This window comes from Amblyomma mixtum, chromosome 6 (genome assembly GCF_055824585.1).
Source record: "Amblyomma mixtum isolate Tamu chromosome 6, ASM5582458v1, whole genome shotgun sequence".
NCBI classification, from domain to species: domain Eukaryota; kingdom Metazoa; phylum Arthropoda; class Arachnida; order Ixodida; family Ixodidae; genus Amblyomma; species Amblyomma mixtum.
In genome coordinates this window covers 156,746,222-156,890,400 of record NC_143017.1, presented here as the reverse complement: position 1 = coordinate 156,890,400, position 144,179 = coordinate 156,746,222, and the positions used below count along the sequence as shown (strand labels likewise).

At 47.5% G+C, this 144,179-nt stretch overlaps 1 protein-coding gene across 1 annotated transcript; it reads right to left on the bottom strand.

The window, feature by feature from the left end:
- Nucleotides 1–34,870: 34,870 nt before the first annotated feature.
- LOC149340916 (helix-loop-helix protein 1-like) lies at nucleotides 34,871–130,059 on the bottom strand. Its single transcript, XM_089551359.1, has 2 exons — nucleotides 129,928–130,059; nucleotides 34,871–36,897 (listed from the first exon to the last, which is right to left on the bottom strand). Exon 2 carries the CDS (start codon nucleotides 36,856–36,858, stop codon nucleotides 36,544–36,546), a length of 315 nt encoding a protein of 104 aa, XP_089407485.1. The 5' UTR covers nucleotides 36,859–36,897; nucleotides 129,928–130,059; the 3' UTR covers nucleotides 34,871–36,543.
- Nucleotides 130,060–144,179: the final 14,120 nt, after the last annotated feature.

The window sequence follows — 144,179 nt, the reverse complement described above, 5'->3', positions numbered from 1 at the left end:
CTGCGCTCATTGGTTAAAGAAAGAAAGAAAGGGAAAAAGAAAGAGAAAGAAAGGAAGAAAGAAAGATGAAGGAAGAAAGAAAGAAAGAAGGAAGGAAGGAAGGAAGGAAGGAAAGAAAGAAAGAAAGAAAGAAAGAAGGAAAGAAAGAAAGAAAGAAAGAAAGAAAGAAAGAAAGAAAGAAAGAAAGAAAGAAAGAAAGAAATACAGTTGAAATGTACATACGATCAAGCGTGGAATGTGTAAAACCTCCCACCTTCACCTTTTCCACAACCCCACTCCTGCGCCCCCTTGTGGGAGGAAAGAAACAAAGAATAGCGCGGTATCTACCTCGCACGGCCGCACCCCTATCCGTTTGGAGTCGAAAACGTCTGGTATCACTCCCAAAGCACGTTTCAATGAACGGCCCTGAGACTGGCTCGCTCTCTGGCCTCTCCTGGACCCTTGCAAAGAGTTGGGAGGAAAAATGACGGGCGCCAAATTTGCGCCGCGCGTAGCAACAACCTCAGCGTTAGTGTGCACAAGTGCCTTACCGTGGCAGTCCTTGAACATCGGCGCATCACGAAGGTACACGAAGGTTTTGCCTCTATGTACGAAAGTACAACAGATTTAACCTTTTTTTGGGCGGGGAGGGGGGGGGGGAGCATTGCCATTGCGGGCGTCTGTCCGTAAGTGTTAACAGTGTCCTTGTGCGCGCGGAGCCCCCCCCTCTCTCTCTCTCTCTCTCTCTCTCTCTATATATATATATATATATATATATATATATATATATATATATATATATGGTTTTCATAGTCACGAGACTTCTGACTCACAGCTAGATCACGCGATCTCCAGGGCCGCCCACAACCTTCCTCCTCGCGAAAGAACGGAGTAGCCAGACTGCTGAAAAAAAAAAAAAGATTAAAAGTATAAATAAGCAGGAGGGAACCGGTGTCGAAGGCGACTGTCTGGTCTACAACGAAGAGTTGCACGGTACGGCTTGTTCGACGCGCGAAAAAGTAAGAAAGAAGATAAGAAAGTAACCCTGCCGCGTCCGAGCAGATATGTGCGCGCGACCTTGACGGATTGAAGTACTAATAGAATCGGAGATAAGCGACGCATGAAACGAGTAGGGCGTGGAATGGGAGGGGGACGACGGCGCTGTTTGAGTGTGCGGGGGAGACTTAATGAAAGGCGCACAGAAATGCTCAGTCGACTCTTTCGCGTGTGCTAGTGATGGTCGGTCACCGCGCCGCGTCTGGAGCGACGAGAGAGTCGTTATGTGGCGAGCAGTCGAACAAAAAGAAATCGCGCCCCCGGCCGTCTGTCTCGCCTTCGTGTGCGTGCGTGTGTGGTGACTTTCCAGTGTTCGCGGAAACATTTCCATTCGAGGAAAGAACTGAGAGAAGAAAACGATGAAAAAAAAAAAGGTATTTAAGCCAGGAGTAAGAACAAGTACATAACACGAGACATGTGCTAAAAGACAAAAGGTGGGCGGGGCCGGCGTAGCTTGACGGAAACTATAGCTTTACGTTCCCCTCACCCACTACGTGTTCTCGATGATATATTTTATCTCTGAGGGTTGAAGGAAGGAAAGGATGGAGATAAGATTCCTCTCCTCGCCTGAATATTGCTGTTCGGTTCTGACTTCTCTCGCCGAACAAAATTAAGTATGGTACAATTTAGATAAAGAAACCAGACGCCTGAGAGCGAGCGAGTTGCTTTGCATTTCCCTACCTCACTGCCCCTCCCCTTCCCGCGCTCCTATACAGGAACTTTGTTCTGACACCAACCCTTACTGCGTGCAATTAAATGTGATACAGTTTAGATAGCGGAAGCGGCGACAGCGCATAGAGAAACACCTGGTGCAGTGTGCCCCCGGCTTTGCGTGACAGTGGGCGTCCATATTACGAAAGCACTGCTATGCGAACGCCGGGTGTGTCGACTCAGAGTGTACATAACGATAGCTGCAATCAGCATTCGGCAGCTGTAACCTGAGGCGGCGAACCCGAAGCAGGGGGCAGTCGTTCTAGGTACGCGTACGAAACAATCAAGGTGATGGTGCTTGTTTCAGGCACAACTTAATCAAGGGTACATCATCGATATCACACCTGGATGGGAATCCATCGGCGTTCAAGCTTCAGTTGTGGACGAGCGGACCACCCTCTCTTCTCGTTATAAATAGCGAGAAGCTAATATCGTCGTTGGTCCATGCCAATTAGCCTTTGCCAGATTCACTAAGGAACGAACAAAAAAGGCTAAAAAAAGGCTCAGAGTATCCACCCTTAAAGGAAACGCAAAGCGAACTTAATAAGATGTGGGTTTGGAATAGTTGGTTTTCCGTTCTTCACAACAAAGCGCGCAGAAAACGACGAAGACCAGGAAAGACATAGACGCGCTAACTTTCAACTGAATTTTATTCGAAACGTTCGTCGAAATATGTAGGAACATGACACAGAGGAAAAAAGGAAAAGAAAAAAAAAAACAAAGAACAATGTTTCGAAAAAAATTCAGTCGGTGTTTGCGCTGTATTTTCTAGACTTCGTTTTCGTCGTTTTCTGCGCGTTTCCTCGTCACCAAAACGAACACAGACGGAAGTCAAAAACCATATGTTGTCATTCCTCCTTACTGTCGAGGCGCCATAAGCGCCCCAACACGGCATTGCGTGGTATAGAAAACTTTAACCATGGAATAAACCTCAATGAAACAAGCAATGTACGTATGCACACGTCTGTGTTTATACAGGATGAGAACAGCGAAAATAATTTAGAGACTATCTAGAATCGTCCAGAAGCTTCGTGCGGACTAGCTTACACTAGACAAAACACTACCTAAATCATATAGGTGCATGTAGATCATGTGCATTTCTCCGATTTTCTCTGGAAATTCGTGCCTTTGCCTAGTTTAGTGAAGATTTTAGCGACCCTTACAAAGCTCCAACAAAATGTAAAAGGCGTCGAGTCTACAGTGAAAGTAAGTGTATAATTGAGAACCGTGGCCATAGACTTTCTGCGAATCGAAGAGAAAATGTTCTCGCTAACACATGTTACTTCAGCATTCAAATTAGAACGATATCTTTTTACTAATTTTGCGCGGATGCATACGCTAATGTTCACTTTGTACTCATTAGTCGTTCGACACCGAGGGTGGTTCGGACTGACATTTTGTCAAATCGACCTCTTTCCTGTGCTTATAGGAGAATGCGGGAGATTTGAGAAAATGGACGAATTTCGTCTGCGCCGACATCAGCGAGGACACTACAGCGTCTGCGTCGCGGTGTGGTCCAACTGCATGCGCTCTGTTGTCCTTCTTACCCTCGCTCTCCTGAGCGGATGGGCAGCAGCACCAGGTGGCCGTGCTGCCTCGCTCCTGCACCGTTTATTCACGTGAGGTCTATCGAAAGCTGCATGCCCCTTCGTCGCGCCACTGTTCCAGGGAACGCTAATGGGCCACCGCTTTGTGCATTCCTTTCCCCCTTCCCCTTCCATTTGATGCGAGGACAGGAAGCGGAGAGGGCTAGAAGAGAGCGAAAGGAGGAGGGGGCGCACCTAAAATAAAAGGTGCGTGTGCGTGCGTGTGTGTACGTATGTGTGTGTCGCTTAATTCGAGGTGTTAAAACCGTGCAGCATTGGGCGGCGAGCCAGACAGCTAGCGCTAGCCTCGCATCCCCGAGAGTGTCTTGCGCAAGAACAGTCGGTGATTGGTCGGCATTATATAGTTTGGTGGCCAATGACAATGATGATCATGATAGAGCAAGCGTTTGACGACAGCCACGGCGCCAGACAATAGTGCAGACTTGGTGCTGCGCAATGGGCAATGGGTGAAGCCCTTGGTTAGTTTATGTGTACTACGGAGCACTCACAAAGCTGCACGGTATTCGGGGCTCTGTATACGAAGTAGAGCTGCTCACGCATCGGCGGCTCTGCATGGTCTGCCCGCCGCCCAGTAGAAAGCGCGTGAAGTCGAGTAAAAGTCTTGCGTGATAGGACACACAAAGAGGAGAGGGGAGGGGGAGGGAGCAGAAGGGGAAGAGGGTCTCATGCCTTTCTTTGGTCTGCACGCATCACCTCACATTACGAGCGCGCGAATGCCAGAACTCGACAGATAGCGAAGGAGGGAACAGGAGCGGAAACAAAGCCAGACTGCCGCCGAGGCGGTGAGGGTGACACGAGCGAAGTATAAACGAACGCCGTTCCCGGAATCTCGCGAGGTGTTTCGTGACAGCGTGGGTTGACAAGAAGAAAGGAGACGCGCGGCTGCGGAGCTGGGAGTCGTTTATGAGATTACTTTTATTCTTCTTTCTTTTTAATGGAACGAGGAGGGAGACCGCCATAGGTGGCTGCGGTGTTTTTCGCGTCCCTAATGATGCTAACCTTGCTGCCATCGCTCCGCTCCTTGCGGGGCTGCCAGCAATGCCTGCTGAGAGACTGATTGTTCGCACCTGTCCAGGTACGTCGGCATGACCTCGTGTGCCTACAGTGTTCTCCGACAATGACAGCGCCTGGGAACTCCTTTTGTCTGCGCCTCCCTACTGCGGGGAGGCAGTGCAGCACTCAAGACAACTGTTTAAAAAAAGAATTAGCCTGAACACACATGAATGAGGTGCGATGAGTTTGAGTAATGCTAGAAAGGGCGCCACTGTTCTCTCCGCGTAGTCAGCGCTTATTCATCCCCTATACTGCGTGGTGTGTGAAGGTGAAATTCTCCTCAGCGAAGCAGGAGCATGCTATTAGTACTCGCTTTGCGATGATCGCTTGCTTTTAGTTTGCTCCGGCAGCAATCTTGAAATATCCTCACGTGCCAATGGGAACAGCCGGCCTGTGTAGCAGTTCCACACTTTCCGTATGTTGTTAGCAATCTGCCGAGTGTCACAAAGGACGCGATGACGCCGACGGGATGAAACACGCGCGAAGAAGGAAGGTATAAACTTGATAAGAAAACACGTCTTCGTCTGGTTCGTACTTCACGCCACGGTTCCGGTGTCCGCCGCGAGTGAGACGGCTACTTCGCCTTTCATCTCCTCCGAATCCCCGTCCCACACTCACTACTTGCGCCGTTCGTCATGCGGTTCGGGCTGATGAAACAATGAGGATGCCTGCCCAGCGAACATTAGCTATCTTTCGAAATGACACGTGGAAGAAATTGCGCGAATCGTCTGATTGCCCAAGGCTTTGTATATTTCATACACGCATGCATGGATATTACGAAACAAGGTACGAGGCTGAGCCTAGCCACACGATCCTTCTCAAAGGAAACGGCACGTGGAGGTGATGCGAAGAAATAATAATGGAGTAATGGTACAACCCACGCACGGCCTCCAGGAGGGAAGCTGTGTGTAGGGACGAAGAGCGATATTTTACTGTGATCGGAGTGCTGAATACAGGCGTAGGAAGGTCGATCGGTAAATCAATCAATCAATCAATCAATCAATCAATCAATCAATCAATCAATCAATCAATCAATCAATCAATCAATCAATCAATCAATCAATCAATCAATCAATCAATCAATCAATCAATCAATCAATCACGCCAGAATAATGACTTCCCACGGAGACAGAACGATTAATCTTAGCTTTAGAGAGATAACCGTTCTTGCTGGCCGGCTACAGCACTTCGATCAGCGAAAAAAGAGTCAGCAAGAAGCTTATAGGTGCATGTCGAGATTCAAGGAAAGAAGTGTCATTGCAACGTTCTAAATCTGTTGTTAACCGCGAGAAAAATAAGAAGTACCGGTAGATTATCTAGGGATGTAAAATGAAGCATATGTTTTTGAAATCAAGGCGATCCTAAATATGATAGGAGGGTTATGTAGGTATGTGGGATATGTGCCGAGAATAAAGCCATTCTAAAGTCATCTTTATTGGAAGAGCGAATGATGTACGGATCAGGACACAGTCGTTCTATAAAATGGCACGATATATTATTGAATTTTTAGCCTCCAGGACTTTCCTGCCCTGTTCTGGATTTTCATCGGCTTAAAAAGGACACTCAAACAGACGTTCATGTGCGGAGATCTCATACTTATGAAAGAAATCGTTGTGCGCCGTCGAATGCTCTGCTAGTACGTGTTAATACCTGTACAGAGAACCCGGCAAAATCATGCGGACTGCAGTTGTAGAGAGTACTAGATTTTTCGCACCGTTGCACGTTTCTTGGTCAGCAGGACGGCGACGCTTCGGACGAAACATGAAATTAGCGTCGACCGTACGAACTCCACTCGACCGTGAGGCAATATACAGGATTGAGTGCGACATGTAGCGACAATTAACCGTCAACGTCGACTTAATTTGATGAAGGTTGTCTTTCTCAACTCATTGTTACTATGTCCTTCGTGTTTTGTTAAAGTTACGTCAGCACAAGAAGAGCATTGTTATTCCTTGACCACAAAATGGCCTCGGATTGACTGACTATTTCATCAGGCATTTGCTGCCCTCCGTTAATTTTTAGCGCATAGTAAGCAAGCTATAGTGGGAAACCATTTACATTACTGGATTAAAGGATGTGATTTGTATCTTTTTACGTTTAATGCACTGCGCGATCACTACCACTCAGTGCTGCAAAAAGCCGTCACTAGGACAGCTTTTTTTAGATGTGTGTGTGGCCGGCGATTGCGCCCATGTTCGCCAGCTAGCGAGAAACTTTTCTACCCATCCCTCACTTTTTTTTTTGACAGCAGCACTGGAAAAGGCAACGCTAATTTTAGACGATGATCAAAAAAGAAAAGACACGTCCATAATAGAAGCGGGACGAATTCTGCAGAACAGGAAACAGGCATGAATGAACTAGGGCATGTAAAACGAAGGGAACGTAACCGATTGATATTTAAGGAGCGGAATAAATTCCAACAGAAGGCAAACGTAGCAGGAGGCGGCAGAGGGTCAGGTGGGAGGATATGGGACTAAGGTGGCCGTAGCTGTCGCAGGACATAGTTAATTGGGAACCAATGTGAGTGACCCTTGCCACGCAGTGGACCTAGTTAGGCTGATGATGATAATGATGACGATAACGACGACAGCAGTGATGATGAGCACTGTAGTCGTTTTCTTCGCACTTCAAAAAATGATGCAATCCAACTTGCCCAACTTCAGATTACAGTAAAATAAAATTAATAAATAAGCGTCCACAACGAGAGCAAGCGCGAAGCGTGGAGCCCGGGGCTCCTCTAAACGTTCACTCTCGCTGGGCTCGGATATTCCAGGGGAGATTGCGCAGTCTTTCTGAGCGGAAATGAGAGCGGCGGAGGGAGTCAAGCGTCGAACAAACGATCTCGGCTTCCGAGAAACAGCTCGAGGTATGTCACGCTCCTTACGCGGCGAGCCCGACACCAGTCGCGGGTCTCGTGATGAGAGAAAGGCGGGTGAGCGCAAAAGCTGCTCAGCGGCGCGCGGTAACCACGAGGCGCGATTCGCGGGAAGTCTAGTCGTCGCCTGGCGAGCCGCTGAATCAACAGAATGGCGGCCGCGGACGGTGAAGGTAGCTGTTGTTCGGCTATAGCAGAGGCGTATGGGGGAAAAAAAAAAGTAAGCAAGTAGAGAAAGAGAGGAAAGAAGATAGATCAGGTGAGGTGACTTGAGAAACGCCTGGCGTGCGAGTGATTCGGTCGTTTTTCCTTCTCGCCTCAAGAATAGGGGTTCTGGTAGCTCTGGTCTCTGCAATGCCTAAAGGGTATAATCCTGGAACATGCTGCGCGTTATATCGGAGTAGGGATCGAAAGACAAACAAACAAACAAACAAACAAACAAACAAACAAACAAACAAACAAACAAACAAACAAACAAACAAACAAACAAACAAACAAACAAACAAACAAACAAACAAACAAATAAATAAACCAGTCGGTCGGTCGAACTAAGTGAGATGGGGTGCGCATTTGAGACGATCATAAAACGCACAGGGCGGTACTGGAGCACACTCACAAACTTAAGATAGGTCGAGGCAAGCATATGCATGCAGTGGCAGCATCGGCGTGGAAGGGTCTCAGAAAAAAAAGAAGAAACAGTGCATAAGAGAATAACTCATACCTGCGGGAATGACAATACTAAGAAATGCACCTTCCATCTCGCTCATTCGGATGGACACCAACTCGGCCAACAACGCATCCTACCGAGTCTATGAAATTAGTCAGTGAACCACTAATGTTTCTGACTGCGTTACAGTTCCTCAGGACTTACCTCACGTTCTCGCACCATCACCTACATTTCCATAAATACCTGTACGCATTGCGGTGGCTACTATGGCATCGTTCACTCTGTTCAGAACGAGACCCCGGGCCGACTGCAAATGTCACTAATGGTCCAAAGCCTTCAACGCTCTGTGGGAGCAGGGAAGGGCTATCGTTCCCCCCACACAGAGAAGAGGGCCAGCGAGTGATTTAAGGCCGCTCTTCGTCGAACACTTTTTGGATCACGATAGGTGGGGTGCTTAACCCCGAAGCCTCGGGAAGAGACTGATTTAATTCAATTTGATTTAAAAAAAAAAACTTTCCCAGGAAGCTTAAACTCACTCAGCTCTCTGTTTCGCTTACTCATTGATTGAGCCACTCTTTCGCTCGCTTGCTATATGATTGATCAGCTGATTAATTCACTCACTCACACTCAGACTCACGCTCACACTCACTCGCACTCACTCACACTCACTCACACTCACTCACTCACTCACTCACTCACTCACTCACTCACTCACTCACTCACTCACTCACTCACTCACTCACTCACTCACTCACTCACTCACTCACTCACTCACTCACTCACTCACTCACTCACTCACTCACTCACTCACTCACTCACTCACTCACTCACTCACTCACTCACTCACTCAGCCTCACTGCTCGTTCACAGAGCATGGAAACGAGTATCCTGCTTGGTTGAGCAAACCTGCTTCACCAAAACAATCCGCACCTCGTGTTTCTCAAAGACCGCAACAGCGCTTGCGGCCCCAACTTCTCAGCCCACGAGGCTCGAAAAAGAGTCTCATTCAGCAGTGGCGATAAAGGAGCGGAACAAAGGGGGGAAATGCGTACAAAAAAAAAAATAAGGGAGAAAGAGAAAACGGTGAGAAAGGATGGATAATGCGAGCCCTCGCGCGAAAAGAAAGTGTCACCCGACGCGCACGACCGCCGAGCGGAGCGGCGTGACGCATAGACGCGCTCACGCCTGTTTGCGGCTCATCAACGCGCACAAACGCGAAACCTGCATCCAGTGCATAAATCAATCGCTCCTTTTATCCTCCCCTGGAATTCTTTGAAGAAGGCCCGGTCAGGCAATATGCTTCATTTCATTTCCTAACCACCCAGTCAGTTCGTCGGTTCGATGAACAAAAATGCGACCTGATGAGCGCTGTCATTCCTAGGCGATATAAACGAGAAGCGAGTCGGGAGGATAAACTGCTATGAATATCGCTGTTGCTGCAGGCTGTGCTGTGCGGGAGCTATCACACTATCTTGCCCCATTAAATACTCGGATATAATCCAAGAACAAAGAGGAAAATGCCCCTCAGAGGAACCCTTTCAACCTACGTTATTGACCTATTGTCATTACGTCGCGGTCAGTCGCCCTGAACTTGGAAATGAAGCTTAACGGTAGCATATGCAAAAGTTTGGGCATGACGTCATGAGAATAGGCAGATGCAATTGGCTGGGAGGCTTGAGTCTAAATTGCTGTAAGATTTCTACAAACACACGCACCCGTAACATAAAAACAAAAAAAAACTAGCTAACGAACTAAAAGTTAAAAGCTAAGTATTAGGTCAGTGTTACCTGCAACATAAGATGCGTCACATAGCTTCCTTCACCAATTAGAGGGAGCCCGCAATAGTGGTGACTAGTGTTCATCTAGATACTGGAAAGGGCACGGGGATTTCTACAGTGTGCATTACGGCGCATTCAACTGCTACGAAGCGCAAACCGCACGACGGTGGCGACCGGTGTTTCGCTCACCATGCTTAGGGCGACTGCGTATGCCTCGCATATCTATGCCCACTATGCCAAACAGAAAGCCACCCCTCAATCAAGGTCATTGTTTCGTCACATAACTATAAGACAGTATAAACGAGTTCGTCATAATCATCATCATAACCATCGTCATCAGCGAAGTTGAGCCAACCGTAGTCGCAGCATCTTCCACTGACCTCCAATTATTCACCGTAAAAACCTCCTCTTATTCGACGAAAATTTTGGTAATATATTCATCTCTTCGTTAAGGTTCGACAAGGAGGACGCAAGCAAGCGCGGTGCAATCCGACTCGGGCTTCGAGAGCCCGAGAGAGAGGGACGGCGCAGGCTGGTTTGCGGGCCAGCTAAGCGCGTACGTGAAGGAGCAGGGTCCGCTCGTATGAAAAATTAAGTGGGGGAGGTCTCGTCGCTTGCATGCAGTCATTAGTCGGAGCTCGCAGCGGAGGCGGCACAGACGCGTCTCAGCGGCTACGTGATCGGGTAACGTAATCATTGTCCGCCCCCCCCCCCCCCCCCCCCCCCCCCACGGTCTCCTCCGCAGCCGGCAGCAGCTGTCAGCCGGCCGCGGCGCTCGTATACTGCCCAGCCAGGCGGCCATCTCCTTTCTTTGCTGGAACTGACAGCGTACCTGGGGCTGGCACTGGATTCGTGCAGTTAATTGCAGTGAAAGCAGCATCTTGAGGGCGGCTAAGTCAAGCGGGTGGGGGACTCGTTAGAACACCGTGTATCACTCGGCCAACACGTCTGTATTTTACGCACGAGCCATCTGCACCGAAACTCCCTATAGGATGTTCCAACTCCCAAGGACACTGAAGGCGGTGGTTAGAAACCAGCGCTTACAAATTTGCTCAGTTATCCACATTTCTGCGGCCGTTTTCTAAAGCATCGAATGTGACACGTGTGGCACTTTTTCTCTTGATTATACTATAACTATGTGTGCTTTTAAAACGACGGATCTCGTCATGGCATGCTAGGCAGCGCATTTGTCCAAATTTCGAGCATTCTTATTCTTAGCGTTCGGTGCATCGTGCGGTACTCTGAGTATGAATACCAACCGATTGAGTTAACCGCTCTTCAGCAGTGCTTTCAGCGTGCCACACGTGGACGAAAAAGGGCACAATTTTAAGCGAGTTTTGTGCGAAAGACGAACTTTTCTTCACCTGCGATCATTCTGAAGAAAACTATAGTTTTCTTTTGCAGACGTGTGGGGGCGCTTCAGGTGGATGCTGATAAATAATTACTCCCCAAAATATCTATTTTCCACCTTCGGAGATTCCCCTAAATGAATTGAGGCTGTCAGCTTATCGCCCTAATGTCTTCTCCAGAGCCAAGAAATGGGCGAGGACGTTGAAACGGTGGTGACTCAACGAAAAAAAAAAAAAAAAGACAGCAACAACAAAAAATTGTCACCAATGGCCAAGAAAACAGCCTTGAGAAATGCTGTTCTCTACATAGTGCGAGAGAAGTACCTGAATGCGGCAATAATTCGCGGATGTCATGAGAGGGGGAAAATAAAGTAATGGTCCATAGGTTGAAAAGGGCAGGTGAAGGAATAGTAGTTAGAAAGGGCAGTTGCTCAGGCAGCGAAGACAACAAGGAAAAGCCACAGTCCACCTGCTGCCATCTTGCTTAGCGGTTCCATTCCTGACGCTCGAAGCTACAAATAAGGCCTTCCATGGATTGGTGCATGAGTCTGTGACATTACTAAAGCATTAGGAATTTTTTTTTTTGTCTGCACCCGCTTATTGTACCCGAAGGTGATACGGTACAACATGAGTCAGGAATCTGGCACTTTATTAATCTTTCTTGCTCTTTTTAACAATAAACAGCCAGGCTGTGCCGTATAGATCTCCAGGGATGACGGAACCTAAAAAATAAAGCAGTCCAATGGTAGAGTGGAAGCTTGGGCGAGTTGGTGGTTTTTTTCCTCTTCTCTGTTAAGAGCTTATATTGCCTGTTTTTTTTTGCAATAAAACTTCAGTTATAAGTTAGCGCCCGTCCCGTGTGTCTCCCTGTGTCCGTGTCTGTTTAGCGCTATGTGGCAAGTGAGTCCAATGGTGCTTGGAGTCTGCAGATTCTGCAAGTATGAGGGACGTGACATGCCAATTTCCGTTATAATTTTTTTTTAAACGCGCGTAGTATTAGCTAATGCCGATTGACGTTGGCAACAGATTAACGCAGAAATGCACTACCCGAAGAATATATCGGCTCTCTAACTACAACGCATTGCGACATCGCTGAGTCGTGTCTGCCTTCTTCCAACTTGCTCCTGAAACCAGGAGAAGACGAAAACTCGTCTTGAATAAATTGTCGCTTTTGCGGAAACACTACCGCTCCTTTCGACAAGCGTACGACTTTCTTCCTTGTAGCGACAACTTAGCACCTGATACGAATGAAACCGATCTATCCACTTCTTTTCGTCGTCGTTCTTTCTCTTATATTTAACGGTAAGGTTTTTTTTTTATTCCCACTTTTTGCGCAACATGAACTTGTTATAAGCGCTTCAGATCACCATACACTCACTTCAGAGCTCGAGCATGCCATAGTATGACGCACTCTATACCTCACGGGCCACATCGTGGGCTCTGAGCTGTGTTCTGAATTCTAATGTTTGCATGGACGGACCGAACCGAACCAAATTGGAGATACAGATGAAGGAGTTGAAGCAACACCCCTGGTCTACCAACCAGTGGCTGCGCACTTGGGACAGCCACTTGCAGCACCAACGCACGAACGCGACGCTTCAGGCGTGCATGCGTTATCTTCAATGTCCTCCCTGTCTCTTATTACGACCACGTTAAAAAAAATAATCACAGGATCACCTAATTCCATTATGTGTTGCCAACGCGATAGCATCAGCAGCTGTTGATGCCTTTCCGGAATTGACGTCATTTCCAGTCCCGTGACGTCACAGCAATCCGGCCAATGGGTGAATTTTCTGAACGGATACGGATTTCGGCGCCATGGGGCTCCTAACGCGACTGCAATAAAAAAAAGTATTTATGGTTTTCCCAAAGTCATCCTCAAGGTCAAGCTTCGCATAAACCGGTGAGCCGGTTTGACTTCGTGAAGTAGTCTTTTCGCACTAAAACACCACGCAAAGTTTGTCTATAAACTCAACGTGTCATATACAAGGCGGGATTTCCTCATATTACATCCTGCAGCCCCATGGCGTCCAGCGATACAGAAAGAGTATAACGGCTTCCTACTGCGGACTATCAATTTTACACCCTTTCCGGCGGCGTTTTGCTAAATGGCCTCATTTATCACTGTTGTCATTATTTTCCCCACTTCTTGTGCAGGCCACATGTCTCTCACACCACCACCTTCCTCCGTGTAAGCAGAAGCAAGGCGTTACGCCACCTGCACCCAATAGACTGCTCTTAAATATCCTTTCCTCAAGGGCGACAGAGAAGGACGCGCGAAGGAGAAGCAAACAGAATAAAGCGAGCCTTTCCTGTAGGCTTCCAACGTGAAGTTTCTCGCTCCGCTCACGAACGGGCGCAGCGAGACGTGCGATGAAAACACAATCCTTCAAGTCCTGATATTAGAGTCGTGTAAGTGGCGCTAAATCTCTTACTAATAGGACTGCTTTCTGTGTACAGCGAGTGTGCGAGATGAGATAGGAGGAAACAGCAGGTTAGAGGCGAGCGGACAGCTTGTACATTACTCACACGGGACTGCTCATTGGCACGCCGTACAAAGGGAGGAGGTCGAATGACCTCCTCCCTCCCTCTTACCCCCTCTCGCAACACGCGAAGACACTGATGCGAAATAATTCGCGTACAAAACAAAGCATTCCTTTCTTTCTTTCTTTCTTTCTTTCTTTCTTTCTTTCTTTCTTTCTTTCTTTCTTTCTTTCTTTCTTTCTTTCTTTCTTTCTTTCTTTCTTTCTTTCTTTCTTTCTTTCTTTCTTTCTTTCTTTCTTTCTTTCTTTCTTTCTTTCTTTCTTTCTTTCTTTCTTTCTTTCTTTCTCTCTTTCTTTCTTTCTCTCTTTCTTTCTTTCTTTCTTTCACTGAGTCTGCACATCACTGAGATCCTTATCGATTCCTGTCGAGGTTCTTGATCTGGGCAGGTCTACAAGGCGACCCAACTTTGCCGATGACCCTAAAGAACAAAAACAAAACTATAGAGAAGAAGCCGAAAACGAGAGCCTGGTGCGGCGGCGAAAGCTAGCAGAAGAGTAAAACGGAAAAGTAGACACAAAGGGACACACAAGCAAATTGCGCAAAGAGAACGTGTCGAGCACCGCACAGCGCAGATACATTATCGCTATTCGCAGTCGCAAGCAAGCGTTGCGTGCAAGCCGCCTTCACACGCGGGCGCCATCAGCAAGGAAGAAGTTCGCACTGCTCAATTACTGCCGTAATCGTGGGCACGTCGGCAAGGCGCGGTTGCCTCACTCTCGGAGAAACTAGATTCAGCGGCTTTGTATAGCTTAGCGATCGGTGTAATGACATCGTGCATCCTCTGCATTAGCCTCTCGCTGTTATTAATGCGTATTGGCTCATGCGTGGCGTCCACTCAGTAGTAACTCGGATAAGTTCGGGGAAGTTCGGAGAAGCGCCGCGTAAGCTGCAGCCAATAGAAGGAAGCTCGGGTAACATCGGAGGAGTGTCGCGCCAGCTGCGCGAGAAGTTGCTCGGAAAGAGCCACATGGGTCGCGCAACCCCTAGGGGAGGCTGTGACAGGAACAGCCAGCTGCCAATGCAGTGGCGTATAGCTCAACCGCTGCGCCAGTGCTGCCAACCTCCAGAGCCACTTCTCCCCAAATTTGCGAACAAAAAATCCCTAGATTTCCCTAGATAAAAAAAAATAGTGTTCAATTGTGAAAAAATGTATATTTATGCGTAGTTCAGTAGCAAGTTTTATCATGCAGCTACCCTATTACCAGACGTTGGTAAGCAAATTAGCTGTAAATTTGAAATGAAGGATCTGAAATGAAGAACTTCTAAATGAAGCTGCAAAATAAACCGTAGCGCTATTTGGAAATTGCAAGTTAAACGCTCTATATCGTGTATGTTTTTTTTTTCACTGTACGCAAGATATTAGTAAACATGCATCGGCATGTGGAATTAACTGAATTTTTTCCCCCTCATGTTGGGTCGGTTTAGACTTCAGCCGAAGGATACCACGTACAAAATGCCTGGAGGTCGCTTGAGGAGTGTACAGAAACTGCGACATAAAAGCTGCTTGTTCATTTGCTGCGATTTCTCTCGAGGGTGGCTGACGTAACAGTTTGACTGGTTTTGTTTACTGGGGTTTGACGTCCCAAAGCGACTCAGGCTATGAGGCACGCCGTAGTGAAGGGATCTAGAAATTTTGACCACCTATGGTTCTTTGACGAGCTCTCATATCGCACAGTGCGCGGGCCTCTAGAATTTCTCCTTCATTGAAATTCGACCGCCGAGGCGGGGATCGAAGCCTAGTCTGTCGGGTCAGCAGGCGAGCGCCATAACCACCGAGCCACCGCTGCGGGTGAACTGCGAATTCTTCCCCTAGTTAGACTAGCTAAGATTTCCAACTCGGCGCTCCTTTATCAAAGAAATGGCAGCCTTGTTCTTTCCTAATTATCAAAATAAACGTGCAGATATGCTTACTAAATAGGAATTTCACGTCGTGCAAATACAGCTCGAAATACAGCGCGAGGAAGGGGCGCGCGTGTTGAGGGAAGGTAGTCGTATGCCAGATCACAGCAGCGGGTGCCATTGGCCACGTCAGGGACCATACAAGTCCGACTACGTCCGTGTAAAGGCTGGTTCACATGCACGCAAGCGACTGAAAATTGAGCAGCACAGTGCGGCGAAAATTTTTTAATTCGTTGGAACATCGCCAACTAAAAGCTTGTAGAGAAAAAATAACGAAAAGCTTGCACTGTCTTCACAATTTGAAGGAAAAAAAAAAGTTCTGCGAGCAAATTAAATTTCCCTAGATTATACAAAAATCCCTTTCGTCCAAATTCCCTATATCTAGGGAAAATCCCTAGGATTGGCAGCCCTGCGTTGCGCCACTGCGCTGGCAGTGGTATAAGGACCCGCCGCCATCTATGAATGTTTAGTTGAGAATGACCAATTCTACATATATGTGCATTAACCACGGAGCTGCGAATGATGCGCGGTTTGGTGACCAACGCGAACTAAGTTACACAAAAGCACGAACTACAAACGCACCAACGAAAACAGCAGTGGTACACAACGCTTTCGCATTCATATCACGTAAGCAGACTTGAGTGCCCCGGTAGTTTTCCTTTTGTTGTCTAAAAACAATACGTTCTCATCACGTTTTCCTTATTCCGATATGTTTGAGAGGAGACGCTCGCAAAAATGAGATATACGTTCACCATATCATCATCATCACCACCACCACCGCCACAGCTGAGCACGCTGCAGGTTGGAAGTCTTCTTACGCTACAGCAGACTGCAGCGACGTTCCGACAAAAGGATGCCTTGACTCCCACCTGGAGAAAAAAGGCTTGGGCTGCTTACGATAAGACAGAGAAACAAGGAAAGGAAGTTTAATGTGCGCTCTAGAATACAAACGGAAATAGATAAAGCAGACGCAAGAAGGCAATCTTTTGTACTCGAAGAAAGCGTTTCCTGTATACTTATAAAAAAGAAAGTGCTGAGGTAATCAAGGAAATCAAGTCTACAAAAAAAAAAGATAAAAGACATTTAGAGGAGTCAGCAGGAACAGGCCTATGGAATGCTGCTTCGCCAGCGGCGAACCACTTGGGCGATGTACACGTTACTTATTTGGGGCTCTTCCCAGTGCAATTGCCTAGGTCGTAAACTCGACTGGCGAGCTCTGCGGTGCATTTTCTCTGACGAATGGTGCTCCGAGATACTGGTTTCAACTTTCTCGTCGTAGTTACCGTTTAGTATTAGACAGCGCCGAGAGCGCCTCGTTAACAGGGCGCCAGTCCTTTCGCAATTGCTATCTCTAAAAAAAAAAAAGAAGAAAAAACACTCATGGAGCTTAGTGAACAGAACTAAGCTGATTTACAACCTCTGTAGGAGCGAAAGGCCGATCTCAGTTAACACAGCGAAGGGAGAGCAAAATGCAAGTAATTTCTGACGCGCTGTAACAAGGCATTTGCTTTCGATCGGCGCGACATTAACACGCTAGCTTTACCGAAAGGGAGGCAGCCTGGTGTAAATTGCTCCTAGAGGGAGGAAGACGAGGGAGAAGATAATAAAATACAACTGCGCAGCGTCGCTGCTTCATTTAATCTTTGTCCGTAGGCGTAGTTTACATCATGTTGTCGGATGTCCAGTATTCTGGCACAAACATTTTGAATATGGGAAAACTGTAAGGTACTGGTATTGAAATATTGAAGGTAATGGTGCATTCTTCCGATGCGCAGCAAAATCTTTCTTTTAAAGGTTTTTCCATCGCTAGCACCGGGCAGTTAAGCCTGCCATAGAAAAGCAACGGGGAACGTTTTTGTCCGCAGCAAAAACGTTAATAGCAAAACGATGTAAGACCGCTGGCGGGAGATCTGCGGACATATTGACTGTTATATAGTGAATTGTTTCAATGCATGAAGAAATTGTGTTCATAAACCTTATCCTGTTGAAAAATGATTTTGTCCAGAATTTCTGGGTATTTACAGCTAGCCGAAAAGCATGCACGTTTGCAAACAGGCAGAGTTCATCTCACGCTCAGTTGTATACGTGACGATGCTACTCGCTTCTTAGCGTTTGTTAACGACTGTCTAAGCACATTGTGAATGTGTGGTAGTCTGCTCTCGACGTTGCTCGGAACTTGGGCAAAAGAAACAGTCTTAGCAAAATAACGAGGTTCTGCCGTAACGGTACTTTGAAAGTAACGACCGCCACGCACTTCGACTGGTGCAACTACGTCGCTTGCCGCCTCACATACCATTCCTTCCACCGCTACTTCCTTTCTACCCCATCGCTCATCTCATCATCATGAGACTCATGTTTGGTCTCACAACGCGGACATTGACAAGTACAACGAGGAGTACGGGGAGGGAAGATAAAGGGCTATGCAACCACCGGTTCCAAAGTGGACGTGTTTAGGCTTAGATCCGCGCAAAAGAAAAAAAAATGGTTGTGGTTTAGCTCTGGTTAAACCTGGAGTGACTCGAGAGCGAGCGCTGCCCCCCCCCCCCTCCCACTCGACACGGCGCATGCGCACAGCTGTTGCAGCTCGGTTTCGCCGCGCCGCCGGCAGCAGCAGCTGCTCCGCACCACGTGACCAACCGGCTCAAGGCCACGGCGTCGTCACGGAGCTCAGGGGGTGCCACGCTAAAGGCTCGAAGAGCTGGCGTAGTGTAGCTCTCGCTACAAAATTGAGGCAGACGTTCTGATCTAGAACTTCATGAACTGAAGAAAGAATAGCAGCAAAAAGAACGTTCCCAGTCTTTCCGCACTTTCCTGAGACCAATCAGTGGCAAGGATAACCATCTAACACCCCCCCCCTCCCCCCACCATAAGAGTGCCCAGTCCCAGCCGCACCCTTGTCACGTGACTACACATCGTCGAGAGCACTAGAGTCACCGGGAAATTTTTCCAGGGACTCAAAAGGGCACCAGCTCCCCAGCATAAGCGTCGATTATGAATCAGGCTTGTCTGGACTGCTTTCTTATTGAGCAGCATGTAAAAGTGATTTTTCGCTTACGACATACTGCGCCGACACCGACGGAGACGTAGTCATTGTCACTCATGCAGCTGCCAATGTAAAACACGCAGCGAAAATTGCTGAGGAAATTGAACTGTAAACTTGTAAAAGAATAAGACTTCAAAATATTAATCGGTTATGACGAATGGAAAGGCAGGGTAATTGTCTCACTGACGGTGCACACCAGAACCGCACCGTGAGGGAAGGGAGGAAGCAGGCAGGTAGGGAAAAAAAAGCCACCGTAGGGAACCGGGCCCTTGATTAATTCCGACCACTTGCCCTTCTTTAACATGAGCTGAAATCGTGCAGGACACAGGCGTCTTTCGGATGTCGCCTAAACCGCGTCCAGGACTGGATTCCACGACCTCTGGCTTAGCAGCAAAACCTCACAGCCACTGAAACGTCATGGCGGGCAGCATCGGAATTAATTATTTTCAGGGTGATTACAATAAATGGGCACACGACCAAACAATATGATGCGACGTTCCCGCGTAAGCAGTGGTGATTTTGCCTTAATGACTTTACGACTGCACTTTTTGAAAATGATGCCTTTGCTTTTGCTACTTTTCTAATTTTGCTGTATACAAATGCCTGAGCTTGAGCTATTTCATTTCATATTTTCTTTTGCACTTACTCTAGTGATGCATTCGTCATTAATTGACAGGTGTTGGTGGCGGTTTTGATATACAGGCGGAATTAGCCAGTCGGCAATTACTGCACCTGTCACTTAATAGGCTCGCCTGGGCTTGTCGAATATTAAGCCACAATGAAAGGTTTTCGTCATACAGTCGTTCAAATGCAATTTGGTCAAGGCTTTTAAGGAAGCCAACATTCATTCCAAGGAAAGTATAGGAGATTTTTTTTGTATGTTGTGTTGATTGATGGGAAATAAGCAGTGTATTCACTTCATGGCAATACAGCAGTACTGCTTACGCAGTAAAAGTGACATGCAAAGGAGGTCTCTCAGCCGACGTGAGTTTGGGGGCCTCATAATCTGATTCTTTTTCTTACATCTTCGTATGCCCCTCAACAATGTAAGTTCACGAACAACGAAACGAAGCAAGCAACGAGGTCGATGGCCGACGGCATGGCCTCCTCGACAGGATCGATAAGGAGGGCGCCGGTGCGACTCAGAATACTAGGCAGCCGGTTTAATGGCGACTAATAAGAGAGCGCTTACCGAATCAGACATGATTCACTAAAGCGGGGAGCTACAGGCCCAGGTCGAACAACGTTATTGGCTCCAAGCAGCTGATAACATCCCTCTTCGTTATCGTTCACATCGCGTCCATGAAAAGCGATCAAAGGGTTCCTTGCCTTGCATCGACGTTGTAGCACTTAGCCGGTAGGAGAGAATTACAGATAAAGAAAAAAATATCTATTTAAATGCTTTGATTGCTTTATTGAGCTAGCGATCATTAATTAACGCACCCAAGCGACATCTCTTCACTTCAGTCGCGTTATTCAATGACGAACTTGTTTTTCTACTCTGTGATTAATGATTCGCGGGTCCCCTGGCAAAATAAACAGAGCGATTTTGTTGGCACCATTCACATTCAGGGCTGGAGCGTTCATTGCGGTAGGCGTAGGGTCACAACGGGCGACTGAATTCGAATAAAACATCTTTCTGTTTTAGCTCTCTTCTGCTTAGTCAAGTATGTTTTTTTTTTCAATTGGATAAAGTATTTTCCTCAAACGCTGCCGTCACTTATTCCATTACGTCGAGAAAAAAACAACAACAGGAATTACAGGCTTATGTCTAAGCTTGAACGTTTTCTTGATAGGACAAGAGTAGACAGGCAAAAAACAACAAAAAAGTGCGAAACACCCAAGTCGAAACACAGAGCGAAAGACAGACCTCGCAGTGCTAACAACTAGGTCATTAGTTCACTCTAGCAAGCGCAACATATACCACTGATGCGTTGACTCGCTGGTGTGACCACCATTCGACGTGGTGGTATAGCGTGCTGCATCTTTCCGTCTTTCTGCCCGGGTCCTCTAGCTCTACATGGAGAATAAGTTCAACCTGGAAACTCAGCACAACAGCGACTAACTAGCGCTATCGCCAGCAAGCCTGAAAAATGCATCATCAAAAATTGAAACTTGAACAAATAAACCTTGCACATCGCTTGAAATCACGGGTTGTTTCGGGTCATTGCCTGGCCGGCACAAATGGAAAGGCGATCGAAAAGTTGACGGCCTCTTGTAATCGACTGGCTGCAAGGTTTCGCCGCGAGCCTGGAGCTGCCTGACGACATATAAGCCTCGTCCGGAAGCAAAAAAAAAAAAGAGGAAAAAAGACTACCAGAAGCGTTAATGCTTACGCCACTACTCTCCTGGTCCATAAAATGATTTATGAGAGAATTAAATAGTTTTTGAAAGCACCGTCCCCGTACCATTAAGCCCAGATCCAGCCACCGGTTCAACTCTTCCAACGTTGCACACGAAACTTCCTTATAGGCTTTAGCAAATGCAACGACCTCAAAGTCCGCCCGTAGCTCTGATTAATTAGCCGATAAAGAAAAGGAACCGATTAAGCGAATAGTATACTGCAAACTGGCGCCGAGTCCTACCTTGTTTACCGTCGGGCTTAGCAACGCTCCTAAGAATGTTGAAGATAAGATTGTTCTGTTTTGTCCGCGGAAGCCAACTGGCACTGGTCTTGATTTTCTTTCCAACAGGAACGCGGCGAGTGCAGGCCGGCCCATGAAGTTCGGTGTCGTAAAGATAAATAAGACGGCCGCAGCGCGGCCCGAGTGATCGATTACGACCCGATCGTTTCCGAACAATCAAGACGGGAGGGGGAACGGTTATGGGCTGTCACACGTATTGGTGCAACTTTATTGTTTGCCCTCTGTTTCGTTTTTATTTTTTTGGCCCCTTTCTCGCTGCTACCTCGGTGTCCCAATATCTCTGATTAGATTCAAAATGCGCGCGCTCGACATTTGCCCGCCGCCTGCCAGTGTCGTTCGTTAATGCGCGGAGTGACCCACTTCGTCGGCGACCACTGCGGGCCGCGCGGTAATTCATGCGACCTCGCCTCGCGAGCAATCGCATACGTGCTCGCACGGGTTGCTGTTGCATGCGAACAATCGCGCCGCCGGACAATGTAATCTGCCACGCGTCAGTGTAATACGCGAACCTTTCCAGTGTTCACTATCGCGACGCGTGCGCAGTAGGCATTAAACAATTTGCACTAACGTCCATTACGCATGCCAAGTCCCTTATCCTATACGTGTCGACACCATATCTTGCCTCTCCTTTATATACGTATCATTATAGGAGGAATGAAGGGTTTAACGTTCCAAAACTACACAGATTAGTTCTGAAAGACGCAATAATGGAGTGCTCAGGACTAATTTCCATCTTGTGGTGTTCTTGAACGTGCCCTGGCATCACACGGGCGTTTTTGTATTCCGTTTCCATTGAAATAATATTATCATCATCGTCATCATCCTATAACTACGCCCTCTGTGGGACAAATGCCTCTCCAATATCTCTCCAATTAACCCTGTCCTGTGACAGCTGCGGTCAGCTTATCCCCATAAACTTCCTAATCTCATTCACCCACCTGATTATCTGCCACTCTGCACTACGCTAGCGTTATCTTGGAATTCAGTACACTGCCTTTAACGACCTGTTTTCAACATAGTATGTCCTTTTTTTTTATGGGGGTTTAACATCCCAAAGCGACTCAGGCTATGAGGGACGCAATATAGTACGGGGGTTTAACACTCCAAGTCGAACGTGAATTATTAGGCACGCCTTAGTGGGGGGCTCTGAGATAATTATGACCATCTGGGTTTCTCACACTGCACGGCAAACTGGCGTTTTTGTATTTCGTCTTCATCGAAATGCGGCCTCCGCCGCTGGGATTCGCTCCGGCATCATCGGGCTCAGCAGTCGACTGCCAAATACACTCAACCACCGCGTTGTGAATTCTTCTCTTCAAGAATATATCATACCAGCGATTCAATGCAATAATCTGGCAAGTGCCCTATAGATACCGGGAAGTCATGTTTTCCAGAATTTCTAACACAAGCAAACAGCTCGTCCGATGTCACCTTCCTCTTAGCTTTTAAGTTTACCTGCTTAAGCCTTCAAACTGACAGGATCTTCCAAATGTTGACACTTCGTGCCTTCTCAGTCCTTGGCTCACTCAGTCAACGCTCTCCACAAAATCTCAAACACATACAGCGCCCAGAAACATGCACCTGCGTATAGCTTGCAGCAAGACGTACAGCAGCGTACAACAGAAAACAACGATAAATGCAAACATCAAGCAAGTATATTCAATAGTGACTGTAAGTCGTTTTGCACACCCTAACAAAACAATGTGAACGCCTGCTCGGTAGACCAAATCCCGATTTACCAAAAGCTCCGTACCTGTAACTCAACAGTTATAAGTGACATGGTCCACGTATGAATGAAAGCTATTTGATTGGATCTCTCCAGCGCCGAATGCATCGCCATTAATGGCGCACGAAGGCGCAATACACCATTCACATCGTACAGCCCCGTAAGCCACTGATGAACGACACAGTCCGCGTACTTCTAACTAATCGTCTTATAGGTGCCCAAGCACACCCGTCACTGCGGGCAATCGGGCAGCGCCCGCCCCACCACCATCCTATCATAATGTATATATATGTCCCACTAATGTGTGCGGAGTGGAAGTAGGCTCTCTCTTCGGTTTAATGGCAAACAAACGGTTGTTCTATACGACACAGGGCTGTGGCTGCGCACGCACGCACGCAAGCACGCACGCACGCACGCACGCACGCACGCACGCACGCACGCACGCACGCACGCACGCACGCACGCATTCGAATGCTTGCGCGTTCACGCACACAGGCGGAAATCAAGCGCGATCAAGATGGGCGATACGTGCGTTGGCAGCCGGAGCGCACACGGAAGCCATCGCTCCAGGCGCCGCGCGCTTACACCGTGCATGCGGTGACCGCATCGGACAACGCGGCGATCGGGAACGTATTAAAGCGTGGCGCTGTACTACGTGGGGGAGCCGACGGTAGCGCCAGTCGCAGCTTGGCGGAGGTCTCAACTTTCGCCGTGCTGCCGCCGCGCCGCGCTAATTAGAAGCAACGCGCATAACGCCAATTATCGCGCTTCGAAAAGGCGGTCGCGTACAGCGGGGAGTGTGGAAGAGAAGGAAGGAAACGTATAGGAGAAACACTACTCAGCCTCCCGTGTTTCTTTCTACACTTGTTGTTTCTGGGTTTCCCGCCTGCCAGCGAAATATTGAATGTGTACTTGTCAATATCTCGCCCTGGCTTAAGTGCCACACAGTTGTGTGCAGCGCTGTATACGCCTCTGTTGTCGCAGCATGCGTAAGAGAGTCTATAATGGCTCTTTCTCTTTGTCTGACTGACACGCACACAAAACCTAATGAATTATACGAGATGTATGCAACGTTGTTGTGACTATTAGCCGATGCGAACGTGCATTATATTTGTTCTTTTCCCATACCGTTTATGTCTACCCTCTAGGTGTCTGTATATAACGAGCCACGGTTAACTAACTGAAACAAATTTAAGCGCTCTCATTTGCCGTAGTGACTGGCCAATTAATATATCGGCGGGGCAGGCGTTACTTTCCTGTCGAGTTGGTTTTTGTGCTGCAGTTAGGTCACGTCTCATCATTGGTATTGCTTGGAAGGAGATGGAAAAGTGACAAGATAAAAAGCAAAAGATGCGTCAGTAAACAAGCCAGTTGATCGTTAGCTGGCAGTCTTATGACCAATATAGCACTATGGGCACAGATACAGGAAAGGAAGAAAGGTATGAAGAGAAGACAACCAAGACAGGAATAGCTTGTCAGGGATAGCTTGAAATCAGTGGTGATGAATCGATAGACTCCGTATCGACTTTCTATCCGAAGAGCACTGCTGAAAACACAGCATCGCCAGAGCTTCGACTTTTCTTGTGAAAATGAGTGACTTGCAAAATATTATTTCTAAGCGCACAAAATAACTTCAGCATGTGTTTTGAGAACCAATATGTCCTGCTGTTTTTTTTCTCTCTTTTTTTTTTTTGCTAAAGGATGCTCAGTTGTATAGCAAACGTGCGCTTAGGTCGAAACCACCGCGGACTAAAAAACTAAAAAACCAACACAAACTGCCGTATTCGGCATTCAGGCTATGCTAGAACACTTATTTTCACGATATGTCGCCGGTAACCTACAAAGCGGCCAAACCCCATGATATTGGTATCGTATTTACTATATGAAGACGTAGGAATACAAACGATTGACGTTTGAGACCTGCTTACGCTTTCTGGGCTGTTCTCTCCCCATCTCGCGCCCGCACGAAAACCTCGCTTGAACGTATACATACAGCTGGAAGCGCACTTGGAGTTTGAAAACGTCAATAGAATAACGGCTAGAATAGAATAGAATAGAATAGAATAGAATAGAATAGAATAGAATAGAATAGAATAGAACATCAGCGACGCAGCCGGTATTGCTTCATGTTTATTGCGAACTTTCTACGGCAGCGCAAGGACAAAGCGCTAGGCCGCCTTAAAGAGGCGCTGTTTGGCCAGGCACTCGATCGTGACTTTTCGTCAGCCTCCTTAATAGAACAACTGCGAATTGTCTTCGTCGCACTCGGCCTCACTCACTGAACAATCCGAACATGAATTCAATATAGACTGCCAGTCCATCTTTGTGCAGAGAGACAGCTTTCAGCCTCACGCAAAAGTGTTAAACAATAAGCCGGAGTAAAAGCTTCCATCAGCGCTACCGAGTCGAAACCTCTGTGTCAACTTGGCCGGTATAAAACACGCTGACATCAGAGCATCCTTTGCAGCAACTATATCTATAGCATGCCGTTATGCCGTGCTATAGCGTTAGTGGCACACGCGTTCTAATGAAGGTTCATGTTAATTCGGTTAGCATGTACAGTACATGAGGAGGGGCAACCTATTGCCGCACCTTGTTGCAATAGGTCGGGCCGTACATGTAAAGCGTTCACCTGTCTATAAGCGTCAGAAGGCCCACCATTTAGCCAGCGCAGGTAGATTTAACCTAACGAGCGTGCAGTCATTGCATTAACAACGCTTTTGGTGCGCAACACGCATTGCGAGAGCAATGCCTAGAGTTCCAAGGCTCGGCGCATGTGTACGATTTAAAAGTGCCTCATTGCCGAGACTGCAGGGGCTGCACGCTATCACCGACACGAAGACAAGACCATAGGCACGCAGCGCAACGGGCACGGGCGTCCTACGGAAACGTGCGGATATGCTCTGCGTGACAAATTCTCCAAGGCCGACCGGCCGCGCCGCCGACGCGTTCACACAATGCCGCCGCTAAAAGACTCCCCCCCCCCCAACAACTTCCTCCTCACCGTCTCGTTCTCTCATTGGGAACCAGCTGCGCTCACGGACGCCAGAGTTAAAAGAAAGAAGAAAATAAAAGCAAATGACATTGCGTGCGGCGGACACTGCGGCAATTACGCTTCCGGCGGCCCCCTTTTCTGCAGCTCGCCTCTCTCTTTTCTTATGTGTTTTTCGCCAGAAGGCGGGGAGGTACATTTGTCTGTGTACCGAGCCTCGAAAGACTCGTTTGTAAATTGAAAAGAAGGGAACGAGCGAAGAGGATGAAAGAAAGATACAAAGGAAACACACTCGGACAAACCAAACCACTACACGGCTCAGGTCGTCTATGGCGTCGCCACCGCAGCTTTGGGAACAGGAGTGGGCGAGAGAGATATTGTTTCGCGCTGTTGAAAGAGAGCAAAGGAGCAGTGAGCGTTGCGACCCATTTCGATTCCATTGTAATTGTTTGTGTTCCTCTCTCTCTCGCTCTTTCTCGAATCGTTACCACGCACGGCTTGCACGCCGACAAAATACAAACACCAGCATGCATGGCACACGTAATGGAAGTACGGGACGGTTGAGGAGGGGCGGGGGGGGGGGGGGGGATGAACTAAAGGATTGGTTGTTTGATGTTTTGTGTGTATAGTGGTACCTGTATACACACTGTGAAGCGGGAGAAAAGAGGAGGGAAATTGGGGGGAGGGCAACCGGATAGCTCTGCTCCCCCTCCTCCGTGCAGCGACCAAATAGACAATTCCGTGCACAACAAACGTGCACGCTCACCCGCGCATGTCGCTTGTGCGTCTCGCGCATTATAAGCGAAGAGCACGCCTGAGTCAACACGGCTTCCGCGCGGTTCCTGATTGCCGTAACTCAATATGGGAGCGTTTATTTTATGCCGTCTCGCTGTCTTCGGCGACCGGCGATTGTTTTTTTGATATAATAGTCGCGAGGAGGGCCGGGACCGTTTATTTCCTCGTTTCGTCGCTCCGCGTTGTTTAGCGCGATTTCGATAAGGCCTGCCTTCGAGGCGGCTAGGACGAGCGCACGCATGGCGTGGTGCGTAGCTGCTAAGCTTTTCGTTAAGCGGCTTTGGCGAGCGCTGGGCTGGCTTCATGTTTTCGTTAAGACGCTGTGCAGCGGTTAGCCGGAGTAATATAGTTTTGAACAAAACTAGCAAGTCATTTTATGCGTGCATGCAAATCAAATGCCGAATTTTCGAGATATGATGATGGTAATAATAATAACGGTAATTAGGTAAGCAAGGGTGCAGTAACCGTCTCACTGGTGATGGAAACGTTGGCGGCAATGTGATCCTATAGTATTAAATGAAGGGTGTGTGGTGCATGTGACTGTTCACCGAGTTAAGTGGCATCACTGCAACTGAGCCATGGTGCATGGAATAGGGGAGACTGGGACCGCGCCGTGAAGGACGGGGTCTCTATAGGGAGTAAAAGGACGGAGAAAGAGGAAGTTGTCTTTTAGTCGCGCAGCTTTGCAGCCTTTCCAAACACTTCGCCGCTTATTCTAAATGCTTCTTTTCGTAATTCACATGCGATGTGCTGTGGTGCTCAAGATCGCCGTGCTTTTCCGTTGCGCACCGCCGTCGGTACCGCTTTCCCTCAAAGCGCGACGACGCCAAGTGATGATGGTGGGCACGTGTAAACTCATCATCATCGCCTCTCGACTCATTAAAAAAACAAAAAAAGAAATTAGCACGGACACCTAATTAAATTATGTTGGCAAAGAGACGGTATTAGAAGCAGCTGATGCCTTTACAAGAAGTGACGTCACATCCGGTCTGGTGACGTCACTTGCCTCCAGGCGACAGGCGAATTTTATGACCTATGACGCTTCTAAGCTGTCGCATTACAAACGTCAAGTGCACGTGGAGACCGAAAAAAACATGGCTGCAAACGAGAGCATAGAAACAGGATGCGACCAAGGGAGCAAAGAACAATTAGGGCTGGTAACCGTCATCAATATGCTGAGTGCAGCGAGCACTAATACCGCGACTGACAGTGTCCCTCTGTTTTTTTGTTTATTCTGAAATTTTCCTCGCCCATTTTTTTGCTTCAGAATGAGAGAAGGGGGGTAGACCGGACGGAACGCACTCGCCGTACTGCTTCACTGCGACGTATCTATGACAGTAATTACGCTCGGGTAAAGCGCTTCGCAGCGACGTACATTGTTTGTCCGCGGTGCACAATTAGCCGCTGTGATTGCTGGTTGCGAACCATACCCTATTGCCGCTGCTTGAATAAGGACTTGGGCTCGAGCAACGGCTATTACCATCTATATGGTTGTCTGGCCGAACGGTCATTTGACCTCCCGTAAGTCCTTTCTGGACGTAGCGATGCATATATACATATTCAGCCAGTTGAAGGAACCGCTAAGCACTCCGCAATCCATAAAACTAACTGCGGCTAGTTTCTTGGATCAAGCAGCCCTTCAGACAATGGTGTTGGGGAAGGAAATGTACAGTCAGGCCGGAATGAAACGCGGACGCGCATATGCCGTGTTTTCTGCTTTGAAGCGACATACTATTCCTTTATAGTCAGTTTATTAATATGTACTTCGGCATACCATTTACCCAGAAACTTGAATCAGGCTAGTTGTACACTGTAGATTAAAGTACACAGGTAAAATATTTTGTTTCGTGAACAGGCGCTGTTCGCGTTTCGTTCCGGCCGGACTGTACTGCGCATAAAAGTTTCCGGAACTCGGAAGAGATGAAAAATCTAAGTTGGTGGGCACTCTACGCATGCAGCAATTAACAGCACGCTGTGCTTTGTACTTTCTGTCTTGACCTGTTCAACGTGCCCCTCAATGCCAGGTCACGCCTGTAGGCAGCGAAGAAATTCAACTTGTTCACGTCTTCCGTGTTCATAAAACTTCTGTGGGAACCTGTACATATTATTTCGAGGTTTTAATCAATTTTCGTGTCGAGCTGACATATGTGGAAGCTCGGACTAGTTGTTAGCTTGTTGCAGGTGGTAGCGAAATTACAGCTGGGGTAATAAAGGCGAGAACGACGGAACAATGCCGCTTACTTCAAATGAATATGAGTCCCTCTCTCTCACTCATTAAAATAAGTTAGCTCAGTACCGGTATTCCTATCCACATTCTCATTTATTTATTTATTTATTTATTTATTTATTTATTTATTTATTTATTTATTTATTTATTTATTTATTTATTTATTTCCTTACTTACTTACTTCATTGAGCTCTAACCATTTTCATTATCGAAGCTGATTTTACAAGGCAGGTACTACGAACAGTGTTGAAAAACCCGTAAGTTCCATCGATATGAACTTTGCAATATTTTACGCGTTAGCCGCCGCGGTGGCTCAGTGGTTATGGTGCTCGGCTGCTGATCCAAAAGACGCGGGTTCGATCCCGGCTGCGGCGGCTGAATTTCTTTGGAGGAGAAATTCGAGGCCCGTGTACTGTGCGATGTCAGTGCACGTTAAAGAACCCCAGGTGGTCGAAATTTCCGGAGCCCTCCACTACGGCGTCTCTCATAGCCTTAGTCGCTTTGGGACGTTAAACCCCATAAACCAAACCAAACCATTTTACGCGTTAGCGTAAGTGAAATTCTCTGAGAAAATGACCGGCCAAATAAATATGCAATCCAGGCATTCGGAATAGAACACATTAACAAAGACCCTGTATGAGAAGCTGGAGAGACAAGGAAACATGCATATTTGTCGAGTCATTCTTACAAAAGTGCGTGATTAACTGACTTGCTTGGCGAGCGAACGTGAAGTGTGCGAGTATGCGTTTTGTTGGCATGACAGAGCCAACGTCGGATTATACGCCATTGTAGTTGAACGTGCAGCCGGTCCAAAAAGCGTTGAAAACGGTTCGGAATTAGGTCGTTTAGAGGAAAACGAAAAAAGAAAAGGTAACGCTAGGCGAGTCAGCACTTATGTCTCTCTGCAATTGCCTCCAGCACACGTTAATCCCTGTAATCCAGCAGAAGCCGGCTAGCAGCGTATAAGCTTTGCGCGTTAACACAAGGAATTAAAGCAACGCTTTAGAGGCCGTACTTTTTACCGCCGTTTCTCCTTTTGTCTTTGCACGCATATGCACTCTTATCGCTAAGCATCCAGGCCTTTTTTTTTTTTTCTATTACTCCAGTGTGAAACCAGAAACATTAAGGTAGAAGAAAAAGTAACACTCCAAACGAGTTCTGCATTTTTGTTTTTGTATTTCGATTTCCGTGTCAGCAGCGTGCTACACACCTACACGCTAAGCATCCAGGCATTTTTTTTATCCATTACTCCAGTGTGAAACCAGAAACACTAAGCTAGAAGAAAAAATAACATAAGTATAAAACACTTAAACGAGTTGTGCATTTTATGGCTTAGCGTTTTGTTTTTGTATTTCGATTTCCCTGACAGCAGTGCTCTACACACTCCTTCCTCGAATGCCACTGTGCCGTTAACTCTGCCTCGAAAGGTCGCCCGCCTGGAGGCCGCGATGATTACCAAGAATCACAACGACACGCGCGGACGGTCGGTCGACGGCCGGCTGCATACCCGGCTGGCAGAATAGTTTGCAAAACACGGCTAATTACACGGGACGAGGAAGGAAGGGGGAAGCCGATTTTGCTCGACCTAAGCCTGCTACACAAGCAGCCCTCATTGTATGCAAAGAAGCGACAACACCCGCCCCTTGGCAAGAGCGTTGGATGCCGTTGAGAGCACACACACACACCCGAGTCGGGGAGGGAGCACGCAAAACACGCGGAGCGATGGGGAGGGGGGGGTGCGGAAGGAGTAAGAGCCACGGGTGTCGGAACGAAAGCGAGCAGCGCGATCAAATTAGCAAGCAGGAACAGGCAGAGCATGCATCAGCAGGAAGCCGGGGGAAAGAGCCATCGGCCGCAGCCGCTCCAAGAACTCGCGCGCCCGCCCCTGGGTCCAGAATAAAGTCGCTGCCCAGCCCGGGCAACCGTCCAAGAGTCACTGAGGTGCAGACCAAGATGCTGTCGTCCCTGCCTCGAGAAACGGTTTGGGATGCCGCTGGGTGCAACGGGCCGCTTTTCGCCAGCTGACGGCGGCGGAACCGCGCTCTGCAGGGGTTCGGGCGCTTTCCATGTCCGGGCCGCGGCTGCATGTGTCTGAGGGATGATTGGCTCAGAACAAAGTCACGTGGGTTTGAAAGCCGTCCAAAGGTGTTGCGCGAAAGCTTGGTTAAGTTTTGGTCCGAAACTTCTATTTGGCAGTGCAACGTGTGTTTCTTTGTGGGTTTGGAATAAATAAATCATCAAGCCGATTTGGATGCTGATATATTCGCTTTATTTGAGGGAAGAGGGAGGGGGGGGGGGGGGGGGCTGCGGAAAGTAAGCATAATAAGCAATCCTTAAAAGAATGTTGGTTGTTGTTGGTTAACTAGAGTTTATACTGAACCTAAGCAGAGGAATCCTGAAAGTATTGTCAAGGTGCACATTCATCACTGGAGATGAACATACGCACCAAATATTAAAGAGAAATGGAGGAGCTGACCTCGATAATGACAACAACCACCATATCGGCTTCTGTACCAAAAAAGCGACGGAGCTTAATGACCTGGCTAGCGTAAATGATTATGTTCGAAAGGATATAGACTGACCCGACGGTTGAGATTTCACATAACTATGACAGACATGAAAAGCTGGCGCTAACTATAATCACTCTACGATTATCGCGTCTTTCTGCGCAGTCGCAGGGTTGAATTACCAGAAACACGTCGACCATTACTACGACTTCCGACCTTGCAATGATTCTCAGTGTGCATGTACATGTATAACGCCTTGTGCTGCGCATAGTGCGAGACGCTATGGGCAAGGCGTGTGGGAACACCTAGTGCGTACAGGAAATTACCAGGCCGAACGCGCTGAACGACATGAATGTTTTTCCCAACACCTGCCTACATCGCGGTAAAGCCATCGTTGGACCCACGTTACATGTGGCATTAGATATTCCATTAGCGTAAATAATCAATGCGGTGGTGCCTCATCAAAGGTTGAGCAGCGGTGTCTGAAATGAACGTCGCCGGTTATAAAAGGAAAATAAGAGGCTCTCATACTTCTCTTCTCTGAGGTGTGATAGTAGTACTGGAACTCTTCCTCCTTTCTCCATGCCGTTAACTTCAAAAAGAAAAAGAAAGAAATAAATCCGTCATCTCCTTAAAAAAGAATGTCTGGCAGAAAGCCAAGCTATCTACAACCACTCTCTTTGTTCTTAAGTCGTATAGAGCGCCTCCTAACGATGGTTTACTTTCATCGTTGTAGCGTGAAACGCTTAAAATTCGTCGAGCCGAATTTACACAACCTGCGCGAAAACTTGCCAAAGGAGGCAAGCTTCTCTGCACGGCTTTGGATCAAAAGTGGCGTCCCGTGCCGAGGTCTCTTCGCGCTCCCGTGTTCCGTTGCTTTGGCAGCGTGATTACCAACCCCGGCTCTCTCTATCTCTCTTCCTCTTCTCTCCTTCCCTCCTCCATCACCCTCGCCCGCGCGCCATACGCACAAGCGGTTGCCAGTTGAGACAGACAGGACGAAATGCCGCGCATTCTTAGGCAGATGCGGCGGGCGTTCCAAAATACGACACACGTCCCGTCGGGTGCGTGTTTCGACAGCGAGCGGCAACTGCTCCGCTCTTCGAGACTCCCACCCACCCGCGCATGTCTCTCGCGCGCTGGGAGCCTCCGCGGTCGCGTTCTCTTTTCTTAGCAGCCGAGCGAAGCGCGCTGAGCTGCGGGTGTCGAACAGAGGAAACAGGGGAGGGAGAAGTAATGGCTCGAACGAGTGAGTCGGCGACACCGCGCATTTCCGAGAAGCTGACACAAAGAGGAGCAAGACGGAGACAGAGGAAAGGAGCTGTCACGCAGCGGAGTAGTAAAAAGACAAAAGAGACAGGGAGCGTGAAACTTTGCTGCACTCGAAACACCGAAGGCCTAGTTAGTTTCAGAATTGGGATTTTGGTTTTTGTGCTTTGTTCGAAGGGGCATTTGAGGAATTCGCACGCCTCGTTTGGGACGCGGTCAGACGGAAGTCGTAAAGCAGTGCTTGCTGAAAGCGCACACACACAACAAAAAGAAAAAAAAATTCGCATGTCGTACAATGAGACAGTGAGTCATGAGCTACTCGATTTAACGCAACACGTCGTAGACAGGCGCTTTTTCAGCTATACGAGCAGGCAGCGTGATAATTTATATTCCAGTAGCTGGATAGCTTTGTGCCTGGTTGCACATATTTCACAGTCGCAGTGACCCATACCACTGCTCACAAACGGAGTTACTTTGTTTCTTCTTGTCGCGTTTAACGCCGAGCAAAGGCAACTGAAGCGTGCGGCTCAAGGAAGACGCGGGAAGAAAGGGGAATGATGCTGGTTTTCTTAGTTACACTTTTCCGTAGCCAACAGACATCAAATCGAAAAGAAGGAGCTAAATGTTCACTGCATCCCTGTAACGAATACGTTTCTCTGTTCATCATCATCATCATCATCATCATCCTAACTACGTTCACTACAGGACGAAGGGCTCTACCAACTAACCCTGTCCCACGCCAGCTGCCCTTATCACCGAAACTTCCTAACATCATCCGTCCCACTGACTCTCTGCCGCTCCCTGCTACGCTTCCCTGCTACATGCCCTGCCATGCCCTTTTCTTCTCCATGATTTCGACTAGGACATCATCAACTCGCGTTTGTTCGCTGACACACTCTGTCCTCTTCCTGTCTCATTTGAAACGGAACTGCGTGACAGCCGAAATATTTTTCTCGGTGTAATCAGTGTCGCACCCATGTCTCGAAAACTGTGGTACAACAGCGACTAAAAAAAATGGCAGTGGCTCAGCTCAGCTATGCCAGATTACGAGTATACGCAGCGAGAGGTACGGTATATCTCTCTTTGGCCGGAGGCGAGCGGCGTCTGCTCCGCGGTTGGCGCGCGGCGCACCAGCTGCGCAGCTCTGACGTCACTCGGCTCCTCGCGCATGCGCAGAAGTGGCGACCGACAGCCACAGCGAAACGGCGAGACTGCGGGTAATGTAGCTCTCGCTACAAAAATAAGAGCCGGCTTCCTACGTAGGTGCACTCCGAACTTCTCAATTTCTGGTGATCATCACTGATCATACCGATGCTCAGCATCGATATGATCCCCTGAGAGAATAAAATTACGCAGGGTGTTCCGAAGGGCCGATAACCTGGATGCTGGTTTGCGATGTAGCTTCTTCTTACTCTCCCTTTCCTCTTCGTCATTGTTTCTGCTACAGAAAGACGAAGTAGTGCGGGAAGAGATCGAAAAGCACAAGCAACCCCACCTCAGATGTTGCAACCTGAGCTAGCTTTATGTCCAATGCGATGGGATTGAATCACATTATTTCAAACAAGAAAACCACATTATATAAAAAAAAAAACAAGAAAGCCCGCCAGAAGACACACGTACGCGCTTACGCACACGCCCAAAAGTACAAACAGAGGGTGCCCATAAAATTACCGGCACACACAAAGAAGTTGCCTAATTTGACGCACATGGCTTTCACATCTATGTACATTCGCCCAAACTATACATGTCGCTATATTTCCTCCTTCTTCATTAATTTTGTAAAGTTTGAGGAAATCTTGAAGTTCTTGTGAAGTTTAAGCATGCAAACACGCCACTGGATTGATTCGTGTAAGAATCGGGGGGGGGGGGGGGGGGGGGCAAATACTGACAGCATCAACAAGAAGGGGGTGTTGCCGCTGGCTAAAAACCAAAGGTGGTAAAGAAAAAGCTCTGTAGGCTACGTTACCATCTTATGACAACACCTTGGGTCAAAAGTTTTCTGACCGTATGGTTTGTACTCAGCCGCGTGGTGGGGAGCTTATGGTACTGCTGTGAATATCTGCAGCGTGCTATCGTCATCGCTTTCAAGAACTTTCGGCCTTTAAGGTAGGGGCGCCTCTGCGTCTATCACAACCACAAATGAAAAAAAAAAGTAAGTGCATGACAGTAGCGAAAGCTGACAATCTGTATATCCTGCGTTGTTTTGGTTAGATATAGTCTGATTTGGAGGCAGACATGATTACGTAAGCTTCATTGTTCTTTGCGAAAGCGTGACTTGAGAAGAATACCTCCACATCCCTTTCCATGTCAGATGGAACACCACTCAGCGGAGGCCCGCGAGCAAGCAGTTCGTCAACAATAGGCAAAGAAAACAAAAATTTGAATGGACGCAAATATATTGACTCACGATACAATGCTCCTGTGTTTCCGATGTCTTGATGGTGTCTTCGGGCCGGCATGACCGAAAGGGCCTTCCTTCTGCCTGCGGCCAACTTTCATCCGTTGACAAGTAGATCTATAGAACCAACAGGGAAATGTAATGCTCATGCGGCCTGAATTCCATGTGTGCAATTGGAAGGATTCTAGATTCAGTCAAGGTGGGATGAGCGTTGTGCGCAAATTTCCTTTCTCACGCTTAACACCGGACAGCCAAGAAATCTGTGTTTGAGTTTGGTTAAAAGTCTACAAAGAATATCGGAACAGTATGGACATCTCCGACCACATAATCCGAAACGACGACGAAAAAACTGTTCTTACTTTCAGGGATGCGAGGAGTTTATTATTGCCAATGGAATAGCATGCAGAAAAAAGCCTGAGTTGAGGCAGCAGTAATACTGGTATGGTGGACAGGTCTTGCGTACGAACCACTCCGGTCAGTAACTAGTCACTCAAGTTGGCGGTCAGCAAACGCCCAGAAATATACGTGACACGTACACGGCTTTTCACTCTCGTCTTTCACAGCTGACATGCAAGACATCTAGCGCAGTGGGGCCGTGCCTGGCCCGGACTTGTAGCCCACAGCAGTGGACAATAAAAGTTTCTTCTCTCTTTACAACCAGGAGTGGACTTGTTGCTAACAACTGCATGCTGCTGTAGGCCTGCCTTGGAGGAGTTATTACTATATTTCACATACTGCATATGATTCTAGCGGCAAAACAACTAAAGTTCAAGACATAAATCTCTTCGTGCAGATTCAAACAGACCATAGATTCCTCCTTACACAGCTATAAGCGATTCTGGCTAACGGGATATTGTACCGTTATTCCATGACTGCATCGCAAAGTTCAGTGTTGTATAAGCGGGAGGTGTTGATCGTTTGATCGATATACGATCGATATGATCGATTGGAAGTTTGATCGTTAGCGAGATCAAAGAGAGGTCAGCTGACAGTTTAAACGCCTAGATGGCACTACGCCGACATCTATGGATTTGAACCGCCTGCACGCATCGAGTTTCCCGACGCCGCTTTGTTGTTAGGTACAACCAAGAACGACAGGTGACATGACTGCATGATAAGCAGCCCTGCTTTCCACTTCATAAGCTAAAAGGAGACTCGCACTAGGAAGTCAAAGCATATACCACAATGAAACTGGACAGCTGGACTCTTCAACATCATATCAGTGACTTAGCTACTAGCCTCTTAGAGTGTATAAACACGTCTGAAACTGGGCGCCATGGCATCGAAACCCTCCTGAAGCCAATACATGTCTCTATAGTTCTAAGGGGCTTCGTCGACGAGGCCCCATTCTGTAGGAAACGAATCCTTTGGACACTTGGCACGTATAGTTTGCCGACCGCAGCCAAAAGTGGGACCGACGGCCTCAGACGTCGAGCACGTGGTTGAGGTACGAGATGTAGCAGATGGCCAGGCGCAGGATCTCGATCTTGGACAGCTTCTTGTCCGGCGGCAGCGTGGGCAGCAGCCTCCGCAGCTGGGCGAATGCCACGTTGAAGGCTTCGACGCGGATGCGCTCGCGGGTGGCGTGCGCCAGCCGGTACTTCTGCGTGGCCCTGCGTCTGCGGCGCCGGTCCTCGCGGCTCAGCGACGCCAGTGGCTGGTGGCCCTCGGGGCAGCCCGGGCTGGCCGAGCCGCAGCACCGCCGGTTGGGACACGGCTGCTGGGCGCACACGAACATGGCCACCCGGCGAAGCAGCCGCGGCTCCGGCCCGCCTCGCTGCGGAAGGACACACGAATGGACAGAGTCAAGAGGCGGCTTTCACGTGACGTCACAGGCGCCATGATGGTGAACCACGGATTCACTGTGTAGGCCAGAGCAGCAAGAAGCACGCAGCTTCTTGCTGTGAGCCCGTTTCAACAACATGGATTGTAACGTAAGGTGGCCTGGCTTGTAACGGATCCTGTAACGTCTGTGCAGGCCATCTGAAGAATATGCATCCGCGTCTGTGGTGTTACTTACAAGGACATTGTTAAAATAACATGCTCGTATTTTTGCCGGGATAGTTGATGCACTTCTTGCATACACGACAAGGCGGGGTATACAGGTTCATGCAAGTGAATTGCTTACACAAGTGAACTGTCTTAAACACAAGCTCGAAACCGCCCTGTTTAGAGGTAAAACATGCTCACTTCACCGGAGCAGCTTGTCTGTACGCAGACATGATGTTCTGGTTAAGGTCTCTGGATGTGTACCGCGGCAATTCAAAACGCCGGACATGGTGTTCCATTAAAAACGGTTCATTGGTATTTCTCTTTCCTGACAGAAGTTGCAAGTTTCGTACATTTATCCACTGTGCGCGCGTCTTATTTGCTCGGCAACTTTGTATTCACGCATAGTGTCAGCTTGAGTTCGCTGGTCCTTTAAAGCGAAGGCAGCACGAGTATCAGTACACACCTGACAGGCGGAAAAGGTACGTGCTATCGGTGTGTGATAGCCCTTTAATCAGCCCCACAGTGCGCATTGTGACTTGCTCTCCATATCTTGTATGTGCTTAGTTATCACATTATATGCGTGTTACTACCATTGTTATTTAACCGCGAACACTCAATAAATGTGCGAATAGTTTGATTTCTTGTGTTGTAAGCATGTCGGTCCCAACATGCTGGTTTAATGGGCGATTTAAAAAAAGTGAGAGTGAAGGATTGATTTTGAACTAGTGTATGTGCAATATGATAGGGCCCTTTGTTTTTCCACTCGTAACGAATTCTTAACAATCGGACCAAACCCGATTTATACTCGAAAATGCGTGCTCTCAGGGAACGTGGCTTTCAAGTGCACAAAGCTAACGATAACGATTAACGGTTGAGCTTATTCCAAAGGTGGGTTTTCAATTAACTGTTTATTCCAAACCTGTGTAACGCTTCTTACTGATGACGTCGCTTACTTTAGGGATAAGTTCGACAACCAATTTGGGAAGCGACGGGTCAAAACACTGGTACTGACAATTGGAATCAATGAATTAAGCGTTTACCTACGCTGACAAAGTCTTGCTCCAATTACCTCGTGTGTTTAAAATGGTCAAATGGTCGCTGTGTAGTTGAATTAATCTTTTCGAAGTGTGCAAAGAAAGGTAGGTCTAGCAAGGACACGGCAGCACGTAGGACGAAAAAAATCAATGTCACGTGACAGTAACGCGAGGTGTACTCAGTATACTATAAGCTTCCGAATTAGTCGATCGTGGTCCCTCTATCAGACAGCCCGAATCGAGCCATTTTTAAGCTGAAATTTTCCCTCTGGAGCCATTTCGCGCTCCTGTTTCAGTTTGAGACAATAAAGCTCAGTGGCGTGTTCTCTGAAACTGTAGACATACGCTAAAAATACCAACCATCAGTAACTTGTCTCATCATGAACAGTAGTCAACAAAGGCGCAGACGGCATTTCAATTTAACAGCGGTGGCTGCATCGGGGCATTATCCGAAGGAATTGTGTCGTTGAACGCCGTAACGTAAAAATTGCTGTACAATTCTTTGTACATCTCAATTTAACAGCGGTGGCTGCATCGGGGGCATTATCCGAAGGAATTGTGTCGTTGAACACCGTAACGTAAAAAATGCTGTACAATTCTTGGTACATTTCAATTTAACAGCGGTGGCTGCATCGGGGGCATTATCCGAAGGAATTGTGTCGTTGAACGCCGTAACGTAAAAATTGCTGTACAATTCTTTGTACATTTCAATTTAACAGCGGTGGCTGCATCGGGGGCATTATCCGAAGGAATTGTGTCGTTGAACGCCGTAACGTAAAAATTGCTGTACAATTCTTTGTACATTTCAATTTAACAGCGGTGGCTGCATCGGGGGCATTATCCGAAGGAATTGTGTCGTTGAACACCGTAACGTAAAAATTGCTGTACAATTCTTTGTACATTTCAATTTAACAGCGGTGGCTGCATCGGGGGCATTATCCGAAGGAATTGTGTCGTTGAACACCGTAACGTAAAAATTGCTGTACAATTCTTTGTACATTTCAATTTAACAGCGGTGGCTGCATCGGGGGCATTATCCGAAGGAATTGTGTCGTTGAACACCGTAACGTAAAAATTGCTGTACAATTCTTTGTACATTTCAATTTAACAGCGGTGGCTGCATCGGGGGCATTATCCGAAGGAATTGTGTCGTTGAACACCGTAACGTAAAAAATGCTGTACAATTCTTTGTACATTTCAATTTAACAGCGGTGGCTGCATCGGGGGCATTATCCGAAGGAATTGTGTCGTTGAACACCGTAACGTAAAAATTGCTGTACAATTCTTTGTACATTTCAATTTAACAGCGGTGGCTGCATCGGGGGCATTATCCGAAGGAATTGTGTCGTTGAACGCCGTAACGTAAAAATTGCTGTACAATTCTTTGTACATTTCAATTTAACAGCGGTGGCTGCATCGGGGGCATTATCCGAAGGAATTGTGTCGTTGAACACCGTAACGTAAAAATTGCTGTACAATTCTTTGTACATTTCAATTTAACAGCGGTGGCTGCATCGGGGGCATTATCCGAAGGAATTGTGTCGTTGAACGCCGTAACGTAAAAATTGCTGTACAATTCTTTGTACATTTCAATTTAACAGCGGTGGCTGCATCGGGGGCATTATCCGAAGGAATTGTGTCGTTGAACACCGTAACGTAAAAATTGCTGTACAATTCTTTGTACATTTCAATTTAACAGCGGTGGCTGCATCGGGGGCATTATCCGAAGGAATTGTGTCGTTGAACGCCGTAACGTAAAAATTGCTGTACAATTCTTTGTACATTTCAATTTAACAGCGGTGGCTGCATCGGGGGCATTATCCGAAGGAATTGTGTCGTTGAACACCGTAACGTAAAAAATGCTGTACAATTCTTTGAACATTTCAATTTAACAGCGGTGGCTGCATCGGGGGCATTATCCGAAGGAATTGTGTCGTTGAACGCCGTAACGTAAAAATTGCTGTACAATTCTTTGTACATTTCAATTTAACAGCGGTGGCTGCATCGGGGGCATTATCCGAAGGAATTGTGTCGTTGAACGCCGTAACGTAAAAATTGCTGTACAATTCTTTGTACATTTCAATTTAACAGCGGTGGCTGCATCGGGGGCATTATCCGAAGGAATTGTGTCGTTGAACGCCGTAACGTAAAAATTGCTGTACAATTCTTTGTACATTTCAATTTAACAGCGGTGGCTGCATCGGGGGCATTATCCGAAGGAATTGTGTCGTTGAACGCCGTAACGTAAAAATTGCTGTACAATTCTTTGTACATTTCAATTTAACAGCGGTGGCTGCATCGGGGGCATTATCCGAAGGAATTGTGTCGTTGAACACCGTAACGTAAAAATTGCTGTACAATTCTTTGTACATTTCAATTTAACAGCGGTGGCTGCATCGGGGGCATTATCCGAAGGAATTGTGTCGTTGAACGCCGTAACGTAAAAATTGCTGTACAATTCTTTGTACATTTCAATTTAACAGCGGTGGCTGCATCGGGGGCATTATCCGAAGGAATTGTGTCGTTGAACACCGTAACGTAAAAATTGCTGTACAATTCTTTGTACATTTCAATTTAACAGCGGTGGCTGCATCGGGGGCATTATCCGAAGGAATTGTGTCGTTGAACGCCGTAACGTAAAAATTGCTGTACAATTCTTTGTACATTTCAATTTAACAGCGGTGGCTGCATCGGGGGCATTATCCGAAGGAATTGTGTCGTTGAACACCGTAACGTAAAAAATGCTGTACAATTCTTTGAACATTTCAATTTAACAGCGGTGGCTGCATCGGGGGCATTATCCGAAGGAATTGTGTCGTTGAACGCCGTAACGTAAAAATTGCTGTACAATTCTTTGTACATTTCAATTTAACAGCGGTGGCTGCATCGGGGGCATTATCCGAAGGAATTGTGTCGTTGAACGCCGTAACGTAAAAATTGCTGTACAATTCTTTGTACATTTCAATTTAACAGCGGTGGCTGCATCGGGGGCATTATCCGAAGGAATTGTGTCGTTGAACGCCGTAACGTAAAAATTGCTGTACAATTCTTTGTACATTTCAATTTAACAGCGGTGGCTGCATCGGGGGCATTATCCGAAGGAATTGTGTCGTTGAACACCGTAACGTAAAAAATGCTGTACAATTCTTTGTACATTTCAATTTAACAGCGGTGGCTGCATCGGGGGCATTATCCGAAGGAATTGTGTCGTTGAACGCCGTAACGTAAAAAATGCTGTACAATTCTTTGTACATTTCAATTTAACAGCGGTGGCTGCATCGGGGGCATTATCCGAAGGAATTGTGTCGTTGAACGCCGTAACGTAAAAATTGCTGTACAATTCTTTGTACATTTCAATTTAACAGCGGTGGCTGCATCGGGGGCATTATCCGAAGGAATTGTGTCGTTGAACACCGTAACGTAAAAAATGCTGTACAATTCTTTGTACATTTCAATTTAACAGCGGTGGCTGCATCGGGGGCATTATCCGAAGGAATCGTGTCGTTGAACGCCGTAACGTAAAAATTGCTGTACAATTCTTTGTACATTTCAATTTAACAGCGGTGGCTGCATCGGGGGCATTATCCGAAGGAATTGTGTCGTTGAACGCCGTAACGTAAAAATTGCTGTACAATTCTTTGTACATTTCAATTTAACAGCGGTGGCTGCATCGGGGGCATTATCCGAAGGAATTGTGTCGTTGAACGCCGTAACGTAAAAATTGCTGTACAATTCTTTGTACATTTCAATTTAACAGCGGTGGCTGCATCGGGGGCATTATCCGAAGGAATTGTGTCGTTGAACACCGTAACGTAAAAAATGCTGTACAATTCTTTGTACATTTCAATTTAACAGCGGTGGCTGCATCGGGGGCATTATCCGAAGGAATTGTGTCGTTGAACGCCGTAACGTAAAAATTGCTGTACAATTCTTTGTACATTTCAATTTAACAGCGGTGGCTGCATCGGGGGCATTATCCGAAGGAATTGTGTCGTTGAACACCGTAACGTAAAAATTGCTGTACAATTCTTTGTACATTTCAATTTAACAGCGGTGGCTGCATCGGGGGCATTATCCGAAGGAATTGTGTCGTTGAACGCCGTAACGTAAAAATTGCTGTACAATTCTTTGTACATTTCAATTTAACAGCGGTGGCTGCATCGGGGGCATTATCCGAAGGAATTGTGTCGTTGAACACCGTAACGTAAAAAATGCTGTACAATTCTTTGTACATTTCAATTTAACAGCGGTGGCTGCATCGGGGGCATTATCCGAAGGAATTGTGTCGTTGAACGCCGTAACGTAAAAATTGCTGTACAATTCTTTGTACATTTCAATTTAACAGCGGTGGCTGCATCGGGGGCATTATCCGAAGGAATTGTGTCGTTGAACGCCGTAACGTAAAAATTGCTGTACAATTCTTTGTACATTTCAATTTAACAGCGGTGGCTGCATCGGGGGCATTATCCGAAGGAATTGTGTCGTTGAACGCCGTAACGTAAAAATTGCTGTACAATTCTTTGTACATTTCAATTTAACAGCGGTGGCTGCATCGGGGGCATTATCCGAAGGAATTGTGTCGTTGAACACCGTAACGTAAAAAATGCTGTACAATTCTTTGTACATTTCAATTTAACAGCGGTGGCTGCATCGGGGGCATTATCCGAAGGAATTGTATCGTTGAACACAATAACGTAAAAAATGCTGTACAATTCTTTGTACATTTCAATTTAACAGCGGTGGCTGCATCGGGGGCATTATCCGAAGGAATTGTATCGTTGAACACCGTAACGTAAAAATTGCTGTACAATTCTTTGTACATTTCAATTTAACAGCGGTGGCTGCATCGGGGGCATTATCCGAAGGAATTGTGTCGTTGAACGCCGTAACGTAAAAATTGCTGTACAATTCTTTGTACATTTCAATTTAACAGCGGTGGCTGCATCGGGGGCATTATCCGAAGGAATTGTGTCGTTGAACGCCGTAACGTAAAAATTGCTGTACAATTCTTTGTACATTTCAATTTAACAGCGGTGGCTGCATCGGGGGCATTATCCGAAGGAATTGTGTCGTTGAACGCCGTAACGTAAAAATTGCTGTACAATTCTTTGTACATTTCAATTTAACAGCGGTGGCTGCATCGGGGGCATTATCCGAAGGAATTGTGTCGTTGAACACCGTAACGTAAAAAATGCTGTACAATTCTTTGTACATTTCAATTTAACAGCGGTGGCTGCATCGGGGGCATTATCCGAAGGAATTGTGTCGTTGAACGCCGTAACGTAAAAATTGCTGTACAATTCTTTGTACATTTCAATTTAACAGCGGTGGCTGCATCGGGGGCATTATCCGAAGGAATTGTGTCGTTGAACACCGTAACGTAAAAAATGCTGTACAATTCTTTGTACATTTCAATTTAACAGCGGTGGCTGCATCGGGGGCATTATCCGAAGGAATTGTGTCGTTGAACGCCGTAACGTAAAAATTGCTGTACAATTCTTTGTACATTTCAATTTAACAGCGGTGGCTGCATCGGGGGCATTATCCGAAGGAATTGTGTCGTTGAACGCCGTAACGTAAAAAAAGCTGTACAATTCTTTGTACATTTCAATTTAACAGCGGTGGCTGCATCGGGGGCATTATCCGAAGGAATTGTGTCGTTGAACGCCGTAACGTAAAAATTGCTGTACAATTCTTTGTACATTTCAATTTAACAGCGGTGGCTGCATCGGGGGCATTATCCGAAGGAATTGTGTCGTTGAACACCGTAACGTAAAAAATGCTGTACAATTCTTTGTACATTTCAATTTAACAGCGGTGGCTGCATCGGGGGCATTATCCGAAGGAATTGTGTCGTTGAACGCCGTAACGTAAAAATTGCTGTACAATTCTTTGTACATTTCAATTTAACAGCGGTGGCTGCATCGGGGGCATTATCCGAAGGAATTGTGTCGTTGAACACCGTAACGTAAAAAATGCTGTACAATTCTTTGTACATTTCAATTTAACAGCGGTGGCTGCATCGGGGGCATTATCCGAAGGAATTGTGTCGTTGAACGCCGTAATGTAAAAATTGCTGTACAATTCTTTGTACATTTCAATTTAACAGCGGTGGCTGCATCGGGGGCATTATCCGAAGGAATTGTGTCGTTGAACGCTGTAACGTAAAAATTGCTGTACAATTCTTTGTACATTTCAATTTAACAGCGGTGGCTGCATCGGGGGCATTATCCGAAGGAATTGTGTCGTTGAACGCCGTAACGTAAAAAATGCTGTACAATTCTTTGTACATTTCAATTTAACAGCGGTGGCTGCATCGGGGGCATTATCCGAAGGAATTGTGTCGTTGAACGCTGTAACGTAAAAATTGCTGTACAATTCTTTGTACATTTCAATTTAACAGCGGTGGCTGCATCGGGGGCATTATCCGAAGGAATTGTGTCGTTGAACACCGTAACGTAAAAAATGCTGTACAATTCTTTGTACATTTCAATTTAACAGCGGTGGCTGCATCGGGGGCATTATCCGAAGGAATTGTGTCGTTGAACGCCGTAACGTAAAAATTGCTGTACAATTCTTTGTACATTTCAATTTAACAGCGGTGGCTGCATCGGGGGCATTATCCGAAGGAATTGTGTCGTTGAACACCGTAACGTAAAAATTGCTGTACAATTCTTTGTACATTTCAATTTAACAGCGGTGGCTGCATCGGGGGCATTATCCGAAGGAATTGTGTCGTTGAACGCCGTAACGTAAAAATTGCTGTACAATTCTTTGTACATTTCAATTTAACAGCGGTGGCTGCATCGGGGGCATTATCCGAAGGAATTGTGTCGTTGAACACCGTAACGTAAAAAATGCTGTACAATTCTTTGAACATTTCAATTTAACAGCGGTGGCTGCATCGGGGGCATTATCCGAAGGAATTGTGTCGTTGAACGCCGTAACGTAAAAATTGCTGTACAATTCTTTGTACATTTCAATTTAACAGCGGTGGCTGCATCGGGGGCATTATCCGAAGGAATTGTGTCGTTGAACGCCGTAACGTAAAAATTGCTGTACAATTCTTTGTACATTTCAATTTAACAGCGGTGGCTGCATCGGGGGCATTATCCGAAGGAATTGTGTCGTTGAACGCCGTAACGTAAAAATTGCTGTACAATTCTTTGTACATTTCAATTTAACAGCGGTGGCTGCATCGGGGGCATTATCCGAAGGAATTGTGTCGTTGAACGCCGTAACGTAAAAATTGCTGTACAATTCTTTGTACATTTCAATTTAACAGCGGTGGCTGCATCGGGGGCATTATCCGAAGGAATTGTGTCGTTGAACACCGTAACGTAAAAAATGCTGTACAATTCTTTGTACATTTCAATTTAACAGCGGTGGCTGCATCGGGGGCATTATCCGAAGGAATTGTATCGTTGAACACAATAACGTAAAAAATGCTGTACAATTCTTTGTACATTTCAATTTAACAGCGGTGGCTGCATCGGGGGCATTATCCGAAGGAATTGTATCGTTGAACGCCGTAACGTAAAAATTGCTGTACAATTCTTTGTACATTTCAATTTAACAGCGGTGGCTGCATCGGGGGCATTATCCGAAGGAATTGTGTCGTTGAACGCCGTAACGTAAAAATTGCTGTACAATTCTTTGTACATTTCAATTTAACAGCGGTGGCTGCATCGGGGGCATTATCCGAAGGAATTGTGTCGTTGAACGCCGTAACGTAAAAATTGCTGTACAATTCTTTGTACATTTCAATTTAACAGCGGTGGCTGCATCGGGGGCATTATCCGAAGGAATTGTGTCGTTGAACGCCGTAACGTAAAAATTGCTGTACAATTCTTTGTACATTTCAATTTAACAGCGGTGGCTGCATCGGGGGCATTATCCGAAGGAATTGTGTCGTTGAACACCGTAACGTAAAAAATGCTGTACAATTCTTTGTACATTTCAATTTAACAGCGGTGGCTGCATCGGGGGCATTATCCGAAGGAATTGTGTCGTTGAACACCGTAACGTAAAAAATGCTGTACAATTCTTTGTACATTTCAATTTAACAGCGGTGGCTGCATCGGGGGCATTATCCGAAGGAATTGTGTCGTTGAACGCCGTAACGTAAAAATTGCTGTACAATTCTTTGTACATTTCAATTTAACAGCGGTGGCTGCATCGGGGGCATTATCCGAAGGAATTGTGTCGTTGAACGCCGTAACGTAAAAAAAGCTGTACAATTCTTTGTACATTTCAATTTAACAGCGGTGGCTGCATCGGGGGCATTATCCGAAGGAATTGTGTCGTTGAACGCCGTAACGTAAAAATTGCTGTACAATTCTTTGTACATTTCAATTTAACAGCGGTGGCTGCATCGGGGGCATTATCCGAAGGAATTGTGTCGTTGAACACCGTAACGTAAAAAATGCTGTACAATTCTTTGTACATTTCAATTTAACAGCGGTGGCTGCATCGGGGGCATTATCCGAAGGAATTGTGTCGTTGAACGCCGTAACGTAAAAATTGCTGTACAATTCTTTGTACATTTCAATTTAACAGCGGTGGCTGCATCGGGGGCATTATCCGAAGGAATTGTGTCGTTGAACACCGTAACGTAAAAAATGCTGTACAATTCTTTGTACATTTCAATTTAACAGCGGTGGCTGCATCGGGGGCATTATCCGAAGGAATTGTGTCGTTGAACGCCGTAATGTAAAAATTGCTGTACAATTCTTTGTACATTTCAATTTAACAGCGGTGGCTGCATCGGGGGCATTATCCGAAGGAATTGTGTCGTTGAACGCTGTAACGTAAAAATTGCTGTACAATTCTTTGTACATTTCAATTTAACAGCGGTGGCTGCATCGGGGGCATTATCCGAAGGAATTGTGTCGTTGAACGCCGTAACGTAAAAAATGCTGTACAATTCTTTGTACATTTCAATTTAACAGCGGTGGCTGCATCGGGGGCATTATCCGAAGGAATTGTGTCGTTGAACGCTGTAACGTAAAAATTGCTGTACAATTCTTTGTACATTTCAATTTAACAGCGGTGGCTGCATCGGGGGCATTATCCGAAGGAATTGTGTCGTTGAACACCGTAACGTAAAAAATGCTGTACAATTCTTTGTACATTTCAATTTAACAGCGGTGGCTGCATCGGGGGCATTATCCGAAGGAATTGTGTCGTTGAACGCCGTAACGTAAAAATTGCTGTACAATTCTTTGTACATTTCAATTTAACAGCGGTGGCTGCATCGGGGGCATTATCCGAAGGAATTGTGTCGTTGAACACCGTAACGTAAAAATTGCTGTACAATTCTTTGTACATTTCAATTTAACAGCGGTGGCTGCATCGGGGGCATTATCCGAAGGAATTGTGTCGTTGAACGCCGTAACGTAAAAATTGCTGTACAATTCTTTGTACATTTCAATTTAACAGCGGTGGCTGCATCGGGGGCATTATCCGAAGGAATTGTGTCGTTGAACACCGTAACGTAAAAAATGCTGTACAATTCTTTGTACATTTCAATTTAACAGCGGTGGCTGCATCGGGGGCATTATCCGAAGGAATTGTGTCGTTGAACGCCGTAACGTAAAAAATGCTGTAGAATTCTTTGTACATTTCAATTTAACAGCGGTGGCTGCATCGGGGGCATTATCCGAAGGAATTGTGTCGTTGAACGCCGTAACGTAAAAATTGCTGTACAATTCTTTGTACATTTCAATTTAACAGCGGTGGCTGCATCGGGGGCATTATCCGAAGGAATTGTGTCGTTGAACACCGTAACGTAAAAAATGCTGTACAATTCTTTGTACATTTCAATTTAACAGCGGTGGCTGCATCGGGGGCATTATCCGAAGGAATTGTGTCGTTGAACGCCGTAACGTAAAAATTGCTGTACAATTCTTTGTACATTTCAATTTAACAGCGGTGGCTGCATCGGGGGCATTATCCGAAGGAATTGTGTCGTTGAACACCGTAACGTAAAAAATGCTGTACAATTCTTTGTACATTTCAATTTAACAGCGGTGGCTGCATCGGGGGCATTATCCGAAGGAATTGTGTCGTTGAACGCCGTAACGTAAAAATTGCTGTACAATTCTTTGTACATTTCAATTTAACAGCGGTGGCTGCATCGGGGGCATTATCCGAAGGAATTGTGTCGTTGAACACCGTAACGTAAAAAATGCTGTACAATTCTTTGTACATTTCAATTTAACAGCGGTGGCTGCATCGGGGGCATTATCCGAAGGAATTGTGTCGTTGAACGCCGTAACGTAAAAATTGCTGTACAATTCTTTGTACATTTCAATTTAACATCGGTGGCTGCATCGGGGGCATTATCCGAAGGAATTGTGTCGTTGAACACCGTAACGTAAAAATTGCTGTACAATTCTTTGCCGCTAAATCTGTCTGCTGCGGAACTAGCTAGACGGAGAGAACGAGAGGAGCAAGAAAGAAGGCAAGGAGAAAGCAGGAACAAAATGGCGGCTATAGCAGTATACAACATAAAAATAAAAAACATCATTTGGTAACAATGGGTCATTGTTCGCGGCATCCTGTATTACTCCGCTGACCAATTCCAACGGCAAACGAAATAAGCTTTCCCATCTTTTACTATATAGTAAACAAATCAGCAGCATCAAAACTTTCGGGCTAATAATTTCCTCTGATAGTTAGCTTCTGGTTTGGGCAACAGGAAAAGCTTGAACAGCGGACTATTTTTTGGTCAGCGAGGAGTACAGCATGGCGGTCACTGCAGAATAAAGCCCTTTGATTCAAAGGACTTTAGACGCAAAGGGCCCGCAGCGCTCCTGAGCGGTGGCTACAAGAAACGCCGAGCGTGGACAAACGGAAAAGAGGACATGAGAGCAGAAAGCAAGAGCACCACATCATTTCGCTCTTGCCACCTCGACTGAGGACGACTCCATATAATTTTTGGTCTCAGTAAAAGTCGATTTAATGGTCTTTTTTTGGCTACGTTGATGTTTGTCTGCCAGCAAAACACTCATTTATTGCTGAGAAAATTGGATTTAAATGTAAAAAAAAATCTCGAATAAAACTCGTGATCGCAGTGTCGCCTAGCCTCGGGTAATCGGCCGGTGCTGATGACATCTGTATTTGATTTTTTTTTTGGATGGCGACGTCCATCAAATCGCGTCACTTCGCGGCGCACGTGTCACGTGATCATCTCTGGCGATGGAGTTACTGCTTTAGCTTCTTCTGCGCGGGAAAGGGAAAAAGGCTGGCACTTTTTTCCAATGACTGGTCGGGCGCCGGTGAAACTTTAAAGCCGTGCATATTTCGAAAACAAATCTAAATATTCTTTTTATTTATACTGGATTTGCGCGACAAGCATGTAGTCTTTATGAGCCATTTAAAGTGGTCAAACAGACAGCAGCGTTTTTATACTCAGCTATGATAATGCAAGCTGCTGTCGGCGGCGCTGGACAAACAGTTTTAAATATATTCCCTGGAGTGAGAGGCAAGGCTGTAAAAGATCGTTAATATTTTTTTGTTGACACTAATTGTTTTGTGGTCCTAACTTTCACAACCTAAACATTTACCTGCCCTGCTTACATAAGGGTCCGCTAACCAAATGCAGGAGCCCGAGCCCCGGGTAATTGGCCGCTGATCAGGAAGAAACGCGTGCAACCGTTGCTAACAAAACTGTGCAAGCATCAGAGGCGAGCGGCAAACAGCGCCCGCTGTGAGGCACAATCACACGCACGCGCGAGCGGCTTCCAATGGACGTTTTGTCTTCACGCACGACGTACACGAGTAGCGTGACACGTGACCCAGCCAACCGGTGTGCCTGTCGCGCGCAAAACAGCAGGAGCAGAATAGAAGAAGAAAACAAAAGAGAAATGTCGAAAGCTGTCACGCCTGGCGCTGAAGCACGCGTCGGTGGCGGCGTCGCTTTAGCGCCTCGCAGATGCGTATAAGCTGTCTAAAGCCGAGTCGGGCGACCCACTACACCGCTTCGTTCAACTCATCCATCCCTCCCCCTCTTCCCCACCCGGCTTATTTGAAGCCATCCTCCCCACTCCACTGTCGACGAGGCGGAAAAAACCAGCAGGCCGAAAGCCGTCCTCAAAGCGGGCGACATTAAGTGAATAGCGGCGCTACTTCAGAAACACGTCATGCGGCGGTAACAAGCCACCACGCGCGTCGCCTCCTTCGTCGCGTCTTCTTTTCGTCTGTCGGGTCTGACACCGCGCATGCTCGGACGGAGACTGCGAGGCAGACGGGAAAGAGATCGGTTCTGCTACTGCTGCTGGTACAAGTGCCACCGAAGGCGTGGGCGATGTCGAAAGAGCCGAGAAGCAAAAGGATGAGGAGAAAAGTGAGGAGGAGGAGGCGGTCCGAATTTAAGCCTAAACGCAAACGTTTGCCCCGCGCCCCATAAAAAGCCCATTTATATCCCCGAGGTCGCCGCGGTCTTGCGCCTGCCAGCTAGAGCGAGCAACCCAGAGCTCGCGCGCCATCAGCGTGCTGGCGGCGCCACCCCTCGGGCGATCGAGCAAGCGCCGCTTCGTCAGGGCGGTAAGACAAAAGCGTGTAGGGGGATTCCCCAACCCCGGTTTGTCCCTAGGGGCTTCGGCGTCCACCAGACCAGCTCACGCCGAGCCGAGTCGGGTTAAGGAGGGGCCGCGTCCGGGAAGCCGACCACGCTCGTGCGGAACCACTCCATCTTCAATGGGGATTAGGGCTGTTGAGCCTGATTTCCCGCGGCTACGCCTACGAACGGGAGAAGCCCATTCTTCCTCCCTCTCCTGGCACCTATTTTCCCTTGTTCGCCGAGCCTCTTTCTCTCTCTCTCGCTTTTTCACTAGGCCTCGTGCCTTCCTCTTTTCCTTCTTTTCGTCCCCTTCCACCCCCCTCCCCCAGAGAGAGTTCTGTTGGTGTGGCTGTTGTGGCTCTTCCGATCAATTTGGCCAAATTGAATCAAGCGGCTTTGGCGGGAAAACTTTCTCCGACCCCACACTGGTGGCGGAGCTGTACGCAGTGGACCTAGGAGGGACAGTGAGGTGGTGGTAGGGATGCCTCCGTCCCCATCTGCCTGCACGTGTGAGCGACGGTGATCCATTTCTTTGTGCCACGCTCAGACACCTCTGGTCATTCTATCCCTCGTCTCCCGGGCCCTGTTATCTTGTCCATTCTGCTCCCATTTTGCCTTTTGTTTTAACTCCCGTCGTTGAAGATGAAAAGAAAGTAAGAGAAGGGGAAAGCGGTTAGAAAACACGAAACGTGCCAGTTCCTCTGCCGTCGCGATCGGCTCATTTGACGCTCCGCTGAACTTTCCACGCCGGTCCCTTCTTCACGCAGGTGTGAATCGAAGGGACGGAGATTCACGCGGCCCGATGGAACATTTGTCTTTTCTGGACATGATAGTAAACAACCGAGGACTGACACAACAATAGAAGAGAAGGACACAGGCAAATAGATTGCGTAATAAGAGTAAAATAAGAGCATGAAACCATGCTCAGAGCTGGCGCGTGCCGCAGCATGCAAGAGCCTCCTCCACTGGCCTCCGCGACCTGACAACCTGACGTCCCCCCCCCCCCCCCCTCCCCCCCATTATAATTTACTGCGACACACTGGACGCGTCGAAGGTAAACGCACTTGTCCAAGGCCTGTAGCTGTCCGCAACGGCCGAACACTCGCGCCAACCTGCTTTCGTTCCTTTGCTTTACTTTATTCGTTCGTTGTTTCTGGTCCAGCTGCTATTTCGGTCTTGAAACGTGCCTCAGTCACCGCGGTACTTCATAAATAAGGACCCGCTCAGCACTTATCGAGAGCCGACTGTCCAGTGCTGAAAGAGTGGCACAATGGATGGTGCTGGCGACTTGCGTCAGCCGTATACTTAGAATGAGTACACACCCGCGTGGTCTGCTGGTTATGAGGAAACGGATGAAGTCCCCAGCAGGTATAGCAAGTAACCGTAACCAAGAATAGAGAAAGTTTGGTAGCGTGACGAGAATCGCACGTGTGAGCGTGCCTTTACGGCTACCTTGCGTTCGTGTTCGCGTGAACCAGAAAGGACCAACTGCAAACGCACGAGTTGGAAAACAACAAAACATTACAGTCTGCGGTTAATGCGTTCGTATGGGCACATCAGGGAAAACCGGGGCAGCAGGCCGAAAAAAAAGAAATTTAAGACGATCCCATCGTTAAGGTTCTTCTTGGTCAGTTTCGGACATGAACACCGGCGTTTCGCCGTTTCAGGCATCAACCCATCGGTGCCGTAATGTGCCGTTAGGCGGAGCAAGCGCGGTTGGCGGAAATTGTGGGGACTCTTAATCCTCGACGGAAAAAGCAAACTCTGGTTTTGGTCTTTGCACGTCGATAAATGGTATGCTGAAGATGATGGAATTAAATAAATAAATAAATAAATGATTAAAAAATAAATGACTGGCTATGAGCAAACGGAAACCACAGTAACTTTGTCACTCAAGGTGGACACCCGAGCCGCGTCGAGAGGGAAGTGGTGACGGAGGAGTGTACTAGGCAGGGAGAGAGTCTGTCGCCGTAGTGAAGGGATTAGGATTCATTTTGGTTTCTTAGGGTTCTTTAACGTGCACTGGCAGTGCACAATGTGTACATCGCTTTTGCTTTAGATATTTCCCTATGGGAACAGCTGTTTACGATAGGTAGCCAGGTGCTGGAAGCATTGAGGGAATGCGTCTACTTAGGGCAGATAGTGACCGCAGACCAGGACCACGCATTGAGGGAATGCGTCTACTTAGGGCAGATAGTGAACGCAGACCAGGACCACGCATTGAGGGAATGCGTCTACTTAGGGCAGATAGTGACCGCAGACCAGGACCACGAAAGTGAAATCACTAGACGCATTAAAATGGGGTGTAGAGCATTTGGCAGGCACTCACACATGATGAATAGCAGTCTATCAGTATCCCTCAAGACGATGTATATAACAGCTGTATCTTGCCGGTACTCACCTATGGGGCAGATACGGGGATGCTAACTAACAGGGCTCAACTTAAAATGAGGACAATGCAGCGAACTGTGGAAAAGAAAATGATAGGTGAAATGCTAAAAGACAGAGAAGAAATAAAGAAAAAAAAAAACGGGCGAGGGCAAGCTGTGTAATGCGAAGACAAGATAACCGATGGTCGTTAAGAGTAACGGAGTGGATTCCAAGGGAAGGCAAGCGTAGCAGGGTGCGAAAAAAGTTAGGCGGGCGCATGATATCAGGATGTTTGCGGGGATACGGTGACCGCAGCTGGCACATGACCGGATTAAATGGAGAGAGATATGGAGAGGCCTTTGTCTTGCATTGAGTATAGTCAGGCTGATGATGATTTCCCGATCATTTTTAGCAGTTGCTACTTTCACCTACGTGAGGGGTTGCAGCATTCTTCTCGGAGAGAAGAGAAATGGAGGGACCGGCATCACAATGAGTAGGCGCCAGTCTAGCGGTCGTCAGCGCAGTGGCTTTTGAAGCCTGTGGGCGTATGGGAAACGACGTTTTAATGGGGGCGCGCGGAAGCAGCAGTGCTGAGAGGAAACTGTAAGTCGGTCGCAAATTCCCGGCCCCTGTATTGTCTAGCTGATGCGAAACAAGGCGTACATGGATGCTCTGTAAAAGCTGCGCCTAAGTCTACACTTCTGTGCTGTCTGCATCTCACTTATATATATATATAGTCCCTCAGGGTAACGGAGTTCATTCCAAGAGAAGACAAGCGCTGCAGTGTTGCGACAGGCGGTTAGGTAGAGGATTAGATGAAGTTTGCGGGGATAAGAAAGCCGTAGTTTTCAAAGAACAGCGTTAGTTGGAGAAATATGGGAGAGGCCTTTGATCTGCACAGGGCTTTGTTAGGATGATGACAATGATGATGAGGATATGTTCCAGGGTTGCTTTCGACTTTACTCAGGCCAAGTAGTTCGTATTTTTCAAGATTTCCTCAGGATTATAAAGCGCTTTTGGGCCTGTACATCAAAGAATGCTAACGAACAGCTTTTTCGTGCCATGCTTTGCTAATATGCTCAACACGGGTGAAAGAGAGGGACAGGTAGTGAGTGAGTGGGAGAGAGCGCACTACAGAGAGGACTCAAACAATCCTCTTTCATCTCGGTTCCGATTTCTTCTACATATCCGCACAGACCTTCCACTGCCCGTCCCAGCCGTGTCTGGGTACAGCCGGTGCGTGACCATGAATTTCCTCGAACAGGGGATCCTATATGGCTCCGAAGCCGCATTACAGCTGTTGCTGCCAAAGCGTCGGTGCGGGCGGCATCTACAAAGGGAGATCCGTACACGCCGGTGGCATTATTTTTCGGACAGTGCCAGAAGAAATTGAAAACAGAAAGAAGAAAAAACAAACAAACAAATAAACGTGCATGCAAGAAGACAGAACACGACTGCCGCAGAAGAAAAAACAAACAAGAAACAGACAGAAGTGGGAGAAATGAGAGCTCAAAGAAGCATCTGTCCGTTCCCCAGTCGTGAACGACCGCCTGAGTCAACTCGACGGGGCGAGAAAGGAGCCAAATTGGATCTGCGTTACGCGGTGAATATATTAACGCGGCGCTGGCGGCGGTGGCCCAACTAGAAAGCACTTCAGGAGGACGAAGGTGGTGCACAGCGGAGTGTGCTTAACAGTGGCGCGGCCGCTTGAAGCCCGTTCCGAATGACTGGCCACACGGTGCTGAGCTCGTCGATTGAGTAACGGGGCTTCAAATTTGCCGGGTCCGCTCGGCGCGGTCCCATTCGTGAACTGTGGAGGACTGTACGCGTCCACTCTCGTATTTCAAACGCGGCCGTTCTTTATTTACTTTCGTCTAAGTTCTCTACTGTATGGGACAGAGCAGCAGAAGGGTTTGCTCTACGCCTCACCCCCTCCATTCGCCTTTCAACTTGCCGACAGCTTCTTAATCAGTAATGGCATTATCTATGCTAAGTGTTCTGGCCGTGCCTGAAGTGTAATTCACGAAGGGGGAGAGTCGGTACTCATTGATAGCACAAAAAATTAGGGACGATCATTTAGACTGATGCGGAGCAAATGCGACAGCATTCTTCTTTCACTCGCCAATCTATTAAAGTTCTGACTCTATTCCAATTCTGAGTTCTTCGTCTTTTATTCGAGAATAAACTATTACAATTCCGACTACGCAAGTACGCAAAATGTGCCGCATTGTTAGATCGGGGCGAGTCCTCATACCACTATCGGCGCAATGGCGTAGCAGTTAAGCGCTGCGCCACTGCAGTGGCAGGTGGCTGTTTCAAACACTGCCAGCAGTGGGGCTTTTGAGACTCAGGTCGCTTTTTTTTAGAACAGTTAGAGAAGGAATAGGTCCCGGAAGCTTCATTTTTGCACAAATAGTTCTTTGAGAAGCTTCATATTTTACACGTACGTAGGCAGGCTAATGTCTGAGTCATTTTGTTCTCAGTCATTTTCATTTTTTGCAGTCACTCTTCGTCCGCCCTCTCCCCGTACAAGTGCAGAGAGTTGAAGGGGAGAGGTGGACGGAACACGCCATTTAGCTGTTCGCGTTTAATCTGACGCTGACTGTAGGTGGAGCACGGTAGCGCCACATATACTACAATTGTGTTTGTGCTTTTACTGTCCCGAACTACTGACTAGTGAAACGCTTTCGGCTCAATGGCCAGCACGAGACGACAGATTCGAGACCTGTTTGCTTGGCTACCGAAAGCGTGAGATGCGGTCTGTCTTGTCGCCGCGTGCATAGATGCAGGAGCGAGGTATACTATAACACATCCTAGGACGTGTCATTGATTGTGCTAGCCGCACTCTTCAAGTTGATAACGACCAGGACATTATCGTGTTCAGCGCGATGTTCATCCGGTTTTATTCTTTGCCCTTCGCGACCGCCAAAGCCATTGAGACACATCGGTCCGGGTCTGATGACGATGAAATCCAAAAGCAATACATCAATTTCCAGAACGTTATGTCGGTGCAGGCAGCTGTAAATTTAGATTTTCGTACTTTTTGTTTACATTGAGCATGGAGTAAACATACTTTCCCCGCACTTACTCCTTTCATCTTAGAAGGGAACTGAAGTGGCTGCAGTTTTTCTAAGATATAATGAATGACTCAGTACTTGTTGACAAGCTGTGTTAAGTAAATGATTATACATAGCACTTACCCCGTCATAAACATACCAGACGCGTTACGGACGAAATTTTCGAAAGGCTACTAACCTAATATATTTTCTATCAACAGCGCGAGATTGGATTAGACTTCCAGCACATGTTGTTACGTCATCAACTAGCGAACGATTTCAGTCAGATCTTCGTGATGTGTACAATAGTCAAAGCTAACGCTGTGCTTATTTTTTTGTTCAGCTGTTAGTGTTTCTACTTCGTAAAGTGTTTAAAGGCGCTTCTCTAGGAAAATTGTACCTGATGTCAGTATGCACAGCTCTGTGATTGTTTTTATTTATTTTTTGTTTTCTGTGCCTGCCACCTGTCTGGGTCCGAGTTAGAATCGATAGTTTGTCGGAGTTCAAATACAAACAAACAAACAAACAAACAAGCAAGCAAGCAAGCAAACAAACAAACAAACAAACAAACAAACAAACAAACAAACAAACAATAAGTCGGGAACCTTCCGGCGTTCGGACGCACACAAGCAAACAAACTGTAATTCGGAAACCTTCCGGCACTCGGACGCACACACGCATCACACTCAGGGCAGCGCACTCAGCGGTCTGGGTCGCCGCCTCAACCACTGCAGCCCTACACCGCGCTTTGCTTTCCAAGCGCCTTCGAAAAAAAAAAAAAACGAATACTGCAAGAGCAAAAGGTAGGAGGGTCTGCGCTTTCCGAACGCAAACAGAAAGCTGTACGCAAAAAGAAAAGAAAAAAAAAAGCTACATGAGCTGCCACTGGCGGCGCATCGGCGGTCTTCCGGTTGAGTGACCCCGGCCCACACGCGTACAGCCTGCTAGCCGGCACGACGCGAACCACCGCGCTGTACTACTACGTACGCGCGCGCGCGCGCGTGCGTGAGCGAGCTGCATGTGTTCCGCATGGGGCGGCAGAGACTTGGAGCAGCCATAAGCAGCAGCGCCCGCTCTTTTGAATACACGGCCGGCCGGTACGAGGGTTGGATGCGCAGTACGCCATATACGGGCGCGAAAACAACACTCGGCGACGGCGGCGTTCAACTCGTGCCGCGTCCGGCGCGACACTCGGTTCGGAGCGACCGGTCACGATCGGGCTCGCGACAATCCGCCCATCTGCCTCCGCGAACCCCCATTTCCCTTCCCCGCTCGTTCTTTATTCTCTACGATGTTTTTGGAGGAGTGCCGCTAGCCGCCGCCCCTGCACACCTCACGACCGCCAGGCGGTTGCGCCTCCTCTTCCGCACCCTTTTAACCCTTTACTTTTTTGCTTTTTTTTTTCGCGCTGATGGGATTGTTGGAGGCTGCACGCTTCTGGCAGCGACTGCCCCGCCCAGCCGACTGTACCCCTGTGTGCGAGTTTCGGGTGATACGTCGCAACTGGTCTGCCAGGTAAGCATGTTGGGAAGACAACAGAATAATAAATTGAAGAAAGAAAGATACAAAGTAGAATACGCGATTTTGTAGACATTTCTAGCACCATGGAAAAGTTTCAAAAAACAGCGTTCTTAGCATCGTTTGGGTAATGGTGATATGCGGCAAGAGAGAAAGAGGGAGAGAAAGAGGAGTGGAAGAGAAGGCAGGAAGGTTAACCAGTCGAAGTCCGGTTGCGTATACCCTGCACTGTTGGAAACAAAAATAAACGAAGAGAATGCAATGACGGAAAGGAAGAGAGGAGAGGCATGCAGGGTTTACTCTCCTGAAGCTGCCCACGGGCTGTGAGGGAAGCTGCAGCGGAGGGCTCCGAATTAATTCTGATACATCACGCTTACGTAATGTGCATCATAGGCATGCGAAGAGCGGAAAGGGAGGAGGGGGTGGGTGTGGCTCCCCTAATACACATAGGAGAGGGGGGCTCACATTTTGCCCGGTATTGTTCCCTGCTACCCAGAAGACACGAGCGGGCGCTGTTGTGTGCTTTGTGTCACGTTACGCAGATACCTGTGCACGCTTATGACGTGCACTGACACCGCACACCACGATTTTGAATTTCGCCTCCATCGAAACATTGCCGCCGCGACCTGGACTAAATCTTGCGATCTTGAGCTCAGTAGTTGAACTCCAAAGCCGCGGAACCACCGCGGCGGGTTGCTCTGAATGCGCTCAAGTGTTTGTGCACCACTCTAAACACGAAATGAGTAAAGAGGGACTAAGCTGTCCTCTAGCACACTCCCTTACATAAAATGGGTTACTAGCTTATAGGACACCTTACTCTCTTGTCATTCCCATATAGGTGTATTTGTGTTTAGAGTGTGGTATCGAAGCAGTGTGGTATTGGTCGACCTGGGCCACCGTATACGCGTAAATACGGCGCCTATAGCGCCCTCGTCTTAGGTGAGCCCCTCCTTGTGCTTATGGTCACTTGCATTGCAGTTTATTTGTATACTAATGAGCCGGTCAGGAAATGCCGTCCTTCGCAACGGTGCGTGCTTCCGCAGCGTCTATTCAGCAGCAGCTGCCGCGGCGTGTGGTACCTCGGTTTGTATGTTTAGTGGCTAGACATCCAATGCAATCTTCTGTGTCCTTTCTTGCATCACTACTCAGTTCGACAGCTATGACTTCGCGCCTCCAGAGCGTCCGATGAGATCTCAGTTCGTGCAGCCGACGTCAGCCGTGCTCATCCAGAGGATCGTGACCTCTTTGCTCGCTTCTTCTCGATGCGAGGATGACCTCGACCTCTGGCGGATGTTGAAATTTCGAATTTTAAGTCATGTGTATTCGTAGAGGTAAACAGTATTATTGCTTTTACTAAAAAAGTAGATAAAAATATCACAACGAGATGAAAACTGGGCTTTTGGTACGCGGCTGATTGTAAAAAGAAATAACTAAAAAAAAACCTCATAGGAAAGGTGTCATGGTTTGTGTAAGCGATCGTGAAGGCAGCAAGAACGCGACACCACATTTCTGCTGCGCATGTCGAACTACACATACTGCCGCCTGTATAGAAGATAATCCCACCAGTAGCTGGCAAAAACCTAAATCGAGAAGCAGCAAGAAAACAGAAGACAAGAAAGAACTTCGGCGGCGTTACGCAACTGGCCATGACTCGGAGCGATGAAGATCGTTGACACTACATCACGAAAACACAACTGAGAGAACAAGAAAGAAGTCGGCACACTCTCTCCATCTGAAACTGTTGCCAGGGACTTAATCATCTAAATTCTGCGGTCCTCTCGGCATATTCACATTGCTCTTCTCCACATTCCAAGAGTATATCCCCTCCCCCCTACAGAAAAATCCTGTATGCAGTGAAACCGGATTTAGCAGGAACAAACAGGTTTCATACCAGCCCAGTTCCAGGCTAGCCGGGAATAGACGGAATAGACGGGTTTGCACAGGTTCGGTTTACCGCTCATGCCGGAAAGACCGGTGCTGTTCGGAACTCAAACTTGCTTAACCAGAGCTGGTTTAGCGCTCAACCAAACTGTCCGAGCCGTTCGGAGCTTAAACAGGTTTAACCGGATCCGGCATAGCGCTCATACCTAGGTACGTCTGAGGTCTTTATACCAAAATCGATGCTCATTAAACATCCAGGATATCGGTGACAGGTCCTGTCCGCAAGACGCTTCAGCACATTTGCACGGCAATCGGCTAGCTACCATCGCAATTTCTACACTGTTAAAAATATGCAAACAGCTAAAAAGTGCGGTTACACTGGGCAAGCAAAAATAACATCTGGTTCCATCGATGACCGCGGCTTGTGGCGTATTCTAATCGGCGATCCGGAGCAGCTCCCGAATCCTCGAAGGACCAAGATATCCGTCGCGGTCCAATCAGAACTCAGGATCTACACCCGAATCCCCATTGAAACACGTTCGGTTTCGCGGATCAAGGGTACTCCACTCTACACCATTATTGATTACATTACGAATACACCATTAATATTACCAATACACCATTATTGATTAACGTGCTCAGCTGCGGCTCCGAAGGTGAATGGTTCGAATTCTATAAATGGTTTGTATTCACGCAGGAAATAAAACACATTGAATTGAAATGAATCAAATCTTGACTATGAAGGGCTTTTTATTGTTTTCCTCGTTTTAAAATTTCTATTTCCTTAAAATATATCCAATTGTTAGTAGCTCTGAACTTTCAGCTCTTATTTTCTCTTCAAGGAACTAGGGCCGCCAACTAATAGAGTGCAGTCCCTTATTATACAGCACCATCCTTTTTCTTACAGGTTCCTCCTCTTCATTAAGCGCGTGTACCCAGTCCTGCATAAACGTCACAGCGGAATTTTCAATAGGGGTCCTCTTGCGTGACATCTCTTCACTGACCACCACATCCTACTACGACTATGGCGCCACCCATTAGGAGAAAACCTCACTGTAATAACCACCAAAGCTATAGCGCCAAGGACCCAAAGCTGTAGCCGCTGCAGCTTGCCATCCATATACACTCTTGTTTCCGACACCGACAGGCCGGGTCGCGTTTTCTCTTTGTGCTGCTGCTATCGCTGCTTCGCGCAGCCGTTGAGGCACGGGGCGAGGAAAGCCGGCAAAACAAACAGGTTCCGCGCCGTGACGGCACGAAACGGGACACGGCGTCTTGTGAAGGCCGCCGCCGCCGCACAGGTGCCGCGGCTCCCCACGACGCTAAACGGTTGCCGCCGACGCCGCCGACGCTACTGCTGCTCATTATACGCTAGCGGTGACTCGTATACTGTCGATGCCGACGGCGTAGACAAGGCGCGAGCGGCTTATACCTTGCTCCCACTTGCACTCATGGCGCAACAGGGAGCCCCTTTCATTATATGTTACTAGAGGCAACTCCCAGATAAAGCGCTTGTCTTCCTTGTGAGATAAGTTAACTGCCCGGTCGTTAGTGGAAAAAGTATCGCTGTTTCATTCAAACACAGCAATCAAACGCATACATGCTTGCATTGCCTTTTCTTCTTCTATGTTCCTTCATTACTGTAGGCCGCGTTTAATATTGTACGAGTTAGTTTTCCTGGTTAGATATATAGTGTAGTATTGCGTTCAATACCGCATGCTGTGCGGGTGAGAGCGGTCGGTCGCACGCATTGGTTGTTGTGCGCATTCTCGGCTTGATTAGCGCAGGTATGTAACTGCGCATGTTTGCCTTGAAGCCAGGTCATCAGCTGGCGCACTGGCGTCAACGAGGTTACATAAAATGCTAACGCAACCTGACGGCAGCGATGCGTTTATGGCCTGGGAAACAATAGAGCGGCCAGCCATCGATCTACCGCGGCCTATATAGAAGTTTGCTGACTCATTGAAGTTCCCAGGGTACAACCTGGTAAGTCTAACAGTCGCTGTACTTTCCGGTCGGGCTGCTGTGACACTTCTCGTGCTTAAAGGTTTTAACAATGATGTGGTGTGTGTTGAAGCGTCAAGAGATGACATCTACAATGACGATAGCTATTTGGTTTTTAGTTGCGAAAGTACAGCGTGGCGAGAAGGCGCCATGGCTCAGGTGTTTTTTGGTCAGCACGAGGTGGGGTGAAGGACCCATCTTCCCCAGCCCACAGACAGAGCCGAGCTGCTGGCCAAGGGAAATGGGTAACAGTTAAAAAAACAGTGGTTATACAGAGGCGACTAAATGTCCACTAGAAGGCGGGGAACAAACGTTGTAGGCGTTCCTTTCTTCATCGGGACGGATCGACTGAGAGTGCGGAACACATATTTCATGCTGATGACCAACGAGAGCTAGATGACATGTGGGTAAGACGGAGGAGCAACTCAACTTCTAGTTGATTATTCTGACGGTTTATTTTCCTCAATAGTGATAGCCGCCAACTTTCGCTCACCCCCTTTCCCTAATAGCTACTTCTCTTCTACTCGTATAAATTCTACACTTGTGCGCAGCTATGAGGTCGTCCTTCATTGGCGAATGGCTGTCACGCTCCGCTCTCTCGCTCCTTGACCCGACCGCGTGCACACTACTTAACGTGCGAGGCACACGTATACGCAGCCCTTGATCATTAAGTGCACTCGCTCTGGTTGGCAAGGTTAAGTCATGTTATACGACCACCGCGGGTCATCATGAATGCTAAGAAGAGCAGGATTTCATAACTGCGACTACTTAACACTCACTTCGCGTGGCTGTGTCCGAGCCGACGATTATACGCTCGCCTGTGCAACGCGGAAGCGCTTTATCGCCGCCGTGTTACCGCGCCTGTTTGCCAGAGACTTGGAGAGGAGGTTAGCAATTAGTTACATTAGGTTATACGCACGCTGCGCCCTTGACTCTGTGGCGGCACGGTGTAGGTGTTGCTTTTTTTTTTTCCCCTGTATCCTGGTTTGGCACGACTGTCGCACGGACCACTCGATCATGAATTTATATCTCGCTCGATACGCGGAGCGAGTGAGGAGCTGACCGCTGTTTTCCCCGTATATAGCTGGTGCGAAATGGGAGCGGAGCGGCGTAGTCCGCGTGTATATGCGGGGACGGCGTGTATATGCGGGGTGGGAGGCCCGCATTCTGGATCACTGCCGAAACCGTGACCTGCTTTGTCAACGCGGCCAAAGCGCGTAAGTGGGTCGTGCGCGGGAGCCACCCGCGGTGCGACCGGCCGGCTATTTTGAGGGGCCATTGCACACACGCCGCGTCTTTGTGGAGCCGCCCTGGGAGGACGTCGAGATCATCATGCGCCCGCGTTTTTCCGTTTTCGCAGCGGTAGCTCGAAATCTATTGTGACTGCTGTGAGACGCACTCGTATATATAAAGATCATCATCATAGCTTATTATTTGCTTGAGGCCTAAAATATATTACGTAAAGAAGGATAAAAACGCAGGAGGTGCATATGCAAAACATGGCATCAATTTTTAGCACAATATAGAAAACAACAAAACGATAACGACGATTAGAAATTGTCTATTGGCGTCTCGTGATATTTGTATACATTTACACAGTGAGATGATGATGATGATTCCGTTTTTTTTTTTTTTGTGGCATGGCACAAGGTATTTTCGTTTACACAAAGTGGGGTGAAAGAATGATTTCCCAAGCATTTAACCGCTGATAAGCCGAGCAACGGGCCAGGAATACATATAATACATATGTATATACCGAGACGCACGCTTTATACGGGTGACTGAGCTGCGGCAGAAATAATTTCCTTGCTTGAATAATTAAGGTCTACAAATTGTCCATGAAGCTCTTATCACCTAAGTGATTATATATAATCTGTAGACTGCCCATAGACTAGAATCGGTATGGATATCGATTTGTTGCCCATGCATGGTCTGGTCTATATAGGTTGCATATAGATTCAGGCAAATTGGAAATTCTATTCGTGCGCTCTTTTCGAGGTCTATGAACTATATAGATGCAGCTCAATAAGCAAGTCAATTTCCCGCCTGTTTGCAGCCTGTAGAGTTTATGAACTGTCTGCCCGAATAGTATATACACAATCTAGACAGAAAACTCTACTAAAATGTATGGTCATAAATCCGTATACTGTCTGTCCCCAGCATATGACAGCTGTTTACAGACTAAGTTTCCCTGATAACAAACTCGACAGACAGGTTCGGAATGTAACTAACATTTTCCCGGACCACATCTAAAGGACAAGGAAAAAAACAAGACATTAACGGTCATTCGCGCCAAATTCACGCGTTACATATGTTATCGGTTAAACCTCCCGCGAAGTACGTGTGCAATACATTCTAAAGAAATTTCACAACTCACGCGCCCACCCCAGGGACCCACCATGCCTTGGCTCGCTTCTAACAGCTGATCCTATTCTTGTGCATAGCTTTGCGCTTTTTCGCGTAACTTCTTGGCTTGTACTTCTTCAGAACATTAGTTTATGAAAAGCGGTGCCAGCTTCTTCCCTTTGCCTATGGATCAACGGCGCCGAGGCGGCAAAGGTGACGTGTGCTTATTTATTTGTTTGTTTGTTTCAGGACTTTTGTGACGCAATATACCCGGTTGCACCCCCTTGGCGTGCCTTCATTCGCTCAGGTCGAGACGGGGGACGTCGGAGTTTCCAGAGAGGGGTCAAGATCCCCTCGGGGCCCGCACAGGTCGAGCGGCGCCTAAGAAAGGGGCGCGCCGCTCCCTCCCGAGACTGGCGCGTATCGCTCTGCGAAGAAGGGGAATGGGCACTCAATAAAGACGTCACGTCTAGGCAGAACCTGTCGGGTAGGCGACAGAAAGGGTGGACGGAATTTTTTGCCCGCTTATTTTTTTATGCCTGACTTTTTCGTCTTTTCTGCGGCGCGACAGAAACAGTGCCGTCAAAAGCCCATTTCACGCGCTATACACGGAGAAAGAGGAAAGATAGATTCGCCGATACAACTTGTTTATGGCCTTCCGAACTTGTTCCAGGAGCGAAACGGCGAATGAAACGAATAAATATTCGAATGAAAAGAAGAAATCTGTGTGCGGGCAAGCGTTCGGCAAAACGTGTCCTGGAGATGTTCCCAATGGTTCACTTTACAAGGAGATCGAATCTTGCGCTGTCCGCGCAGGAACGCAAGTATACATATACGCAAAACGAAAGGCGGGTGAAAAGTATTAGATAACACGCTACTGTGAGAGAAAAAAAACAGAAAAAAAAACCCCAAAATACTTTACCAAAGACTGCGCCTTAGAGAAAACCCCTGTGCATTTTGCACAACACTGCCACCTAGCGGCCACTATGTGATAAAGCCCACTCGAAGGCAGAGGCGGAATAACTGGCAACTCTTAGAGTGAGTGAAGGTGTGCAGTATCGTGTGCACCGTGCATTTTTTTTTTTTGGAATTTTTATTCTGTAAAGAAAAGGGGACCAGCGGGTGTCTTCCGAATTAAGTTGTTCGCCCAGGGTTGCCTCCCCTGGTCCTCCGTTTACCCCTCCCACCCTACCTGGCCCTTCAATCTGATCCCGCCTTATGGGCAACGTAGGTCGGGGTGCACCTTGGTCGCAGGCGCACACAGTGCACCTTCTAGAGAAAGGTTATTCCTCGGTGTCCACCTAGGCGCCATCCTCGTTAACCAAAAGCTGAATGCAAGAGTTTTTGATTACGACGTATTACGACGCCATTTACTCCGCGGAAAGTCGTCCATTCATATGTCGCCTAAAAACGAGCGCGTACGGGCGGCGGTCGTGAAACACGCAATTATCGACATCAAGCGTCTGCGATTCGTTCACAACGAGAGCTGTGTAGCGGAAAGGAAGATATCAAATCACAGGATATACGCATTGCATATCTACCCAATGTGCCTTGTTACAACTTTACAACTTTAGGAAGATATATTTTCTGGCTCTAACTCCTCTCAAGTAAAAGCGATCCTAGCTGTTGGTCTCTACAAAGCATTCCATATCAGAGAGCTTTAGCATAGCGTGGGCCGTCTGCCGTCCCCGCTTATCGCGGTCGCCTGCCGCCAGCCAGTGCGCATGCGCAGACGTTCCTGAGGCGCGAGGCGCTCCCGCAGCTTGCTTGACCTTGGCTTGTCGGCGCTATCTGTGCATACGTATTGGGAGCTGGTCACTGTAAGTGGCGACGGTATGCTGTATACGTTACGCTAAAACTCTCTAATGTGAAACATGACGTTAATTTTTAAGAACTGGAGGCCAATGGTTTTGAAAGAGGAATCTGCCACCAATTACCAAGGTTTCCAATGAACAGCTAGAACATTTAATATCACCTTATGTTCGCGCACGACACAAAACTATTACACACCAAGGTTCCGTGCTCTCACAAAAACTTTTCGATACATCCACGTCTGAAGTTGGCAGCCAGCTTCAAAATTAGGATGACACTAAATATACTAGTAGACTCTTATGATATTCGTCATACAAAGAAGGGAGTACCAATGTAAAATGCTTGTATTGCTCGCCTATAGCGAATCGAAGTTGCTAGTGGCCAGAAGACATAAATGCTAAACACGAACGAGAACAAAGAGGGGCTGCGCTAAATGAGGTCTCTGTGTCTCATAAACAACGGGTAAAAAGTATAGGACTGAAGCTTCAAAACTCTACCAAATCAGACATTGCGGTAAGCCACTTTCTAAAGCAATACGAACAACTCTCAATAATGAAAAAGATGACTTCAAAAGTAAAAGAGCTGAAAAAGGCTGATTACATGATAATCATACATGCGATTTTATTATAACGGTTTAGGTATCTTAAACCGCACCTGAATTCAAACCACTCACATTAAGACAGAGTCAAGACAACTCACTTCCCGTCAGAACTATTACCTTGGCCATAGAGGTAACACGAACAATTATTTGGATGAGAGAAAACGTCGTTGTGCTAGAGGTCGACAACTGGTGACACTTAACGTCAATATTATTCGTAGTTTACACTAGAGTCACCAGGGGCCGTTCCACGGCAATCCGACACGCTGAGTACAGATATCTGACGTACGGAGGCAAATGTGTCGCGTTTGCTCTGAGCCAGATGTCTTATTACGAAATAAAGCGAATAAGGTATCTGCACAGTCCTTCTGTCTTGAAGCAAACGTTTAAATGCACAGTCGTCATCCCGATCAGCAAGTTGTCTTCACTGTAGAAAGAGTATTCGGGTGAAGCGCGTTTACAGGAGGTTATAGAGGAGCTTCTTCAGTTAGAGCTCATGTAGAGAATGTGGGAAATGGCATCAAGATACCTTCCCTGTGTAATACAAAACCAATGTTTAACTGAATCCAATGCAGCAAGAAAGACGCCGCAGAAATTCTTAGCCAGAGCTCTTGCTCAGCTCGCTTGCTGAAGTGCTAAAGAATTTTGCTTACCTAAGCTGCAAGGTCCATATACACGTATACTGGGAGGAACTGAAGGGTATGGACTAATTTAGAGCAATCACCTTGTGTTGTCGATTCTCCCCCTTTTGTCCGTGCTTCGTGCGCTGTTGTGAATAATGAATAAGTACCAACTCGCCCAACTTTCGTCACTCACCTTTTCATCTCATTATACGATCATTTTTACTGCGTTAGCATTATAGCTGCCTTTTGGAGAAATAGCCGTGCTTTGTGCATGGGTTAAACTTCCGCCCCCTCTCCCCGAGCGCCCCTAGTTATCGGAGCGTATCGGGGCACCTACCGGGCACCTTCCGAGCACGGAATGTGCCTCCGACGGCACACCATCTCATGGGTGCACATTCGAGCACCCACCGGTAAAAATCCATCTCCCACTCACACTCAGGAGCGGACTTATGGGTTCCTCTTGGAGGGGGCGGTCGGCAGCGGGGGAGGGGGGTGGGGGAGGGGGTTACCATATAAAACATGGATTTCTTGTACTTTCTTTGTCCAAAAAGCGGGGTTCAGCATGGTTTTCCTATAGATCTTTCCATCGGGCGAGGATGTCGAAACGCCTCCTCTCTGGACTGCCGGAAACCGGTTACGCCGCCGCTTCCACCGTGCTAGCGTGAGGTGCCCATGGCAGTCCACCCATGCCCACGCATCAGCAGAGAGAAACAGTGAGGGAGAAATAAAATCCAAAGACGCTATTGGAAGACGACCAATGTAAAAGGGAAATGTATACAGCCATGCAGTGCAAATTTGTTGCATCACATCTTACAGTCTCATGTTCATATTTTTGCTGTTGCACTGCCCACTGCACCGCAATTGGATTTGAACCAGCGAAATATCGTCCTGAAGCTAATGTTGTATATATAGATGTGAAGTTTTTACGGAAGTGTTATACGCTCTCGGTGAGGCTTCAGGACAAGGTGATGTCGCCAGGGAGGGCGGGGCACTAGATTTACGGGGATGGATTGGCCCTTAAATTGTCCCTTACGGCGCAGCGACTCATGTCGCCTTGACATAACTTTAGAGGATTCATAATGTCATCGCAATAAAACTGCTTTCTGGCAAGGATGTTCCGGACCACGCGTATCATGTCTCGACGTAAGCAACATTCAACTCACTCTCAATTACTAAAGGTGCCTTTCACAAGCTTGCAACGCACCACCCTCATCCGAAGACTTCTTGCAGACACGGTGGTTCTTGTAGAACGGAAGAGCGCGCTATTTGACGTAAATTCACATCTAGGAAACAGCGTCAAGGGGACACACGACAAAAAAGTCTACAGGGCAAGTGGCAGCGCCCCTCCTTTCATCTCTTTTTTTTTCTTCGTGTGGGCATTTGCGTCCCTCTATCGCTTGTCCTCAGAACGTCAGTGCTTCTTACTTGCTCTACGGCGTCTGTAAATACACCAGCGCCACCAGATGTCGCGGAGTACAGAGAACGCAGCGCTTCAAAGAGAACTATAACTTGACGCCTGGCATTTCGCTGTCACTTCTTAAGTAAGGGGTTCTTCTGGTCGTCCGTTTATGGACAAGGCAGTGGCAGCCGTTACGAGCGCAGAGATTCATGCACGCACACCTGCCCGCTGCACGGAGCCACACTCGTCCCACGCCGCGCTAAATCAAACGGTGCCGTCCGTTTCGTCGTGTCCTCCTGTTTTCGACGCCTCTGCGTCCCGGTCGTAATTCTCGACAGACCAGCCGCGCTCCGTCGGTTTAGCGGGCTCTCTCCTATTTACGTGTGTTCTTTCGGTGCCACTTTGTGTCGTGGTCAGCCGCCGCACAGATGGTCACCGAAAAAACGTGCTTTTGGGCTAGTTCGTTACAGTTCACGTTGGTTTAAAGGGCAACTGCACCACTTTTTGAGAATTTGGCGATATTCAAGGATTCAAATCTATATAGGCTGTAGGTAAAGCACGCCAAGTGTTTTTGCACTAGCATTTAAAATAGTTACATAATCAACGATTTCATTTTTCGCTTCTCCTCACAGCATCGGAGAAGTGCGGGGAAATTCAGTGCGACGTCACGGAAGGTATGATTTCAAATTACCGCTGCCGTCAGCCACACCCTGTCGTGCCTCGTTGGATGCTGCCAAACCACGTTCGGCAGACTTTACCTTCGGTGGCCTTGGTTTTTTTTTTTTTTTTTTTTTTTCAAAGGAGGCGTTTATGCATTGGAAATGTACCGATACCTTCGCTGACGTGATAATAAGCCCCCCACTTGGCGTTGTGCACTGCGGAGAAACTTGAAGACCATCGCGATTTCAATCAGCAATTACGTCACCATTTCAAAAGCTAGCCCAAAAGGACCTCGCATGCTTTACGTGCAAGTTTCACACATTCGACCCTTTTAAGCTCGATGATTTCTAAAACCCATGCCATTGCCCTTTCAGGTGTCAGCAGGAGAAAAATGACAGGAAGACGACGGGACGAAGCGCCACTTACAACTAATTTTATTGTATAAGAGGATACATATGTAACATATGTCACGGACAGTAGCATATGTATTTGCACTTGCGGAATTACACTGAAAACCACGATTTTCAGGCATATCAATGCTACATGAAACCCCCGAAACTTCTGGACTCGCTATTCATCGAGAAAAAGAGGCACTCTGTGTGCGAGGGAAACTTCAAATTCACTACAGGTAACCGAGAACAAACTCGTATACATCTTGGCACTTCCTGGATGTTCTTTGCGCATGCATGTTAGCTGTGAGTGACACTTATTCCATTTGTCGTCCTGTTTTGTTCTGCACCGGTGCATTCAGCCAATATAACGAACGTTTCAATCGGGATCTCTGGGGCCTTATCATCTTTCTTGCAAAAATGTGTTCCCTGCCAGGCTCCCATGGAAATCAGTCTAGTGTATATATGTGGTTCTCCGTAGAGCTGCGCATTGGGATACTTGGCAACTGCACTCTACGGAGTGTAAGGTGCACCCCAGAAATGCGCCTCATTCTGAGGTACTTGTCATCGTTTACCTGCACATTACAGAGTTAATGGTGTACGATCCAGTTCTGCAATAATTAATTTTCGCTCACTCACTGTCACTTTTGAATGCTGAACGTGTTATTAGCTTGTTTGCACGCCCTGACATATAGCGCCATTTTAGACAACCGCTCTTGCTCAATAACTCTGTGCTGCACTGCAGTGGAAGTTAAGTTGTGAGCAGTCGGCTTCCAGACCTGTGTGTATTGATGGCGGCGCGCTTATGAAGCAGTGTCACACGAAGTTGTCCCGGAGAGTACTTTCGCTCCCTACGGTACTGCACTTTATTCAGTTTCTGGCTTTTGGATTTGTTATCAGCGCTCGCGTTGAATGCCCCTCTCCCCGTGGACACCGCCCTCTGCGCATGCGTCGGCCGTGAGGGGCAAGGCTGGGGCAAGAAGACGTAGGCTATGGCGGGTATCAACAAATATTTGTCAAGAGACGTTGTTTAGTCATACATCTGTTCTACTCCAAAGACATCCAGCGCTCTACAGCGTCTTTCCCTGAGTGATAACACGTAGCCTCCGCATCACGATTTAGAATAATAATGCTACAAATACGTTCTTACCGTCCCGAATAGGCGCAGCTCGAGTACGAATAGCCAACCACTACGACCACTGAATTCTGGCCTCACGGCAGCTATCGAAGTTCATTGTCAACATTATATCCTGGTACGCGGAACGCGCCAATCCCTGAAGACAAATGGATGCAGCGACCCCGCACTGCACGGAAAGGTCGCGTCGCGGGTTCAAGGACACAGAGCCCGGGCACCTTGTGACGGCTACAACACTTTGTGTGCCGCCGCCGCCGCCGGGGCCAAGTGTCCGACGAGACAAAGGAACCGGTCCGCGAACCCGGACAGCCAAAAACGGCGGCCATCAAAAGGCGTCCGCGATGCCGCAGAACAACGGCAGATCCTGAGCGTCGTCGCCGGCCGCGTTGTTGCTGCTGCTTTGGGACGAGAGACGCGCCGTAAATCACACCGCTCGCCTGAAAGCGAAACGTGCCCGCCGACCGCGGTGCAAAAGAGTGGAGGCGAAGGAGGGGGCAACGTTCGATAAACATGCCAACAGCTGCCACAGCCCGCGCACGACTGCGCGGTCTGTTTCAGAGCTACAAGACGCCGCCTGCGCGGTCTCATGCCGCTGTAGGGCTTTCGGATGAGCGGAATGCGAGGAATCTCCACCGCGGGGGTGAGCTCGGCGGAGCAAAGCTGTAGCGTGGGACTGGTTAGGTTAGCTGAGGTTCTTCGGTCCTTATACATATATGCCGAAACTTCGATGTATGCCATACGTGCCATATATGCCCATACATGCCGAAACTTCAGGAATTAAAAAAAAAGTTGAAATATTTTTATATAAAATGTCCATTTAAATTCAGAATTCAGAAACATCCTTGTATTGATAGAATTATTTTTCTCAACATTGACTTTTGAGCCGTCCTACAGTGTAAGATACTAAGAAAATGCGTTGCGTATTAGGTATGGTAGAGCGTCACATCTCTTATCGCATGCGGTGGTTCCCTTATGACCATTCGCAAATTTTGATGTTTTTCTTGCGGAATCACGATGCTTCCAGAAAAGACCGGCGGTTCTTTCGGAACGCTCACAATGCATAAAATTAAACGCACACTGGAACATGCACACAGGAATATGCGCAGGAAAAGTTTAGAACCTGTTTAACCTATATGACAGCGGGCGCAAGCTTTTACACGATAATATTTTAGAGTTACTGCTAAAAAAAAGAAAAGAATGCGGTATGCTACATGTAGGACGCTAGGGATACGAGGTCTGTTAGAAAAGTATCCGACCTTTGGCCGTAGAAAAAAAAACTTGCATAACTGGAGCATTCAAACCTAGTCCCCTTCAAAGTAGTCTACTTGGGACTCCACACACTTCTCTCAGCGGTGCTGCCATTTTGGGAAGTATTCTGAAAAGGCCCCTTTCGGAATGGAGTTTAGCTCAGCTGTCGTTGCAGCCATAATGTTCTTCCTTCTCTGAAATCGCAGGGGCCATATCAGGAGAGTAAGGAAAGCCGCCGCGGTGGCTCAGTGGCTATGGTGCTCGGCTGCTGGCCCGAAAGACGTGGGTTCGATCCCGGCCGCGGCGGCTGAATTTCTTTGGAGGAGAAATTCGAGGCCCGTGTACTGTGCGATGTCAGTGCACGTTAAAGAACCCCAGGTGGTCGAAATTTCCGGAGCCCTCCACTACGGCGTCTCTCATAGCTTTAGTCGCTTTGGGACGTTAAACCCCATAAACCAAACCAAACCAGGAGAGTAAGGAGTCTGTTGAACTACAGGAGTCTGGTTTTTTGCCAAAAAAGTCTGAATCAAGTGCGAGGCATGTGCAGGAGCATTGTCGTGATGGATGCGCCACTTTCCTGTTGACCTCAACTCCGGGTTTTTGCGCCACACAGCATCACGTAGGCAACAAAGGACATCCCTGTAGCACTCTCTGGTCATTGTTTCACCCTGTGGAGTGCGTACTCGTGGTCTGCCACACAGAGGGTGTCAAAGAAAGCAGTCAGCATCACTTTCACATTGCTGCGCACTTGGCGGGCCTTCTGAAGTCTTGGTGACGTGGAATGCTTCCACTGTGACGACTGGGGTCTGGTTTCCGGGTCGTACCTGTACACCCAAGACTCGTCACCAGTTATTATGATGTTGATGAAGTCGGGGTCACTGTTTGCGGAATCCAGCATGTCCTGTGAGACTTCAACACGAAGCTGCTTTTGCTCCACCGTGAGCAGCTTCGGCACGAATTTCGCCGCAACTCTCTCCATGGCCAAATCTTCGGTGATAATGGAATGTGCGGAAAAATTGCTCATGTCCACCTCTTCCTCAATTTCTCGGATAGTCACGCGGCGGTGTCGCATCACCACAGCGTTCAGTTCGGCAATGACCTGGTCATTTCGGCATGTTGATGGTCGATTGGAGCGTGGCTCGCTCTCCACCGATGTGCGGCCATCTTTAAATCAATTGTACCACTGCTTAATCTGTGTGCTGCTCATAGCATCGTCACCGAAAGCCGTCTGAATATTCCGAATGGTTTCCACTTGGCTGTCGCCCAGTTTATGGCAAAATTTGATGCAGCAGCGCTGCTCTTGTCACTCCGCCATTTTCCTTGCAATAAAAAACCGACGAGAGCACTGCGCACCGCCTCACTCAAACGCTGCGTCCCAGCGACTGACGCTATCGGCAGGCGGGAAAAAATTCGTGCAGGCGCACGAAGGTTCAAGGTCACGTGATGCAAGCGCGCTTGTTTCATATCCGTCAGGTGTTCGCAAAAAAAAAAATAAAATCGGATACTTTTCTAACAGACCTCGTATATGGGTTAACATATCGTACGATCTAACTTGGTCCACCCATGTTACCCATTACTGACGAAGCTAATTGTGTTCTGTCTTATGACGTTCCTAACTTCCCGTTAACCTCTTATTCTGTTAAGTATCTCACATACATAATATTAGTTCACCAAAAGGTGAAATACACATGCATGTGCAGTGTGGGATCCTCTCATTTCGTATTTGACTAAAACATTGTGATCAGTAGAAAATCGTGCAGTTAGATTCACCTGGTCGTTCTACTGTCAATGACATGAAATCTATAGTTAGCCTGCCTGACCTTGAGATACGGGGGAAGATCTACACGCTGAGCCTGGCTCACGAAATTTATTCTGCATCCTCCGCAGATCTAAAGCCATCTCATCACGCACGAAAGATGTTTATTCTCCTCGTGCCCATGTTATTCGGATTTATTTTATGCACACAGCAGTCGACAAGAGTGGCCTGCCTGTTAATGTCGCAATCCGCACCAGCAAATTCAATTTTAAGAACGCAATCCAAAAAATTATGGTTTATCTCCAGTGTCCTTGACTGTTGATCCATATTAAATAATATAATTATGCCCTGGACTTTCCGGAGTTTATTTCTCAGAAAAACGAACGGTTGTTTTCCATCTCTTATTTATTTTTTTGAAAATCGGTGTTTTCCACCTAGTTGTAAGGTGCAAACCCAAAAGCGGTGGTTTTCAGCGAAAAAGCAAAATCTCGAAGTTTACAAAAGAGCCATTTATTTTACATCGCACGCACACAGGTTATGCACAGCTGGTTGCAACAGTAGGCTTGTTGACCTTGTTCATTTGATCGCGTCAGCTTACTCATGTTGACAGGATCCAGCTTCGAAAACGCTCTTTAAACATCAGTACTTAAGAAGTTAAAAGGTGCTCGGGACAATATGGGCTAGTCGCACGCGTTTGGCTTCCAAAACAACAGGGTGGCGACGACAGCACGGCGGCAAGTCTGGTTCTTCGACTGAAGCTGCTTCGGGTCAAATTAATCCGCACTATGAGTCTCTAGGTCTGCTCGTAATGCGCGAATTCCTTTGGCAACTTCATTTCCCACAAAGGTGAACAATTTGAGCGCCGATCTAGGGGTAACCTGTAAACTGCAAGTCATAGTGGGTGTTCCGCTAGATTTTCTTGAAACTGTTTTAGCACCTTGTAGAACGCTGTACAAATGCTACGAGCTATATTCATAGGCCCTAATCACCATTTAATTAGTCTGTGCACTCTTCTGTAGCCTATCGCTGGTGCTTGATTCCATTTCTTTATCAGGGCGACAATTGAGTTTCCCACCAAGGAGAGGACAGATCTCATATACAGGGTCCTCCTCCGACACTTCATAAACTCGAGTAACGAGGCCGATGTCTCGCAGTGAAAGGCTATTCTCAGAAGTTTTGTGAATATTCTAGATCTTTGACAAGGGCTTTGAGCTTTTTACGCTTCCCTCTGGAAGCGTCAGTGCTCTTGAGAAAAGGCGAAATTTGGCGCTAATGCTTTACAACATCTGCAAGAGACTATTAGAAAACTACTATGGGGGGCTACGGAGAAGCTCTTTGATTCAAGACCTAATAAGATACAGAGGGCGCTGAACTTAACGCCACACTTCCTCGTGAGATCCGTGATCCAGCACACTACGCCTAGACGGCTAACCCTTTTGCCCGTGAACTCGGAGGAACCCGAACTTTCTTCGCCACCGGCAAAAAAAAAAAAAGGAAAAAGAAATGGTTCCGCGGATCATCCACGAAAGCTCGTTAATAATGACACAAACTTTCCTAGAATAGAGCGGGCCCGCAAACTTCGGCCTGACAGGCCAATATGACCCGCCTTCCAGTTAAAGCTTTCTGTGCTCTCGCCGTACCCTCCTCCTTCTAAGGCAACTATCCTCCAGTTGGCGATTCCTCGGCTGTCGCCATCCTCATCTTTCCGCAGTAAGCACCTTCTGGACGGTTCCCGCGGTAACCGCCCTCCGGTTACGACTTCCCACACTCTCGCCGTACCCTCCACCTACACGGTACACTTCCGCCTCCTCCCAGGGAACACCTACCCTCCAGTTTGTGCCCGGGGCAACCGCCCATTGGTTGCACCTTCCTACGCTCTTGCATATCCTCCTCCTTTCGCGGTAACCATACTCCAGTTGGGGATTCCTCCGTTCTGGCGGTACCCTCCTCCTCCCACGGTAACCACCCTTTAGATGGTTCCGGTGGTAACCGCCCACCGGTTACGCATTCCTCTGCTCTCGTCATACCTTTCTACTTCCGGCCAATCATTCTCCGAGTGGTTCCCATGGCAACGCACCACCGGTTACGCTGACTACTACGACATACTACGACGCGAAACCCAGAGACGGGCGCTGGACACCTGTAGCTGTAAAAAATTAGGGGGGCACTCAGACGATTTAAAGTGCGCGAGGCGAAAGCCTTTTGCGCCCATTAAACGCCTATGTTGCTAATGACTAATTACCAGTTAATGACTAATAACTAATCAATGAGTAATTACTAGTTAATGGTTACGACGTACTATGCCATGATGAATTCAGTGATTGTTTACGCCGTATTACACCAATGATGACGTCATCAGGATGACTGACAGCAATGACCACAGGTGTACGTGGATGGAAGGGAGATACCAAAAGTAGACACAATACGAATATTGGGCCTCCACTTACAAACACATGGAAGAAACACGATCACAATTCACAAGTTAGGAAACCCCGCGACCCAGACATTAAGCCTCATCAGGAGGGTCTCACGTAAGGGAGGCGGCCTCAAGGAAAAAAACATCCTGAGATTGGTACAGGCCTTCATCAGCTACGCCACGCCATTTTTGAACCTAAAGGCAGATGAGAGGAACAAGATAGACGCGCTCCTCAGGAAATGCGTAAAAAAGGCTCTAGGGCTCCCACCATGTACATCGACGGAGAAGCTACTGACCCTAGGACTGCACAATACGATTGCAGAAATCACGGAAGCGGTTAAAACCTCGCAACTTGAAAGACTCAGCACGACGCGAGTGGGAAGAGCTACGCTCACTAATATTGGAATGGCCACAGACAGGGGGCAAAAGGATAGGGTCGACATTGACAGGGAAATCAGGGCGCACCTTCGAATCCCTCCCCTACCCAAAAACATGCACCCTGAGATTAATAAGGAAAGGCGACAGAAAAGGGCGGAAGCGATAGAAACAATATATCGGGGCAAACCCCGAAATGAAGTCGCCTACGTGGATGCGGCAGGGGACAGACACAGTCGATATATGACCGTAGCGGTGGTAGATGGAGGGGGGGGGGGGGGGGTACCCTCATCACGGCGGCCACCATAGGGAAAGAAACCGAGATAGCGGAGGAAGCCGCGATAGCGATGGCTTGCGCTGGCACCAAAGCTAGATACATTATTAGCGACAGTAAAACTGCAATCCAAAATTTCAGTAGAGGGAGGGTAAATCCCTCACCACCAAAATTTTAACACAAGGAGCGATTGATAGGACGATCAACATCATCTGGACCCCGGCACACGAATCTGTCAGCGGTAACGAGGCGGCCCACAGTGCAGCTCGAGATCTCTACCTCCGAGCTGTACAGGGAGGGTCGGCTCAGGCCGAACATGATAGAGATAGAGTCATGATAGAGTCAGGCGACGGCGTGGAGACGCCTGCAGACTGGAGTATACCCAAACCCAGTACCAAATAAACATATCCGATCGGACTGCGAGGACGATAAATGTAGAAAGTGTGGGGCGAGAGGAACCCTCGACCATATAATTTGGGAGTGCACTTACTCCCAGGCAGGGCGCAAAACATTAGTAGTAGGGAAGCCTGGGAAGCCTTGTTGCGGAGCTCGGACCCTGAGCTGCAACTAACCGCCGTCCAACTGGCAGAAGAGGCCGCCGGCGAAACCAACCCGGCCAGCATCGACTGCGACCATCCCGTGCGGCTGGGCCGCTCCTAAGTCCCCTCCCCCGTAAAGGGGGGTGAGACAGAGCGGCCCAGGAGGTGTGGTCCTTATCTGTTGGACAATAAAAGTTTTCAACAACAACAGTTGTTGTGTGACAGTTTTCGCGGACGGATGGAGGGACAACGATGAGCCATTAAAGGCTTTTCGCCTTAAAACTTGCTCCCTTCATTTGAGCTGGGTTCACGGAATTTAGGCTAACTTTGTGCAAAAAAAATTGTAAATAGGGAGGGAGGTTATTAATTTAGACCACCCGGGTTTTTTGAACCTGCACCGAGCTCGCACGCCATTTGCGTGCCGCCTCCATCGAAACGCGACCGTATACGCGATAAACCCGGTTGCGACCGCGTGGGTTCGTGTTTCCTTGTCTTCGACAGGCGCCACACGCATACATCTCTCGTGGAACGCGCGAGGCATTACATTATCGCGGAAACAAAGTTCACAGCGATGCATACTGTATACTGCGGTGGCGAAACCAGGCCGTCTCTGTGTGACGGAAGGGGTCTCGAGGCGCGGCCCAGTATAACAGCGTCAAGAAAAATGGCTAATGAATTCAGTATCGATCCAGGGCACCGCGGTTTTTGCATCTGTCGGTCGGGCGTATAAGCGCGAGTATGCATAATGAGGATCATATCTCGAAGTCGGCATCTCCATTCTGCGTCAGTCTGCCGCACTTAAGAAGCACGCGACGTGTGCAGGCTTCGTGCGTCGCGTATGACGGTATATAACGGAACGCCATGGGTGTATACATATGCGTGCGAGGTTTTCGTTGACACAACGCGAACGGCGACGCGCGGCGCGCCATGAATGAATAATTCGCGGCTGTATCACCGCTGATCTGTACCCGACGGTGCGGCGCGTCTTGTAAGAACAAAATCGAGGCAACGACCAAGAATCCGCTCCGCAGTCGCGCGGGGTGCGAGATAAGTTTGCGCTCTCCGTAACGTAGCTTCGAGGGGCGTGCGAAACTATAGGAAAACGCGGAATGGCGTATTTTCCACAGGGTATTTATTGCATGATGAAAGCACCCGTCGGTTGGGAGCTTATTTTTCCTTCGTTCGCGGGTTCAGACGCAGTACCGTATAAATATGAAATAATAAGTCTATGCAATAGAACCCTTGAATTCGAACTTGCCTGATTCGAACTTTCGGTTTATTCGACATGAAGCTTTGGTCCCGTCAGTACCACTTGCGTTAAACAATTACTCGGGCGGTTAGTTGTCATTCTCCAGGACAGCTGATATCAACGATGCCTACGTAGCAGGGTTGTAGCAGTTGTGCGCTTCGTTTCCTGCTCGCCTATTTAGTTTCTACGCGACAGCCTTTAGGTTGTCGTCTTGCAAAAAAGACCCGGTTTCTCCAAAACGAAATTCCCTGATTGGTCTAGAGGCTCCTGACGTCATCAGCACCTCCAAATTTTAAAATACGAGGACTAGAATGTTCGAGTACGTTCAGTTCGACTATCATGTGGGATTGTACTAACCCGACGGTAGGTCTACTTCCAAAATTTTGGGGGTCCTTTGGAATTTCGGGTGGGTGGTGTTTGCGTGGGCGGAGAATGAGTTTAAGAAGACTCCCAAGTTTTTAGGTTCGTGCTATGGATAGAGGAATGCGATGTACTTGAGTTTTTATTTTTATTCTTTGCGAAAGTGTACAGGTGAGTGTACAAAAAGAGATTTGGGCGCGGCGTGCCTCGGCATAGCATAAATGGATTATGCAGCTCTACAGTGTGAACAGCGATTGGTGTAACTGCGCAAATAGCGAGATCAAGAACTTGGGGGAGGCTTAACGCACGTTAAAGGGGCTCTGAAACACTTTTCGAGTAGAACACATCAACTTGCTCAATCACTGCATTGTGTTGTCATGAACACCTGAGTCAAATAATACACTTCTACACGCAGCAGAGAACCCACAATTATGCGCGGAAGTTGGCGAGCCCTTTCCGGTGGCTTTTCCAAGCTCGCATCCTCCTCCGTCGCACCGTTCCTGCGTATACCAGTTCAGAGATGGCTATTGGATAGACTCTTTCAGACCTCAGGCAGCTACCGTGGCCGCGGCCAATAAGCGGCGTAGCTCCGGCGGGTTATGAAGATACGCCCCTGGCGGTGAGGCCGGCGGAGTAGCGCCGACCTTTCAGCGTGCAAAAAGTGATGAGAGAGGGAAAGGCGCGAAGACGCTGAAATTCAAATTTTAACTACAGATAACTCAGCTTCTATAAAGCGCATCGAAAAAATTCTTGCTGGAGGATATTCGTGAAGAGGCGTCCTTTAACATCACAGGCATATCTCAACTTTGTTAGAGCCCCTTTCAGAGCCCCTTTAACAGTGGTGTGCGACAGCATTATAGATCTGTTGCTACTTTGGTCTTTCTGCGTCATTTTTATGCGTTTTCGAGTTGCTCCTCATATATTCGTCAGTATTCAACCGATCCTCTTCTACCACACAGCTTAATCAGCTGATGAGGCTTACAAGGTCACGTGAGCTTTCAATGCATTGGGCCATTTTCGTCTGCCACCATGGGCATATGGAGACGCCGCAAGGTCACGCGACCTCTCTCGGACAATTTAATCCCCACCTGACATGGAGGGCAGGTCGAGATGATGTCACAATGTCACGTGACCTACCTTGACCAGTCCTAATTTCGGTGATATACTCCGCCATTTTTGCGGAATGTGGACTGTAATGCTACCGCATTAAAAGGCCATGAAAGCTGACCAAAGGGTTTGTCCTCACCTAGCTTGCAGCTGTTTGGAGCTTCAGGGTTTCCAGAAGCGCTCCATTATACGCACGATTGAAAAACGAACTATTAATATGTCAGCGCACGTTAAAGATTTCCAATTGGTCGAAATTACTCCGGAGCCCTCCACGACGGCACTTCTTTCTTCCTTTCTTCTTTCACACCCTCTTTTATCCATTATTTATGGCGAGGTTCAGGTGTCCACCGAGATTTGAGGCCCTCACTGCGCCATTTCCTTTCTTCAAACACCAATTTTCCAATTTTTGTTCAGGAGACGTTTGACCGATGATTTACATTAATCACACATTGCTTACATTTTTAATTGGCGGCCTTCGATGCATCTTTCTACTAGCCCGAGCTCTCTAACTTGCTAGATCGCGTCAAGCTACACACGGGTTAGACGTATAGGGGTGTTATAAGGTATCAAAGAGCTGTTACGGCTCGGGTAGCGTGGCCAGTTGTTGCGTCTCCCTGGGGCTCGTCCGGGATGAGGAAACGGTCTGAAGCTTCGAAGGTTGGTGATACGAAAAACAAGCAGGTTTAATGGCACTTTTTTAGACACTTATTTACGTGATGAAAGGCAGAAAAGCAAAGAAACAAAAATTAAGAGTTCAAAGCGTCGAGCGACTGGATGAGCCTGTTACCCAAGGCCCAGAGCCTTCGTTCTCCCTCAGGGCACTGGTTAAATAGCCTAAGGCTCCACCCCTTCATCAGGTGGCATTTCAACACGACGCACAAGTCGGCACAACACAACACAGCAAACGAAGACACCTGTTGCAGAGTCCACGCGTGGGAACTGGCGACGAGGAAACGTAAGTCTGCAGCTCTCTCGCACTGCGGTGCAACACTACCGCGAACAGCACGTGTCTATCGAACACAGGTGTGACATGATGGTGCCGCGGCCGCAGCTGCGCTGGCTTCCTCGGAATCGTTCCAGGTCCTCTCAGACGAGGTGAATCCTTTCTTCCCTTGTCGTCCGTCCATCGTCGGTCGTTTCTAGAAGGGAAGGTCGTTCACGGCGAGCCGAGTGTGGGAAGAGCTTCATCGGCCACTTCCCAGAAAGTCACCCTTTTCGGTGGGGTCATCGTGGGGTCAAACGACCTTTCGAAATTTCCGCTGTTGAATCCGCCACCGTTATCATCGCGGGTCTCAAGTTGGGTCGTAACAGTGCTGAGGCCCCCGAAGCGCGCGGACTGCAGGGCGGCAAACGCGGTAACCACGCTTCGCGTCCGCCGACAGGCGCCGATGGGAGGCATTTCTCGGTCGCGTAGCAAGCGTACACCGCAGGGACCGCCCCGTCAGCGCGCCGTCTCGCACCTCGTTCGCCCCGTTTACAAACGAAGCCGCGCCAGCGCCCTGACGAGACAACGCCTTCAGTCGGCGACACGGCGCCGGTCAAACGGGCGCAAGCTCTGGAGGCGGTCGACCGTATTTCGCCAGAAATCACTCGGGGTGATGGCAACTCGCACACTGACCGCGTCCAAGGGAGTGTCTCTTTATTTTTTCTCGTTTCTGTTAGTTCGGTGCCCTGGTAATGCCCGCGCATTATTTTTGGGGTCAGCCGCGCGAGCGGCAGGTACAGAAGCGGTCGAGCGAATCGAGTGTCACGCGCAGTTTGTGCCGCGTTGGTATCGCGGGTAGTTTGCAGAGCTTTCATCTTACTTCCTTCTTCGGTGCGCTGCGAACCGGAGCAAGCAGTCACGGCTGTCAGCTGCAAGCAATCGCATGAACTTTCATTACGGCGCCAACAGCGTATGAGGAACGTGAACCTGTTTCACGGCGTTCGACGTCCAATTTTTTTCTGATGTCACAGGTTGACGTGACCAGATAAGCACCGTAGCAGAGGAGGAGCAGAGTGACCTTTACCACTCCCTCCTCCACGGCTTGCACGATACCCTGATCCAGCGCCATGAAAACATCGACTATATAATGCCGAAGTTCGGCCGTGGTTCGTCAGTTGATCGGAACACGACCCGTGAGAGCGCCTTCAGAGAGCCACTCGTTATCGTGCCAGCGAAGATAGGTGGCCAGAAGCGAGTTTCAAGGTCCGCTAGGTGAAACTCGCAGAACTTTTGATGGTTGTCCGGTAATATTTTGTAATCTTCCAGCACTTTCGTGCGGTAGGCTTTCAGTGTTGAATAACATGCCAAAAATGATTACAGGAACCTCATCGAAACGATCAGAACTCGGAGGTATATCCAGAACTCCGCCTACGCCCATAGTGACATTGGTGAAAACAGCGCGAAAGAAGAAGCCCGAAGGCGAAACGAGGAAGTGACAGGAAAGAGCGCTGGACAACTGAATTTATTGAGCGAAACTCGCGCAATATATAGGAAGGCAGTGCCAAAGATAGTCAGATGCAGTCAACGTCACATGGTGCAAAGAGCCATAAAAGCGATAAAAACAAAAGAAGGTGAAAAAGCTAACAGTGAACTGAATATCAAAAGCGATGGTAACAAAATGAAAACTATACTCAATGACTATACACAGTTAATGTCACATGGTGTAAAGAGCCAAAAAAACGATAAAAACATAACAGGGTGAAAAGGCTAAAAGTCAGCAGAATCTCAAGGGGATGGTAACAAAAAATACATGATGACTTAAACAGTTGATGTCACAAGGTGTAAAGAGCCATAAAAACCGATAAAACATCCATAGCAGGTAACAAGGGTAAAACCGATAAAAAATGACGAAATGGAATTGTGGAAAGAATAAAAACTAACTGAATGTAACAACGTATGGCTAAAAACATGCACAGACCTTAACAATAAAACGATAAAACAGTGACACTCAACGATTGAAACACGCGTAGTCAACAATAAAAATTTAGCAATGTTGTTCTAAAAAGGCAAGTTCACTCCTGTACAATGATTTTGACGCGTCACTGACACATTCCAAGCCCTTTCTTTTTATAAAGAAAGCCTCCTTCAACTCCCGGGCTACGCTGTCTCTACTCCTATCAAGAACAATAGTGTCGCGTAATCGAGGCATGCATTTACAATCTTTGCAATGAAGCGCTAGATTAGAGCCAGTGCCTTTTTCAAGTGAGCGCTCATGTTCCCTTAAACGTTCGTTCAGGCACCTTCCGGTTTGACCAATATAAACTTTGTCGCATGTAAGCGGAACCTGGTAAATCACACCTTCCCTACACCTGACGAACATGTTGGCATGCTTTACGCCACAGGTTTTGCTGTCTTGGCTTTTCATTATTTATCCTGTGACACAACGTAGCTAGCTTGCAAGGGGCAGAAAAGACTACGGGAATCTCATATTTATTTGCAACCTTTTTCAAATTATGTGCTACCCGGTGGGAATACGGGATAACGGCAGGCCTCACCCTCCTATTGCTTTCCTGAGTAACGTTTTTCTTCTTGCCTTTAACTTTCTAAAGCAGAGCTTCAGTCACTGCCGAAATCACAGTCTGCGGAAAACCTGCCTGTATTAACCGTGCGGTCTGTAGTTGGAAGCTCTCTTGCATGCAATGCTCGCATGATTTTGTTAGTGCAGATCCTAATCCTGATGTGGCTATGGCTCTTTTAACTGTTTTTGAGTGAGCTGACTCGTAGGACAACAGCTCTTTTTGACTTCGAGGCTTGTACATCCAACAGAATCTATCTCGTTCCAAGGAGAGTTCCAAGTCCAAAAACTGTAACTTGTTGTTTTGTGGAAATTCACAAGTGAATTCCAAACCATGGCTCAGTTCATTAAATGCATCTAGAATTTCATTTACAGTGGCTCTGTAAGCTGGTGCGTCTTGCTTGGTTAATACAACTAAAAAATCGTCGACATACCTGAAAACCTTTAATACTTTGCTTTTGTCGAACCTATCGTCCAGATTTTTGTCAACTGCTGCGAGAAAAATATTACTCAACACTGGCGCTACACAGGACCCTATACAAATTCCTTTCTTCTGTATGTACACCTGATTGTCAAACTCGACCACAGTGGCACTAAGGTAGAATTCCAACAAAGAAAGAAAACTCTCCATTGAAATACCCGCTGAATTTTGAAACAACACACCTTTCTTTTCAATGCAAGTCTGAACAGCTGAGAACAACTCTTTGTGTGGAATGGAATAGAAAAGGTCCTTGGCATCTACCGAAAACACACTTCCAATGCCTTTGCAGGATTGAACGAAAGCAATAATTTCCGTCGAGTTCATCGTACAGAAGGGATCATCAACGACAAGCGAGTTTAAATGCCTTAACAGGTATTGGCTAATAAGCCTTTGGTAAGTGTAGCGCTCACTAACAATACACCGGAACGGAACCTCCTCTTTGTGAGTCTTTGCAGTAAAAAACATGCTAAGAGTCTTATCTTTGCACTTATAGAATTTGCCAACTGCTCCAGTTCCAAGTTCTTGCAGAGTTCCAAGTTCTTGCAAGTTCTTGTTCCAAGGACAGCGCTCTTTCCTGTCACTTCCTTGTTTCGCCTTCGGGCTTCTTCTTTCGCGCTGTTTTCACCAATGTCAGAATGGACCAACTAGCCCAGCAAAAAGTTCTGCTACGCCCATAGTAAAAATATGTAGTTTGTATAGTCGTCTATAGTTGGCGTAAGCATGAATGCATTGCGGGAAAGGTGTAGTACGTCCTTCTCATTGATGGCGTTAGCCGCATTCGGCTGTTCTCCAGGTCCTTTGCCTGATGGATGGGCCACCCTCTTCCTCCGCTTCTATTCTTCGACACAAGCAGTGAGCATGACCTCCATGGTTGCTGTCGCGGTTTGGCCGCCCTCGTTAGCCGCTTTTCTCGCAGTTGAACAGCGCGAACGGCGTCCCTCGCAGCTTTTGGTGCTTTACGTGCCACATGCCCTTCAGACGCTTGTCTTTTTCGGACCAGGCAGCATGCCCAGCATTCCTCGCTGCTTTCGTTGTTTGACGCGCTATAGCGTTGGCCCACTCTTATTCGGGCTTTGGAATGCGTTAGGCCTTCTATAGACCGCCTTCTCACGTTTGTGTGGCTGCATAAATTTGCCGCTGGCGACATTGGTGACCTTTTATATGTTTTGGCTTAACAGCTGCTCGATTGTACGGCCAAAGCGGAAGTAGAGCATATGGAGGCGCAGAGCTAATGGGTTAAATATGAGAAAGGTGGTTATTTGCAACAGTTCCGCCAAAGACTACCAATTAGAACACACAGCACGAAGGGTTCTGGGAGTGTCTTGTTCGTTAGCGTGCAGGTCCCCCGGAGAGCACAACTAGAATCGCTGCGCATCGTACCTAAGGAAACGGGAATGGGCTGACATCGCCAGTGCTTGTATGCGCGATGAACAGATGGCTCGCGCCGCAGCGGTGCACAGGCTCCTTTGCGGTGCAATAAAGTGCACAGAGCAAGGCCTGGATTGAGAGCAATTGGGGATAATAGCTAATGGAGAATATCTAAGTAACCTGCGATTCGCTGATGACATTGCCTTGCTAAGTCACTGAGGAGATGAGCTGCAAAGCATGGCCAATGAGTTAGACAGGCCGAGCAGAAAGGTAGGTCTTAAAATTAACGCGCAGAAGACCTATAAGTAATATTCAACAGTCTCGAAAGGGGACAGAAGTTCGCAACTGGTAGCGAGGTGCTGTAAATTGTAAGGGAACACGTCTACTTAGGGCAGGTATATAGCCGCCGCTGATATGGACCATGAGATGGAAATAACTAGACGAATAAGAATAGGGTGGAGCGCATATGACAGGTTCTCTCAGGTCATAAATGGCAGTTTACCAATATCCGTCAATAGAAAAGTATACAACAGCTGCATCTTACCGGTACTCACCTACGGGGCAGAAACGTGAAGGCTAACGAAGAGGGCTCTGCTTACGTTAAGGACAACGCAGCGAGCTATGGAAAGAAAAATGATAGGTGTAACGTTAAGAGATCGGAAGCGGTCGGAGTGGGTGAGGGAACAAACGCGGGGTAATGATATCCTATAGTCGAAATTAAGAGGAAGAAGTGGGCTTGGGCAGGGCATGCAATGAGAACGCAAGATAACCGCTGGTCCTCAAGGGTGACGGAGTGGATTCCAAGAGAAGGCAAGCGTAGCAGGGGGCGGCCGAAAGTTAGGTGGGCAAATGAGATTAAGAAATCTGCGGGGATACGGTGGCCGCATCTGGCAAATGACAGGGTTAATTGGAGAGACATGGAGAGGCCTTTGCCCTGCAGTGGACGTATTCAGGCCGCTGCTGCTGCTGCTGCTGGCGATGATGATGATGACGATGCAAGGCTAAATGGCTCATGTTTGCGGTTTGGGTAATGATGGCTGGCCGATGCATTGTGTTAACGACGAGCGAACGTGAGTCACGCAAAGTCAAACAAAAGTAACGAATAAACAAACGTATGGCTAGTTATGATTGCCTGCCAGGTGTGGTACATCTTGCACCGCAGCCCAGGCGGTGGCGCAACATGTAGGCTCCCCACTGTTATTTAATGCGGATAACATATCTCACTCTGGATTCACCTCCTCGCTCTATTCCCTTTCTAACTCTTTCTGTTTTTTTTTTATATCACAACGCATAACGGTGGTACGTGAGTCTGTATGCAAGAAAGGCGTCCACATCCGGCTCTCTGAGCTACGCAGCTGCTTACTATAGGCTGACGCGAGAGGATGTTTATTTAAACCTGTATTACCAGATGTGCCGCTTGTGAAACAGTGCTTTAAAATGAATATTAATTTCTATTTATTCTCGTAGAACTACGTGAACTGCTTACAAAATTGCAGAAACGCTCTTTCCAACATATTTGTTAAGGCAAAGTCAAGGTTCCAGGTGCCCGACGTGCACAAGGCCTGCTAGAAAAATTTATGCGAAAGCTAACCCTAACAACAAAACAGGCTGACATCTGAGTAAATGGCAGGTGACGGAGCTGGGTTCAATTTTGCTCTTAATTTACTCTTTGTGACTGTTTATAGTGCTTAAATATTAAGAAATCCTCAAAATTAGATCGTTTTAATTAACTTGTAATCACCTTTTTCTTCACGAATCTCCTGATTTTGTACATTTCGGCAGCGAAGGCAGTGATGAAATAATGAAATCCTGGAAGTTCAGAACTCTTATCCGATGTCTTCAATCCCTCAGCGTCATAGAGTTAATATGCGCCTCCCCTGCAAGACGTCGTTCTGTATGTTAGTAGTGGTAGTGACTTTGCGACTGAAGCCGTCACTATGACAGCTAAAAAAAAAAAAATGGGCCAAGAAAAGGAGTGTAAACATCGTTATGTGATTTAAGACGCTGTGCAATGACTTCAGCGCACGGCAGATCAGCTGAAGCTGGTGTCCGAGCAAGAGGGGGGGGGGGGGGGGGGGGTAGAACACTGCCAGGCCTTGTGGAGCATCAGGGAGCCCGTGAAAAAGCTGCGTATTGGAGGTGTGTCGGCGGCGTGACGGGCATGTCGGTTTTCAGGCCACTGGAAGGTCTGTAGCTGCCGATATAGGACAGCTTCTCTTGAGAGTGTGCGGTGAGATGAGGGCAGATGCGGCAGTTCTCTGCGTAACCGGTTAGTGAAAGTACTCTTCGGTGGACCCTTCGCGTAGAAACCCGAATCAACATACAGGTACATATCGCTAAATGTAAGAAGGCGGCAGATTACGCACCGTTCACAGGCGGTGTTCGGGTCTGATTCTGGCCTGATAGTATACCCTCAGCCTCACCTACTTAATATAAGCTTATATTTCGCGCATTTTTGACCATTTTTTTTTTGCATCTGAAAGTCGTGCGTTTCAAGCTAAACAATGTGCACATGCAGTATTCGTACATGCCCCCATATGCATTACGTAAAGATAGGCAATCCATCACTCGTCACTCCAGCGCAAGAATTTTTGAGCTAGCATCAATAACAACGAAGTTATAGGCGATTAAAAATCACGCTCCTCCTCTCCCCCCTCAACTCGTACGCGCGGGGTACCATAAAAAAATAAAGAAAACAGCTCCATAACTGGGCTCCGCCCATGAACACGTCATTCGCTGACGTTCGGTTTACGACTTCCGGTTGTCCCACTCCCGAGGAGCAGCGTGTGTCGGCAGCGTCTCTCCGGTCTCTGCGCTTTCTTGGCTCCCGAACTCGCGACAGAAAGAGGCGGCAGAGGTAAATTAAAACCATATGCGCGAAGGCAATGCCCTCGCTCGCGCTTGCCCGAGGGGGTCGCGCGGCCGCTCGAGCAGACGATGTTCACCGCTACCGGAAGTGTGCCCGTGACGTCGAAGCTGCCGCGGCTCTAGCGAATGACAGCGTGTGGTGGCCTGCCGACGTCATGGGACTAGTGACGTCTGTTTTCCCGATTTTGGTTTCAGAATTGCTCCCTACGAAGACACCAAGCGGCCCGCGAATTTTAAAAAACACGATTTTTAAAAATTCATAATAAATTGCCGGCTCAGTTCCGAAGATTCATACTTGGTGTCAATGCTTCTGAGCATCACTTCTAACATTTACAAGCGGCTTTTAATTCTTTTCATGGTCCCTTTAAGAAGCGGGGGGGGGGGGGGGGGGGTTCGGTTCCGGTTGGGCGGCGCTCGCGAATGCCAGGCACGATCGCCGACGGCAGCCAAACATCGCGCCGGGCGCACAGCGCCAAGCTCGTCGATCGCCACCGCTCTATTGCGGACGCGTCGCCCGGGGGACCCTTGCATGGGTCTTACTGTCGACACGGACGGCGAGTACGCGAGTGCGTGCGTGCGGGCGCTAACGGCGAGCGTTAAAGCCGAGTGGGCAGAACGTGATCCGAAATCGTAACGCGACAGAAGCGAGTGCACGTGGAAGGGAAGACAAAAGCGGGGCACATCGAAGCCGATGGGGGGGTTCTCTTTCTGGTTTTAATTGTGACGCTCTTTAGCGCGTCGTCAGGTGAGCCGGCTTCATTTGTTGCGCCCAAGGCCGACCGGTCGTGGGCGTAGGCTCGTGCTCCGGAGTCAAAGACGACAAAGCGCGCGCCCAAAGAAGGGTAACAAGAAAATGGCGCGCGATCCGTATTGAGGCAATGAGACCGACTGCGCTGAGGCACTGGATGGCTTGCGGTTGGCGTTCCGATTATCGACTTCCCCCGTCTACGTATGCTCGGCCGAGGGCGGAAATAAAAGAACGACACCGTTGATAGCGATATCTAGAGAAGGAAATTATCCCTCTGGCCTGAGAAATTCTTTCTGGCCTCAATTGTTCGCAATAAGGCAGCATGAATCAGATTAATGAGCTAAGTGAATTTACTTAGTAAAGAGGAAGAGCTGTGGTTTTGCTCGAAAACGTTCCATTATATACTGGTGTACTGCAAGTACCGAGAATCATTTCAAGGAGCAGTTGCCATCATTTTTTTGGAACGCTTTGAGTAAGGTCTGCATAGCTGTGGAGCAGAGCGCGAACTAACGGCTGCCTGAGATTGGGGTTACCATAGCAACTAAGGACTTCCGACACCATCACTGCAATGGGGAGGACTTGAAAAAATATGTATATATATGAAATAAAAAGATGAACGTAAGCCTCCAGAATTTCGTCGCTCAAAATTACGTAAAAAAAAGGGACAATTATGAAGTAAAAGATGGTTGCAACATTTAACTGAACTCATATTGAGGCTTTCTGAATGTGAAAGAGCGATTAAACTTCGCGTAAACACGTAGTCGCACACAGTAAATTACGGCCAGAATTCACAACTCCTCCATCACTTGCCGTTGTATCATTACGAGCACAGCAATTTCAGGCGGTTCTGCTGTTATGGTTAGTTTTAGCATGGATTCATCTTTCACCACGCCTCCTACATCTCTGGAAGTTGAAGCTTTGACCTTGCTTTGATTAATATTTTAGAAAATGAATTTCTCCAATTATGTTAGCAATCCATATAAGTTATTCTGCCTGAAGAAACCAAAATTATTCGCATTTTTACGCTCTGCATCGCAAGATGATGCACTGGGAATTACAAGGTTAAAGTAGCAGATTGTGTGAATTTAGCGTCTTTCCTTTACTTCACTGTTTCAGCTAATTCGAACTACACAGTCCGTAGATCAGTTACTTGGTATTTAATTAATGCCTGTGTTACAATTCAGCACTGATGTAGTTTCGAAATATCTTCCAGTGTTACTAATTTTAATTTGAGAAGCACCCTGCCTTATTTTTTTCTCTAAACAATTTCTCAAGGCACGCCGCCATCCTTCTGAGTACGTTTCAAGTTAGATGATGCAGTAAAGATAATTTTGGTTCGTGAGAATGAACTGTGTGTTCGCTGTCATATTACTCGCATTTATGCTAGCGAGACTGCTTTAAGTGCAATGTATTTCCCGAACACAGCTTGTCATAAGTTCGCGCTCAGAATTGGTCCCTGAACTCCGAAGATTATGCACAGCTCAGTTCCTACAAGACGGCTTCTCGCGACGTCATCGCCAGAGGCCGGTACTGCGCTCTTGAGGACGGCAGCGCAACAGCGCTGACAATAAAGATAAGAAATGGAAGGGGGAGAAAGATAAGTGGTAAAAGAGAAGCATGCATTTGCGCAGTCCTAATTACGCAGCCTCCGAACGCCCTTTCCTGCGTTTGCTCTCGCCTTGGCGAAGATCGACTAGTCGTGCGACAAACCTACAAAGAAAAGACGAGGCTGTGCGAGGCTCGATTTGTAAGATACGCACGCCCACCGGGGAGATCAATGCGACTCTCTGCTTCCGGCAAAAAGACAATGATAACGGCACGGACAAAACTGAAGCCGAAAATCAATCGCGAAAGATCGTTTCTTTTGATTTCTTTCGATTGGGAGGTCCCCCAGACAGTTTTCACTTTGGGACCTCCTACTGTACTAACTTTTTTATGAAACTTACAACTCATTTGTATTTCGTTTTAATAAACCTTCAAACCTTCAAACCTTCAAACCCTCAGTGCACTGCCGATAACAATGGCAATGTTGAAATCTGATAAATTGATTGAAAGGAAAACGAACGAGTGGCGAACAGGCGAAAAGAGGTTCGTGGGGCACGACGGCGAGTCCGACCGCACTCTCAGCTCTCAGATCACGTGACTACTCGACGCATCTGATTGGCTGAACTACGTGAGCCCAAGTTGGCCACATTGACGAAAGAAGAAAACTAAAGAATATAGGTCAGAATAGGCGAAAACCGCTCTGTGGAGTGCAATGGACCCCAGGATGACACAACACATGCAACTGCGGCGCTGGTCAAACGCATTAGCGGGAAAGCATAATCGTAGAAACATTTTCGGCCCGCCTGTACAAATCCCCTAGTATAAGGCTTACCAGCTCAATCTTGCTGATGTGGCTTTAGCCGCTTACTATGGTGCTGCACCCATTGCGCGATGCTTTCATGCCGACAGGGTTATTCGGTTGAGAATGACGTAGGGTCTCTCAAAGTTACCTATAGAGCACATGCACCGTAATCTAGAGGGCAAAGAGATCTTGCGCTGTTCATCTACCGCATGTCTGCGCGGGAATGCCGGGAAGGGCACACTTGGGGCTTGGCTAGTGTCTGGAAGGAAACGTGGATTCAGTCGCAGCAACCCAACTTTTCCTCTGAAGCAAACCTCCCAAAAATTAGGCTGATTTAATATCCACGCGTGCCTAACACTAAACATTCACTTGGGTTGATTTTAATACAGCAGGGAAAAATTCACTTTTAAAGCTGTTTTGTCTGCACACAGTGCAGACCATCACAGCGCTGCTGTTTTTGCGCGGCACAGTGCATGTCTTCAGGCAAAGAATAGCCGAGACAAATACAAAGTGTCCACTTCGTATTCCCAAGGTGGATGAAGCGCCTTTAAAAAAAAATCACAGTTACTGTGGTGACTTTTGTCCACCTCGGCGATTCTAAGAAACTCTTTGGACATTGAAGTGAGAGGCAACTTAACGCAGCGACTTTTTCCCGTCAAAGGAGCCCCTTACAATCAATGGCGTCCGGCGATTCTAATGACCTTCCCTAGCGTGACAATGCAGGGAGTAGTTCCACAATGGAGAGAGGGGTCTGTCCCTGACCATGGAAAGAGGGGATTATCCCCTTTCATCTACCACTCTCTGCTTTGTCACTCCAGCAGGGTGATAGATTCGGCCGAAGCCATTGGCTGGAAGAGGGCTTTGACGGGGAAAAGCCGCTGCTTTCTTAAAGGGGTGGAGACACCAAATTTGCGTTTGGCGCGCTATTTGTTTCAAGCGTTTCTTATTGCTCTACGAAGCATGATACGCACTTGAAGGTTCACATATTCACCGTGAATAATTTAATATCGCATTTTAGGTAAACGATTTTCGGTTTCGGTTTCAGAACGTCGAGTTGGACAGTGACGTCACAATCTAGGATGGTCAACTACTTTGCCTGGTCACGTGGGCCCACAAAGTTGCGGGTCCGCGCGTGGTTTCGCGTGAGGATGCGAAGCACTTTGTAAAATTCCGGTAAGCATGGCTAGTTCGGCAATACGTTCGCAAAAACTAACCGAGCGAGTGGCGGTTCGCAGCAAATGAAGCTCGCTGGTGCGTCAACTGCGCTCACGTGGCTCGTTACTCGTGCCTCATGGCTGCGGCTGTGCCCCGCTCATCGTACGTCACTAAAACTTTGGTTACTCTACCAGTGCAGTGACGTCAGCGTTGATTGCACTAGCGATGGGTCTAGATCGGGAGAGTGAGCATTTAGGGAGTCTTTGGAACCGAATTAAAATATTTTTTAAACGTTTGCTGTGTCAACACCTGGCTGTGAGTGCCCTTGCGTACAGAGGAATCCCGTAGCAGGCTTTTTATAACCTCAAAATTTGGTGTCTCCACCCCTTTAAGTTGTGTCAGACTATATACCATAGCAGCGGCATCTCGTTCTACAGGATGAAGCAGCACTGGGACTCGAACCCTAAGGCGGAATCCTGTTGGTTTGGCCACGTGATGATGAGGGATGAATAATATGTCGGAAGAAGGGCAACAGAGATGGACATCGAGGAGGAGGGTTGCGGGAAGGACCAAGGAAGATGTGGAGATAACTGGTGGACAGATATCTTCGGGAGAAGTTGTCAGCTAATACAACTAAGGGCATGAAGAAGTAGAGGGCAACCATTAGAAACAGCGACTCCTCATAGACACGCGGAATAAGCAGAAAGAAGGAAAAAAATAAAGCGGCAGTGCCGATGTCCATCGATAGGTAATACGCCGAAGGGAAACTAATGGTATCCAATCATCTCGTATATATCAGTGTCAACTAAATCAAGGGTATGTAGCTTGTGTATACGTCCTCTCTAGTTATCAAGTGAACGGCGTTGTCGTCGTATATAGGGCACTGAACGAAAAATAATCACAGATAGACGCCGTGTTCGATTTCTGATAAACCGGCAAGCGCAAATTGACTGCGCGTGCACCCGTGGAATGGAAGAAAGAAGCAAAAGCGGATGCATTGCGCCTCTGACCGATGGCGAGCAAGTCCACGGGAGAAGCTGCGGAGAACGGGTTGTGAGGGGTTCAGTGCATATCTCAACGGAGAAGCCCATCCATTCTTCTAGGTTATCATCTACGCCTGCAAATACACGGGTACTCTCCTCTGTTAACCAAATGAGGTTAGGCTTGTATTGGAGAGGTGCGCTCCCACTAAATTCCGTGTGTTAGAACGCAAGCTAAGTAAGGGGCGCTCGTCGTCCGTTTCACGCGTCCGGCGTCCGCACAGGTGCACAGCGCAGGCAGACTTACTTTTGCACAAGTTCATTAGAGGTCACACAGATACACCTGTGCGCCTCCTAGGAGAGAAGGAAGGAAGGACGGAAGGATAAATTTGAGCGGAAGCGGGAGACTGGACACGTGGAAAATTAAAATGCATCCCTAAACGCTTTTTATGTACCAAAAAAAGAGCTAGCTCTCAGTCTTGCCTGCCCATACAGATGGCGCCACTTGTAGAAACGCCAGAGGAGAGCTCTCTTGCACGCCACAACTCAGCCTCTACATCCATCTGACTGTGCACAGTGCAGACACAAATCCACATCTTTGCGAGCGTGAAGCAGCGACATACAATGATTATAAATGAGTAGGAAGGAGCAACCGTTTAAAACACTCGCCTCCAGTGGATAAAAACCAATCTGTTCCATTAATTTATAAGCAAATTAACAAGGGGCATGCAATGCGAAGGCTTTCGGACGTTCTGGAATGATGCACTTTCTGAGCGATAAAGTTTGCCTAAGCGGCTTCTCAGATTGCGTAACAGGCGATACACCGAAGTATCCGCCAATCCCACCAAATGCCAGCGCTCATGTAATAAAAATCTTCCCGGTATAGAGCCTTCAGACAGATTACACCATTCGAAACGCTCAAGAAACAGCAAGCGCATTTTCGTAAGAAGGAGGACTGCGCCGAGCCGACTTATCGAATGAAACGCGCAACAAGTCGGTGAACCTAAGCACGTCCATACTACCCGAGTCAGCGCGGCCATATCCGGCAATATATACTGGAAAAAAAAGTAAACGCGCGCACGACTGTTGCGTACTGCGAAGCCCGATTCCGGCTCCTTCCTTTACTTGCTTTTTTTTTTCGTATTCTGATTTTGTGTCTGTTTTGTTCCCACTCTCAGCGTGCACCGCGAGGATGTAGAGGCCCCGCGGGCATCCTTTCCGAGATAAGCGCGGCAGCCCGTGTTAACGAACGCCACGACAGGTTTCGGGTTCGACACTCTCGCGCTGACCGCCGTGGCAGCACAAACAGGGCGACATCGAAACGCCAACACGTCCCTATCGCGGGCCCGCGCGCGGAGAGCTATCTGAGCACCGCGAGCGCCATTTTCCGTCCACAACTGCGCGGAGAAGTCCTTCTCAGGAGGCAACGTTTTGCTACGAGTTTGGTAAACGCCAGGAAGTCAGTTTTACTAGTGCTATAGCATTAAAAACCTCATCGGAGAAAAAATACGGCGGCGACTGGCGTCGTCTGCCATAAAATTATCTGATTGGTAGACGGGGTGTATGACGTCAGGAGACCACGTGACACTGCCGAGGAGTAAGGTGCACTGACAGTTCTCAAGGGGCAGTAGTTGGCAATGACGGAGAAGGCAAAGCAAGCCGCGCGGACTTCAGACTTTAATGCCATCGCATTCTCAACGCGTAATGTGGATGTGTGTCCCCCTAAATTTTGCTTTATTTTTTTCGTTGTGCAACATTGCTTTCGTCAAACACGCGGTATAGAGAAATGCGTAGTCACGTGCAGGGTTGAGCGAACCGCTGTGTGGCGTCCCGACCTCATGCACTCATGTGCTGCACATGAAGGGAACCAAGAGAGAGAGGGAGAGAGAGCAATGCCCATTGCGGGGTTACTCCACAGTGGGAAATGGAAAGGGCTGAAAGAGAGGGCGATGATAGAAACTGGTGGTGACATAATGCAATGATCTACGTGGAGTGTCTAGGACATATCGCACACGTCCGCGGAACCGCACGAATTGACACGCTCTAGCAAGAGCACAAGCGTCAGTACACACAAACACGAAGAGAAAGGGAGTTAAGCCCCGCATACCATACCATACCATACCATACCATACCATACCATACCATACCATACCATACCATACCATACATACCATACCATACCATACCATACCATACCATACCATACCATACCATACCATACCATACCATACCATACTCTAAGGAGTTATGCAAATAGCATTGATAATTGTGACGTTCTAAGAAACCTAGATCTGCTAGCCGACATCTTTAACGTGCGTTGCCACACTCCTGCAGCAGAAGGCGTTTCACCGGCTATATGCTAGCTAAACGCCTTTATGACACCTTGCGACATCATCGGTACTAATATCTCGGTACTGATCACCTTACGAATGACTGGCAGATTTATTTTATTTATTTCAGTATACTGCAAGCCAGAGTTGGCCCAAGCAGGAGGGGCATACAACTAAAAAAATTTCTAAAAGAGCATCAGCTACAACACCGCGAGTCAGTAAACAGGACACAAATCCAGAGTCATCAAACAAGATACTAGGAGCCATACAATAAGTTCTTGAGCTCCTTCTCAAAATTTCTAGACTTACATAGACCCGAAGGAAGGCCATTCCACTCCGCGACAGTGTTCGGAAAAAAACTGTTCTTAAACCCACTAGTTCGTGCAAAAATTGGTGCTAATGACTGCTCATGTACATGACGTGTTCTCCTAGTGCTCGCCAGCTTCACGCAATCAGGAAGATCTGCCTTCAAATTTCTAGACATGTAATTATGAAGCAGTACTAGACGGGTAACTTTTCTTCTTATTGCCAAGAACTGTAAATTACTCTTTCGAATTAATGCAGTTGGAGAGTCTATCCTTCTATATTTCCCATGAATAAAACGAACTGCTTTTCGCTGAACACGCTCCAGTTGAGCAATGTCTTTCTTGTTATGCGGGTCCCACACTGCTGCCGCATATTCAAGTCGGGACCTAACACAAGCCTTGTATGCAGTGATTCTGGTACTCACGGGAGAGTTTCTGAGTTTTCTTTTAATAAACCATAACTTCTTTACTGCTGATGAGCAGATGTCAGCTATATGAGTGGACCAAGTAAGTTTGTTCGTGAGGGTTACTCCGAGGTACTTATAGCTTTCTACTTCTAAAATGGGATGATTGTGAAGTATATAACTGTGAATTCTGGGTGCTTTTTTTCTTGTGATTCTTAATAATACGGTTTTGTTTGGGTTAATATCCATGCCCCAGCGCTCACACCAGTCTGCAATTGCTAGCACAGTTTTTTGAAGTGACAAGTGGTCAGAATCACTTACTACCTCTTTAAAAATTATACAATCATCGGCAAACAGCCTCACCTCTACATCCTTTTCAACAATATCCACTAGGTCATTCACATAGATTAAAAATAACAGGGGTCCCAAGACACTGCCTTGAGGAACCCCTGAAGTCACATGCAGCATGTCAGAACAAGAGTCCTGGATTGCTACAAATTGCTGCCTATCTGTAAGATAGGCATGCACCCACTGAATTATAAAAGAGGGAAGTCCAATCGATTGAAGTTTAAACAATAATTTTCCGTGAGGCACCTTGTCAAATGCTTTACTAAAGTCAAAAAATAAGACGTCTGTTTGTCCGGAAGCATCCAGGACTCTTGAAAATTCATGCACTACAGATAAAAGTTGGGTAACAGTAGACATACCTCTCCTAAAACCATGTTGGTAAGCTGTCAAAATATTACGGTCCTCTAAAAATTTTACAATATAACAAAAAATAGCATGCTCTAACAACTTACAGCAATTGTTCGTCAATGAAACAGGGCGATAATTGGTAACTAGTTGGCAGTCACCTTTCTTAAGAATAGGGACAACTCGAGCCTTACGCCAATCAGACGGTATAACACCTGTTGTCAAAGACAAGTTAAACATATCAGTTAAGTATTGAGATATTTGTTCCGCGTAGCGTTTAAGAAATGAATTCGGAACACCATCGGGTCCGGAAGATTTTTTTGTGTTAAGTTTAAGTAACATTGCTAAAACTCCTTCGCGACTAATTATCAGTTCGTTACTACAAACAGAAGAATAATCATTACTACAAACACACTGAGGTTTAAAATCATCTAGCTTCGTGAAGACACTCTGGAAGTAATTGTTAAAATGTGTTGCAATCTCATTAGCGTCTGTTATAGTCACCTCGTCAATTTTTATCTTCGTGATTTCGTGCCTGGAAGGATTCAAATGGCGCCAGAACTTTGATGGGTCCGACCTCATGAACTCTTCAAGCCTGTTTTTGAAAAAGCTATTTCTGGCTTCTCTTACTTTGTCTGTCATCTTGCTTTTTAATGACTCAAACAGTGGAGTTCCTGTCCTGTGCTGTTTCCTAAGTCTTTTAAGTTTCCGTTTAACATGAATTATCTCTCGATTAATCCAAGGATTTTCACTGCGTTTAACGACTTTCTTGAGCGGAACAAATTTGTCAATACAAAACATAACTGCATTGCAGAATTGTGTCCAACAACCCTCAACATCACTGGTAACAGAGCTAAGGTGACATTCCAAATAATCAAGAATCGCGACATCATCAGCTCTGCTAAAATCTCTGAAGCTGATCACTTTAACGGTTTTTTCGGTCTTATCACCAGTGATTTTCCCGCAAAAGCATATTAATTTGTGGTCGGAGATGCCGCGCTCTACGTGAACAGTGCCATTACTGAACGACTCGCTCACAAACAACAGGTCCAAGATCGCTGATCCCCGTGTACAGTCATTCACAATCTGTTCAAGATTGAGCGAGAACATCATATCTAAAATGAAATCATTAGACGAAGAGAGGCCATAGTTCAAGTCATTCCAGTTAACAGACGGCAAATTAAAGTCACCGGTAATAATTATATTCTTACCACGAAATTTCAGCAAATAATCGTATAGCTTGCACAAAAACAAATCATCCGAGTCCGGCGCACGATAAACTGCACAAAGAACAAACGTGTTCCCCCAAATAGAAACCTTCAAACACAAACTTTCATGGTCTTCCAACTGGTCGATTTCAAAGACATCGATACTGTTTTTTAGAATGATCGCTACTCCCCCACCACGGGAAGCCCTATCTCTTCTTTGCATTTTATATCCTGGTGGTATAATCTCATCATCTCTAATCATATCGTGCAACCAGGTTTCAGTTAGCACGCAGATGTGCGGATCATACTGCAATAACACGTGCTCAAGTTCATTCACCTTATTAACTATACTTCTAGCATTCAGAGAAATCAGACGGAGCTGGTGTGACTTTCGTTGCTAGCCTTGGGAAAGCGCACTGCACAAATCAGGAACCAAACAGATGTCACAAAAATCAGATGTCTCAACGTCAGTACACACAAGCGCAAGGCAAAAGGTTTGACCCTTACAACCGCCTTCATTTTCTTGCGAGTGCTTTCTCTCAGGACATCCAGCAATGGTTCCCTTGTCACGTGACCCCGACTCCGCGTATCAGGTGACTAAGATCACGTGGATACAGGATGCGTAGTCCTAGCGACCCGCAGCTGTATGGCTCGCCTGGACGGGCAGAGGTGAGCGCTGCAGGGGGCCCGTCCCCTTCCCCTCTTCCAGCAAGCGTCGCTCTTGTCGGGCTACATATCTGCACGCCCCATTGGAAGCCGATCGTGAGACGCATATCCACGAACCGGCCAGCCGCACGCACTTGCCTCGCAATACCGTGCAGCACTGTCGCAGGCGCTCAAAAGAAGTTGCTGCAATCCGCAAACGACAGAAAGTGAAGCCATGCGAGCGTTGCGCATCAACTGCGTATCAGCGCACGCTTCAACGCCGGTTAATCTCGACGACTTCCAGGAGGTCGTGCAGGCGGTAGTGAATACTTTTCTTTTTTAATTCCGAAAAGCACTGCAGGATTTGCACGCCAGATTTTTCATCGACCCAATTTTGTCTCCGCAGCGCTCTTCAACTGTATAACAGGTCAGGTCTATGCTCATTTGGATAACATACCAGAGTAACCATGCATGTCTTTATAAGCGCATGGTTGACACAAGGCCGCGGAACGTGGAGGATAAGTTACCCATGCTATTCAGGCGAAGCCCGGAAGAAGAGGAAGATGGAAAAGAGGCGCAGTAGATGAAGAAGAAGGTTTGGTTTGGTTTAACAGAGTACACTGCAGATTTGGTTTGGTTTGGTTTATGGGGTTTAACGTCCCAAAGCGAATAAGGCTATAAGAGACGCCGTAGTGAAGGGCTCCGGAAATTTCGACCACCTGGGGTTCTTTAACGTGCACTGACATCGCACAGTACACGGGCCTCTAGAATTTCTCCTCCAAAGAAATTCTAGACGCCGTGGCCGGGATCGAACCCGCGTCTTTTGGGTCAGCAGCCGAGCACCATAACCACTGAGCCACCGCGGCGGCTAGATGAAGAAGTAGATGGTCTTGGTAGAATACACGTGCTTCTATGGGAGGTCCTTCAAGAAGAAGTGCATAGCGAAGGCTCAGTGACCTGCAACTATTCCAAACGCGATCACTGGGAATTCATGCCTCCAGCAGTTACGCCCTGCGCTTCGAAGGTGTATCTGCCCAATAAACATTGAAACTCCCTTGGAGGTCCCATGGACGTCCACAGCACGTGCGCAGGACGTACAAGGGGGTTTTAGTGCTCATTGGGCGGAAATATTTTAACAAACAAGGCTCCGCTGACAGCTCAGTCGCCTGCAGCTTGCGACGTCGCTGCACTGTACTGAAACTGCGCTGTTCCTTCGCTGCAGCTCACGCACTCTCTCAGTAGTTGGGCGCCCCTGCATCAGCGCAGCGTGTGCGTGCGTGTATGTGCGGCTGTGCAAGTGTCGATACTCTATCTCACGCGAGGCGCGCTGCGTTGAATTTCAAGTAGGGCGTTTAGCGCGATGGCGGCGCCTCCGAAGGCTGAATCGAAGATCGGTAGCGCCTTCGGAGCGGACCGGTATGCCACGCCGCAGCGGAGCGTTGCTCGGTCGCTCGGCGACGTCGAAGCCTGCGGAAACCAACGAAGAACAAAGACGCAGCGAGGAGGACGGCTGCGGACGCTGGGAAGGTCCTGTTCCAATTAGAATAAAGCTCGAGTGAAAGACACTACGACTACACGAGGGAGTTGATGGTCACGCTAGGCCACATTGGTTTTCGAAGAGCAAGAAGGAATAAAAATATATAAAAGAAGTCTTAATGGACGGATCTTATCAACCGAGGCAGCTTTAAAATGTGCTTTGAGGCGATGCGGGCGACACAGGCGGGAGGCGGGCGTGTAGTTTCCCACCAGATCACGCGCGTCGTGTGCTTTGCGAGACGAGACGGTCAAGGTGGGCCTGATAGCGTTTTGGGAACCTGCTTTGCTGATGTTTTGTGCCAGTTAGGTCACTTTACTTCAAAATATACTAGTGTCGCAGCCCATAAACAAGACTGGTCACGGGAACTGCGCGAGTCAGTATTTGAACTAAAAATTACAGGAGGAGTGTGAAAAAAATAAACAAAAAAACAAACTTGAGGAACACTTAATGTACCTTAAGAGTGGAATGCGATAGTATTAATGATCCCCACTGTTGCTCCTTTGGTATTTCTGTGTCATTCCTCGTGCGTTTCGGGGTTGCTCCACAGACACTCATTAGCACTCGACCGGTCCATTTCGATCATTTCGGTCCATTTCGGCCTCATTGACAGTATATCGCAGTGGTCAAGGGCGTTACACAGGTTGGTTAGGTGAAGTATGCCGTATGTGAAATTTAGCGCTAAAAACAAAAAATAAATAGAGAAGCCATTATCATACATGTTGGTACGTCCACAGGGCTAAGATTCAGCTCATTCGCCTTCCGCCAGCAACTGCAGCAGCCCATTCAATACACCGCGAAGAAGGTTAAGTAAGCAACTGCTGTGAACGTCTTAATCATCAAGCGCCAGCACGGTCGCGCCCCCTTTCGGGTGTTGAGTAAGTTAGCTGCCATGCATAAAGTCATGACAGCGCGGTATACGTTGCGTTCGTGATCGCACTGTCTGGTCTGCACTGTAGGCGTGTCGAGAGAAAGCGCTCGAGAAACACCAGCACATATCACGCAAGGAACTCTCATTGAGCTGTACGATGGAAAACCCGTTGCATAAGCAAAGTGTAAAGTACACAAGCCCCATCAGCGCGCGCGCGGTCAACCCGGGAACGCCTCGCGAATACATGGGCAAGCTCTTAGCATTCAGGACACGGTAAAATTGTTTGTTTGGGGCGGCCAGGCGTAAGCGTGCGTGGAGGCGCGCTCACTCTTCGACACCTGCGGAGAAGACATTCGCGTTCGCATTTTGACCACTGTGCGAGCCGCCGCCGCCGCTTAACGTGCAAATGAGAAGCAACGTGACGGAAGATGTATCGCGCCCGAGCCCTGGCGCAACATCGAGTAGGACGCGCGCACGGCGGGTTGGCTGATTGCGATTCGACTCCGAGGCTGGGAAAGTGGCACAACGTATACACTTTGCGTTCAATTACCCGCGGCATCTTTCCATGCCGACCTCCCCACCGCTTATGCCGCGGCGAAGCCGAGGTTTTAAATGTGACAAGGACTGTCTGCCTCGGCTCGCACATACTCAGCACGAATGTGATTGCCACACGATTAAGTACGTACTCGATACTTTTTTAATGCCAAAGCATTACTATAGGCTATGTTGTGTCCGTAAAACGTGTCCTCAAAATGTGTCGATGATTAGACAGCAACGAGTCCCAGTCATTAGTCATCGGTTATCAACATTAGTCATTAATTAACGATCTTAATTAATGGTCGCGATCAATTACACTAATTAACGGTGTTAATTAACGATGAAGTTAATTCGTTTAATCAGTTGGGCTAATTCATGAGACCATGTGACGTCATAAGAGTGTGACGTCATCGTATATCTGATGACATCACGCCTACAACCAATCAGAGTACAGCAACAAAAAAAGTACACGTCACCGAGTGGTAGCATCGGAGATCGAAGAGTGGCAGTCGGGTTTAACGGAGTGGGTAAGTAGGTGTAGAAAGGCGTCGACTAGGAGCCACCAACGTCGCGGCAAGCGATAATGCTTTATCATTTCCCCAATGCAGTCTCTGCAGCGACACCCAAGTTTTCAAAAGTTTTCGGACCGCTTCATGGCGTCTGTTTCACCGTTTCAGCTTTGGACGAAGGGATCTCAGACTCGAAGCCTTGCTAGCGATGTGGATAGGTGACTACTTGGCATCTTCTCCGTTCTTGTTCGTTCCTCACGTTCTTGGCAATGCTTCGAGCCCGCATCATATGACAGACTGCGCTAGGATAAACTGGCGCTGTTCAGAGCTGATTCATCGATCCTTTAACTTGCTATCCGTTCCTTAATTCCAGGCTAATTCGTGGCTCATCAGTGAGTCGCTCATAGGATTAGGTAATTGCCGCTTAGAAACTTAGAACCTATTAATCAATATATTCGGTCTAATGGGAAAGCTTGCCGTGTTCACCGCTGTTCCTCACGCACCGCTTATGACTCCCAGTAGGCCACGTGATTTCTCGCACAAACACTCAACATCTGAAGTGGCACCAAACATTGTTATGTAAGTTGTAGTAACGTTACATGTTATACTAGGAAGCTGATTTTAATGTTAGAAATTAACAAATATAAAGTATGTTGTATCGTAAAGATTAGGTTATTATTCAAAGCAGACACTATGCCAATTCTGTATTCTAATCGTTATTATAATGTTAACAATTATCAGATAGTGTTATATATTAACGTTTGAGCCCCGCCACTTTAATGTTGTCTTCCAAATGTTATTATGGGTTTAAATAATAATTTATGAAACATCATTAAAATATATATTTAAAGCACTGGTTGTCAGAACTTTACCCTGTGATATTAAAGTTGTTCTTCAACTAGCAATACTTTTCAATAAATCTCTAAGAATGCGCCTTCCATAGACTGCAAGCACATTCCTATTATTTTGTTAAAAAACTTTGCTTGTTACCCATTCACCACTCTCACACATGGGAAACGCTTCAATAATGGATATATATGTGCTTGTCTCCATGGCATCCGTTCGGAGGGGAGTGAGCTGCATGTAATGGTGTACTGTAGAACTCAAGTGTCGCCCTCGTTATTGGTTCCTGCAAAGTGTTGGTTAAGTTGTGTACCTCCACAAGTAGCGGGCCTGCTTGCTCTTGCGAGATGAGTTTACCATTCTAGAGAAAGCTGCATTTATACCGTTTAAATGTTTAAGTACGGTTAGGGCGCGGTTATTCCAACGTTTATTTGTAACATTCCAGTAATGTTAGAAAAAAAAAATCAGGGGGCACTTTGGCTGTCTAAAGTGCGTAGAGGCGAAAGCGTTTCCGCACCACTTTGACTGCTACTGTGGCACTGGTGGCGTCACATGTAAATGAGTACTAAATACTAAGTGATGACAAATCACTAATTATGGTTAATTACTGATTAATGTATGAATACTAATTAACTGCTAATTAATGACGCTTAAACTTTGCCTTTAGGAGTGGAACGCGACAGCTTGTTGTAGCGCTGCCAGGGAGTCCACGGAACGCCACCACCCGTTCGGCGCGATGCCTTGCCGTTTGAAGGCAACGCTTTTTGAGGAAAGGAAATGGCGCAGTAATTCTCTGTCATCTCGGTGGACACCTGAACCGCACCATAGAGGAAGGGAGGAAGTGGGAGTGAAAGAAGAAAGACAAAGATGGCCCGTAATTAAGAAAATGAAAATTGTATTTGAGGAAAGGAAATTACGCAGTAACTGTCTCACATATCTCGGTGGACACCCGTCAAAATTCAGGGGGAGAGGGTGCACTTTTTTGACCTAAAGTGCGGTCACTGATGTGTGGTTAAGATGTTAAGCTTCGCCTCTAAGAGCGGAACGCGACAGCGTCTTGCAACGCTGCCAGGGAGTCCATAGAACGCCATCGCCCATTCGGTTCTACAGCCTCGCTCGTCGGTAAATTGGTTTTTGAGGAAAGGAAATGTATCTGTCTCTTATATCTCGGTGGACACCTAAACCTCGCTGGAAGGGAAGGGAGGAGGATGGCAGTGAGCGAAGATACCGTATTTACTAGACGCGCCTTTGTTCATTCCAAACCATCCAGCTGGCATGGCTGAGTGGACAATAAAGAAAAAAAAAAAGCTGGCATGGCTGAGTGGATAGCATGCTCGTCTCGCACTCCGAAGACCGGGGTTCGATTCCTGAGCTCGACCAATTTCCTACTCGGTTTTACCTATTTATATGGCCTGACTAGAAAAGTTAATTAGGCTAATTGGGCTATTAAGCAGTTAACTAAGCTCAGTCCCACTTACTTGGAGCATCACTATATGATCCCTTCAATTGGTTGCCTGGTTACTAGCCAAAGTACAATTGCCCCGTTTGAAATTGGCGCACTGTGACGTCACGATCGTTTCGACCAACTGAAAAGCGTGACATTTCTGTCGACAACTGCTGCTTACAACGATGAGACATTAAAGGCTTTCGCCTTAAAAGGAGATTAAGCACAATGGAGTAACGTTTGATCCGAAACAAAAAGCAACACCGCTGTGACGTTTCGGTGCATCCTAAGATGTCCCGTTGGCTTCGCTCCCAGGTGACGTGACGAATTCGGTTACGCACAGACAGCTCTTCAAGTGCATCCGTACTGTTTTGTACAGCCTATCGCTAGTGAAACGTTGCTGAGGTTGTAATACTGCATCTGGGAGCGCGCTAGATCAAGGGAAAGAAGGACTGGATGTGTCAAGCGCTGAACGCCGGTTAGGTTAACGTTGTACACGTAATCTTGGTCATGGATAAAGGAAGTATGCCAACAGTGCATTTTATAATGCCACGTCCACAAAAAGCATATCCTGCAGTCGGATACAGCTGAAGTCTGCAGTGAAGCTCCGCCCACATTCACGACAACCGCAAAAAATTCCTCCACGACAAAAAAGGAGTCCGTTGTTAAAACTTTTCTTGTTACCGAAAAGTAAACTTTTCGTGTTACCGGCTCAGTGGTTATGGTGCTCGGCTGCTCACCCGAAAGACGCGGGTTCGATCCCGGCCGCGGCGGTTGAATTTCTTTGGAGGTGAAATTCTAGAGGCCCGTGTACTGCGCGATGTCAGTGCACGTTAAAGAACCCCAGGTGGTCGAAATTTCCGGAGCCCTCCACTACGGCGTCTCTCATAGCCTTAGTCGCTTTGGGACGTTAAACCCCATAAAGAAGAAGAAGAAGAAGAAGAAGAAACAAGAACCTAACCACCGGAATAAATTACAAGCTCAAGAATTTTTATGTGTATGGCTTGATTAACAAAGTCAAATATTAAAAAGCTGACGCCTTGTTTAACAGGATCAAATGTCAAAAAGCTGACCCCGTTTACTGTTGTGATTGGACAGCGGAGTAACACAGAACGCTGCGTACTATGGCACATTGTCCCCTGCTGCTTTTTTAAAATTTGTATCCTACTGCAGCACGCCCAAAATGAAGCAGTTTTGTGCGCTAGTCCCGTCACTCTATCGGTCGCCATGCGTAATTACGAGCGTATGAGCCTGCTACGGACTAGGCTGAGCTCTTTCGCTTTGTCGAATACTGGCCCGTGGGACCTTTAGCGTGTGTTGCAGCTACATATCCACTAAAATCCATTTCCCAGCCGCTTCTGGATCAACAGAGGGCAATAGAGATCGTCGACGGCCTTCAGAGGGACGGTCCCTGTTAAAAAAAAAACTCCAGAAGTTTTCGCTGCTCCAGGGGGCTAAAGAGACAGGGATAGCTATTTCAGAACTCTCACGAGGCCGCCCACGCCCCAAACCCTGTCGGATCATCGTCATCATCACCATCACCAACCTAACCATGGATACTTTAGGACAGACGCACTTCCCGCTGGCCTACAGTTAACCCTGCCTTGTGTCGTCTTGGAATACACTCCGTTATACTAAGGAACCATCGGTTACCTGTTGCCCTCATTATATGCCTTGGCCACATTACATGTCCTCATCTTGATTTCATGGAACATGTGATGACAGATTGGTGTATTCTCGAGAGTGGCCACACCCTGGTACATGTCGTTCATGGCTCAGGCCCACCTGGGCATCGTCGTCCTTGGGCAGTGTAGGCGAATGCTAAAGATCGCGGTTAAAACGTGCTGCAAACGGCCTTTACCGCGGTGAAAGTTTACAATACAGGTATCGTTGTAAAACTGGGATATTCATCTGACATTGAAAGCTGGCAGCCGAGCAAAGCTTTCGGACCACTTGAAGCGCGTCCTGACCAGAAGACTACGGCTTATTCTGCACTCCTGAGTGGTAAGGTCACCTGAAGACAGTATGTGAAGTTTTTCTCGCTGCACGGAAACACAGAACCCATAATTTCAGTGGATAGCTCACCTTTCCGAACGTCTTCCAAACGAGGTGGTGTCCTGTCGAGTTGCAACTTAAACCTCTCCGCTCATCCCGCAGCACGATGGGTGTCCGGCTTCGCCGCTTGTAGAGTCTAACGTAGCGAGAGGCGAGGCCTTTAAGAGCTAGGAATCCAAGCGTCACGCGAACTTCGCGGGTAAACGCACGGTGGCATATGACTCGCAGGACCAAGCGGACGCAGTGTGGTTTCGTTTGCACGAGTTCCACGAATGAAGGCTCGGGGGTGGGCGATGCGGCATCGATTTTCGGGGTGGTGGCTCCCGGCCTTCTAATTCGGGGGGCGGACCTCGCGCTCTGAGTCCGCCAATCGAACTCCGGCCGCGGTGATGGAGCATCTAGGATTTACACTTGGGACATTGTAATGCACGCCGTACTCACGCCTCCTCCTCGGGTGTGCGACCATGCGCGATTGTGCGGCAGCGGTGATCGCAATACTGTTGTGTTTCTACCCCCCCCCCCCCCCCTAACTCTCTTTGTGTGTTCCCGTCACACCTGTGTCCACTTAGGCCATGCCCAGAGGCAGTGCGTCGTTCTGCGAAAGTGGTCTTCATGAAGCACGTGCTCCCATGCCACCTCATGACAGGTGGAAACGAACAAGAGGGAGGTATTCAACTCCTGGATTCCTGGTACCACCACTTCTGCCAAACTGCCACGACGTGTCTTCCGGAGTTCCCCTTTAACGGCACCCAAGGCACCCAAGTATTGACCTTGCGACATTGTGTGCATCTGTCAAGGTGACATGTCTCAACGCCAGCTGCTACCTGCGGAGACGAGCGTCCGCCAAGCGCCTACCATTCAACCGGTTCTAGCTCTTTTGTCAACCGCGGGGTGACGCCGCGGCAGGTGTTCGCATTTGAGGAATTTCCTTGGAACAAAGATATATATCCACCTGGCCGGAAACGACTAGCACGTCAACAGGCTCTTATGGACATTTCCGATTATCCACGGGCCTCAGCGGATGAAGCGAGGTGACGACGCGGCAGGTGTTCGCCCATCTTGTTTCCTCGAGACAAGATATGAAATCCACCTGGCCTGACGGGCCACTTCCGACTATTCAGGGGCCTCAGCCGAGGAAGACGACGAAGCGGTGAACGACCTTGGAGCACCCGGACGAAGTCCCTACGATTGGTTGAAAAAGGCGGGAAGATCTCGGGAGGGGCTATTTAAAGCGCTCAAGCCGTTCATCGAGAAGCGATTCCCGGAGCGACTCCCTGAGCGATCCGCTCAACGTTTCCTGAGACTTCTCAGTTTTACCTTGTTTGTCATTTTTGTAAATAATCATGTAAAAATGTAAATACAGTTTTTCCTTCATTTTCCCCTACTCCCCGTCTCCGGCCCTCGTCCCTTCCTCCTTCGGCACTGCGGCGGTGCGCCTGGACCCGATGCCTGGTGGGACACGCTACTAGTACGGCAAAACATATCAATACGTACTGACTGCAATGAGAACGCGGCTGCGAAAGGCATTCTTCCGTAAGGATTTTCCGTAAGGATTTCCTACGTCGCCTCGACGGCACTGAGTAGAGGATGCAAATAGACACACAAAATTCACCCGTGCCCTGATCTGCAAATGACTGAACCATATAAAAATAAGACACGAAAACAGTACAATTCTAACAAACAACAATAACTGAGGACGCATACGTGGCAGTGGCAATAATGATACTAATTTGAACGATTAACTGTGTCAGGAAGAAGAAAAAAAAGTCAGTATTGTTTATGGTAGTGACCAGAGCGACTGGCATTCGCTTCCACTCTCTTATTGTTTAAACTAATTAAAATTTTAAAATATCTGTGCTGCAGCGATGCTGTAATAATTTTTTTTTCGTTGTGGTATTCACTATGTCAGGGGTCTCAAACTGATCTCATCATGTGGGCCGCATTGGCAAACTTTCGTTTTCCGTGGGCTAGGGTATATGGGGATGAAAGAGGAGGAAAATGGAGAGTGCAGCGCCCCCTCATGTCGCCTTTGTCACCTTCAATTCTTCTGCCGCCTCTGAAGCAGCGAAATTCACACACTGACACCGAGTTGACGATAGTAAGAAGTTGGGACATCACTAGCACTAAATTTAGACAGAAAGCATACGTAGCCGCTGACTTACGAGTATGACACTGTAAGCAACCAGCCAGGAAGACTAGTCGAGCTAGAAATTCGTGTTTTTTTTTTATGCATTCCCAATTCCTACCAGTGCCAACCAATGCGGTCCCCTCTGCCGCTTCTAACAGATAACAGCCTGCATTTTGACCATGCCGAACCTGACGTTTGCGTGTATTGTGTCGGTATTGGTATTCCATTATGCTTACAGCGAATTACTGTACTCTTCTACAAGTGTAGGGTGTCAGCGGCAAAAAAGTTGCGAGCCCTGTATGCGAAACGCCACCCCCTTCAAACCTCTCTGCACTGCAAGGCTCCATAGTGCGACACCGCAGTCTTCAAAATCGGAACGGCCTTATTCAAATCAGTCCAACATTAGTTTATGGTAGTCTAAGCAATAAACTCATTTCAAAGCAAAACCTGAACTCACGGACTTAGTATTACCACTGCGTCTATCTTGAACACATTTCGCCTTGTAGTCTTCACGATCACGTTTAAACTCATGAAAAAATGGCAGACGATTTAGCGTGCGTAGGCCAAACGCGAACTAGGAGCGCTAGAGCTTCGATTTCTGTTCGAGGCTAGGTTTTAAAGGTCAAAGCATCAATTGTTTATTATAAGCACATCGAAACTTGTTACATAAGTGAAAATACAGAAGAAGGTCCCATCGTTGCTCGCTGAAAAGGTCAAGCAGTCTTCAGACCACGATCGACGAAGTCGGACCTAAGTTCCGCCTTGAGGGTATGACGCAACAGCGCTAATGGGTCAATGTTCATACATGCAGAATTGGCCATTCTCGACTTAACGCTCATAAATTGCTGGGAGTCCTCGTACCACTCCTGGCGCAGAGATGCTGCAGTTAAGAGATGCGCCACTCCCCTGCGAGGGCCGGAGCTGGCGCTGGTGGGGCTTGTGCGACCCTGATTGCTCTTCCCGAGCAACCTCTCGCAGACTAACCATTAATTGAACTGCCGCCTGCGACGGTGGGGTGTTTGCTCAACATTCGGTGGGCAGATTGTGGTGACGTCACGAAGTCACGTGACCTAGGTGGCAGGTGGGCCACGTAGATCAGGTTGCCTAGAACCCGTTGGTCAGAGGGACCTCGCACACAACGGCTAAGTGGCGGAATGGAACATCTAGTGCTAACGCACTAAAAAAAAAAATGAGAGATAAAATAAAGCCATGGTCCCGAACGACATCAGACTTGATTGGTTCGAGCTCTGCTAAAGGTAGCCAGAAGTCTTAGTCAAGCTACCGCCTATTTCTCTTCGATTTTCGTCCAGAAATGGTTCGTCACAAGCTGTCACGGAATGGAGCAAATGAACGTTAAACCGCTAGCTGGCCTATCCCTGTAAGTCCCAGATTATGATGTACCGGGGCAGTCTCCATCATTAAAACAATAACTCTGCGCATCCCTGCGCACAATAAAACGAGAAAGCGTTGAAATACTTTTCCAGGGGATCTAAATATTAGCAGCACCATGCTTCCTATCCCGTTCAACCAGAGACGCATGGCTCGCAAAAAAGGGACAGCTAAAGGAAGCGAAATCTAAAATCTTCTTCAATGAAAACCTGACAGCACAGAACAAGGCGCTCTTTTGGAAAATGAAAAAAAAACGGCCAAGGAAAAAGAGTATGAGTTTGCCTGGTTGAAGAATGGAAAAATGTTTGTTCGTCGTGGCCCCCGCAGCCGAGTTATCAGGATTAGGACGACTAACGATCTGGATAAGATACGTTGAGTAACAGGCCGTATGCACAGCACGGTAACTGATAGCAGCACCCTTGAAAATGACAGCCTCGTTCGCATATTCTTATCATGATGCTGATTCGTTTAAACATTCCAAGCCTCTACGAGAAAAAAAATCAACTTTCCTTATTCCATCTCAATGCGCAAAGCCTTCGGAATAAACAGGATTCTGTAAGAACCCTCCTAAATGCACTAGACCATAAATTTGAATTTTTAGCTTTCACTGAAACTTGGTTTACCAATGATTATGATGTCATACAATTTCCAGGATACAAATGCGCATCAGTTTCACGGAGTAATAAGAGAGGGGGAGGTGTGGCCATTTATGTAATGAACCACCTAAACTATGTCACCATTGAAGATTTCTGTGTCATAGATCAGCACTTTGAGTGTGTCATGTTAAAATGTGTTGGTACCATATTTGCCGTTATATACAGGCCGCCTTCTGGATCACAGGCAATGTTTTTAGTATTTCTTGAAAATATGTTAGAACAGTGCATGCAGTTTAAGTCGCCTGTAGTTATTTGTGGTGATTTCAATATCGATCTCTTATTGCCTGAATCTAATCAGCAAAGGATGCTTGATATTTTTTTCTCGTTTGGTTGTGAAAATGTGATACATATGCCAACTAGAGTGACTGATATGTGCCGTACTTTACTAGATGTGTGCTTCACAAGCTACAAAAAGGATGATGTGCAAGCAGGTGTACTGATAGCTGATGTTAGTGACCATTTGCCGATTTTCCTGTCATTTAAACCATACTTTACAACACAGAGTCATTCCAAAATCAGTGCACCGATTACATATAGAATCATTAATGAAGCAAAGACCACAATATTTAGAAACTTAGTAGCAGAAACAAGTTGGGCAGAGGTTTTTCAACTATCTGACCCCGTTACAGCATATGACGTCTTTATTAAAAAAGTTACCGAGCTTTATAATCAAGCCTTTCCTACAGTACAATTCAAAAAGTGCAAAAAAGCCAGAAAACCATGGATAAATGCTGAACTTCTGAAAAGAATTAGAAATCGTGACAGACTATTTGCCTCTTTTATCAGAACGAAAAATATAGACAGTTTGATTGAGTATAAACGAATTCGTAACAAGTTAAGCTCTGATATTAAAAAAGCCAGGACCAGTTATTACGAACATAAGTTTACTGATATCTGCAACAACCCTAAACAGGTATGGAATACCGTAAACAAGCTAATGTCCAAAAATGAAAGAGACGGCATCTCTGAACTTGTTATAAATGGTGTGCCTTACACAGGGGCGTCGCTTGCTGACAAACTTAATGAGCATTTTCTCATATCAGGGGCTTCAAGTAAATCTCAGGCAAGTAACTGTGATTTTACATCGTATCTCACATCCAACATCGAAAGCTCAATGTTCATGTTTCCAACTACAGAATTGGAAATCTGCACAGTAATCAAAAACTTAAAAAGTAGCAGTGCATGTGGTGCTGATGATATTAAAGTTCAACCTATAAAATCCGTTAGTCACATGATTAGTGAGCCACTTACGCATATATGCAACCTTATTTTGAGTAGCGGAATATTTCCAGACAAACTAAAAATTGCAAAAGTCTCCGTCATACACAAGGGAGGCGATAGAAATGATATAAATAACTATAGGCCAATTTCGGTACTACCAGTCCTCTCGAAAGTAATTGAACAGGTTATAAACATCAGACTACTAAACTTCTGCAAGCGAAACGATATCATCGCAGAACAGCAATATGGATTTCAGAAAGAGAAATCTACTGAAATGGCGCTAATAAAAATTAAGGATAAGATAATAGACAATTTTGAGCAGAAAATATATACAATAGGTGTTTTTCTTGACTTTAGGAAAGCATTCGATTCTATCAAGCACCCGATATTGTTATACAAGTTATATAAATATGGCATTAGAGGCACGGCTCTCACATTAATAAAGAATTACCTCTCAAATCGTCAACAGTACACGAACATTCCGAATGCAAAGTCCAGCTTAGGTCTGATACATTATGGAGTTCCGCAAGGATCAATCCTTGGGCCGCTGTTATTTCTTCTTTATATAAATGATGTAATTAACGTGCCCTCTACACCAGAAATAGTACTGTACGCTGACGATACCAATGTATTCTTCTGCGGACAAGATCTGGAAGCCCTCCAAGTAGAAGCCAATATATGGCTGCAAAACTTATCCACATGGCTCCGCACTAACGAACTGCAGTTAAACACTAAAAAAACTAAGTACATTATATTCCGCGCACGTAACAAGTGCATTAAACAAGAAATACTGATTCAATTTTGTGATGAATCTATTGAACGTGCAATATCTCATAAATTTCTTGGCGTCCTATTTCACGAACATCTCGACTGGTCCCCTCACATTGAAAAAGTTCGCACAGGTATCTCTAGGTCCATTGGTATCATGTATAAATTAAAGGACCTTTTGCCTATGTGGCTAAAGAAACAACTATACTACACACTGGTACATTCGCGTTTCCACTATTGTCTTCTTGTTTGGGGCACAGCACCTAAAACAAGCATAGAAAACATATACTTATTACAAAAGAAATTTCTGCGACTAATGGATAATGCACCATACCTTAGCCACACTGCCCCATTGTTTAGGAAACACCAATTGCTTACACTGTGGAATGTTATAAACAAAAAGATAGCGTTAGCCACTTACCAACAAATGCATTCTGATCCTGCCGCCTTTTGTCATAAGTATCTCACGAAACCACACAGCTACAACATACGGCACATAAGTTATAATAAGGAAAAAATACGTACTAACTACGGCGCCCAGAAACTTAGCTACAGAATTTCCAGTTTTTTAAACGATCACCATCCTGCTGTAAACATTATTCAAGAAAGCAAATCATTGAAAGCTTTCAAAAATTGCATCACCATGTATCTGTTGTCACTCCAGGCATAACCACTTCTTTTTTTCTTTTTTATTCTGTTGTCTCTCATAGTACTTCTCCAACTGTAGATAAATGTTTAAGATGAAATTACTTCAGTTCACTGTTAACCAATACTTTCTGTATTTCCATTTCGTTTTTATGTCTATTTTACTCGCTGAATGTCTTGTGCTCTCGAATGGGAGCAAGAAGGGCGTGGACTCTTTGTCAGGCATCCTTTTGCCTTTTAGTCTGCGCCCTAGGCAACTGTACCATTGAGTTGTCTAAATAAACACTTTGACTTTGAGTTTCTGACTTCCTCTCTGGTGTACATCTCAAGAAACAAGATGAAACAAATTGCGTCTCTGTACGTTCAGCCTCGGTCAAAAGTCTTAATCGCCCCTATACTACATAGCACGCGCACGGGATTTCTCTGCTTGTTGAGCGGGCAGTGCAAGCCGAAGAACTAAGGCCATGTTTGCGCTTAGCGAGTAATTTTATGTAGCATTCTTTTTTCAGAGGCAAGGACAATGGTCTGATGCCGGTTGCTGCTGCAATAGTCTAATACGCTTGTCTGTGTTGCTGCCTTCCAGAAATGACTACAACAAAGTTCTAGCTCCGCTCGCAAAACCACGAAGTACCGTATCTATCTTCTTCTAACGCGCACACTTTCCGCGAATTTGAGCATCAAACGCCACGCTTGTTATCATCTGATACAAAATAGGAATGGCGCTAGTAACAGCCCCAGCATCATTGCCATCACATGAAGGGTTAGCCATTGTAGGTCACGGTGCAAGAATAGGAATCCACCGTAGCGGTAGTGTTTCGGCGTTGGAGGCGTAGGTATCTGTCATTTGAACTTTGAACTCCATTGTCACAAGAAAGAGTTTACATATGGGATTACGGAACTTCTGGAGATGTTAGGCCCAACTGTACTCCACTGTGCTTTTCTCTGTTTTCTCTCGGCGTCAGTCATATTCAGCGTATTAGGCGTTCTTGATGAGACCAAAAATGACTCGTCGCTACGACTGCACGCAGGACATGTTGTGAAGCGTATAGACAGCGAAAAAGAACCGACTGGAAATAACGTAGACCAACGCAAAAGCAAAAATGAACGTCGCTTTATCCTTAATTCTGCCAATATTTTTGTGTTTTCTGTGTCCGCGAATATGAATATCCTGTGCTTGTTAGAATCGGGCAGTTACGGTAATAACTGGTATGCTTATTGTTTACATCAACACTAATGGGGGTACGCCCCGGATTCTCGTTCGCACACATGAAGCAGAGAGATGAAGAGATGGCAAAGAATGACAGAGAAAAATAGCTGGCATTGTTCGAGCATGGCAGTTAAACGGTGTCCGAAGTCGCTCCGCTATCGCCCGAACACCCACCCGTACCCATTCGCGATCGCTTTCGTTCCTGCATACATGCATATTCAAGAAGGGGCAGCCTCCAACGGCGATACAGTATACGAGAGAAAAAAAAAATTCAACCTTCCAGCAATGGCAACTAGCAGAAGCGTCATTTATCTTACGATACGATAGGCAGTGGGCACTTTGTACACACAGTACGCGGCAGTAAAAAGGACCAGATTTTCGATTATGTTTGCACGGTGTCGTATTCTTGTACTGTTTCAGTGAGAACAGGAGCTTTAGGCTGAGATGACTGCATAAAAACACTACTGATCTGCCGACAGCGGCTCTGTCTCCCCCAACGACTTACGCTTTTAAAGGTGAGCGAGCTAAGAGTACACTGCGCCATCGTCGCATACATACGCTCCGCAGAACTGACTGCATACAAACGCACTGAAGGCCGCAGAAGTCGCCGCCATGCGAGCCTACCTTGGCGCTTTCGAAAGCGTCGATTGTTTTGTGGCGTGGGCGACGGACAGCGCTTGAATGCGACCCTGGGAAAGCGACTGACCCACTCAGGTCCGTGGGACCCGCTTGAAAATTCTATGAATGCAAGTTGCTGCCTCCCCTCATACCCACCACAATCTGCGCTCGGCGCAGTGACGCCGTCGTCGCCTGGGGCCGCATGCACGTTCAAATAGCCTCGCCTTTCACGGCCGCGCCATCGAGATTCGCTCGCTGTCGACACGGTCAATTTGAATGCGCTCTTCGGGTGCATGTGGGAAGTCCCACGCAACGGTTAAGAAAGAGGTCCTCTCATGCGGCTTAACTGGTTATCGTTATCATTACTTTGCTTCTTCATTTCGCTGTTAATCGATCGGTGACCACGGTAGGGGCAACTGCTTTCCTATTACTACCCGTGTATTTCTTTCGGAAGTATCGACGAAAACAATTTTCTCGCGTTCGGGATAATGTGCTGATCACTTAAAACATGGCTGCTTCTCGAGGGGGAGAGAGAGGGAAGGAATAAACTATATTTTGGAGCATTTATTTATTTATTTATTTATTTATTTATTTATTTATTTATTTATTTATTTATTTATTTATTTATTTATTTATTTATTTATTTAATAGCTCCATCGCCATTAAGGCATTACAGCAGGACGGACTTCATTCTAAAAAAAAGAATTATTTATAGACTCAAAGCGTAGCAAAAAGTATCAACAGATGTAATCTGTGCGACATCATGGCGAAAGAAGATTCCTGGCAGGAGCTGTCAGGACAGAAAATAATACCGCAGAATGCCACATTCAAAAGCAAGTTTCTTGACATTCAAAGGATGATCTTTTCTTTCGGATATGAAATGCAGTTGTTTCAGACCATTGGGTAGGTAACTAAAATTCCTCCTCAAGAAACCAAGAACCGAAACCGCTTTATTCATTAAATAATTTCTATGCCTAGTCCATTGTGAGTACGAGGTGAAAAAGATACGTAAATATTTGGATTCCTTTGCTGTAACTAAATTAGCCTGACAGGTTCGATACCTGTGCTCTTGGTAGGAGCGCTTTCCTGTAAAGATCACGCGCGTACATTTGCTCACATTCAATGACATCTTCCAACGTACACACCACGTAGCCACCACGTCTAAACCATTCTGCAAAGCTCCATAGTCGCTATGATCGTTAATGACTCTGTACAAGACACAGTTGTAATGCTGTGTTCAGTTGAATGGCGCATAAGCATCCAAGGGTATCATGGGCCAAACTGAAATTGTTTTCGGCAGAATTTTATTTAAAAAAAACGGTAGTTTGCAGGGCTTAAAAAGTTGGTTGTACTACCTAGCAGTGTTGTCGGTAACGCGTTACAAGTAACGGCGTTACCGGTAACGCGTTACTTTTTTTTAGGTAACTTAGTAACGTACTCGTTACCATGTCGGAACTGTAACGGGTAACGTACTTATGCTGACATTTTCCGGTAACGTGAGGTGTCACGTTTATAGTTACTTTGTGTTTCAATTGTCCCCCTCCGCCTCTTTTTCAGACAAAAAAACGCCGAAAATGATGTTGCAAATAAACAAAATCTACAGGTGCTCTCGACGACCCTTATTGCGGTTCGCATGCATGCCAGAAAACACCTGCACTTGACGACGCACTCAACTAAAAAAAAAAGCCCGACAACGCATTCACACACTTGTCTTCCCACCCAAACCACTCATACACACAATTCTCTATAAATAGTGGACGCATGCCGAGCCACCAATGGACCATTTGGAAAAATCTAAATATATTTTTCCGGAACTATGACACTTAGGCATTACTTTATTGCTACACAATTTCCGCGTAATTTCGTAAGCAGAAGCTCACCATAACTACTGTAAATTTGTTGAGTTCAGCTCTGTTTTCTTTGTGAAGTTGGAATTATGTGAAATAAGAGCTTTATAAAATTATCTCTAATTCTTACAGCAAAGACGCACTGATTAAAATTTATGGCCATGGAGTAACGGCAAAGTAACGTGCGATACTTTTTTTCGGTAACGGTAACGCGTTACCTTTTTTTGTAGGTAACGTAGGGCGGTAACGCATTCTTTTTGCTTAGCGTAACGAGTAACGTATTTAGTTACTTTTTTTCGCTAACGTCTACAACACTGCTACCTAGTGATGACAAAGGGAACAAACTTCAGAAATGGCAAATAGTACCAGCTTTAAAGAACGTCGGGGTAACTTCAGCTACCAACCTTGGCTGAGCAAGGGTCTGGAGGCTCCCAACAAATCCAGTAAAGACCACAGCCTTCTCAGGAATGAAAAAGTGGCTGAATTGTATCATATAATAAAGCGAAGCAGTGGATCAAAATTTACATTTTCTCAAGAATATTGACTTCTTTTAAAAAGCTAAGAACACAATACATGAGAACAATGGCATTATGTCCTAAATCTCCTAAGAGCAGCGCTGAGTAAAAAGGGATGCATTCATTATAAAATTCAACAAATTGCTCTTTTCTTAGTTTTCAGAGTCCCGAACACAAGAATAAAATATGATTTAGTGTGAGCTCATCTCTACATCTTTCACAAAGAGGTTTTTCTTGTTTCATCAGTAAAAAGTTATGTGTTATGTGTGTGTGTGTCAAATACGGAGACGACATAAAATTACTTCTGTAAAACGTTCCTGGTGCCTACATGTCTTCCATTCACCCAGGACGGGCTTTACAGAGTGTAGCTTGTTGTTAACCTCGTTGTGCCATGATGCCTGCCATTTTGCTCTCAGTTTATTTTGGACAAACTTCATGAAGTCTTTACGCTTTTGCTTGTTTTACTTTACGATTACGGGCAAGAACGGCGCATGCGTCAGCGCTCTCGTTCCCGCTGATTCCCACGTGACTAGGGGCCTAGCAGAACTTCATTGTACGTCCTTGTGTATCAGCTTTTATCACATTATGTAACATGTCTCCTATTATGGGTTTGACTGCATTTCTGGGGTTTATTACTGCAATTACGCTGAGGGAGTCAGTGTAGATAACACTCTTCTCTGTGTTTTTCTTCATCATTTGTTCTATAGATACAGCAATGGCGAAGCATTATGCTGTGAAAATTGAAGCCCACTGAGGCAGCCTGACCACTTTCTCCCATTTTCCTTCTATTATCGCACTCCCTACATAGAGTGCTGTTTTTTACCCTCTGTGAAGAAACATCGTATTTTTCACTTACTGCAAAAAAAAAAAAAAAAAAAAAAACAACCTCTTGCTGTATATGTTCCTGCGGGGGTTCGCTTTTTGTGAATGTGTGTCAGTGGAGAATCCCATGCAGCAGGAAACGTGTACCAAGGCGGCAGCGGGTCGGGTCTCCGGAAAACATCGGGAAGTTCGTCTAGCATGTCTATTTCTTGTAATTTCTCTTCAAAGCGGAGGTGGAGGCATTTTTCTTCAAATCGGAGGTGGACTGGTCTGACAGATTAAGGTTTGTTGGTAAAGAGTGTTCTAGATGGGCATTCGGCAACTATGAGGTAACCCAGATGTTTTGGTATCGACCTTATTTTCATTACGACAGGAGAACAATGCTCGCGCGTTGTTATCCTGTCGGCGAGGGGCGGTTGATTTGTTTCTACGGGAAGACTATTTACGGGGGATGTTCTGTATGCACCCCTTGAAAGACGCAAACCAAGGTTTTGTATTGGATCTAGCCTTTTAAGGCATGAGGCCCTCCCAGACCATACACTATGCATCCGTAGTCTAAGAAAAAGCGTACCACGGGGCGATAGATCCGCAATAGGCACATCCTATTGTACCTCCAGGGCTTTCGTGAGTATATTCAGGCATTAGGTTACTTTCTTAAAAATGTTTGTGTGCAGTAGGAATGTGAGCTTTTTGTCAAAAATTAGGCCTAAAACTTTTGTGTTCTTGCTTTACTGGAAGTACGGTTTCATTCAAGTGGAGGGTAGGATCAATATACAGTCCTGTGCGGAGCGGGCGAAGAACTGCAACTGTTTTTTTGTAGGGAAAACATCAGTCCCATTCAGTCTGTCCAAATTGCTACCTTGTTTAGTGTGAGTTGTATTTGTCTGTCACAAGTTTTCGCTCTCGCATGCTGGGCATGCTATCGCAAAATGTCCTTCTAAAACGCGAGTTTTGCTTTGATGCAGGGCAGTAGACGTGTCGCTCTTGTAGTCTTCTATTTTTTTTTTTTTGTGATAAAGCAAGCCTCTACATGTTCTCGCACTTCTTTGTTATGGCTTCGTCCCACAATGGGCGTATTGCGCGAACATGGCTCCCAGGCGCATGCGTTTCAGTAGATCGGAAACTGCCCACCACAAGTTCTGTGTATATAAGCTGAGAGAGAAAAATAAAGTTTGATTTGATTTTATTTGAAAATAAGACTTGCCCGTGTCTCCCCTCTTGGTTCTTCGTTTGTGCTCAGCTCACAGCCTGGAAATGAACCAGATAACCATCATCGAACGCTGGTCAATAAATTTTCGCCTCCCTCCAACTATCTGGCCTTTGTGGCAGCCTTGCTTCTCCCTGGACAGCCGTCTATACCATTGATAACTTAGCTGCCCAGTAGTTTGTTTTCTTCCACAAACGAGCCAACAGCCCCAATGGTGAGACTAAAAATGAAATAGTCTTCATACTGTGCTTTCACCCTGGCATCGTAGAGGATGTGGAGGTCCTCGGAAAGGTCCGTCGTAGCGACACACACACCACCGAATGGTAAGGTCTCGCATTAGCTTAGATTTGAAAAGGTAACGGAAGAAATTAGTGAAGCGGAAGTCTATTAACGAGTTAGCATTAAGAGAAAAATTAGAGGAATTCAGGATTTTGCTGCAGAACAGATTTTGCGCTTTAACTGAAGATGACGACCATAACGTTGAAACGATGAACGATCGTCTCACAGATATCATTACGGAGTGCGCCGTAGAAGTAGGCACTCGGACGGTTTGACAGGACACCGGGAAGTTATCTCAGGAGACTAAAGATCTGATTAAGAAACGGCAAAGCATGAGGACGTCTAACTACATAGACAGAATAGAACTAGTAGAGCTGTCGAAGTTAATAAATAAGCGCAAGGTAGCCGACATCAGGAAGTCTAACATGGAGAAAATCAAGCATGCTTTAAAGAGCGGAGGTAGACTAAAAACAGTGAAGAGAAAACTAGGCATAGGTAAAAACGAGATGTATGCGATAGAGACAAAGAGGGCAATGTCATTAGCAATATGGATAAGATAGTTAAAGTAGCCGAAGAGTTTTACACAAATCTATACAGAACCGATTGCAATCAGAATGTTGCTGAGAGAGGCAGTAGAACACAGCAATGGGACATCCCGCCAATAACGAAGGAGGAAGTAAAGAAAGCCTTAGGAGCAATGCAATGGGGGAAAGCAGCTGGTGAGGATCAGATGACAGCAGATTTGTTGAAAGACGGAAGAGATTGTGCTAGAAAAACTAGACACCCTGTATACACAATGCCTTGTGACCTCGAGAGTACCTAGAGCTTAGAAAAATGCTAACATTATCTTAATTCATAAGAAACGAGACGTCAAGGACTTGAAGAATTACAGACCGATCAGCTTATTGTCTGTTGCCCACAAGGTATTTACTAAGGTAATCGCTAATAGGGTCAGGAAAACCTTAGACTTCAATCAAGCAAATAATCAGGCAGGCTTTCGTAAAGGATACTCGACAATAGACCATATTCACGCTATCAATCAGGTGATATAGAAATGCGCAGAATATAACCAGCCCCTATATATAGCGTTCATTGATTACGAGAAAGCATTCGACTCAGGCCGCCACGATGGCTCAGTGGTTATGGTGCTCGGCTGCTGACCCATAAGACGCGGGTTCGATCCCGGCCGCGGCGGCTGGAATTTCTTTGGAGGAGAAATTCTAGAGGCCCGTGTACTGTGCGATGTCAGTGCACGTTAAAGAACCCCAGGTGGTCGAAATTTCCGGAGCCCTTCACTACGGCGTCTCTCATAGCCTGAGTCGCTTTGGGACGTTAAACCCCATAAACCAAACCAAACCATTCGACTCAGTAGAAACCTTAGCAGTCATGGAGGCTTTGCGGAATAAGGGTGTAGAAGAGTGTTATGTGAAAATATTGGAATATATTTATAACGATTGCACAGCTACCATAGTTCTCCATAAAGTCAGCAATAAAATTCCAATAAAGAAAGGTGCCCGGCAGGGAGACACGATCTCACCTATGCTATTCACTGCCTGCTTACAGGAGGTGTTCCGGGGCCTGAAATGGGAACAGTTGGGGATAAGAGAGAATACCTAAATAATCCGCGATTTGCTGATGACATTGCCTTGCTAAGTCACTCAGGACATGAACTGCAAAGCATGATCAATGAACTAGACAGGCAGAGCAGAACGGTGGGGCTAAAAATTAACATGCAGAAAACCAAAGTAATATTCAACAGTATTGCAAGAGAACAGCAGTTTGCTATTGAAGGCGCGGTGCTGGAAGTAGTAAGAGAATATGTCTATTTAGGGCAGGTAGTGACAGCTGATCCGGATCATGAGAGGGAAGTAACTAGAATAAGAATGGAGGGGAGCGCATATGGCAGGTTCTCTCGGATCATGAATGGCAGTTCACCAATATCCCTCAAGAGGAAGGTATACAACAGCTGTATCTTACCGGTACTCACCTATGGGGCAGAAACGTGGAGGCTATCAAAGAGGGTTCAGCTTAAGTTAAGGACAACGCAGCGAGCTATGGAAAGAAAAATGATAGATGTAACGTTAAGAGATCGGAAGCGGACAGAGTGGGTGAGAGAAAAAACGGACGTTAATGATGGACGTTTTATGGGGTTTAACGTCCCAAAGCGACTAAGGCTATGAGAGACGCCGTAGTGAAGGGCTCCGGAAATTTCGACCACCTGGGGTTCTTTAACGTGCACTGACATCGCACAGTACACGGGCCTCTAGAATTTCGCCTTAATAGAAATTCAACCGCCGCGGCCGGGATCGAACCCGCGTCCTTCGGGTCAGCAGCCGAGCGCCATAACCACTGAGCCACCGCGGCGGGGTTCAGCTTAAGGACAATGCAGCGAGCTATGGAAAGAAAAATGATAGGTGTAACGTTATGAGATCGAAAGCGGGCGGAGTGGGCGAGGGAACAAACGCGGGTTAATGACATCTTAGTTGAAATCAAGAGGAAGAAGTGGGCTTGTGCAGGGCATGTAATGCGAAGGCAAGATAACCGCTGGTCCTTAAGGGTAACGGAGTGTATTTCAAGAGAAGGCAAGCGTAGCAAGGGGACGGCAGAAAGTTGGGTGGGCGGATGAGATTAAGAAATTTTGTGGCAATACGGTGGCCACAACTAGCGAAAGACAGGGTTGATTGGAGAGACATGGGTAGAGGCCTTTGCCCTGCATTGGGCGTGGTCAGGCTGATGACGATGATGATGATGATGAGTTTATAAGTAGTGAAAATGCTCTCAAACAAATGTTTGTGTGTTCAATTCTGTCCTTACCTTGGTGAGAAGAGAGTTCCTTTGGTTTTGCGGCGGTTGTCTCGCGTCGTTGAGCGGCCTCCATACTTCCCCAGGAAGTGGTGATATCATTTAAATGCTGGTAAGTCCCAGCCCTAAATGTTACTTCGACCACCTGCTTCGCGTTTGCCTCGTAGCAAAGAAAAGGAGTGCGCATCTTCTATTCCGTTTTCGTAAGGACAATGTTCTCCATAGAACTTTAGAAGTCATTGAGCTGCAGCGCACACCTGCCTCTCAGTTAGTGACCTCTCACAGAATACAACCTGAGCTGCGCAGTGTAATGAAGCACCTCACCTACTCAGGTTGCGCAGCAATGTTTCCAGGGTGGCTGCTCAAGATTCAGTGCGCGCCGCCATTTTGCGCGCGGACTGTGACAACAGGCAAAAACAGCCAAGAAAAAAAAAGAACATTCAGGTGACATACTGCAATAGCGCGAATACTGCGTGCCTAAATAGCGTACAACACAAAGCGAACAAGGAAGGAGAAAGCCTGCTGCTAGTGGATTTGCCTGAAGAGAGGCGGGATGGCGGGGGTGGTGGCATAACCTGCAATGCACTGCACTGCTTCCGTCAAGCTGTACGAAAGGCCGCGGTTATTTGCCCACACTGAAGATCCGGCTGGACATCATGTTAATTGCGCTTTTTGTACTCAATACTCCGCCAGGGTGTGAGTACAAACGGCGCTCGGTTGTGCCCGACTCATTTTTCAGTTGCTGCCGCAGCTTGGCGCAATAGGCAGGCCTACTCTGATGTCTTCCGCCCTCCTTCGTGGTGCATACACATGAGTTAAAAAAAAAATGTTATTTTTCTTTAGTGACTTAAACTGGCACTACTATGCTCACTACGCATGACAACTTCTGCGCCGTGGGCAGCAAGACTAGCCGTCGTGACTCGGGCAAACTCCAGGTGAAATCGGTAAGGAAATGTGTCCCCTACAACTTTCATGCCTTGCGTCGCACTAGCCCCACTAAGCGACCTTTTCTCCCAGGCCATTACTTCGGACGCCAGATACACGGACGGGACGGACAGTTTTGGGCGTTACAGGTACACCGCATTAAAAAAAAAAAAATGTGGCCAGTCCAAAAATTCAAACGGAAATAACTGGCAGCCAACGGTTTCTCCTAAGACAACATCGATCCCGGCCGCGGCGGCTGAATTTAGATGAAGGCGAAATTCTAGAGGCCCGTGTACTGTTCGATGCCAGTGCATGTTAAAGAACCCCAGGTGGTCGAAATTTCCAGAGCCCTTCACTACAGCGTCCCTCATAGCCTGAGTCGCTTTGGAACGTTAAACCCCAACATACCAACATATCTCCTAAGACAGCACGAAATGTGATTAGAGGGTGCTCAACGGAACTTGCACCCCTTGCCTTTTCGTTAGGTCTTCACGCTTTAGTGTGGCAGAACTGTTACGGTATCTTTCACGACCGTCCTCTATACTGCGTGCGTGGTGATCAGAAACGTACTAGTCTAAAACCAACGCAAACCTAACGCTATCTGCTAACATACAAAATTACTTCATTAAAGATACTAAGCGCGCACTCCTTACAGCCTGGAAACAGGGAGCTCTCCGAGCGGCGCAAAGCCGAAGGCCGCCCGTCCAATTACGAGCCAGTTCTGCTGAGACTAATGGGCGCTCCAGGCGACGGCCCGTTCAAGATAACCCTTATGTGCTCGACGCTGACCGGAACCGCAGCGGCGTCTCCCTGGCTTCGCGCTAGCCGCGTGGCGTGACTCTTGATCCCCCCACCATTAATTAACGGCAATTGAGCCCCGGTAAACCGCACGCGACGCCGCTTATAATACCCCTCCCCGACGGCAGTGACACGGGCTGCGCCAACACTGCATGCATTCACGCTCGTCTCGCGCAGGAAGTCGTTTGTGCGGCTGGCCGCGAAACCGTCTGGCTCGCCGTCTCCAATTGCAGAGGCATGTACGCAATAGCGAAGGGCTCGCTTGGACTGGCGCAGTGGACGCGCCAAATGAGCTTCGGTGTGTCCTCAATGTGTAGTCGGCGGTGGCACGCGGAAAATTATGCGCGTATATGTGAATGGCTCCAAAGCTAAACTAAACGCGCGGTTATATAAGGTCGGAACGCATGCAGCGACGAACAGCGGTCTTTTTTTAGGACGGTGTGATGAGCTCATGCATGAGGGCATCACGTGACTCTTGCGCGTAGAAGTACCGTAGGCACCACTGCTCCGAATCACCCCCTTCCCCCTCCCCTGTTGGTTCCACGTCGCATATAAATGGAGTTGAGCGACAGCTAGATGATTGATCTACGTTTGGTTTTAGCTGTTCTTCCTCATCAATAGAAGAGGCTTCCGGCTCCAGCTCTGAACATCATTTGCCCCTCAACCAAGGAAGCTTGTGAATACAGAGGTCTGGCCCGCAAGCCAGAATTTCATTCACTTTTGTGCCCATACTTCGTGGCAACGCTTTTGTCAGTGTATAATGTATATACAGGTGCACGTATAAGCGTCCCACACTGCCCACATGAACGCGTAAGGAGGAGGACGACATCCATTTTAGCCAGGTTAGCTCAGAAGAAAACAGTGGTGAATAAGAGGAAGAAGTGGTAAACGAAGAAGATGGCCTTGGTGGAACACAAGAGCTAGGACTTCGTCTATCTATTTCGATTCTCCTCTCCTTCGGGGCAAGCGCCAAGGGATATGCCCTGAAACCAGTGTGCGATTAAATTCACGACTAAAAAATTACATCAGGTAGATTCCTCTCCTTGAATGAGAATTCACTGCTTTTTATTCTCCATATTTTTGGTACAAATTCTAGTCTAAGTGACAAAATTGTCCAAATACTCTACTCCTTGTACATGAGTGCGTTTGTATCCGCTATGCACCATGGCCAATCCCCCGCCGTGGGTTTGCGCCATTAAGCCTGAGGACATCATCATCATCACCATCATCATCACAGGAGTTTCGTGGTCTAGAAGCTCGCTTTTCTCTGCCTTGCACGAGGTTTTGCCACACCTGTTTAGGGTGTCTGATTTTGTCGAAATGACAATGCCGGGGCTGAAAGATGTTTTAGCAAACAGCCCCTCAGAACCTGGCCTCGACGGTTTGACTTCCGGCGTGTTAAAACTTTTATTTCAAATTTCACCCAACGTAGTTTCAAGCATTTCTTCGTACCAATCCTAAGCACTAGTCTCTTATTTAATAATGAACCACCAACTAGACCCGCTTTCCGCATTTACGCCATTCTCAACCGCTTCCTGAGGTATTCTTGGATCCCCGGAAACTATTGGGCCGATTTCCCTTACGTCTGTCCTGATCCAAACAATGGGGCGCCTCCTTCACATCCGTTTAGCCCAGTTCATTTTCCGGAGAAACATAATTTCTCCACGACAAATTGGCTACTGACAAGTGGGCTCTATTTGGTCAGCGTAAGTTTATTTGGAGAGCAGAATTTGTTTCACTGGGCAGTCGATAGAGATTTCCGCTTTGGTCCGTTTAGACATAACTAAAGCGTATGACAGCGTCGACCACAAACTTCTGGCGTCTAGTTCGATGAACTGCCACATTCCAAACTGTCTTGTTTCGTGCATTCAGGAATATTTCTTTCTAGAAGGGAATTGTTTCGTTTTCAAGACGATCTCTCTTCTAGCAGATACAAGCAATCTACAGCTGTTCCTCACGATTGTGTCCTCTCTCGGATTTTGTTTAATGTTTTCCTTTCTTCGATTCCTCTGCCTGACACCTCTTCGTTTTCCTCATCTGCGGACATAATATTTCGTGTACTATTCTCTGCAATCCTATCTTTTCGAACTAGAGGTATGGCTTGGTTCTCTTTCCTTCTCACTGAATGTCAGTAACTGTTCCACTCCTGCTTTTCCAGTCGCTCATCCAGTATCTATATAACTCTAGTATAGCCGTTCGCTGAACTATTTGGGAGTTTTCTATATTTATTTGGGCTGGCGACCTGATATCGAGCACATCATGCGTAACGCTTTGGGTTAGTTGTGTGATGTAAGCTACAGAAGGCCTGGCACGCGACGAGACAAGCTTGTTTTGAGTTATAAGCTTTACGTCCCTGGCACCCTTGAGTTTGGCTGAGTCCTTGTTATCAGGGTGTGCTGCTTACATGCTTCGGCCACATCTCCTGCTTATTGAGAGACAAGTCTTGCAGTTATGCCTAAGTTTACCTAGTTTTGACACGAATAATGTTCTTCACAATGAGTCTCTGTTCTTCCGTTAGAAATCCGACTTCAGCACCTTACGGTTCATTCCTTCTTAAAATATATAAAACTTTTTATCTTATTTGCAAACTACTCTTATTTTTTCTCCGGATTTACTTTTTAGATTATGTTGGCAGACAGTGGTGTGTACACTCTTCTTGTCCGTCGTCTTGTGTGACTGGTTTTTTTTCCGTTTATTATGTTGGCCTCGCTTCGGAAGGCCGCAGATGGACTTATTCAATTGCTTCTCAGTTGCAGATCGACATGCGTTGCTTTGTCCCTCCAATGTCCCTTCATTTCCGTTATACTTGGATTTTGACACCATACACCAAACCATGCGAAGGCACTTCCTGATGATGATAAATAGCTGAAATATTTATCTACTATCTACCTGTATAATGATGGTTTCTGAATGCATATTGTATGCAGTCGGTGCTACTCTCTTATCCTCCTATAAATGCTTGAACTCCCTTAAAGGCAACTGCAGAGGTTTTAGAATTCGACAAGCTTGGGGTCGAATGTGTGAAACTTTCAGGTAAAGCGTGCGAAGTCCTTTAGGGCTAGCTTTTGAAATGGTGACGTAATTGCCGAATAAAATCGCGAAGGCCTTCAACTTCTCCGCAGAGCGAAGCGCAAAGTGATGAGCGCACGATGACGTCATCTATGGTACCCACCCATTTCCAACACAGGAATGCTTGCTTTGAAGGAAGAAAACCAACGCCACTGAAGGCAAAGCTTGCGGAGCGTCTTTGGAAGCATCCAACGACGCATGACAGGGTGTGGTTGACGGCACTGGAAATTTGAAATCTTACCATTCGTGACGTCACATCGAACTTCTCCGCACCTCTCCCGTGCCGTGAGGAGAAGTCTGAAATTTATTCTTCGATTGCGCCACCATTTTAAATGCTAGCGCAAAAAAACTTGACATGGTTTGCGTGCAGACTATATAAATTTGAATCTTTGAATAACACGGAATTCTCCAAAAATCGTGCAGTTTCCCTTTAATATGACACTTAATCAAAATCTCAATAAACAACGTTGTAAATTGGTAAGCTAAAAACAGACTTCTGATAAACCTTTCTAAATCAAAATTCGTGATACTATTTAGTTCCCAGTCTGTAGATCTGGCAAATATATCATCATTATACATAAATTCGCATCCTGTACATCCTTCTGATCACTGCTCATTCCTCGGTGTTATACTCGGCAGCTGTCTGAAATCTAAATGCACACTCAAGAATTACAACGAAAAACATCATATCGCATTAAAGTATTGCTTAAGAGCAGGTGAACAAGGTTGTAAATGTGCTTCATAGACTTGCTAGTTCGTCTCGGGTAGTTCTGCGTCACCTCTGCTCAAAGTGCACGGCGCCCTATTATGTAAAAAAGATTGCGTACCCTACACAGATGCTGCACAGGCTTTCGCAAACAACGGAAGAGAACTTACAGGGGCCGATAGCTAGAGGTCTTTGCGTGCGTTTAGAAGTTCGGCATGCGACTACTAGCTCTCTGCTTGCTGTCCCGCTTGTTATTGCTGCCTCTAATTAATATTATTAATTTATCCATTTTATAAGAAATTCCTCTACAGTAGCCGTACTCTAGGACATCTTTCTGTTCTAGAAAATATATATGCATTTATATTCTTTTGTGTATTTTTGCAAATAACTTATAACTTCTGACTACATTGCTTGACACCTTACTGGACAACTTAGAGCCACACCCGTCGCGCCTTATCACTAATACTGATGCTGCACAGTGCGAAGGAAAGGCCGGCGAAGAGATTTATTTTTCGTACTTTATGTACTATGGGGCTTCCGCACTTAGCTTGTCTGATTAAACCTCTGATTTCATCGCGGAATTCCTGGCACTGAATCTGGTCATCAGAGAATTGTCCTCATCAATGTACTGCCATTACTGCGACTGATGCCCTATAAACTTTTATTGCCCTGACATCTCCTATCTGGTGAAATCTACGTCTTTTTTTTTTGGTTTGTGGCTAGACATGTTCGTCAGGCCAGGCTTGTGAGGGTACGTGACCCCAGCGGAATTGCCATGAATGAGACACAAACTTTGACTGTGCTCCTCACCCTTCCTCCCTTTCTCTTTTCAATCCCGTCATCCCTCCTCCCCAGTGCAGGGTAGCCAACCGGAACACCCTTCTGGTTAAAATTACAGCCTTCCTTCTTCTTCTTTATCTCTCTCTCTCTCTCCAAATGAGACAGCGAAATTTCTCGCGGTGTCTATCTAAACGGTCTCTAACAGCATGCCGCAACTACCTACGCGGCAGAATAGGGCACAGAGCGCTCCGCATACTCCGCTCTGGGAACCACATAACACAACGACAACCAAACGAAGAACCAATCAGGCATACGATAGTATGGACGCCGGGACATGCGGGAGTAACAGCGAACCAAGAGGCGGACAGGATAGCTCGAGGGTATACACTTATTACCGAGCATCCAAAGTAGCCGACCTCGAGGGGAACGAACCTGTACCCCAAGATTATTCGGCGATACTAAACTATTACAAGGGCTGCAGAAAGCGGTATCTATCACCACACAACTCCCTTAGCAGAGAAGACTCTGTCGCGTGGAGGCAGCTACAAACGGGCTCGTACACGAACCTACACGCACTCAAAAAAATGTATCCCACACAATACACTGACAAATGCCCTTAGTGCCAAGAACCACCCACGGTGTACCACATAACGTGGGCATGCCAGATGATAAGCCTGGTACCAGCTATAACAACCCGAGTGCGGAGCAATGGGAGGGAGTGCTCTCCAGCGATCGCCGAGTCGACCAAGGTCTGATTCGCCGAGCACATCTGGCAGCAGCTTCCAGCGGAGCCCTGGACTAAGGGCAGCCGACCTTTGTACAAGCAGATGGACGAAGCCATCTGACAGCCGCAGAAGAAAAGCAAATCTAGAGCTTAATAAAGTTGTTCACTCACTCACACTCGCGGTGTCTTCCTAGAGGACGTAGTAGGCAGCGATTGCTCTCGCAGTAACTGCACAGAAAAAAATATATAATAACGGCTTCGCTAGGTCGTACAGGAACTACATCAGGGGCAGGATAGGGTAGGCAGCCATTAGGGTTCTAAGCACATAAAGGAGGCATCAGTCTGGAAAGGAGAACGAGGGCGCACACGCCGCAGCCACAGCATTAAGCCTGAGGACATCATCATCATCACTCCTACCTCGAGTACCCCAACACACGGACGAGCACAGCTACTCAAACATGCTAATATGCATACTAAGAAATCCTGCAACACTATAGGCTAGACAGAAGAGAATACACATCACCGGATGAAGAACTAGAGAAGGAAATGGAAATAGCACTGAGAATACAACAAACACACAGACAAGTCCAAAAGGACCTCACGCCATCTACCGAGAAGACAATAAGCCACATTGCTTAGACTGTGGCATAGAGGCGTACCTACAGCACATGGTATGGTCCTTCCAAAACAACACAGAAACAGAAAAGATAAAAATCCGTCTATTGAGCGGTGAGGGAAATGCTGTCCAGCCGAGACCCGAAAGTTCAACAGGACATGACCGAAAGGACTAGAGCGGCTGCAAGATCCAATGGACTACCGGAATAGGGGGACCGATCACCAATTTTAGTTCCCAATAAAAATTTCATTACCAGATTGGGCCTTTTCTTCACTCATTTCTTTGCTTTCTCTTGTAGTGTAGTAGTAGTGGTGTGTAGTAGTAGTGGTGGTAGTAGTAGTAGTAGTAGCCGCAGTAGTAGTAGTAGTAGTAGTGGTGGTGGTGGTGGTAGTAGTAGTAGTAGTCGACGTGTAGTAGTAGTGGTGGTGGTAGTAGTAGTACTAGTAGTAGTAGTAGTTGACGTGTAGTCGCAGTGGTGGTGGTGGTGGTGGTGGTAGTAGTAGTTGACGTGTAGTCGCAGTGGTGGTGGTGGTGGTGGTAGTAGTAGTAGTCGACGTGTAGTAATAGTGGTGGTGGTAGTAGTAGTACTAGTAGTAGTAGTAGTTGACGTGTAGTCGCAGTGGTGGTGGTGGTAGTGGTAGTAGTAGTAGTAGTAGTAGTAGTAGTAGTAGTAGTAGTAGTAGTAGTAGTAGTAGTAGTAGTAGTAGTCGACGTGACCTGTTGGTGCGATGCCATGGGAATCTCTCGGGAAGGCGTTTACCGTGCAAAGAGGAAGTATGGCGAGAGCGTAGGAAGGCATAAATGGCGGGTGCTCCTACACGGGAACCCCCCCGAAGGTGGTTACTGTGGAAAGAGAAAGATGTGGCGAGGAACCGGGGAAGGAGTAAGGTATGGCGAGAAAATAAGGCGCAAGCGGAGGGTCCATGGTTGACACGGGAACTACCCGGAGGTAGTTACCCTGCAATGTGGAGGAGGGGGCTTGCCGCAGAAGGAGTGGGAGAGAGTAGCGAGAGTGGAGGAACTTAGCATGGTCCATCTGCGGAGGCTGCTACGAAATGCGCCGCCTGAGGAGAGTGTCATCGGTGGCGCCGCGTGCCTGGAGCGGCGGACTAGAGACGAGAGCTAAGCGAAAAACCAGTATGTGCAGGAAAACTAAAAGCAGCGCAAGACTTTAAGAGCTATCGCTGAATCTCGCGTTAACCGTCCTGCCACTTATTCTAGTGCGCGCTTGCACTAGATGGGTCACTAGCGAAAAAGTCGTTATGCGTCCTAGTGAAGCTTGGAGTAACTCGCGTAAGCTCGGAGGAGCGTCGCGCCAGCTGCAGCCAATGGGAGGAGGGCGTCGCGTCAGCTGCATCCCAGTGGAGATATGGTGTGCAGATGAAAAGCGAGAAACGCGCTTGCGTGCATATGCAGATGGCAAAAAGAAGAGGCAAAGGATGAAGTCGCCAGAGGAACATGCAGTGCAGCTAACGGTAAATAATGGATGAAGTCACTCCTTCGACAGATTCCGAACCCGAACGGCGTGCGCGGTGAGCTGGACAGCAACGCAAAAGAAGAGAGCACCAATGAGATCCAACCGATCCAGTGGATATAGCGAGGCGGCAAGCCGGAACAGAGCGGCGAAGGCCTTGATAAACGGGACGCAGAAACAGATGAAGAACGAGAAATACGGTTTCGTGCACACGCAGCCGTCAGAAAGAAGAGGCGAATGATGAATTCGCAGGAGGAACGTGCCGTGGAGAGGCGAGCACAAGTGGCTTCAGAGACCGTCGAACAGAGAAAACGACGACTCGAATCGCAACGAGCAGCTCAGGCGGCTTATCGCAAGTGGAAAGCCGAGGAACGACTGCAAGGACTGTTGGGTGCAACTCGAACTTCCAAGGTGGGAAAAAAAAGCTAAACAAAGCTAAACAAGGGGAAACGTGCTAGTGCATCTACGTCGCATTTAGCTTAACCAGGTGAATCGGGGGCCAGTTTTTCTTTTTTTTTGCTTTTATTTTGCTTCAGGAAAATCTTTGCTCCTTTTGTTTTCTTTTTCTCCGTCTTTACCTAAATTGTATGCGAAGTAGTATCAGGCTTAGACTGCTTCCTTGGGTGGTCAGTCCCACTCGCGGGTATGTGCTAATCTCCAAGGGTGCAGCAACAACTTGTATGAACAATGGCTTCTCCTGCAGTTGCACATAACGTTTCGCGTGTGTTTCTGCAAACTTTTTTTGAAATACTTCGCTGTTCAGGCTGCTGTTTAGAAAAGCGAATCGCAGAACAGAATAGGTCGAAAAGCAGCGACAGTGGCCACAGAGGACAGCAGCCGCACCTAGCTTCTAGACACCTGCCCCGCCCTCACCATGAGATCGCGTACAGTCAAAGCACCCATCCAAAATTGCTTTGGAGCTTCGCTTAAACTGCCATCTGTGTGGAACATAACGAACTCAAGAGAAGCACAAGGTACAACTAAACGAAACAATACTTGTTCAGGCCGGTCGAACCGAGAAGTGCGCACTTTATGCCTATATGACGGAATCACCAGTGACCACACCTGGACCACTTAAAGCTAAAAAGAAATCATGCTGACAGCAACGCAGCAGAGACGACAACCTAACAGAGTCATATGGACAATCGAAGAGATCGTCGAAAAAGCAGTGATGACAAAAAAAAAAGAAAAAAATTCAGGGAGCACTTTGGCTTTCTAAAGCGCTGCAAGGCGAAAGCCTTTCCTGGCGCACTGTTTGGCATTGACTGCGAGACTTTGTGCTGTACTAGTGCTTTATTTGACTACACACTTTGACTACACATTACAACTACGCACTTTGACTGCCGACTTTGACTGCTTCTTTAGCACGACTCTCTCTCTGCTTCGATGAGTTCGGTTGTATCTATGGCTCTGTTGGCAGTAATGAGGTATGTAATGTTGTCGCCCACGGACGCCTTACGCCCATTGTCGGAGCGGACGACAACTATTTTATTAGTTGTCGTCTGCTCCAAAAGGGGACGTCAGGCATCCGTGGGTGACCTCATTACCGCGAATCCGTGCACTCTGACGTCATAACCATTTCGACCAACCGAAAAGCGTGGCACCTCTGCTGACCACCTCCTGTCGACAACCTTCTGTGGACAACGATGAGGCATTAGAGGCTTTCGCCTTAATAGCGAATGCTGCATTTCTCCAATGTTCCCAAATGCTCCCGAGCTCCGAAAAAGTGACCGATGTGACGAATGCGTGTTTTTAATTTTTACCGGTTTTAAAACAGTGCATTCGACAAAAGGAACTGCACAAGGATGCTGAACCGGGCAAATTGGAGAGGATGCATGTTTGAAAAAAACCAGCCCGAAAGAAGAACGGGACGAACAGCGCTTGTCCGTGTTCCCTTGCTTCCGTCCCATTCTTCTTTCGCGCTGTTTTTTTCCAAACATGCATTCGACAAAACTGTGGAATGAAAGGCTGGTGTGATTACTACAGACTTCTTCACGCGAAGGTGTAATAAAGAAACAAGAAATCATCCACTTTACTTTCCAAGTCATGTTACAGTGTCTTATGATCATGGAAAACTTCGAATTATGTGATTATTAGAGACCTTTAGCACAAGCTTAAGGCTAGCACAGCTAGATTCGACGCGTTTTAATACGTTGCTGCATCTGCCGTAGAGTGGCAGTAAACGTAGTTAACGCGTTTACCCCACGACGTTGCTAAAACTCTCAATTAATGCATGAAATGCATTATACGGTTGCATTTTTACTTTTCCGCGCCACGTCATCCAGGAGCATTAGCGTATTTACAAGCATCTATAGATGACTTCCTCCAAGGATGTACGTGCCTCTATGGGAACTCCGTTGCGGGAAGCGCAATGAGAAGGTATATCTGCTGAATAAAGAATATCCATATATGTAGTATAGAGTTACCCAGACGTACGGATTAGCCTCCAAGCTTTTTCCAGGGTCCAAATAAATCGTTTTTTTTTTTTATACTTTTCGCTCTCACCTAAACATGTACAGCGCAGAGTTGGAAATGGGCCGTGAAATATTTCACTTGGGGCACTACATTAAGGTGTTGCCAGCTTGCATTTGAACACGACATGGCAAGCGTACTTTTTCAAACATGCCTATATCCTATATGACCTTCTGGGGCGTATACACTCATATTTCCGCGTTCGGCTTCAAGGGCGAGCGAAATTTGCCGCCGCCGCCGAAATGCTGCGGTACTTAGTAGTATGCCTGCAACTTCAATCGTAACTGCAATCAGAAAAATTTCGTTTCGAGAAGAGTTTGCCAAGTAGCGTCGTTGGGCATGCTTTTGGAACGAATTTTTGAGGCGACTGTTGTTGAGATGTTGAGGTCATTGTTAGCTGCTGGTGGGATTAGTATTGCAAAGGTTCTCTTGGCAATTGCTCCACCGTAGCGACACTCAGGTGTTAATTAATATCGGCAACTTTCGGCACAGATCTGTGGCCTGGCAGATCTACGTTCGCATGCGGGAAATCCCCGCAGCAGGCAAAGGACAGGGTTAATTGGAGAGGCATGGGAAAGTCCTTTGCCCTGCAGTGGGCGTAGTCAGGCCGATGATGATGATGATGATGCAAAAATATGGCCACTTGTCCTAAAACAACGGGGAGGAGATTTAGTGAAGTTGGTATTGCGTGCTATGTGAACCTGAATTTTTTTTCTGGGCGCTCGGTGTTGGGATAGAATCAGTTATTCATTACGGAAAAACCACGTAGTACTGTAGTTGTGGTAAGTGCATACATCTCGTCTTAATCGAAGAGTAAATGTCACTCTTACCAATAAATGTGGTTCAGGCCTGTGATTTGGCCAATGATAATGTGCCACATGATAAGCACGTGATCCAAATCAAGTGAACGATATCGTGGAAGAGAGAGAAGAACGGCGGGGATTGCCGTCACTCTTCTGGCTAGGATGATAGCGGAAAGTGAGTGTATCTTGTTCCTTAACCTAACCAGGGAAAAAATTCCCATATTCGCGGAGCGGGTCCGTTCTATATGATATCGCGCTGGCATGCTTGCAGAACTTCTCATGAGTTCTCGCACAGCAGTAGTCCTCTCGAGTGACGTCTCTATTTAGTCTATTGAAAGAACCTGGGGCGCTATGCCGGAAGGCCCGAGTTTGGCGCTCGCCCGAGTTTCATCCGAGTTTGCGATGATGGCAGTCAGTGAACGAAGATAGCGCGGAACGTGCGCAGGCAGCGGACAATAAAATGTAGAGATAAAGACACGCAAAGGCGATATAAGCGCACGCTGCGCGCCTGTTTCACACTTCAAACACAATACACCGCGCAATACCAGGCCGCAGCGCTACCTGAAGTTATCAGCGCCATATCAGCAATCGCGAAATCGTGACTTCTCTGCTATCTATCTGCACACTCGCTGCTAGCTGTTTGACCCGCCTTTTCGGGCGCGTCAAAGGCGTGTCATCTTTCAGGCTCTATCTGTCTCCATTTCCGAAGACGAACAGTGCGCACTAGGTGCGCTCTGGTATCAACCCTTTCTCTTCTCTCGAAAACGTTAAAAGACAACAGATAATATTATGAACATTTTGTTCGTTTCCAAATGTATTTTAAAGTCTTAATCCAATGAAGCGTTGTTGAAAAGCATAGCTTTAGGAAATTAACAAAGATTTGACACTTTCTGCCGCTAGTGGCGATAGTGAGGCCATTGCTTGCAGCAAGGCTTGCATACGAACTAGAGCGGCAGCCCACCGTGTCGAAAACGAGAGAGCTCCTGCGCTGACACGCCGCCGGTAGCGCTGCCTTCGACTGGAAAGACTGGGCAACTACTACACGCTGAATCGTTGTTATTTTTCGGCCATTGCGATAATATATTTTATTGTGTCGTATATCAAAATATAAGTCATGCATCTTCTGGCTTGCATAATAAACAAAAGCAAAAAACTGAACTTCACTGCACCCCCGCGTCACTGCTGCTCTCTGCAGGGACCTCAAGTGGAGCTCTCCGCTGCTACGCGGCAGCGGCTATGGCCAACCATTGCTTTTAGTACGCTCTTGGCGAATCTCAGCGGTAGAAATTGGCCGTGCGAGCGGCTGTGATGCGGTGTGATTAAAAAAAAAATTGCTATTTGGCTGTATTCAATGATTCATTACGTATGCCTGTTGTGTGTGACGCCTATTTAGTGCACTGCGGATGCGAAGAGCGTGCTACCCAGCGACAGAACTCATCCTATGTCATCAGACGCTGACTAAAAGCTGTGAAGGGGGTGGCGCGCGTATCTGCGTAGTATTTGTTAACGTCGCGCACTTCAAGGTTTTGCGGACTGGTTTGGTCACTAACGTCGATCGCCGTTGTATACCGCAGGGACATCGCATTAATATCATGCGGGCAGGTGAGGGATCCTGTTCGTAATAATGAAATCGGACTTATAACAGAGAAAGGTGTTACGGTTGTGAAGTACGCAGTGCTTGCGTGCTGGAAATTACAAACACTTTATTGCACTGGGTCTGGAGCAGCGATCGTTTGTCGATCCCAGATGTGTTTGACACATTGATGCTGAGCTTTACCACCGATGAAAGGACGGCCAAGCCAAACACCTGTGATGCGATGTTGTTGGAGTAGGACGTGCTCCAAGCACCGGTTCGTCGTCGTGCTCCGTGTTTGACGCCTTGCAAGCAGGTGTGACGCGCCTTCAGCGTTGTGCTGTGTCTTACGTGGTTGCAACAGGCTATAGTGTTGTGCAATCTTGGTATGCGAGCGAAGAAATCGGCGGCTTTCGCCACGTTGCGTGTCCTTCGCAGAGGTGTTTAGATTTATCAGCGATGACGTCCGTTTTGCCTGTTATATTGTCACGTCGGTGTAAGACGCGCTAACGCTCAAGGCGGTTTAGAAGGCTCCCAAGAACGTCCGGTGCCGAGTCCGATGGTGGCGAACTTCGTCCTTTTTGCTTAATGTCCTCACGTCGTCGTCTTCAGTAGCGCTAGCGTCATTAGCCCCCCCGTTCGAAAAGCATCGTCCCGATGCTAAAGGAAACCAGCGTCAGAGGGAGTGTCACAGTGTCCTTGCGTGATACGGTTTCAGGCGAACGACGTGGACCACCTCGGGGCGCGCGTCGCGTCGTGAGCGTGGTGTTTGATCAGGAATGACTTCATAGTTGAGATCGCCGATGCGCCGCAGGACTTGGTAGGGGCCGAAGTAACGACGTAAGAGCTTGTCGCTGAGTCCGCGACGTCGGATTGGGGACCATACCCAGACAAGGTCGCCTGGGAAATATTCGACCGCCCGTCTCCGCAGGTTGTACCGTCGGGCATCTTGGTCCTGCTGAGCGCGAATTCGCACCCGGGCTAGTTGACGAGCATCCTCGGCGCGCTGTAAAAAGTGGGCAACGTCGGCATTTGGGTGGTCGTCGACGTGGGGAAGCATAGCGTCGAGTGTTGTGGTCACCTGTCGTCCATAGACGAGAGTGAACGGTGTCATGTTGGTTGTTTCCTGGACGGCGGTATTATAGGCGAACGTGACATAAGGCAGGACTTCATCCCACGTTTTGTGCTCCACGTCCACGTACATCGAAAGCATATCCGCGAGAGTCTTGTTCAGACGTTCGGTCAAGCCGTTCGTCTGGGGGTGGTATGAGGTCGGCCTGCGGTGGCTCGTGTGGCTGAAAGCAAGGATATGCTGCATGAGCTCAGCAGTAAAGGCAGCTCCTCGGTCAGTAATGAGAACCCGGGGTGCGCCGTGGCGCAGGACGATCTGAAGCACAAAAAATTTGGCCACATCGATAGCGGTTCCACTCGAAAGAGCGGCTGTCTCCGCGTAACGCGTGAGATAGTCTGTGGCGACAATTATCCACCGCTTTCCGGAGTTTGATATGGGGAACGGGCCGAGCAAGTCCATCCCGATTTGTTGGAATGGTCGGGACGGCCGGTCAATGGGCTTGAGGAAGCCGGCGGGCTTGGCAGGAGGAACCTTGCGGCGCTGACAGTCACGGCAAGAGCGAACGTAATGCGTAACGTCATGTCCAAGGCGAGGCCAGTAGTATTTTTCGCGAATCTTGGCTTGCGTTCTAGTGACGCCAAGGTGGCCGGAAGCAGGTTCGTCGTGGCAGGCATTCAAAATTTCGACGCGTAGGTTCTCGGGCACGACGAGCAAGTACTCGCGACTGTTAGAAGAAAAGTTCTTTTTGTAGAGTACGCCGTCACGGAGGCAGAGGGAAGACAAAGCTCGCCGGAAGGCGGCAGGTACTCTGCCACTGGCACCTTCAAGATAATCAATGACGTCTCGAAGGTCCGGGTCGGCGCGTTGTTGGTCAGCAAAGTCGGTAGAGTTTAGGGCGGTCACAAAGGCGTCGTCGTCCGCAGCGTCGTCAGGAGCTGGTTGTGCAGGGGCACGGGAAAGGCAGTCGGCGTCCAAGTGTTTGTGGCCGGATTTGTAGGTTACAGAAATGTCGTATTCCTGCAGTCGGAGACTCCATCGTGCAAGGCGCCCTGAAGGATCCTTTATGTTGGCCAGCCAACAAAGTGCGTGATGGTCGGTCACTACTTTGAAAGGTCGACCGTAAAGGTATGGTCGAAACTTGGAAATTGCCCACACGATGGCGAAGCATTCTTTTTCGGTGGCAGAGTAGTTTGCCTCGGCCTTAGACAGTGCACGACTTGCGTAGGCAATTACACGATGTTGATTTTTCTGGACCTGAACTAGGACTGCACCCAAACCGACATTGCTGGCGTCGGTGTGTACCTCAGTGTCAGCATATTCATCAAAGTGCGCCAGAATGGGTGGTGACTGTAAGCGGCGTTGAAGCTCTAGGAACGCCTGTTGTTGCGGCGCTTCCCACTGGAATTGGACATCGGCCTTGGTCAGGTAAGTAAGGGGCGCAGCGATTTTAGAGAAGTTTTTCACAAAGCGGCGATAATACGCACATAGTCCAAGGAAACGCCGAACTTCTTTCTGATCGCGTGGCGGCGGGAAATTCGCGATGGCGACGGTTTTTTCAGGGTCCGGAAGGACCCCTTCTTGGTTCACGAGGTGACCCAAAAACTTCAACTCCTCGTAACCGAAGTGACACTTCTCGGCTTTTAGAGTGAGTCCAGAGGATTTTATGGCCTGCAGCACCGCCTCGAGGCGACGAAGGTGCTCGTCAAAAGTTGGGGCGAATACGATCACATCGTCCAGGTATACGAGGCAAGTGTGCCATTTCAGGTCCACGAGTACTGTGTCCATAAGCCTCTGAAAGGTCGCTGGGGCGGAGCAAAGACCAAATGGCATGACCTGGAACTCGTACAACCCGTCTGGAGTGATGAATGCCGTCTTCTCGCGGTCCCTCTCGTCTACCTCTATTTGCCAGTACCCAGACTTCAAATCCATGGAGGAGAAATACTTGGCGTTGCATAAACGATCCAAAGCGTCGTCGATTCTGGGCAAAGGGTAAACGTCCTTTTTAGTAATGTTATTCAGTCGCCGGTAATCAACGCAGAACCGCAATGTTCCGTCCTTTTTCTTTACGAGCACGACAGGTGCGGCCCAGGGGCTCCGAGACGGTCGAATGACGTCGTTATCAAGCATTTCCTTTACTTGCGTGCTGATGGCGGCGCGTTCTCTAGATGAAACACGGTAGGGTGACTGTCGCAGTGGTGGCGTCGTGTCGTCCGTAATAATCCGATGTGTAGCAAGGTGTGTCCTGCCGACTCGCGGAGACGACGCAAATGTGTGTCTGTAGCGATTGAGCAGGTCACGCAGCATGCCTTGTTGTTGTTGCGGCAATGTCTGATTAATGTCGTACTTGACGTCGACTATGTCCTCTGGATCCGGTTGTGAAACACGAGTCAGGCTTTGTGCGCACTTGGTATCAGTGACGGCATCTATGTAAGCGACAGTCGTCCCCTTGTTCAGGTGCTGGTGCTCATTGCTGAAATTAGTCAGGAGTACATCAACTTTGCCGTCTTCCAGAAACACGACCGCCCGAGGTACTGCAATACCGCGGTCGAGAAGCAAAAGTTGTTTACTCTCGACTATACCTTCAGTGTCTCGAATGGTATGCGAACCGACAGTCACCAGTATACTGGAGCGGGGAGGCACGGTCACTTGCTCGTCAAGAATATGGAGCGCCGACGGGAGGGCATCTGTGGTGTCAATGGCATTCTCTGTCGAAAACTGGACGGGTGGGACTGCAGGTCGATGATGGCTCCGTTGTCCGTTAGGAAGTCCATACCCAGGAGAACATCACGAGAGCAATCAGCGAGGACAACAAACCTTGCAGGGAACGTTTTCCCTTGCACCGTGACCCTAGCCGTGCACATTCCTATCGGCGTAATCACATGTCCCCCAGCGGTACGTAACTGCGGGCCGTCCCAAGCTGTCATAACCTTTTTGAGCAGAGCGGCGAATTGTCTACTGAGCACAGAATAATCGGCACCAGTGTCAACTAAAGCAGTTACGGCTGTGCCGTCTACTGAAACGTCTAAATCGGCCGGTGGTGGCGTCTTGCGGTACTGTCGAGGAGTCCGATCGCGGCTTTGGTGCGTCGAAGGGATGCGGCATCGAAGAGAAGCGTCGTTGTTACGAAGAAGTGCGGCGGGTTGTCGGCTTGTCTTAATATGCTGTCGTGCGTGGGTCGTCGAGGACGGTGTGTTGCACGGCATTGGCGTTGTGTCTGGCGGCGTTGGAGGGTCTTGTTCTTGTCGTCGAGCAGCCGCACCTCCAGAGGCTGCCGCGTCTAGTTTCCCCTACGGGGACTTCTAGACTGGCCCTGGTCGCTGGGTCCCGGAGAACTGTAGCGGCGCGGAGATGGTGATCGCAAGATGCGACGCTGGCCGGAGTCCGCATGGGAGATGTAATCTGCGATCTCCCTTGGTCGCTCTCCAGGCAGCGGACGGGGAGCACCGAAGGGGTACCCTCGAAGACCCATCTCCTTATATGGACAGCGGCGCCAGATGTGCCCAGGTGCCCCGCAATGGTAGCACAACGGTCGATGGTCCGGGGTTCTCCAGACGTCAGTTCTGCGACGCCTAGGTCGCTGGACAATGTTCGACTGGGAAGGTGGAAGCTGAGGAGCGGCTGGCGTAGGTGCTTCATATCGTTGGGTCGAGGCCGGAAGGAAACGGCTTGCGGCGGCAGCATAACTCAATGTTTGTGGCGGCGGTGGAGTGGCTGCCGGAAGCTGCGACGTACCTAATGCTTGTTCGACTTCCTCGCGAATGACATCTGTAAACGACGCAATCTGCGGCTGAGCAGGGGTGTGCTGCAAAGCCTTCGCCACCTCTTCCCTTACAATGGCTCGAATGACCTCACGCAGCGATTCTCCTGAGGTCATAGAGGTTCCCTCAGTACGGGTGCAGAGCATCGATACGTTAGTGCGCTCGTACTGTCGTGCCCTCATGTCGAGTGATTTCTCAATGGACATTGCTTCCTTGACGAATTCGTTTACTGTTGCGGGTGGACTCCGAACCAGGCCTGCGAAAAGCTGCTCCTTTACACCCTTCATCAGCAATCGCACCTTCTTTTCCTCCGGCATGCTTGGGTCTGCGCGACGGAAGAGGCGTGTCATCTCTTCCACGTACACCATTACACTTTCGTTCGGAAGTTGGATGCGATTCTGCAGAAGAAGGTCGGCCTTCTCCTTGCGAAACGTACTGGTGAACGCCTGGAGAAATTCTGCTTTGAATGTCTCCCATGTTTGCAGGCAAGATTCATGGTTTACGTACCATGTCCTTGCAGAGTCTTCCAGAGCAAAATAGACATGGCGCATCTTTGAGTCCCCGTCCCAAGAATTGAATGTGGCCACCCGGTCGAACTGGTCGAGCCAGTCCTCGGCGTCCTCATGAGGTAGGCCGTGGAAACGCGGCGGATCCCGTTGGTGATGGAGAAGGACGGGCGCAGTTGATGTTGGAGGATTCATTGCAGCAGCGCCGGTACTCCTTGTTGACTTGTGGTCAGGGAGCAGCCCGAACTCGGGAGATAGGCCTTGTAGTCGGCGGCTGCCCTGGTGAACGGGCGTGTCTACCGGGGGTGGTCGACCTCTGCTGGAATCGCGGCTTGATGGGGGCGTCCGGTACATGAAAGATGTACCCAGCAGCTCCACCAGATGTCACGTCGGTGTAAGACGCGCTAACGCTCAAGGCGGTTTAGAAGGCTCCCAAGAACGTCCGGTGCCGAGTCCGATGGTGGCGAACTTCGTCCTTTTTGCTTAATGTCCTCACGTCGTCGTCTTCAGTAGCGCTAGCGTCAATATTTCGATGGTCAACATCGGTGATGTCTGTCAGCAATCAGCACAGCCGCGCAGCATACCTGTAGCCGGCAGGGATGTTGGGAGTGGCCCACCCATAGCGCGTACGCCTATAATTTATGTACGGCACGCCGGGGGCGTGACCAATGGTTTTGATTGACAGGTGAACTCGGAGCTAAACTCGTGAACGGTGAAGTGCCCCGAATTCATCTCGGGACTGTCATGGCGGCAGCAGCCGCAGCCTGGGTAATCGCTTCCTCTGAGGGCAAATGTCACTACGGCCGGCTGGACCCGTTTACTGCCTTGGCCGACGACGAATTCCAGCGACATTTTCGCCTGTCCAAAAAATCGGTACGATGGTTGTGTAAATAGTTAGGCGACGACCCACGCCTGCGGAGAGTGCGTACCGGGCTTCATTCGCTTTCGGTCGAAGAGCAAGTCCTCTGCGCCCTCCGGTTCTTCGCGACCGGGAGCTTCCAGGGGAGCGTCGGCGCAGACCGCTTTATTGGACGCCAATAAAGCACTGTGAGCCGCTGTGTGAGGGACGTCTCCGACGCGCTTATCGACGCGGCTGTGCAGAAGCGGTGGCTCGCTTTGCCCACGACTGCGGCCGAGCGTGCGTATGTTGAGGAGCGTTTCCTTCTGCGCGGCGGCATCACAGACGTCGTGGGATGCATCCACGGGACCTACATTGGCGTAAAGGCCCCTTCGAAGTCCAGCCCTGACATGGTGAAGGCCAACTATTTCACGAGGAAGGCACATTATGCATTGAACATTGCAATCAGTAAAAAATAATTGTTCTCGCCAAGTCCTTTGGGCTACTCTACAGCACAGTGCCAAAGTCGGTCCCAGACTCTTTTGGCGAAGACTAGATCAGCCGCTAACCGGTTCCACAGAACAATTCATAACATTACAGGTACCTTAAGAGAGGCCCACAAAAAAAAGTGGGCTCCTCGGCAACGGCGAAATCGAAAGTTGCAGATGGCCACTTGTTAATCGGGCCACTGCAGAGCACTCACCACTGTGCTAATTAATTAAATCCGACGAATGAATGTCATCTTTCGCACAAACCTCTCACTTGCATCTAAAAAGTATAGTCACAATGCTGCAGAATCGGGAAGATAACCGCCACTGCTGACCAAAAGCCGGTGCGAGCTCATTGACAACGAATTTCGGACAGCTAGCATTAACGCGGTATGCATGAAATGAACAGATGCATTCAGTTCATTTCAGAACACGGCATAATATTCAAGCGATTGTGAACAAAAGGAGTTTTCTCATTCAAGTCACGCGAAATTCAACGTGCGATGAAAAAAAAAATGTGAGATAAAAAAGTTTCACCATGCGGGATTTGAACCCACGCGCTCCCATTGCCTGTCGACTCTCCGGAACGACGCGTTAGGCCACAGAACAGCGCGGAGTGATACACCTCTCTTTATTTTTTTTTTTTGCGTACTACTTCCGTAGCCTTCACAGCGTTGCACATGTACCTCGTCGCCATTGGCGGTCAGCTGATGACGGGCGTTGGTAGCGTTCCCTCGCGGTACAAAGCAAAATTTAATAATGCATAAATCACTCCAAAGCGCTTTAAATCCAAATCTCGCACACTATAAAATGCTTATAAAGG

Bases quoted from the DNA above. Each gene is read 5' to 3' on its own strand.
- LOC149340916 (XM_089551359.1), bottom strand. From the start codon at position 36,858: ATGTTCGTGTGCGCCCAGCAGCCGTGTCCCAACCGGCGGTGCTGCGGC.